General features: G+C 37.7%; 2 protein-coding genes across 3 annotated transcripts in view; both read right to left on the reverse strand.

Moving 5' to 3' along the window:
* Nucleotides 1-216: 216 nt before the first annotated feature.
* On the reverse strand, nt 217-65559 carry LOC146005201 (uncharacterized). Its single transcript, XM_083144254.1, has 7 exons — nt 65341-65559; nt 58776-59423; nt 54200-54288; nt 46653-46809; nt 6276-6340; nt 2746-2815; nt 217-685 (listed from the first exon to the last, which is right to left on the reverse strand). The coding sequence occupies exons 1-7, from the start codon at nt 65476-65478 to the stop codon at nt 494-496; spliced, it is 1359 nt and encodes a 452-aa protein (XP_083000380.1). The 5' UTR covers nt 65479-65559; the 3' UTR covers nt 217-493.
* A 16423-nt stretch (nt 65560-81982) lies between these two features.
* Nucleotides 81983-105482, reverse strand: part of LOC146005349 (rab-like protein 6) — a 39375-nt gene continuing 15875 nt past the window's right edge. For both annotated transcript variants that reach the window (XM_083144542.1, XM_083144543.1), the window contains 6 exons: nt 101057-101266; nt 98252-98664; nt 92644-92800; nt 91079-91598; nt 88010-88233; nt 81983-82494 (listed from right to left, as the gene is read on the reverse strand). In XM_083144542.1, the coding sequence (XP_083000668.1) occupies nt 88051-88233; nt 91079-91598; nt 92644-92800; nt 98252-98664; nt 101057-101266 (1483 nt within the window). In that variant the 3' untranslated portion in view covers nt 81983-82494; nt 88010-88050. The remainder of the gene's footprint in view (nt 82495-88009; nt 88234-91078; nt 91599-92643; nt 92801-98251; nt 98665-101056; nt 101267-105482) is intronic.

Genomic DNA, 105482 nt, shown 5'->3' on the forward strand with positions numbered 1-105482 from the left:
ATCGGTATCGGTAAATTTTAGTACTTTATTGGTATCGGCAAAAAATTCATATTGGCCCATCTCTAGTTTCTAGTATTGAAATTTTAACAAGAAATTAGCTGTGTGTTGAACACTGAGAATTTTTATTTTTAAAAAAATGTTGTGTGTTCAAGAAAGTATCGGTTTCTCTTTTAAACAGCTATGAGAAAAATGCAGGGTATGTAAACACGCCAAAAATAATTATCGAGCAAAACACCAGATATTCATCATTGTGCTTTATGCAACCAATTTCAACATTTAGAATCTTAACAAGTATCATATACATAACAATGCAGAATTTACAACAAAAAACATTACCATCTGCACTGTTGCAGCAAGCACATGATGGAGACGGGAGTAAGTTCTTCACAGCTAAAGCAGCACACTCGTCTAAGTAGACTATGATCCTCATCTACCTGTCCTTTCTAGCACTCTCGCTGGCGACAAATTCTTCATGGCTCTGTCCACAGCCAGGTCACTCTATTTTCTCCAGAGGCAACATTGTATTACTCAGGCATTCAGAACCTTTCTCCATTCTATTAAAGCTTAGCATTAAACTCTGCAGGTCTCCCATGCCAGGCCGAGGAACTATTCCTAGGATTAAAGCCAATTTGACAGCTAGGTTGCTCTTCTTCTTCTCAACGACTTGATCGTTGTCAGGCATCATCTGGGGAAAAGAAAAGCATGATGCAGAAATATATTAGTTACTTCATTCTGCATGTGTACATTTCACAAAACTACAAATCACATTTTTCACAGCACCACATGGTTAGCGCTCCAGCCTTTGGTGCGAGTGGTCCTGGGTTGGTTTCCCAGTGGCAGCCCCCAAAACTTCATGTGCATTTTCATTCCCATATGGCCACTGGAAGTAGGTTACTGAACGTCCCTTGTATGCTTTTGAGGGATTAACATATTGATGCGTTGTGTTTAATCTCAGATATTTTGTGTGCCAGAAGAAGCAGCTTACAGAACACTTGCATACATTAAGCATAGTCTTCCTTAAATCTGAACAAAAGCTACTACAATCGTGGCAAACCCGAGCAAGCAATACAAGGGGTCCCAGGTTCGATACCCGGTGGAGGCACATAGTGCTTTGGATTCCACTTTAAACTGTAGGTCCAGTCCCGATTAGAGTTACTGTGCATAAAGTGGACTTAAAACACTAAGTCAACCAAAACGAGCAAGCAATAACAACAGAACATCGAACTATTTTGCATTATATTTCAGAAAAAGGGTGGGGTCAGAAAACAACCTGCAAATGTAGCAGTCAATGTTCTTTTGAGGACACAGCTCCATAAAAAACACAGAGTTCTGCTGGTTGGACTCTAAATGTAGATCTTACTGACACACACTTGGTCAGAACTTTGGGAGGGAAGGGGGGGGGGGGGGACATCCACAGTGCAACTGCCCTCTGAGGGCTAGCATCTGTAAGGTGGTTTTTCATTGGATCAAGCATGCTGTTGTCTGGCTTTTGAGACCAGAGTTCTTTACTTCCTTATTTCACGTAGCTCCCCAATTGCCCTCAAGATTGTAGGTCAACACCAAAATTTTGGAGCTTCTATCAAAGGTGAGAGTGCTAACCATTTGAGCATGTGGAAGTCCTACCCAATAAAATTCAAGTAAAATTCCAGTTTTCAAGGCGAACATTTCAAAAATTCAAGGGTACAAGCAGATGTTTTCTCTATTTCAGCCTTATGTATTACTGCCTCTCACCATCCACACAAATATATCAACAATGTAAAGAGTATGTGTGATTCCAACCTATCCAAAAATTCTAATGCAATTCAATTAAACATTGAATAAATGCAATACAAATAAAATTTAATCTATATTTAAATAAAATATAATAAAAGTAAAGTTCTCCCCTGTGCTTAGCACCACGCCATGAAGGCGTATAGGGGGTGTGGGGGTAACGCCCCACACTTTCTTGATCCGGTCGTGAGTGGGGGTGATGTGATCAGCATCACGCCCCTGACCGCCTTTACCCCCCAGGTACCCATGTTATTCGACGCTGGGTGGGCGCCGGAGCTGCTTCCAATGTTAGAAAAGTTCCCGGATTTGAACCGGCCGGGGATCGAACCCGGGACCTTGAGCATGGTAGTCAGACGCGTTACCGACTGATATATATATATATATATTTAAAATATTTAATTTAAGGTGCAGAGTTTAGATCTGCCATTTCATATACTCAGGCTCAAATCTCCAAAAAAAAGTCACAAATGTTACGGGATATATTAATCTACGAAAAATTGTTAAATGTATAAGAATTTCAATCTGAAATTTACCTAATCAACTTCAAGATATCTTATCTTGCAATAATATCTGTCTGTGAAATAGATTGTTCTGCAAAGGACACTAACAAAGCAAACAGATTGAGAGAATTCTGTGCTATTTTCCACGCAGCTTTCTTTTCCTTCCTCGATAAATATAAAAGCTAAACTGTGAACAACTTGCCTCACGGTATTTATAAATATGTATAAATTCAATGGGATTTGGATTAATAAATTTGAAATTTTTCACGTGTACAGAGAAAAATTCACAAAATGACATATGCTTGAGTATTTCACCAATTGACTGCAGCCTTCTGTGGCCTGTTATGCCATTATGATGTGAAATCTTATATCTGTTAAAAAAAACACCAACAAAATCTGCAACATACAAACAGAAGGTAAAAGTACCAAAAATAATTATCTTAATCTAAAGAGTAATAAATATCACTGAACATACCTTGTCAGCAATATGTTTATGGACGAGGCCATCACCATACACATGGAACACAGAAAACCCATCATACCACCTGCAAAAAGGAAAGGAGAATAATTTGCAATGTGTGCAGCACAAAAGTAAGGGTCATATGCTAAATAATAGAAAGGGGGAAAATCTAAATAAGCCTTAGATGGGTATAGAGCTCACAATCAGGTGTAAAAACCATTTATTATGCATAGGTTTAAAGCCAGTTATGCTCGCACAATGCCTTGATAATGGTGAATGGGATGAGACGTACTTGCATAACTATAATTTGCATACTGAAAAAACTAGTGTTAAAATTGAATGAATGATAACACTGTTAAGCCTTGTTCCCATGTTTGATAAAAGATTCACATGCTGACCAAGGCATAGGTACTCACCACCTAGTTGCCCATGTTGAATGCCTTGAAGCAAGGATCTATACATAAATAAACCTTGCACTCCTCACATTGTATAAAAGAGGTCTTGACCTTTTTGTTCCTGTAGCACACCTTGCACCTTGTGCGTGTACTACTACTTTTAGGCCAATGCCTGTTTGCTGAAGCTTGCAATCTCGCCACTTGGGGAGGTGCGAGATCAGCACCAGGCAAAGTCCTTGAAGGACCACCCTGCTCCTTGATCAAACTTATCCGGAAATCACGATGTGAGAGACAGAGAGACACAGAACACAGCACACTTGTCTACTTGCAGCTCGGTTCGTATCTGTTGTGACCTGCCTGGGATGCAAAAAGAGGAAATGTGTGGGAGGTGGGGGGAAGGGAGAGTTGGTTGCTGCACAAATTTCACCGACAAAGACTTCAGGGACTCGAATTTTCGAGAAAAATTCCTCGCTTCGCCTTCTGGCATCGAGTGTCCTATTTCCCTTCCTTTGTTGAAGTCTGGCATCATACGTGCTAATGGCTTGGCTAGGTCTATTCTTAGACCCTCGTGGTGCCAGATATCCAAAACAGACGTCCTATGCCTTTGCCACTAATGACTGACCAAATCATAACTTTTATCGGACGTTTCACAGTCTGCACAACACAATCAGGATTGTATTTTTCACCTGGACGTCTTCTCACAAACTGAGATTTATTCCCCAAGATTTCAAACGTGCACTCGTCACTAAAGCAAACAGATCTCCAAAAGTTCAAATCTTTTTCTTTGTGAGCTTTTGCCCAACGAAAACGTTTACGAATCATAGCAAGGGTTAATTTTGGCTTCTTAGCAGGTCTGAGTGCCTTCAGGTTCATATCAGAGAGCCTACGCCTCACTGTTCTTTCAGATGCACGAACACCACTCTTTTCAAGTTTATCTTTAAGTTCCTTTGTACTCGCAAATCTATTCGTGAGGCAAATGTTCTTCAAACAACGTAAGGATCTTGGAGTAAAAATTGTTTTACGTCCACATCTGTCCTTCCTTTGTGCCTCACACTGTCCACCATATTCAATTTTCGCCTCACTGATGCTTCAGACACATCAGATCGTCGAGAAATCTCACGATTAGAGAATATTTTTGTCTTTATTAGTGCCTTAATTTCAGCCATCTTTCTCGGTGTCAAGTCACTTTTTTTAACCATGACTCCCTAATGTTAATAATTAAATTTAAAAAACATACTGACAGTGTACAAAAACAATATCACTGCAAAATTTAGCACAAATACGATTCACTATTCGCAAGACGTCCTCCTCTCAACTCAGCTTGAATTGAACTGCAGCATGTTCATTCAACAACAAAGACATTTGGTGTTGACGGTATTGTTTGTAACAACAATACCTCCTCTTTTCATATTGTTCATTACAATAATGAAAGTTCAGCCACAAAGAACCCTATTGCAACATTTTAAATGTGAATAGTAAGCGAACTGTTAAAATTGTCCACTGTGTCGAAATACATTACTATGTATTACTATTACTATTACAATTATTGTTATCAATGTTGTGCAAGAAAGTGCATTTGTACGTATTACTCGTATTTGCCAGGGTTCAAATAACACACAGGAAATTTTTCAGATAACTAATGGTGAATTTTGTATAATTTTCCCCTTCAAAACTATTATTTTTTAAAAAAAATTGAGGTGCGTCTAATAATATGGCCAGAGGCTGTATGGTGAATTATACTATATATATTTTCCAGCCAACAAGTTAGGTAGTTTCTAGTGTCATAATTTATTTTGTTCAATCCTTCACACACTGAAATGCATTGCCTGCAGTAAAATATTTACTCTGGTCCAAGTTTCCAACTATACTTGAAAATTCTCTTCTAATGCAGGAATGGTGTAGTCACTGTAGTACAGTGAGCTATTAGTTTTGTACTTACACATCACCACATATAATAAGGATTTTTACACATAATATTGGCACAGGCATGCATATTTTGTTTCTGATGGAAACATGAAAATGTGAAATAACACACTGTAATGTTCATTTTCCATGTTTTTGAAAGATGTGAGGTGCATTTCCTGAGAAATTCAAAATAAACTCAATCACGAAATCTAGAATTTATTTAACAACGTGACACTTTCTGAGGTCTGAATTATCCTGAGAGTTATGCAAATCATGGAAAATTGATTAATTCTGCTGTAAATATTTAAATAGCAAAAATGATACAGCAATAAACTCAATACTCTGACAACTACATAACATGTGCTATTAGAACGGAAAAGTATATTTTGAGTAATTAGTATAGTTCTTAAACCAAATTTGGGATTATTTTTACCATTTTATATACCACTTTTGATCCTGAAATGTGCCCATTTCTTTTGTACTAAAATCTTGATCTTTCATTCCCTTAAAATTAGGACTGAGCCGATACCGATGTATCGGTATCAGAAAGTATTGGTTGGAATTCATCTACCGATACTTTCCTGGTCTATTGGTCTTTCACGGTGTCGGCAAATGTGTCGCACTACTCTTTAGCGGAGTCTAACTATCCTGGAAATTATGCAAAATCCAAACTATCTTTTTATTTTACACACATTTTGCACAAAAAACTGTATTTGTGATTAGATAATGTCTATTTTAATATTCTGATGTAATTCTTGAATATTTTACAACAAAAGTCTTGGTAAATTGATGCATGTAATTGGAGAATATTTTCACACAAATATTGAGCAATATTTTGCACAAATTTTGATTATTGTAATTTTCAAGTATTGATATCGGTGGGAATCGGTAAGAGTATCAGCATCGGTATCTGTCCTAAGTGGTATCGGCTCAGCCCTACTTTAAATACGTGGCTCTACATATTAAACAATTATTAGTTGAAAAAACAATGACAATATTTTCGTTCTAGGCTAGGGAATTTTAACCATAATGTACCACATTTCATTGAATTGAATTGTTGTTTTAAGTCCACTTTATGCACAGAAAGGCTAATCAGAACTGGAACTACACTTTAATGTGAGATCCAAACCTCTATGTGCGTATGTGCCTCCACTGGGTATTGAATCAAGGCTGTACCACATTTAAGTATTTCCTTACATCTAGAGTATTTGTTATTATGTGTCATGTAATTTTTCATTCACTTACGATTCTTCTTTATCCACTGCTTCCTTTATTTTCCACAACTTGTATTTCCAAAATGCAGCTAGCACCTGCAAAGAAAGAAAACATAATTTGATCAGTATATAAGCACATAAAAGATGTTCGCTTGTGACAGTCGGATGTCTTACTGATGTAACCATTAATAGAGACCAGTGGTTCTGAAACTGCGGTACGCATACCCCCAGGGTTACATGAACTACTTGAAGGAGGGTATGCAATCAGCTTGGAGAGTAATTTTTAATCCATGGTGTACCTACAAAACAAGTGCCAAAATAGATCAATCTGGAGGTGAATCTTTGCTTGAAAGTTTCAAGTGCTCAACCAGACATCAAGAAACTCAGATTTTGCAGGCACATCCTTCTTACTAGAAACTCCGAGGATTTACAATAAAAGCTCCAAAATTGTACTTAACAGTTTGTTTACAAACTCATTTTTGTTCTTTACTTTTTTTCAATAACTCTGGAAAAATACAATGCTGTTTGTGAAAATTGCAACACCAAGAAGGATACATGTGATTGAAATGATCTTTATACCACAGATTAGGTACATGCCAATACACAAATGATTACGATTACAGAACTGTACATGATCTCTGACCTTGATAATTCAGTATGGTGTGAAGCCCCTACGTGCTGCAAACAGAGCCTCTACACGTCGTGGTATGGAATCAAAGAGGGCCTGGATATGTTCCTGGCGAATCTCGCTCCATGCGGCTTGTATGCGAGTCCACAAAGCATCAACAGTGGTTGCTGGCGGACCGTGACGAACAATTTGCCATATCCGCAACTATATCCCAGACATGTTTGATGGGCAAATATCAGACGAATGTGATGGCTTGCACATTCCTCGACACATTGTGGCCGGGCATTGTCCTGCTGAAATATGGTATGTGGAGTTGCCTGAAGGAGGGGCAGTACCTCGGGCTCCAAAACCTCTCTGATGTAGCGGCTGCTGTTCAGATTGCCTTCAATACGTAGGAGACAAGATCACACGTCATATCTAATGGCACCCCAAACCATCACACTTGACGTTTGTCCTCTGTGCTGCTCAACAATGCAGGCTGCCAGATTGCGTTCACCACGGTAGCGTCTAACACGTATGCAGCCATCACTGTAGGACAAGTGGAAGCAGGACTCCTCTGAAAACACTACATTTTGCCACTCAGCACGATAGCGACGGCGTTCCCATGCCCATTGCAGTCCAAGGCATTTGTGGTTCCTGGACAATGGAAACCGAGGATGCAATGGCATGCGTGCCATCAGTCCAGCCCGCAGACGGCATCGAACCATCGACGCAGACAGGCCACAGCAGTTGCAGTGCTCCAGTGTCAAACCAACACTGTGGATGAAGCTGTACGATCCATTACAGCCATGTGGACAAGATGATGGCGGTCATCCCATGCTGTGGTCACATTTCGTGGTCTAGTACCTGCCCGTCGCTGCGTACAAGCCTCTTCTATCCACTGGTTCCACACACACATCACTGTCGTAGCAGCATGCCCTGTATGAGCCCCGTTCGAACTCACCCTTTGACGTCGACGAGGCATATCAGCACTTGCTTTCAAGTTTCCACTTCGTTTGATGGCTCATCACTGACTGAGCTTGGCGTAACACTGACCTTTCTGGTCACACAAGAGAGGGCACTGCTGAGCCTACGTGTATGCCATATTTTCTGCAATCCTAATCACTTAATGCTGTTACACTGTTCTACACATCCTCAGAGTTTGGATTCATTCGGAACATTCTTTCTGCGTGTTGCAATTTTCACAAACATCAGTGTATGTAAAAATTATTTTATGTACTTCTTAGCATATACGTGTTTCACATTTTTATTTTTGTAACTAATCAGTTAATCACAAAGACTGTAAATGCAGAAACACCCAATAATAATAAACGTAGGATTCTAATGTTTATTTGTTTGCCATCACTTCACATAAAGCCTGAATGCCATTTTGCTCTGTTGAAGATAGATGCCTCCAACATATCAAAAAAGCCCCAGTAATTGGGCAGCCAAAAAAATTCCCCAAAACCTAATATTCAGAGAAAGCCTATGAAGGGGGTACATTAGACGTTTGGTTACGACTAAAGGGAACAATGAGAAACAAGTTTGAGAACTGCTGATATGAACCATCAGTATAGGAAAAAAATGTAGTATCTGTACAACTCTAACACACGAGGAAAGTGAACCAGAAAGACTGAAACGGCACTCACCAGACCCACAAAATGAGAAGTAGTTGATTTTTGCATCACCAGATTAGACCCTAAGATAGAGATTGACAAACTGTCAATCGCGCAGTATTAGTAGCTCCTGGGGATATTTTGAGCAGCTACACATTATAGGTTATGGTAGCCATCTTGAGACTGAATTGGCAATGTAGAATCTTGATGCCGCACCATACTGGTGATGGAACCAGGCAGGCTGTAGTCCAGGCAAAATTTTGAGAAGTAACCATCACAATGTTCCACCTATACTAGAATCATTATCGGTCTCGCATGCAATTAAACCTTCATGTTGATCTTAACTTGCATGCCAACAGTAACCAGCCAAGTTGAAACAAATGATTGTTATAAGATGATCACGTCTGTCCATCCATGTCAACTATTGGTAACTCGTAATTAACAGCTACGAAGATAAATTTTGGTTAAATAATTTACCTAACATTTTGGAATCCAGATTTTATATTCACCGGTTCTACATTTTTCCACAATATACGAGGGGCATACTGAAAGTAATGAGTAACAATTTAAAAAAATCAGAATCCATCAAATATATGCAAACGAAGAAAATCATAGCAAAATACAGATTTTACTGATCGCATTGAGGTAGTGTGATGCCATTACCATCGATCGTGTGAGTGCAGGCTGTTGTTTTAAAATGGCTGACAGTGATATTTCTTTTTGACAACGTGCTGTGATTGAATTCCTTGTTAAATAGGGAATCCCTGCTGCTGAAATTCAGAATAAACATCATCGTGCATATGGAGATGTATGCATGGGTGCCAGCAGTGTTAGAAGATGGGTAAAACATTTTTAAGATGTAAGCACGAGCATCAAAGATCAGCCTCGGAGCGGTTGCCCACAAACTGTCTCCACGGAATGCAACATGGGAAGAGTTGCCAACTTCATTAAAGAAGACAGATGGGTCACTGTGGATACAATTGCAGCAATACTTAAGATAGGACACAGTTCAGTGCAGGAAATGATTGCAAGGTTACTCTATCAAAAAAATTGTTGCCGCTGGGTTCCACGTTTATTGATTATTAATGGCACACCAGAAACTGCAGCAAAAAATCTCAAGAGCTTCTTCAGAGATATCGCAATGAAGGCGGTGATTTTTTATAGAGTTTTATGACTGGTGATGAAAGATGGTTCTATAATTATGAACTGGAAACAAAGCGGCAGAGCATGGAATGGCACCATTCCATGTTGCCAGCAAAAAAGAAAGCAGGAAGTGCTATCTGCTGGCAAAGGTATGAGCACGGTCTTCAGTGATGCAGAGGGGCACATTCTGGTTGAACCCGGGGTAACCACAAATGCTCACCGTTATATCCAAACACTTTACAAGCTCAGACTTGCATTGCAGGGTAGTGTCCTGGAAAGAAAATCATCCTTCAACATGCTAATTCACGCCTGCACTCTGTTCAGTTCACCAGGGAGGAAAATTTGAAAAATTGGGACGGAACGTCTGACTCAGTCCCCCTACAGTCCCGCCATTACACCCTCAGACTATCATCTGTTCGCTTTTGTGAAAGAACAGTTACGAGGCCAACGCTACCAGATGAGGGATGGCAAACAGAAAGCAGTGCGTCAATGTATGCAAGCAGCTGGAACGGAGTTCTACCATAAGGGCATTTTCAAGCTTCCAGAAATGAATGCAAAGAAAGAGAGACTTTGTTGAAAAGCAAAGAAAAGTCTGTAGGTTATGATGTAGTATGTTCTCTTTAATAAAACACAAAATTTGGTCCATGAAAAATTGTTGCTAATTACCTTTAGTATGGCCCTCGTACATTCAATATTCACAGACCCAACTGAGGAAAATGCTATAATATTTTCTCGCATTTTAAGTTCTTTCACCTTGGCCCTCTGAAAAACATAAAATTGGGATTGCACTATACTTGCTCAAGGCAACATAAATTAACTCAACCAGCCTGGTTGGGTGAGAGACAGCAAAGACTCTAAATTAATTTGTCAATATTCCAACCAAATAAATGTCAAGATGCAGATTTTTATATAATTAAAATCTTGCAAATCAAAGTTTAACCTTGAGATGATGGCAGACTCTCCTGCACGTTAGCCTCTTGGGACCGGAACTTTTCAGGTGTGTTCTACTCAAACTTATCACGATGTACACTTCTCATAAAGTTACTTGAACGCCCTGAAAGTTTTCTAAGTCCAGAAATCGTTAATTTGGCAACACAGCTCTTGAGAACGAGCAGAGAGTAGCCAACTTTACTGCAGGTTCCTCTACTAGGCGAGAAATCCTATGGTGTAAGATTTACATTCTTCTTAATAATATGAAGTCAGAAACTATAATTGCTCAACATATTACGAGAGAACAATATGGAAAGCTCAAGTATGAGGAATAATTTAAGAGAATACTTGCGATTCGGCATGTTAAAATAGGAATCAAGAGAAACTGTTGTGAGGTTGGAAACACTGCACTCGCTCCTGATACACCTGCAGGAAATCGCTGTCAAGTTTGAACACAAAAGGACATAATTACGAATAGCTTATGCAAATTAAATGCCATATGCCACATGACTACATGCCACAATGCGCAAAGATAATACAAAATATAACTGATTTCAGCTTCATTCATAAATATGTATTTACATATAAATCTGTTTCCTGGTTATTGTTAATTTCTTTTCTATTTTGTAATTCACTAAAAATAAATACAATATTATCTTTTCATTTGCCAACGACGCGAGACTTAAAATGGCTTACGATAATGTAACAGTACAAGAATGCTCACATGATAATCGTTTCCATAGAGCATATCTTTCAAAAATGGATATACAAAAAAAAATAGAAAATACTGTCCCTGAAAAGCCGATTTAGAATTAATTGGCCATTTACAATTTTCCAAAGCCTAAATTTGGACAACAAGAACGTAAGTGTTGTTTATGAATGTAATAATTAGGTAATATGTGTACTATGCACTCATTGAAACTTTGACAATTCACAATTGTACTCTTCACAACATCTTATTTCACCGCCCCGAAAAAATTCTAAGTCCCGAATTCATAAACTTAGCAACATTGCACTCCAGCTGAGAGTAGCCAACTTTGGTCCTTCCACTACACGAAAATTGCTGCGGTGAGAGGTTTTCAATTTCACACTTTTTATGAACTTAGAAACTATAAACCGCTATAATATTACACCTTCAAACAGAAATAATAAATTGGAAAAAGAACCTTGAGGAATTTTTGCGATTCTGTTTGCTCGACTTGAAATCAGAGGGGTTTGAAACACTGAATAGAGTTCTTCTCCACCAGAAGGAAATCACCATCAAGTTTGTGCAGAAAGAAGCAAATTTGTGAGGAGTTTATGAGACATTTTATTTACAATACCTTGCATAATATCAAACAGTTTTAAAAAAAAATAATACTTTTCACTACTTGTCCAGAAAATGTGCTTGGAACACAGAAAAGTGGATGTTTTCATAAATGTCAACCTGTTTTTAAGGACATGTTGTCAGTAAGTTTGAGTAGAGCAGTTAATTAGATGCAAGGATCCTTATTTTTCATCATGTATGAAATGTGGCGGGTTCAAATCCCACGTTCTCCACTTTTTTGGGGGGTTTGCTGAACAGAGACAGTTTATATTAGAATATATAAAAAAGGAATCCGATGCACACTTGAGGCACGTGTTGCAGATTTCCAGGATTTAAGGTTAAAACTTTTTTTTGACTGTTGTCAATCCCCTCACTACCATCTTACAGTGCGTCTAAAACTAATAGTAAATCACCAATAAGTATTTATATAGTGAATTACAAACAAAAAATTCAAAACCTCAGAATGATCGTTAATTCGTCACTGCTTTGTATCTAAAATGTTTGTCTTATTTGAACAGAAAGTACGAGTATCAGATCTAACAAACTTTCCCCACTAACTTTTGCAATACTCGAAATCACCACCACAGACTTAGCTCTACATAACTTGATTCTGCGCATTCCACATGGCACGTGACTTCCTCCTATTATCGAAAAAACTTCCTATTTCTATTTCCTTTAACCTCGTGAAATACAAAGACCAATGTTAACTTCTTAACATGGTGGATAAACTTTACACACAACAAAACACTCCTGACAAAAAATCCTGCCTAGGTGGAGAATCGAACATACGACCTCTGTCATGAGAATCAAGCATGCTACCTCTTCTCCAGGTAGGTGATGTTAAAATTTGCTACTGGTTTGAAGAAGCCAATTCACACATAATGTCATGTCTATAATTTCCTCATGATAATTTTTATGAGGAAATGAAATCAGCAAAAATCGAGAAATGCTGAAAGGGAAGAATGATGAACATTTCTATTGGTGTTTCGTCATATTTTGTAAATTGTGTGTAAATTTCGTGTCTTGGCCAATGAATCGTTTAGTTACGAAGTATTTTGTTGTTTGTTTAATGCAGGAACGGGATAGTGAAAAGGAGTCAGTTGAACCAGACCAAGGTTGCCAAAAAACTTCAGCCTTTTTTCAAAGGCTGCAGGAAGAGAGAGAGGACAGGGATATTCAATGTATAAAATATAAAATATGTGTGAAATTAAAAGAATGGAAAACTTTGCCATGGCATCCTAACGAACTTCAAACTATGCAAAACATATTTTCATGGTGGAAAACTGCAAGTCATTTTCGAAATATGAACCTGATTTTTTCTATATTATAAAGTGGAGATATGGGACGATATGATCCCTCAGCAAGAAAAATTTAAGTAAGCCACCTCCTTCCCTCCAAATTTTTCAATGGTCATAATTAGTAATTAGGGTCCGGAAGTTCATGAAAGATCAATTTCTTTTCTGACCCTTACAAAGAATGCTAAACCTGATATCATGTCAGTTTCCCTTCAGTTAGAACCAGAAAACACTTTCTATTTTGAATTTTGTTCTTGCATTTCTCGGCCTTTTTTGGCTTCTAGGTTATTTGTCAGTATTTTTAACAGTTTTCGTTACATTTTAATTTATTTTTGAGGTTTATTTTTTTCCTCCCCTGTTGTTTCGTGAATTTTAAATGTATTTACTTAAACTTACATATTTAAATTTCATGACATGGTCCTTTTAGCAAATTCAAGATGAATCGAAAATATGGTCAATGGAAAAGCACAATATTATTCTTAACTGAAATGTTTGGCAATGGATTAAAATACTTTGTGTGAAGCCTACTTTGAGGTTCTATTGCTGGACACTATTATCGCTTTAATCTGTGGTTTTAAAGTAAAATTAGTCACAATATTAGATTAAATCATACTCTGGTGTACGCGAAGCAGAACTGTATTTTCAGATGCTGGCCGACTACAGTATCGTAGAAAGCCCACTCTGAAAGGAGATGAATGATTTATAAAGAAAAACTTTGAAGTATATTTTATGTAACCTTGAAGTAAACAAAGAAATCTACATTATCACTTAGTTGCTCTTTTCCCCTTTGCTTCAGTAGTTTCAACCACCAAACAATGGGCTTCATCGACTTATTAGACTACTTACTCACTGGTGTACACAAGGGGGGGTTACCGGGTTTAACGCCACCCCCTCTTGAGCCTTTAAAATATTATGGAAAATGCTTTAGAAAAAATAAAAATGGCTAATTTATCACAGTCAAAGATCTGTGACAGTAATAATAATAATTTATATTATTATTCCCATGCAGCATAGAGAAAGCACAACATTCCAAACACAATCTAAGCGGCCGCAAAGTTCAATTTTGCAATTTTTTTTTGCAAAAAGTTGCACAGTGACTTGCGAGAATTGTGAAAATTACTTGCTTCGTTGCAGTGTGCATTATTGCAAACGTTCTTCCCGGTACTGATTTCGTATCCCCTTGTGAACTCTGAAGTGATGCTGTGTCTTCATCCACACCATTACATAATGTTGCAGAAGTGCTTTTATAACACCATTAAGCCTTGTTTCCATTATTATGAAAAAATATAAATATGCTGACCAAGGCAGTAATTTATTTTATTAAAAACATAAACTAAACGTAACGTTTCAACCTTCTAGCAAGGTCTTCATCAGACTCTGTATCAAATACAAAAGTAACAAGATACCAAAAACAGGGCATTATATACACAAAACATTACTCCCTCCAGACTAATAGAAAGTTGTTTTGGAACTTTCTCGCAGGTGGCTTTCACTATACTTTCACCTAAAAGGCGAAAAATATATACTTTCATATAGAATGTGGATTGGGCTTTATATATCACGCTCTTTTTCCTTCATTTTCTTCCTTCTCCTCTCCTCTTTCTCTCTTGTCCTTTCCACTCTTTCTAACACTTTCTTCCATTCTTTGTTTAACTTCAGTCCCCCATTCCAGTTCATTGTGTCTTCTTCACCTTGCTTCTCTATTTCCTTGGCTTCCTTCCATTTTCTCACTAGCATTCTCTTCTCCCTTCCTATCTGCTTAGCCTCATCCCACTCTATGTCATGTCCTGTTTCTCTCGTGTGTTTAAATATCGCATTTCTCTCTCTCTTAAGTCGTACATCATCCCTATGTTGTTTCAACCTATCTTTCAGTCTTTTTCGTTTCTCCTATGTACACACTCTGACATTCTTTACATTTTACTTCGTAGATAATCCCTTCCTCTTCCTCTTCTCTGTTTTCCTTTTTCTTGTTTGCATTCTTCGCTATTCCTAAGATGCTTCTCCCTCCCTTCCTGTAAGTTTTAATGCCCGCTTTCCTAAGCACTTTGCATATCTTTTCTGTGGTCTCCCCCATACTCCTTATTCCAAACCACCTCTCTTTTTCTTTCTCTTCATCTCTTTCTTTCTCTTCCAGTTCTCCCCTTCCTCTTTTCTTCCTTCTTCTGTTTATGTCCAGTCTATCCTGCTTCTCATAGCCATTCTTTTCCAGCTGTTTCCATAGGCTATTTATTTTGCCTTCTTTTTCACATTCCTTCGTGCATATTTTCGTTATTCTGTCCTCCATATTCTTTATGAAATTTCTTTTTGTCACCTCACTTACATCACTTCTTTTGTGGCAGAATACCCCTGCTGCACACTTCTTCTGATGCCAAGCGGTTTCAATTTCTTCTCCTCTCTTCCTTTTCATCAATATATCAAGGTAGCTTAACTTGCCTTCTTCTTCTATTTCAAGTTCCAATAAAATCCCTCTTTCTTCATCTTGTATTTCTTTGGCAAAAATGTCAAGCTGCCTCTTTGTTCCCTTCCATATGCCAAAACAATCGTCCACATATCTGCAAAACAAAATTATTTTGTCACCTCCTTTTTCTATCACTTTCTTTTCCCATTCATTCATAACCAATTCAGCCAATGCTGGGCTTAGGCTAGAACCTATATTCAGTCCTTCACTCATTAACATTATTTTATCTCCCATTATACTGTAACCGTTATTCCAAATGGTTTCCAGCGCCTTCACTACCCTTTCACTATCCCTTTCTCCTATAATTTCCTTTCCCATTCTCTTTTTAATAATGTCCAAAACGTGTTCCCTCTTGATGCTTGGGAACATACTTTTTACATCTAAGCTAAACATTGTCGTCTTCATCTCATTTAACTTAAGTTCTTTTATGAGGTCTACTACTTGCTCACTGTTCTTAACTGCTCTGCTTTCTTGCTGTGTTACTAACACTTCAATAACTTTCTTTAATTTCTTTTCCAAGGGTTCCAAAATATTGTTTCTGCAATTCATTACTGGTCTTAACTTTATCTCCTCTTTGTGTATCTTTGGAAAGCCCTTCAAACTTGGTAGTCTTCCTGTCTCCTTTATGCATTTCTTGAATCCACTCCTCTTACAGTCTTGTATGACCCTTTCTTTTATAGTTTGTTCTTCTTCTGTTCCACAAATCTCCTCATATCCATTTTCTTTTAGGTCTTCAAACTTCCTCTCGTACCATTCTCTTTCCATCACCACAATTGCTCCTCCTTTATCTGCCTGCTCTATCACCACATCATTTCTTTTATTGATTTTCTTTATCCCTTCCCTTTCTTTCTGACTCAAATTATCTACTTTTCTTTGTTTTCCCATTTCTTTCTTCAGTATGGCTGCTGTTCTTCTTCTAATCTTGTCTCTAGCTGGTTCTTCTTTTATATGGAGTACTGCTTCTTCAATGTCATATATAACTTCCTCATAATCTACATTTCTTTCTTTAACTTTGAAACCTCTTCCTAGTTTTAAAAAAGCTTCCTCTTCTTTTGATAGGTCAACGTTCCCTATTACCACAACTCTTCTTCTGGTATCCTCTTCTTCTTTCTCTTCTCCCCTTTCTTCTTTCCATCCTAGTCCCTCTCCCTTCTTTTTCAACTTTATTTGTATTTTCTCTCTAAATTTCTCCTGCCAGCTTTTCATTTCGTAAAATGTATATTCTCTCGTAAAAATGGTGAGACCATCTTCAATAGCTTTTTCAATTCTTTTAAGGTTCTCCTTTATTATTTTTATTTCCTTTCTTCTTGCCCTTATTTCATTCCATATCAGTTCTTTTTCCATTTTCTGAACCAATATCTTCCATCTCCTGGTATGACCTAAAAGAAAATGGATATGAGGAGATTTGTGGAACAGAAGAAGAACAAACTATAAAAGAAAGGGTCATACAAGACTGTAAGAGGAGTGGATTCAAGAAATGCATAAAGGAGACAGGAAGACTACCAAGTTTGAAGGGCTTTCCAAAGATACACAAAGAGGAGATAAAGTTAAGACCAGTAATGAATTGCAGAAACAATATTTTGGAACCCTTGGAAAAGAAATTAAAGAAAGTTATTGAAGTGTTAGTAACACAGCAAGAAAGCAGAGCAGTTAAGAACAGTGAGCAAGTAGTAGACCTCATAAAAGAACTTAAGTTAAATGAGATGAAGACGACAATGTTTAGCTTAGATGTAAAAAGTATGTTCCCAAGCATCAAGAGGGAACACGTTTTGGACATTATTAAAAAGAGAATGGGAAAGGAAATTATAGGAGAATGGGATAGTGAAAGGGTAGTGAAGGCGCTGGAAACCATTTGGAATAACGGTTACAGTATAATGGGAGATAAAATAATGTTAATGAGTGAAGGACTGAATATAGGTTCTAGCCTAAGCCCAGCATTGGCTGAATTGGTTATGAATGAATGGGAAAAGAAAGTGATAGAAAAAGGAGGTGACAAAATAATTTTGTTTTGCAGATATGTGGACGATTGTTTTGGCATATGGAAGGGAACAAAGAGGCAGCTTGACATTTTTGCCAAAGAAATACAAGATGAAGAAAGAGGGATTTTATTGGAACTTGAAATAGAAGAAGAAGGCAAGTTAAGCTACCTTGATATATTGATGAAAAGGAAGAGAGGAGAAGAAATTGAAACCGCTTGGCATCAGAAGAAGTGTGCAGCAGGGGTATTCTGCCACAAAAGAAGTGATGTAAGTGAGGTGACAAAAAGAAATTTCATAAAGAATATGGAGGACAGAATAACGAAAATATGCACGAAGGAATGTGAAAAAGAAGGCAAAATAAATAGCCTATGGAAACAGCTGGAAAAGAATGGCTATGAGAAGCAGGATAGACTGGACATAAACAGAAGAAGGAAGAAAAGAGGAAGGGGAGAACTGGAAGAGAAAGAAAGAGATGAAGAGAAAGAAAAAGAGAGGTGGTTTGGAATAAGGAGTATGGGGGAGACCACAGAAAAGATATGCAAAGTGCTTAGGAAAGCGGGCATTAAAACTTACAGGAAGGGAGGGAGAAGCATCTTAGGAATAGCGAAGAATGCAAACAAGAAAAAGGAAAACAGAGAAGAGGAAGAGGAAGGGATTATCTACGAAGTAAAATGTAAAGAATGTCGGAGTGTGTACATAGGAGAAACAAAAAAGAGACTGAAAGATAGGTTGAAACAACATAGGGATGATGTACGACTTAAGAGAGAGAGAAATGCGATATTTAAACACACGAGAGAAACAGGACATGACATAGAGTGGGATGAGGCTAAGCAGATAGGAAGGGAGAAGAGAATGCTAGTGAGAAAATGGAAGGAAGCCAAGGAAATAGAGAAGCAAGGTGAAGAAGACACAATGAACTGGAATGGGGGACTGAAGTTAAACAAAGAATGGAAGAAAGTGTTAGAAAGAGTGGAAAGGACAAGAGAGAAAGAGGAGAGGAGAAGGAAGAAAATGAAGGAAAAAGAGCGTGATATATAAAGCCCAATCCACATTCTATATGAAAGTATATATTTTTCGCCTTTTAGGTGAAAGTATAGTGAAAGCCACCTGCGAGAAAGTTCCAAAACAACTTTCTATTAGTCTGGAGGGAGTAATGTTTTGTGTATATAATGCCCTGTTTTTGGTATCTTGTTACTTTTGTATTTGATACAGAGTCTGATGAAGACCTTGCTAGAAGGTTGAAACGTTACGTTTAGTTTATGTTTTTAATAAAATAAATTACTGCCTTGGTCAGCATATTTATATTTTTTCAGAAGTGCTTTGTGAATCACCTAGAAGTGATAAATGTGTTGGAATGTCTATAAACTTAGTTTTCAACGAAAACATAGACTCAGCGGAATTTAGCAACATGTATTCTCGTGCCTCATCATCATCCTGGGTGAGTTCCATAGGTAAAGGTAATGTAAATTTCTCCGTGCATATAGCACCGTGCCATGAAGCCACACGAATTCGTGTGGTGGGGCCCCACACATTCTCGATCTCGGCAATTTTCCGGCAATGATCAGCACCATACTCTGGCGGCCTTTATCCCCCAGGGTTGCTCTCAGGTACCCATTGATATGAGACTGAGTGCGGAGACAAGGCTGGAAAAATTCCAACCAATTCTGGTAATCGAACCCAGATCTCCTGCGAGGTTGTCAGAATAGACCATCGTGGCTCCTTGGATGAGTTTCATATTTTGATTATTTCAATAAATTTAATATATTTTCTTGTTTTTATGCATTTTCTTCACACTTAAAATGTCTCACCTATCATATACAAATAACCGTTGACTAGACAATTATTTCATAACAAAGAAACAAAAAATGCTTCTCGAATTTGTTAACAATCGAATGTCTAGAAAGTAATTTTGTTCTATTGCTTTCATAAATATATTTATGCAGATCTCTACTACTTAATAATAGTAGTGATATTAGTAGTAACAGCAGCTGCACTGGTAGTATTATTAGTAGTAATTAAACTAATTAATTAATTATAAGTATTATTAATTAATTAATTATTAATTAATTAATTAAAGTATAATAAAATAATGAAAATGTGAATTTGTAGGAAGTTTTAGAAATAACACCCCCCTTGATAAAATCCTGCGTACGCTACTTAGACTACTCTCTTGTAATTTATAAAAAAATAAAGCTTTCATTTTTACAGCGAAAATTATTTTACAATTTTTTACCATTTTTAGGTCATTCTATACGTCATCTTTTGAATTTTCTTTAGGTCATCAACTTCCGAGCCTTAGTCATGATGTTTAATCCTACAAGCATTCCTCAGCTATCCTAGAGACTAGAGCAAACCCCTAAAACTTTCCACTTCACTCTTCATCCCTCGAACCGAGTGCATAAAATAACGTGAACCGTGTGGTGTAGGAGGATCGTTTTTGCTTGCGGAATGAAAGGTCGTGGGTTCAAACCTACTTCTTTGCAAAATCTTTTTCGGAAAGTAAACTGCTCTTGACGAGAATGCTCATCTACGTTTCTTGGATATTTCCGTTGATATTTATGCGATTTATGTCCAGCATTTCTGGATGCAGAAACATGCGATGTAAAGTCTGAGGTAGGTAGTTTTAAACGTTGACTATAACATAAAATTTGTGGTTGTAACATTTGAAAATCCGACGTATATTTTAGGTCAGCAGTGAAGAGCACAAACAAAGAATATCATATTTGTGTGTTGCTGTTGTTTTAAGTCTACTTTATACACAGATAGGCTAATTGGGACTGGACCTACAGTTTAAACAGGAATCCGAACCACTGTGCAATGAGCCTCCACCTGATATCAAACCCGGGACACACTGATTACACCATCCTCTTTAAGAACATATATTTATGACATACAAATATTTAATGTGTGTTAACATAACTTTTGACAGATGAATGAATAGAAAGATCTTGCCAAAAATACTGCCAATCACTGAAAAATCAAGAAGTTCAGCAGAAACATTCCCGAGGTATGCATCACAAATATTTACAGTGATTTAATGTAATCTTATTCTTATATTACATTATTACAACACTTCGTACTCGGTAAAATAACAATAAAAGAAAGAATAAGGAGAGGGTGGGATTTGAACCTACGATGTTTCGTTCTTGATGAAAAAGTATAACAAGACGACCGTCTAACCAACTGTTCCAGGAGATTACTAAGTGAAACTCCGTAAAACACGTTGATCTCAGTTGAAAGAACATTGTGCCGGAGTTCCGAACCATTTGTCGCCACAGATTCTTTGCAGAATCGTTCGATATTGTGCAAGGTATCTTTACTGTAATTTTGATTAAAATCGAGAAAAATTTGCTTCATTTCATTCAAATGTGATGTCAATTCTCTTCAGGTGGTTTAGTGTTTCAAACGGCACATACATTCCCCTATTTTATATTTCAGAACGCAGAATCGTAAAAAAATACCAACATTCGTATTTCCAATTTACGATTTTTTTTAATTGCGTATTATATTACTGGTTTAGGGTTTCTAACTTCATGGATTGTGAAAGAATGAAAGAAATTCACAAGAGCATTCTCGTTTAGGAAAAAAAAAAACTGTTGCTAAGTTGGATACTATTTGTGGACTCTGAAGTGCTATTTTGCCAAATTTACGAATCCAGGACTTTGAATTTTTTCAGGGCAGACAAATAAAGTGTTGCGAAGAGTACAAGTTTTCTTGTAATAAAACATTAAAATGCTGACCAAGGCAAAATTTATAGAATATATATTTTTTTAATATTTATAAAATAAAGACACTTTTTTTTAAATCTGAATATTCGTCTGAAGAAGACCCTGTTAAAGGGTGGAAACATTACGTTTTTATGTGTATTTTTTATTCTAAAAATTTTGTCTTTGTCAGCATTTTAATGTTTTATTAACATGGAAACTAGGCTTAACAGTTTCCTTGTAGATATCTACTTTTGCGACTTGCATTTTTATGCATTTAAACTTGCACTTTTCGTTTACACATCTACATAAGGCATTGCTCAGTCTTAAATTACATAACAATGGATTGTTACTAATTAATAATAATCTCGTGCTCGTGTGAACTTAAAACTTTAAACAAGCGCAACTCAGTGTTCGCATCACGCAAATTTAATTTTTGAGCCATATTCTGGATTTCTATTGTGCATGAACTACACCGCACAACAGCAGACAACTTTTCTTACGTCTAACTTATATTCTCTTTCTTCTTCTAGCATAATCTCACATAACGTGGTTATGTTCTCAACGTCTGGGCGTATAAATACACCATCCGTAGTCAAATATAGTCAAAGGAAATGCCTCCCTGATGGAGCAGTGGTAACGTAGTTGCCTTGTAATCAAGGGTTCCTGGTTTCCATTCCTGATGGAAGGAAATAGTGGTTCCGATCCCACTTGAAACTGCAGGTTCAGTCCTTATTAGCCTTATTGTGCATAAAGTGGACTTAACGCCAACTTAATCAATCAAAGGAAACACAAGCGTATAAAAACGCGATCCACACTTAAGGGTTTACAAATCGCAATTGTATAAACCTCTGTTATGTAAAACATAGGGACTTAACTTTATTTCTTAAATTATCAAACTCTTCTCCTTAATATAGTACACTGTGTTGCAATGTTTTTCCTGTCTACACTTTCTATAAATTCGCCAAAGAATTCGCAATTATTTTCTGGACCATTCTTGAGCAACTTAAATGCAAAAATAGCTTTAGCCATTGGCGCAACCACAGGGGGACAGAGGGGGCATTGCCCCCCCCCCCAACCATCAACGGAAATTAAATCTATGCAGGCAAAGGGGGAAACACTGATGGCTAAGGGTGCCTACGGGGGGGGGGGTCACAAGAGAATTCCCCCTTTGAATTCAAATTTTATGCAAATAAATGTTCATTTCGTCAAATTTCCTTGCTTGCAAGGCCTGCTTTTCTCAGTTTCGTCAAGTTCAGAGCAGTAGCTAGGTGGTGGCTCGAGTCACCCATGGGTGCCGAATGATCTAAATGAAAAAGCATTATGAAAGAGAGAATGCCTTGGCACCCCGTGACATTATTTGTGCCCTATTAGGGACAAATAGGGGAGGAAAGGGTCATACAAATATTGACGGCCAAGGGCACCTTAAAGGGGGGGGGGGTGCAGATGAGAAATTGATCCCTTCGATTTCAAATTTTATGCAAATTAAAAAATAGTTCATAAAATTTTCTTCCTCGCTTCGCTCGCAAGGCCTACTATCTCTTGGTTTCGTCAAGTTCAGAGCCTTAACTAGAGGGCAGCAGGAGTCCCCCATGGATGCCGAGCGATCTAAATGAAAAAAGTTGTACAAGAGAGAATGCCATGGCTGTAAAGTGAAATTATTTGTGCCCCATTAAATCAATATTGTTTCAAATTGCAAAAATTGGGTCTAAAAATTTTCTTGCTCGCTTCGCTGGCAGCATAATTGTTTCCTGTAATGTAATGTATTTAAATAATATGTGTTATATATACGTATTGAATAAACTTTCAATACGTACACGATTAATGTTAGAATGTTGCATAGCTATTTTCTTATTTTATGTCGCTCCATGTTGCATATGTGTCAGACATAAAAGTTAGACATGTTTGATGTACAAAATTATTATATACAGAATGCATTTCATTTTCTGCCATTCAAAAATACAATTTGTGTGCTTGTTTTCCATTATTAGCTAATGTGAAATTGAGGGTCTTGAAAAAATATTTCAAATTCTTTGTTCCAAACAAATGCTTTAGCACTGACTTCTACCCACTCTTTGCGTAATTTATGAGGATAATAACGTTTTTGATACTAATACTACCACTAGTAGTAGTAGTAATAATAATAATAATAATAATATTGCTGTTATTGTTGTTGGTACGTTTATCATGGTACTTGCCCTACCCCCCCCCCCCCAGACAAAATTCGTGGTTGCGCCTCTCGCTTTAGCGGAAAAAGATGACTAAGCCCCGCGAGAGGTTAAGTTTGCAGCAACTTTTTGCATATAATAGACCCAAACGTGCACACAGAATGTAGTCCTGCTCCAATACTGCCGATTTTCTCACTGTCTGTGATATGAACAGCTCGGCAGTTGAGACAAGACTTGCATGGGAGATGCTGAGTGCCATTCTCGCGTGATTTAATACATAAAATCTGATGCAAATTTAACCTGTCGCGGGGCTTGGTCAAGAAGCTGTCCGTAATATGACAGGCAATGAAGAGAAAGCATGTGCTTCAGAGATTTCAATAATAATAACAATAGTTTATTTTAAGTGTTGAGCACAGTATGAAACCTTATACAGCACTAAGTCAAATACAAAAGTACAAAGTTACACGAATAGAATACGTAAGCTGTAGAATAACATAACGTAACAAGTTAGCATATTTATACTTCAAGTTACAGTTTTCAACGAGATCTATTATATCTCTGATACTAATAATTGTTTATTGTTATATAATATTGTGCAATTAACTGTGTATTGTTCTAATAATAATAATAATAATAATAATAATAATATTTATTTAAGTGATGATAAAGATTAAACAACCAGGTATGTCACTGTCAAAATTGGTTTTTCAAAATTAAAAAAAATTAATACATAATTTTAAAATAAAACAGTGGATCCTACAATCTTATACATCAACATAAATTCAAATTGTAGGTTTCAACAAGATTAGCTACTAAACCTCTGGCCTTGTTTAGGCATGTGAGAATTGAGATATACCTATGGGAATTTTATAAGCTGTATTATTCAAAAAGTATTCACTGTCAACTTGGAAAGTTAATATCTTCTCTACAAAATTTATCCTTTTCATTTTTCTTCTTTCTTCTAAGGAAAACATATTCAACTGTGTTAACCATTCAGAGTAATGTTGGTCATAGTAATTTCTTTTTAAACTTTGTGCATAATAACCTGATAAGTTTTTGAACTGATTCAACTTTTTGAAGGTGACTGGTTGCAGTCAGAAACCATAATTCATTTGCATATTCAAGAATAGGACGAACTATCGTTTTGTACAGGAATATTAAGGTATCTTGTTTTTTAAAAAACAACCAAGCATTCTCTTTGCTCTTTTGCAAATTTCTGAAATGTGCTCATCAAATATGAAAGAGGAGTCTATTACTATTCCTAAGTCTTTATGACTGTCGCACACTTGGATTTTATTTTCATAAATAAAATAGTTGGAGACTATATAATGTACTTTCTTAGTACATCTTAAAACTTTACACTTTTTCAAGTTAATTTCCATTTCATTAATCTTGCACCAATATGTCATTCTATCGAGATCTGCCTGAAGTTGAGCGACATCATTATTTGTTAAAATACTCTTAAAATTTTTTATATCATCTGCATATAGTAAACATGTGCTAGATTTAAAACATAATGTAACATCATTGATAAAAGCAGTGAACAGAATTGGGCCAAGTGGCGACCCTTGAGGTACTCCACAAAGTATTTCTTTTTTAGAAGAAGTTGTTTCACCAATCTTAACAGAGAAACTTCTATTTACTAAAAAGTTGGAAAACCATTTCAGAAATCGTGGTGATAATCCCATTTGGTCGAGTTTGTAAATTAATAGCTGATGGCTGACACTATCAAAGGCTTTAGCCAAGTCAATAAATAAAATATCGGTCTGGAATTGCTTCCTAATGTTAGATTTAAGTGTGTCTATTAAAACCAATAAATTTGTGATAGTAGACCTTTTTCTAAAAAAAAACATGCTGGTTTCCATCAATATATCGTTTCGAAGAAAAAGACAAATAGTCAGCAATTATGTGTTCAAAAACCTTTGCCATGGAATTTAATATAGTAATTGGTCTATAATTATTAAGATCATTGGCTTTTCCATCTTTGTTTTTAGTTACAGGTACAATAAACACATTTTTCCAGATATCTGGAAATATTCCAGAAGTAAGTAACATGTAAATTTTAGTTAACAATGGTACAAAAACATCTTTGATTACTTTCAAAATAAAATTAGGTATGCCATCAGGACCTACTGAAGACCTGAATAATAATAATAATAATAATAATAATAATAATGGGCAAATTATTGAGTGGACTCGAGCTCCACGTGCTCATGTTAAATTCACTCCAACAGCGAATTTAACACATATGCAGTCTGTAGAGATTATTCTAGCATGAATTGTCTAATCCCTGATTTTAAACAATTTAGCAATATGCATTGTTGGAAGTCCAACAATTCTTGCATGCTAACCGTTACCATGGAGCATTTCTTCCAAAGAAATTAAAATAGGATAGCCCTTGACTCACAATAACAGAATGGCATTTGAAACTGCAACTTAAATGAAAGTAAGTAAGCTTCACGTGTGTCACACTCGCAAAACCTTTTCCTGTTTTAATTCTTTGCATCTAAATAAAGCCAAGATGTTCGGTTGTTAAAGCCAAGGCTGGAAATGTCAATTCCTAGCTCAGGGGACCTGTAGGCAATCTATCTTAGCTGCGAGATGCTTTACACAAATTTTCCTATCTGGAAAGCGGGTGGGGGGAGGGGGGCTGGTTTCCCCAACGTTGAAAGCTGGCTAAGGCTTTATTCTTTAAAAACAATGCATTTATTAAATTTCCAGAAATTTTGTTAGTGATCAGGTTGAAAGTACTTTCGTATTGAAGCCTAATGCAGATAAAATGGCTTTTACGCATTCCTAACAATCTTATGGATTCTCAAATCTATTTTTAAATTTCTCAATGCAAAGGACACTGTGTGATATACTCCCATGTTTCTTCAATCCACACTTGTTATTACCTGTGTAAAAATCTTAAAAAATAGACATGAAATTCACACCCCCTTACATAAACAATGCACAATATGGCTCTCTCCCAAATTAATCATGTCTTACCAATTTTCCTACAATGAAATCCTAAGCTATAGTAAGATATAATTCAATTCTAGCACCAACTTACAAAAAAATGTAATGATATTCTGAAACGGGGCTCTGTTTAATCTTGGTACTGTTATATATATATTTTTTATACTAGTCTACTATTATTTCTTCCCTGTTTCAAATGAATTCTACTGTACTGGAAATGCCATAAATAAATACTTTCAAAACTCAATGCAAAATTAGTTTGAGTGCCAAATGGAAAAATGAGGAAACTTTGCACTGGAATAAGTTTTCAGTTCTATGAATGATTTTCTAAATTTAGACCATGCAGATTTCAGATCTGCTTTAGCATTTTGAGATCTCATATATGTCAAAATGATTGACAGTCTACATGGGGTAATTTTGTCTTATGTTTTTGGGCTCATGGAATTCTAAAGGATGGTAAATTAATACGAAGAAATGATATTTATCCTTCTGTCAATTATGTAGTTTAAAATATTAACTTTTCGTTTAATTTAATGTTAACATTTTGAGGTTCATGCACATTAGTCGATCATATGCATCAACATGTGTACATTTTAATACTTCTAAGGTGAAATTCAAATTCTCGTTGATTGAAGCAGCTTGAACAACCAACATTTATATTCACTAAACTTTTAGAGTGTGATGTTATTGAGGGAATTAAATGCATTGATTTACTTTGTAGGGTGAATAACATGAGTTATTTAGCACAAAAAGAAGATCGGAACTGATATTTTGACTTTTTAAATACACCTAGTGCAAATTAGTGAAAATTAACGAATTTTAAAGGCCTCCCCAAGGACGTAGCAGTAAGGGCATTGCCTAGTAATCAAGGGGTTAGATACCTGGTGGAGGCACATAGAGGTTCGGATTCCACTTTAAACTTTAGGTCCAGTCCCGATTAGCCTTACTGTGTATAAAGTGAACTTAAAACACAAAAAAGACATTTTTATTATTTATATAAGCTAAGAGTCCTAAATCTGAAAACGTATTCCAGTGTATTTCCTTGCAAACAGACTAAATAATGGAAAGGCAGATCAGATTATTATGAGATCCGTTAATGTGGATCTACATTCCAATTCTGAAATCCTGTTCAGGAAGTGTTCAGAGCTGTTTCTGTTGTAAGTCTAGATAGCTCTGTAAATTAATTTTTAACTTTTTAAACATTTACATATGTCCTGTAGATGCAGCAAAATAGTACAATATACATTCTTTTCACAGGAAAAGTTGATGCATGTCATGAATTATCCAAGCAAATTCATTTTTCTTCTGGAAAGAAGTCTCAGAACTCTTCGAGGCTTCGACAAGGCTGTCTGAGGAAACAGTAAGAAGATCCACTACAATATTGGACTTCACAGCATCTCCTAAGAAGCCAATGAAACGGAAGAAGTGTGGTGTACAAGGTCCTGATTCACATCATACAGAAGGAACTGCAGGCTACAGCACCTGGCAAGAGGTGTACTGTACAAGCAGTAGGTGAGATTTCCTTTTTATATTTTACTTGTTTAGTGGGCATTCAAACAGGGTATACTTCTGAGTTCATAAGAGCTTCAGGAGACCTGGACAACCTTTTTTAAATGTTTCCCATGTTACTTTCAGACTCCAGAAGGCACCAAGATGATAAATGGGCTACATGGAGGCAAGACAGGCATTTGAATCTGTAGCTTAAAATAGGGACTTGACCACTGAAATGTTTCCCTAGCGAGAACCAAACCCATTCTATGGAAAGAGAACTCTGGGAGATAGGAAAGCATGTGCCTAGGATTGCATCAAAGCAATTCCTTTGAAGTGAGCTCTGAGACATGCTTTGTCATCGTTAAGAGTTGTTGCAATCAAAAAATGTATCATGATTAGGGTGTGGGAATGGGAAAGGTGACAGGAGTGTATATTTAAAAATCTGTCTTTTGGCTTATTTAAACTTTTGCAGAGGCCTTGTATTCCAAATTTGGTTTCCTGAGCAATTCCAAAATAGGTGCCTCTGCCCACAAGGGTAGTGGAGTTACTCACTGGGACTATGACTACAGAAGCCACTTGGTCATTTTGTATTCCTTAATTCCGTCGCTTTATTCATGAAAACAAAATTTTAGATGTGATTCTTACACTTGGCTGTTGCTAAAAATCAGTGAAATCTCTAGTTTATTTTAAGCTATTGTTCTCAGTACACCACTCTCGATATAGTACATCGATTGCCACCTCTTAACAGCTTTCACGTTTTGAAAACTTTGCCTGCCTACATTTTTGGAGGTTAGAAATCAAAACCCTCAGGTCATCTATGAGTTTAGAGAAATGAAGGATTTTCCACGTGTTGGATTTTTCCAAATTCCGTAAATTGAAGGTATCAGTCTGAAGGTTTGACAGTTTAGAGTAATAATTGGGATTTGTATTTGGAGAAATTGATTGAAGTGTTTCAAGTTGATAGCCTTCAAACATACAGTAAGAAAACTTCGGTACACTTTGGCGGTTGTTTTGTTTAACCATTATCACAAAGTTTCCTGAAGTATTCTGCATTCTTAAAAGTCTGGGCAATAAGTGGAGCTTTCTCGTGAAACTTCAGTTACATTTAACTTTAGTTGTCAATAAACAACATTACAGCATGGATTATTTGTGTCTTAACTTGTACCTTTCAGAGGCAATGCAGTGATCCAGGGACAGACTCAAAAAGATGCACTTCCGAGAAGAAACAGTCGTAGACGATTGGTGAGTACCATTTCTTAAATTTCTCTATAATTGCTGAAACTTCAGGCCATAGTTCCCACTCAAAATGAAGCATACCCTTAATGAATTTGGATATCAATTTTCTGCTAGCTAATCCTAAAATCTCATCTTGCTGTTTTTGCAGTAAATCTTACAGGGACTAAACTTAATTCCCCCCTATCTGTTCGTGGCTTACCAGATTTTTCAGGTCTGAAACACTTCCGGTTGCATCAAATAACTTGTTGATTCTTGAGACTTTAAAGTTCTACTGGTCCACATTCCTACAGCATTCATCGGTGAACTTCAACTACACATTACTGGTAATGGAAAATACATTTTACGTGCTGCTAATTAGCGACCTGCTGCCATTCTAAACAACAGTCTATGTCAGTTATATTTTACATACGTTTAAAGAAAGATAAGAAAAATACTAGTTCAATTAATACAAATTAGTGACAAAATGTGTCCCGTAATTCATGGTCACCCTGTATAAGCAATAGAAAAGCTTACGTCACTATTTTATATACTTGTTTCATATCACTGAACACACGCTTGATGTCACAATGTTACATTTCATGATTCTCTTCATTAGTGGCATATACAGTGGCGTGCACAGGACCCTTGGTGGGTTTTTTATAGCCTTTTTTTGTATTTACGTTTCACAAACCGATGTAAGATACGTGATAGTAAAATATTCCCGTGTCTATTAACAAAAAAGGTACATTATGTCTCCAAAATTTCTCGGACATTTACTGAATGTCTCTGTTTAATGTACGAGATGAAATGTACAGATATGTTATGTATAATTACACAAATACACATTACATGTAAGTGGCAGTGATTACGAGGGCATGAGGGCCAGTTGCCTTCCACTTTTTGCCAGCTTTTGCTCTCCTACTATGGCCTCGTAATGCTAAGCCTTGTCTACAAGAGAAAATAAAGTGTCTTTGCACCCGTAAGTTTTGGCACCGTGTAAGATGTAAGGGATATGTTATGAACGGGAATTGGCTCCAATGCAGCATATGTAACAATGAAAATACAAATCTCTTAGTTGAAGGTGTGGGGGCTTCCAGGCACACCACTTCTTGTTTTTGTTTTTATTATTCAACTATGAACATATTTATAAGAATTGAAAATAAATTACATTCTTAGGGTGTTCCCAATATTTCAGTATTACTTTTGTTACGGCTAATTGCGAAGATGAGGATGATGAATTGAGGGACATTCAGAAACAGATATGATCTGCTCACAACACAAGTTCTATAGAGGATTATGCTGGCCATGTGAACAGACGCCACAGCCCTGTTAGTTTGCAAAGTGCAGTCAAGGGTAACTACGTGGAAGTGAGGTTCTAAGAAAGAAACCCCTGTTTCGACATGACACCCATGCCTGTCATGATAGTAATTTTTGTAAATTTATTATAATTAGTACATATTACTGCAAGTAAATGAACAATAAAGCAATGATGCAAGAAATATATGTTTTATTTTAGGTTTAGTGAATGAAAATATGTGTGTAATACTCATTCTACAATTGGTTCTTACTATTTTTTTTATTAATGATGATAATGTTTGTAACTATTATGTAACTGCACCTATGTAAGCAACAAAGAAAGCAGTGATACATAAACAAATTTGTTTCCTGAAATTTAGAGATAAAATCATGAGTAGCAACCACCCTTCCCCTCATCTGAGGTAAGTTAGCTTCTTGTACAGCACGAGTAGACCATCTCCAACAACATATTTAAGGCGATGTTTTTTCTTTCAGATTCCGGATTGAAAAAAGAAACATATTTTGGCAAAAAAAAAAAAAAAAAAAAAAAAAAAAAAAAAAAAAAAAAAAAAAAAAAACCAGATCGCTGCTCTTTGATCAAACAATTCAACACTCGATTTAGAGCCTGTTTTAGGCCAGGACAAAAACTGGGGTCCATTCTCTAAGGGTTGCTTCAACTGTAGGGGAAAGGGGCTGGGCAGGGGGTTACAGAGGGGGGAGAAACAGCATTGCGGAGGGGTGAATGGTCCTTTGGGGACGTAACCCAGGCCGAGAGGGACGTAGGCACCAGCGAGTTGCTGAAAAAGCAGTCGTTGGTGAAAACTCCATACTTCCACCCTTTGATGAGCCAGGTGGCAATGGCTCCCACGGAGCTCCTGGGTGTCATTGAGGTGGTAAACAGTTCTCCTCTGTCGGCGTTCGTGAGAGGCGGGGGAGGCTGCCCCCTCTCCCTTCTTAGTTGCCTTAGGAATTAAGCTGTAAGAAAAGGGTTGCAGGGGTGTAGCGGTTGCATGGAAACTCGCACGACTCTCTCCTCTACACTTTACGCTGCTTGGTCCTCTGTCGCCTGGAAGCAGTTCGATCTCCTTTTCCCTTTCTCCAGCGGTTCCAGCGATTCCTCCAGTGACTCGTGGTCCACAATCAGAACAGCCAGTTCAAAATAGGAAACACTCTATTTTGGATAGGCTATTTTACGTCTCTATTCTACCTGTCTGCGTTACAACAAGCACGAATGAGAAAGCGAACCCTGAGGCAAGGCATTCAAGGCCCTTCCTCCAGTCTGGAACCTAAATCACCTGACGTTAAGTTAACCATTGCAGTCACGGGCACAAAGAATATTCAAAGGATTAATTTATTCAACATAGGCTGAGAGGATGCTTTCGGGTTAAGATTGACACTTGTTTTTATGTGTGTGGGATATGGAAATGTTGGGAGTGGTCCCAGGTTCGATTCGCGGCGTTGACCAAACATCGTGAGGACAATTGGGGAGCTACTGGAAAAGAAGAAGTAGCGGGCTCAGATCTCGAAATCCATAAAAACAGCGACGATGGGACTGGATGCGAAAACCCAGCTGGAAAATCTTGACTCTAAACGTACAGTTCCGACAAGGAGTTCAGTTGTGGTTGCTTGAATCACTGACACAACAAGCCTGTTTATACTTTGGTACAACACTCCACATATGAACACATAAAACTACATTTATATATTTCTTGCCTCCAAAACTTACGTTAGTAATCAATGCCTTTTATATACCACACATAGGCTCAAAGTCTATTAATATTTCCTCTATATGAACAATATTCCTCCTAGACCCAAAACTCTTCCGACAGTCGAGCTATGGACATTGTATTCCCATCCGTTAGTCTTACATAACGAAGATATTATACCCTAATAATTATTACCAAACAACAGAAAGTCTTCACTGAAACTATTTCTATGTACATCACCCCCCCCCCCCCAGGACAATTCTTCTGAAGTATTTTTTCCATTTACTCATTGTAATGACTTCTCAAGTAAGGCGCAATTTACATTCTAAATGTTTCTTTGCACAATTTTTCTTTCCGTTACGAATAGATTTCAAGCTGCTACGAATAACAATATTATCACTAATTTTCAATAACACAGACACAAATGTTTAGGGTCAATTTGCGCTAAAGGTATATTATCATTTACAGTTATACCTAGAGATAGTTTGACATTCTGTTCTAGGAGTACTTGCGATAGAGAAATGGAAAATTTGTTTAGTTTCTTCATCTCTCTATGTTAATTGCGATAATGAGGATGGACGATAAATTATTTGAAATTGACGAGTTTTCCTTAAATTTCTAAGTTCACTTTATGCACTGATAGGCTAATCGGGACTGGGCCTATAGTTTAAAGTGGAATCCTAATCACTAACCAAGGGTCGTTGATTGCAAGGAGGCAACGGATAATTAAATTAAATGGACGAAGAGACACAAACGCATTTCTAAAGCACCAAGTCCTTACCACAATGTTGATGGCCAGATCGTTAGTACCCCATTCGAAATGTTCGGGTACTCTCCACTCAAAACAGATATATTTAACTTTTTACAATACAGGGCAATGGTGCTTAAGTATTACGGAGGTGCTTGGCCGCATTTAACATATTTATATAAATTTTTACGACTTCAATTCTCCGATTTGTTGTTTCGTAGGAGGACTGTAGAGAAAATGCTCTGATTCGTCCTCCACAACAATAGAATTCAAGAAATGTTTATTCCTACAAGCAGTTTTCAAAACATGGCGGCATAATTCGCAGCATGCCCATCGCAAGTTCATGAAATGTTTGCCAGGTTGGGGTTTATAAATCACACTACATCATTAACGCGTTACTCTACAGATAGAATGCATGCGTGGGACAATATAAAATCAGTCTCATTACTTAATTGTCGGACTGTGTATATCTCTACACATTTTGAACTTTCAAAGTGAAATGCATTAGGAGATACCCTGGCACCCCCCAGTGCGCTCCCCCATGCCTCACATCTCCACGTTAATCACTACAATGAGGATGAGCAGTAAATTTATGAAACTGATTAGGAACAAGTTCACTGTTCATGCCTTACGTAGGATTCGAACCCAGGACGTAGATATCCGAAAGCAACTGGCTACTGAATGTGACACACCACGGGCCACTGGACCACATCTTTTCTTCTTTACATCTCTTTCCTGTTTTGTCCATTGCTTGACTATTTCATTTAATACAGTTCCTCTCTTTTGTGCGTGTGTTTGTTAGCCCGTTTCAGACGAAGCATTTTCTGCAACTGAAGAAATCTTGTAGCATATAGTAGAACCAAGGGCCAAAGAGCCTGCGCGGACTCACTATTTCTGCGCATCGTACTCTCTCTAGAGGGGAGGGTCAGAGTGGAGCATACCTCCTTACGACGGGATGAACCGATGGAGGGGAAGTTGCGCGGAAACTTTTGGCCGAAGGATCTTTTCCTTGTGGTCGCTCTATACCATAGCATATTTCAGAGATAGAATCGGACCTCAGTTTCTTATCATTTCCAATTGCAAAATGAATTAGAAGCGAGTTTTACGTCACAAGCATGGCGGCTTACTGCAACATAGACGATGTACATCATCACATTCTTTAAAGACAATAACTATAACACCGAGAGGAAAATTCATTTCCTACCATAAGCTTTTTGATGCACATCTATAGCGTTGCTTAAATGCATACGTTATAGTGCAAAAATACACATTTGAAAGAGTACACTGTTTGTTTCAATTGCAAACAATGGGCACTAGCTCATGAACGGAAATATCACAATAGGTAAAGTTCGTGGTTACTTAATATTGCAAGAGACACGTGTGGAGCTTCAGTTTTTTTACACGATATCTCAGAAACAAAATAAACATTTCCTCTCTCAAATTGCATCTCTTCCTCTTTAAATTTATTACTTGTTAAATGAAAAGTGACTAACTCGGTATACCTTTCGTGTGGTATATATTGTCTTATGTTTTGTGCACTCTTCGCATTGCAATCACAATACTAACAGCAATTTTATGCTAAATGCTTCCGTGATAAAAATGAAATGAGGTTTTTGGAAGTATTTATGCTATCAATAAATGTTAAAGGAAATGCTTCCGTCTAAAGGAGCCTTATTGTCATTCTAATGCTTTCATTTCAATTCTTGATATTTAACTTTTCGTTGCTGTCGTACTTCCTTATGCTAACCGCGATGATAAAATGGGAGTGAGGAACTTAACATTAATAGGATATACAGTACTTATAATGACATCTATGCTTATCCAAAATTCGATACTAGAAGAACCTCTTTCTTCTTGAGATGGATGCTAACCGCTTCGTCGAACACACCTATCGTAAACAGATTTAGAGATGAAGATTTTCTTGTGTGTCCCTCGATGTCACTTAGACATTTTTTTTTTTGTTAATTTGTCCCTCGGAAGTCACCTTCATTTCTCAGAATTGGACATTTCTTACATCCGCTGTCTTTTACTCATGATGTTACTCTCATTTCTCGCTGTTGCTATCCTCTCTCTCTCTTTCACCATAGTTTCTTCATGTCACTTCCCTCTTCCCTGACTGCTGCATTTCCTTCTTGAGCTGGAATCTCGTTACTTTACGTCTCTTTTCTACCTCGTTACATTAATCGTGACAATGAGGATGAATCGTGCATATCCTAAACAGGATGTGAACCTGCGACCTGTCTATCACCTTTCTGTGGTTATATTCTGTTCTACATCTCTAGATTCATCGTGACGAAGAGGATGGGTGATCAGTTCAATGAAATATCCATGCCCTACCCAGATTTCGAACGTAGCACAACCACTGTGCCACAACGGGTGGCATTCCCTTCTATTAACAAACCCTTGGAAAAGGAGATTGGGCTGCCTCTGTGTTCCTTCTTTGCCTCTCGTTGCCATGCTTTCAGTCTTCCACTAGATTACTCTCTTTGTGAACTGTCCATGTTCCGGAAGCCATACTTCTTGAGTTGATAACGAAAGTATTCTTCATTATGGCGTCACTCAATTTCCATTATTATTAAACTCTGTTATACGATTATTTTCCTGTAGTTTACGGTTATTACAAGCATAAGAAAAACAGTTTTTTCCTTTGTGACGTTTCAGGAGAACACACGCTCCTTTCATCAGACATTTATTTTCATTTTGACTAAAGATACAGTTATAACAATGGTTAGTAATTTTTTAAACAAAAAGAATCTGTTATATAATGGATGTTGTCAATGTTACATTGTTGTAATATAGCAACTTAACTGTGAAAAAAACAGTCTATTTTATTTTTATTTTAGATTTTTTAAAATTATGAATCCCAAATATCATCAGGTAATTCAAATTCATCATTGTTTTCACAAAGTCTCTTGATGTTTTCTGTTACATTAAATTTTAAAGATGGTGGCTTACTCCATTTGTGAAAAAGAAAACTCCACACTGGATCTACGTTACCATTTTCATTATTTAATTTATTCCAGTGTTCTTCTGCAATGAACGAGGCTTCCCAGACATTCAACTCTGTGTTTCCCGTTAATCTTTTTAAAACCCTTCTCTTTTTAATCAAATGCTTCTCTTCGATGATATGAGTTGACAAACCTGTTCTTGGGTTTAGATTTATAATGTCCAAATCGTGTTCGTGCCATCTTATTGCCATTTTCCTTGCTGTTTGTCCCACATAATCTTTTGAACATGAACAACTTATATTATATATTCCTGTGGTTTCCATGTCTGATGAAAGGAGCGTGTGTTCTCCTGAAACGTCACAAAGGAAAAAACTGTTTTTCTTATGCTTGTAATAACCGTAAACTACAGGAAAATAATTTTATCATGCAAGCAATGCGTACATACAAGAAAAACTATCTGTTATACGATTATTGATTAGTTGTACCTCAATCCAAATGGCTCTACGTGACAGTCAAACCATATTAGTAGTTAACTAAGGATTACTATGTAATAGGATATACGTGGAAGCAAGTTGTTAGCTGGACGAAAACTGGCATAGATAGAATGGCAAGGTATAGACAGGTTAGTAAATAACTAAAATTATGAATAAGATATCTGGTTATAGGTATGCAAAGAAAGAGATAGACATACTTACTTATTGTTAGACATGAAACTTAGGGACAATAGGGTGTGCTAGTCGCAATCTAAAAATTGTAGTTTTTCAATATATAGAGTTAAGTTAATAGGATAAAAAAATTGGAAAGAAAGGAGATACATTAGTCTCAGTTAGGTTTAGGAATTGAAAGTTAGGGACAAAAGGGTGTGGTGCTAGCACTCTAAAAATTGCAGTTGTGCAATATATAGAGTTAAGTTAATAGGATAAAAAAATTGGAAACAAAGGAGAGACATTAGTCTCAGTTAGGTTTAGGAATTGAAAGTTAGGGACAAAAGGGTGTGGTGCTAGCACTCTAAAAAGTGCAGTTGTGCAATATATAGAGTTAAGTTAATAGGATTAAAAATTGGAAAGAAAGGAGAGACATTAGTCTCAGTTAGGGACAAAAGGGTGTGGTGCTAGCACTCTAAAAAGTGCAGTTGTGCAATATATAGCATTAAGTTAATAGGATAAAAAAAATTGGAAAGAAAGGAGAGACATTAGTCTCAGTTAGGTTTAGGAATTGAAAGTTAGGGACAAAAGGGTGTGGTGCTAGCACTCTAAAAAGTGCAGTTGTGTAATATATAGAGTTAAGTTAATAGGATAAAAAAATTGGAAACAAAGGAGAGACATTAGTCTGTTAGGTTTAGGAATTGAAAGTTAGGGACAAAAGGGTGTGGTGCTAGCACTCTAAAAAGTGCAGTTGTGCAATATATACAGTTAAGTTAATAGGATAAAAAAATTGGAAACGAAGGAGAGACATTAGTCTCAGTTAGGTTTAGGAATTGAAAGTTAGGGACAAAAGGGTGTGGTGCTAGCACTCTAAAAAGTGCAGTTGTGCAATATATAGTGTTAAGTTAATAGGATTGAAAATTGGAAAGAAAGGCGAGACATTAGTCTCAGTTAGGGACAAAAGGGTGTGGTGCTAGCACTCTAAAAAGTGCAGTTGTGCAATATATAGAGTTAAGTTAATAGGATAAAAAAATTGGAAACAAAGGAGAGACATTAGTCTCAGTTAGGTTTAGGAACTGAAAGTTAGGGACAAAAGGGTGTGGTGCTAGCATTCTAAAAAGTGCAGTTGTGCAATATATAGAGTTAAGTTAATAGGATAAAAAAATTGGAAACAAAGGAGAGACATTAGTCTCAGTTAGGTTTAGGAATTGAAAGTTAGGGACAAAAGGGTGTGGTGCTAGCACTCTAAAAAGTGCAGTTGTGCAATATATACAGTTAAGTTAATAGGATAAAAATATTGGAAACGAAGGAGAGACATTAGTCTCAGTTAGGTTTAGGAATTGTAAGTTAGGGACAAAAGGGTGTGGTGCTAGCACTCTAAAAAGTGCAGTTGTGCAATATATAGAGTTAAGTTAATAGGATTAAAAATTGGAAAGAAACGAGAGACATTAGTCTCAGTTAGGGACAAAAGGGTGTGGTGCTAGCACTCTAAAAAGTGCAGTTGTGCAATATATAGAGTTAAGTTAATAGGATTGAAAATTGGAAAGAAAGGAGAGACATTAGTCTTAGTTAGGGACAAAAGGGTGTGGTGCTAGCACTCTAAAAAGTGCAGTTGTGTAATATATAGAGTTAAGTTAATAGGATAAAAAAATTGGAAACAAAGGAGAGACATTAGTCTCAGTTAGGTTTAGGAATTGTAAGTTAGGGACAAAAGGGTGTGGTGCTAGCACTCTAAAAAGTGCAGTTGTGCAATATATAGAGTTAAGTTAATTTTGGATACATGAGTTATTTTGGATACATGATTACTTAATGAAAGCGAAATACGTAAGTTACTGGTGTGTTGAGATTTATTTGTAAAAGCTTCAGAAGATAATATAAATACCGTCACTGGATAGTTAGGTTAGCTTTAGATAAGTTGAAGGTTAGGTTATGTGTAAGTCTCATAGAGAACAAATTAATTTGCCATATGGTTAAGCAACTGTCCCTATGACATCCAATCTGTAGCCATCGTACTCGCTAACCATCATCATTGCAAGATTTCCAATTTCGATTTCTTGCATTTTGCATTGTACCTTGTCATCGTGAGGCTCAGGCATGGGTGTCTGCAGGGCCAGCAACCCTTTGGTTACATGTGACAAGTAAAACGAATGGAAGGATAGTGCAGGATGACAAAGACAATAAATAGGTGAAAACATATTCATAACTGTAACTGAATTTTGAATTTGAATTTAGTATTGTTTATTTTACTTCGCTTTTATGCCACTTTTTTGTCTAATCGTGAAGATGATGATTGATTAGACTGATGAAGCGACACTCATAAGGAACATCCATGGGCAGGTCAGGACTCCAATGTGGAACTTCTGACCGACTATGATAACCACTCCGCTACGGAGGTCGGCGTTGGGCTAAAATTACAAGATTAGGGCACTGAGCATTAGCTTATACTTGATAATACGGGTATGGTGTAGTTCTAGTGTCAATTATCTCAGTTCGAAGGTCATGAAATGCATGAAGACTAATCAGGATTTGGTTTAACAAAGTGTGTGCGACATTGACCATGAAATCTCTGCATTTCACTGGAAATAAAATCGGAAGCATAATCTGACAGGTTGATTGATTAATTTGTTTTATTTTTACATCATTTTCTGAAAGTCTTGACTAATCGTGAAGATGAGGATGAGTGATGATGTGATGAAATTGACGAATAAATACTCACGAAGAACACCCATGCTCAGGCCACGATTCGAGCCAAGGACCCCTGTAGTCTCAACATTCTGTGATAAGCACAGACTTGACTATCCTAGATGGTTTGCAATTTATTTTACAACCCTAATGTGAACGCAGATGATATTAATGGACGGATGATTCCAAAATTAAGTTAATGTCCATACCATTCATCTGTTTCAAAACCAGGACTTTCCACTTTCGAGATAATGATATCAGCACAAAGTCTATTTAGGTATTCCCCTCCTGCAGGCATCCATGGCCTCCAGCCTTGATAGTCTCCAGCATCTCTTCTTGGTTAGGAATAGCATTGGCATCGAGAGGCAAGTGGGAACGGCGAGGAGGCTGGGTCTAAACATGCTGTTACACTAAAATTATCTCCACACACCAGAGAGTTTCTGTGCTACCGCTATTTCTGAGATAAGAGTATGGGTTTCTATGCTTACTTTAGTGAGTAAGGGGTCTCCGGCTACTTAGAGGTGGCTGGAGACCCCATAGCTACTAAGGGTGGTCCCCGGCTGCTGTATGGCAGCTAGAGCCACCACATAGAGTATAAGGGGGTCTCCGGCTGCTTAGAGGTGGCTGGAGACCCCATAGCTACTAAGGGTGGTCTCCGGCTGCTGTATGGCAGCTAGAGCCACCACATAGAGTATAAGGGGGTCTCCAGCTGCTTAGAGGTGGCTGGAGACCCCATAGCTACTAAGGGTGGTCTCCGGCTGCTGTATGGCAGCTAGAGCCACCACATAAAGTATAAGTGGGGGTCTCCGGCTGCCTAGAGGCGGCTGGAGACCACGTATAGATTAATAGTTGTTCTCGGCTGCTGTTTGGTGGCCGAGCCCATAGTAGTTCACCCTCCAAGTCCCCTCTTAGTTCCTGGTAGATCGTAGTTCATATTTTCTTTTTAGGTGTGTGTGTGTGAGAGAGAGTGTGTATGCATACATGCGTGTGTGTATGTATGTATGTGTGTGTGCATGGGCCTCTCTTGTCCCTTTCGGCGCTCACTACGGATTGTTGGGTACCGGGCACGCCTCTCTTGCACGTCACCCGGGAACTCGGGGGGACTCATTCCCACGTGGAGGGGGGTTTAGGAGGGAAGGAGGGTGGAAGGCATGGAGGTACCCCACATCCCCCTCCGACCTGGGCTCCCCCATTGGCCAGGATCTCCTCTGCGTGCTTGTTTTCCCCCTAGGGGACATTGGGGGCTCAGAGGGGTCTCAAGGGGCCCTCAAAGGGGCCTAGGGGAACCCACAAAGGGCCCAGGGGGACTAAAGGGCCAAGTTGGATCTTAAAGGACCCAGGAGGCACTTAGTTCTTAGGGAGGGAGACTCAAGGAGCCAGGGAAGGAACATCTTGAGAATAGAACTCCAGTTCCGCGGGAGCATGTAAAAAAATATTATTATAATAATAAAAAATAAAAAAAAGGTCAGGGCAGCGATCTGCACCAAATTATGCAGCTATCCAGGAACAAGGAGTGCAGCATACACAGGTAGGTCTTGTAGTACTTTGTGTAGAACAATGTAATGTAATGTAACACATGTAAAATATGTATCGCTTGAGAAGTTAAACAATTTGCACGTATGATGTTGATTATGCATTCAAAAACACGTTACAGTTATATTTTAGAGTAACATTATTTCTTATTTTACAAATATATTTTGTACTTGCATGAATTGAATCATCGAAATTAAATTCCATTTTGCAGTATTTGTCACCAAATTTTAGGGTTTGAAAATTCGTAACCATCACGTAGTATACCATTATATGTAAATAGCACTGAGCGTGATGTAATTTGGTAAAGTTTTTCTTCCAGAGTCAAGAGAGAAAAATCCTGCAGGAACGAAACCACTGAAAACTAAGATGCCTCGTTCAATCCCAGGTGCTACTGTACACGTCAAGGGAAAAATATATGCTTAACATTTGTAAACAATGTATGTTTTATGTTCAATATTTATTGCTAGAGTATTTTTCTAAGGTAAGAAGAAAACATGCAAGTGGATTCAAGAAGGATTGTCAGCACCATTGGCATACGTAGGATTTCTTTTTTGGGAGGGGATGGAATTGTTAACGTGGACAGTACAAAGCTGCTTTCTAGGGAGGGGACGGAACACACAATTAATATACTTCGTATGTTTAGAACTTTCCACTCTCAAAATGGCAATCGGGAGTCACTTTAAGGATTTTTTCATTTATCACTCTGTTCCCCCCCCCCCCTAGTTCATCACTGCTTTTACTTGAAAATGTTGATTTTCTCAAACTTTCGGTGCCCCTTTAGGCTCTCTGCGTACACCAGTGTACAGCACTACAGTTCCAAAAGCTTTTCATTAACCTCGAATTTTTCATTTTTTCTTCTGTATTAAACCAACAGAACCAAGTTGTGAAAGGGGACCTTGAACCATCCACTAAGAAGACACTTTATGAGGAGCAGAAATATTCCCTAAAGTACGGGGCACCAGAGATAAGACGTCAGTTTTGTGAACAGCATGATTGATTGCTTTAGTTTATTTTTCTTCACATTACTGTCACTTTTGGCTAATTGACAAGATAATGATGAGTGATGACATAATAAAATTGGTGAAGTGAAACTCACAAAGACCAACCATGCCAAGGCCGGAATCGTGAACAGCACGATTAAGTGTTTAGGTGGAGGCATTTTTGTTATGCCAACGTTGTGGAAAATTAAAGATTTGAGATTTGTGTATATATTAAAAGTGGCATATGCTCCATTCGAAACCTCGCATAAAAGCTGCTCTGGGGTTCACCTAGCATCTAATAACTACATACCTGGAGGTAAAAGTGGGTGGACGGTGATAATGATCACATCACCTCCATGAAATGGAAGATATCATAAATGTGCGTGTCCACACCCCCTGTACGTGCTTTCAAAATGGTGCAATGAGAACTATATTATACCTTTACTTTATGCCAATCTTAATCCCCCTCCCCCCATATGTATTTGATCTTTAATGCATACCACTATACTACACAGTTTCGCAACTACCACTAGTGTATTAAAGGAAAGAATTATAATAAATTGGCTCACCAACACATGACTATGTGAAAAGTTACCAAAACGAGTTTCTTCTACATAATATCCCTAAATTCAATTTGAACCACTTTAGACTAAATCATTTTTCTTAACATTTGAGCTTGATAGAAATTCTACCGTGCAAAGTGTAGAAATCATGTAGCATTTTGATGCCAAAGCATACTCCATGACAAGTTTGACAGATAGAACAGATCCTCCTCTTTTTTTAAAAAAAAAGTCAATAACTATTCAAACGAGAGGAAAATAAGTTTCCGAGAAACGGTTTCAGACACAAATCAAATGGCAGATACACAATTCGTAGTGTATACAGTACACGTATCGAAGAATACATTAGTTGTTTGAATTAGATAGAAAGGTCTCATTACATACAGTGTGTTCCAAAATAGTGTTTACACTTTTTGAACATTAATAACAGGAACCCTAATAACAACAAATATGAACATTTGTTGCTGCATATCTTAAAAGTTATAGATTTCAAAATGACCGCCATTGGAAGCATACTTTAGCCCCGTCTATTTGGCTGCACTTTTTGACATTCTGTGCAGTGCAGGTGTATCCAGTGTCAGGGTGGTGCAAGGAAATGACTTTCAACCAACTAGACGGAAAGCGGTGTTCAAGTTCAGAATATTCAACAAATGCCTGTCTGCTGCTTTAAACTGTCATTTGATTAGTTAGCATGCACCACGTGACCATACACCAAACATACACCGGTCCGGAAGGTAGTGCAGACACCAAATACACTACTTGACTCCAAATCAACGAACTAGACGACTCAGTGTTGCTCCGAGCAACCAACTAGATGGGGCTATTCCGATGCCTGCAACGCTGATCTAGAAACAGGTTTCAAGGGGAACGGAAGCACAGATAGCCTCAGTCGCATGTCCAATGTCATCCAGTGTCCGTGGCTTTGTGACATACTATACATCGTTCTTCACAGTTCCCCACAGGTAGAAACCTAATGGTGTTAAATCAGGAAAACAGGGAAGTAGTACTACAGATATAGCTTAACAGTTGGAATGAGGAAATCAGAAATTCAGTGCAGAAAAGAATGAGCTGCTAAACAACAAAAAACAGAGCCAGAAATAAACCAAAAATAAAGATGGACATGGAAGAGTTGAGGGAGAGTGGAGAGGTTAAAATATTAAAAAGCATAATTGAGAGAAGTGGAAATAGAGGTAAATAGAAGAGGACAAATGGGTGGTCGACTCTTGATCAAAACGTTCGAAGATTAATATGGAACAGGGATGTATGTACCTATGAAATGCAAGAAGGTAATTATATCAATATCATCATGATATTGATATGAAAGCCGTTTGGCATGAAAAATTTAGCTCTCTTATTACTTGTATAAAAGGAAATTACATTCATTTTTCTTTATGACAATTAGAAATTAAACTTTGTTATCTTCCTACATGTGGTTTATCTTCTTAATTTCAAATAAAATTCTAAATTCTGTAAAAAAGATCAAGATATTAACTCATTTCCACCACAGTAAAACATTCAGAAACAATAAAGAAAAATGTTAGAAAATACTCATAAGTCCAGAGCCATCTATTGTTCACCATTGCAATCCATATCCCAACATAGTAGCAATTTTTTTTTAAAACCTATTTTATTTCAAATTATTCAATAATAAGTTATCATCAGACAATATTGTAAAAATAACTATTCAAATTTGTTAATATAAAACTTTGTAGAAATTATGTCAATTTGTATTCAATTCTGGAAAGAAAAAATATCAATAAAGAATGAGGTAAAAAAATGATCAAGGGCACTACTGAAAGAAAGATGGTTGAAGCTGAAATCAAAAAATTGTAAGTATCTTATTTCTTTATCCCTGGTTGTGTTTTACCGAAGCAAAGTGACGTGTATTATTTGTGTATTACGCCTAGAGTGCTTAAAAAACGTCATATAATATATAACACATACTATGTGCCAATAATTACACATGGAACAGAGACTTGGACAATGACAGAGAGAGACAAAAGGAAGATACAGGCAGTGGAGATGAAATTTTTAAGGAGTTTATTGGGAAGACTAGAAGGCATAGAATAAGGAATGAGGAGATTCGACAGACAGTGGGGGTGGTGAAGCTTCAGGACAGAATAGATCAGGCACAGATGAGATGGTTCAGACACATGAAGAGGATGGATGCAGAAAGACTACCAGTAAGAGCTTACAAGGAGTGGGAATAAGCCCAAAGAGCAGACAGTGGAGAATGTTAGGAGAAGAGAACAAGATTAGAACATCGTGGAAAGAGAGGAGTTGTGGAAGACCAGAAGAAAATGGAGAAGAATAATGATGACGACGACGTCTCATGTTAGACAGCCAAATTGTCGCACATTGTGAAAGAGGTTTATTTTTGTTCATTATTACATGTAAAATTTAAATGTACCTATACGGCGCACGCTTTTAGAAGGAACATGAGTTCGGCCAATACCCAGCCACTGCTACTGCGCTGTTGCCAAACTAACTGCTAGCGCAAGGGAAGGACAGAAAATCCGCGATGTGTCCATTATTTTGATAATGCATGCACAGTATATATGAGTACAGTGAAATAATATAGTGAATATTTCTACACAGGATTATAATATCATATCACTGTAGCATATATGAGAAACCCATACCTGAAAGAAGCTTGAAGGTATTTATTCATCACCGCTCTCGTCGTCTTCCTCGGTCTCCGTGTCACTCATTTCCGAGTCACTCTCCTGGAGGTTAATGATTAGATTTTGCACCCTTGGAGCCTGTACTACTGGTGCTAGGTTTTGAGAGTGACATTATTTAAAATAAAAAGAACACACGGAACACAACTATTGCTGTATTTAATCTTTTCACAAACTGTTCTTTGTGGCGCACGAGTGAACGATAAGTGAATAATGTTACACCGGCCTTGCTACGAAAAAACGCTGAACTCAAAGTGACACAGACTTTCAATGTTCGAGAACGCCCAGAACAATGAAGGGTCATTGTTTATATCGAGGCGAATTTAACACCCACAGTTTTCCCTAGACACAACAACTCAGCTGCGTCAACATGGTGGCAACGAAAAAAGCAGGCGGAAGGATATGATAGGTGACGTTTCTATTGTTTCTTCAAGGAAAGATAACTCCGGTTGTAGCCGACGGAAATTCATGGGACTTGGACAGTCAGGTTCAAAATGTATTTCCCCATCTTATGATAAACCTTAACGTGGTGAATTTTATGAAAATTTCTTGCGCGCAAGAAAAATACAGAACACGGCTTTTAACTTCTGTGCCGCAGTCTCCTAACTGTACAACGTTGTGCTCCTGCCATTGGCTGATCGCCACGCACACCCTCTGTGTGGCCCTGCCCGATATCGCTTCTAAAAGCGTGTGTCCTATAAAATAGGTGGTTGAAGGTTAATATCCCATTCACATGTTACATCATATAATTCTTGGGAAGGAAGGGATACACATGTTCAAAATGCATTTGTTAAAAACAGTGACCACAAATAATTTGTCTTGTTATTCCAGAATGTCAGACCGTCATATGTATATAAATTTAAAAAAAAAGACAGAACTGATTTATGATGTGTAGTTTTCAAGAGGTGGCATGTTAATTGGTGCCAGGTGGTGGTGGTTAAGTCTGGGCAATATGTTGGCATGCAATACTGATGCTCTCTCCTAGCCCACTGCCACTACTCTAGGACCATGTCAAAATTCAAGTATAATTCCCGGCATTCAAGGCCAACTTTCCCAAAATTCAAGGGATGTTTTCTCTATTTCAACCTTTTGTATCACCGCCTCTTATTCCCCCCCCCCCCACACACACACACATAAATATATATTAACAATATAAAGGGTCTGTCCAACATATCCAAAAATTCTAATTCAATTAAACGGTACATATATTTAAAATATTCAATTTCAGGTGAGGAGTTTACATTTTCCATTTCACATACTCAGGCTAGAAATACATCTACAAACACAAGTTACAAATGTTATGGAATATACTAATATACAAAAAAATGTTAATTGTATAAAAATTCCAAACTCAAATTTAACTAACCAACTATAAGATATCTTATTTTGCTAAAATTTTCAGTCAGATAGATTGTTTTGCAAAGGATACTAGAAAAGTAAAAAAGAATTGAGATAATTCTGTTTTATTTTCCTTGATAAAAATAAAAACCAAACTGAACAATAAATATAAATATGTATAAATTCATTGGGATTTGTATTAATAAAAGTTGCAATTTTTCACGTCTATGGAGAAAAATTCACGGAGCCAATAATTAAAGCAGAGTAGCAACCCTGTATAAGCTTGTTCTACCATGGTAGCCTGCATTATCATCACAAGGTTAGTTATATTATGTGAAGAAAAGAAAAACAACACTTCCACTACACAAGGAACACCCGTTTTTCACATTTGCAAGCAAAAATACAAATATTCACTTTACCTTCAAGCCAGATATGCCTCTGATTCGCCAGCGAACCCTGACTGTTCCATCTTCTGGATGCATTGTTATCTTTAAAACTTCCAATTTTACATAAGCAAACTTTAAGTGTCCAACTGTCCTTAGCACTGCAATCTGCTTTACATAATTATATAATCCTCTGCAATTGAAAAAAAATATTAATGGTCCTAATTTCAGTAATTAGTAAGAATGGTGTTGAACGAATAAAAAGACTTAATAATTTAAATGATGATATGTCATGAACTGGATGTGGTGGTGTATCTGGCCAATGATGTGCTAGGCATTTTTTATTTAAGTCTCGGCTGAACATTTGGCCGAAGCCAGGGCAGTTGCTTTAAATTTTTCTCTCGTTTCAAAAAACCAATATGATGTTCCAAAGTCTGCTCAGAATTTCTTCCAGAGCATTCACATGAATCTTTATGTGGTATGCTTTCTCTGTTGCCAAGATACTGTCAATAGTTCTGTGGCTACGTAAGTCTACTTAACTAGTACCCCATCTAGTTCACTGACTTTTTGACTCTCTTTGCACTAAAGCGTCTAGTTGGTTACATGGTGCAACACCGAGTCATCTAGTTCGTTGATTTGGAGTCAAGTAGTGTATTTGGTGTCTGCACCGTTTGCACTACGTTCTGGGTCAGTGTATTTGTGGTGTATGGTCATATGGTGAGTGCTAACTAATCAAATGACCGTTTAAAGCAGCAGGCAGGCATTTGTTGAAATCTTCTGAACTTGAACACTGCTTTCAGTCTACTTAGTTGAACGTAATTTCCTTGCACCAAGGAACTAGACGGCGCTATTGAAAATATCTAGAGAACTGTGAAAGAAAGTCACACGAAAATTTATGTGCTCTACAGAAATGGTTCCCAAACTTTTTTTTTTGTTTCACGGCACCCTTAGTGTTTCAAGATTTTTCCACAGGACCCAAGTCAGAATATCCCAACACTTGCAACACCCAGTTAGTGTGGTTAGTTTGCTTGCCTTAAGTTAAAAGATTTTAAATTCAGAAACATTTTACATAAAAAAAGTACTAAATACGCACATAAATAAAACTGAAAATATTGGAACATTTCACAGCACCCAAGTAAGCAAGCCATGGTGCACCAGGGTGCCATGGTGCACACTTTGGGAACCACTCCTCCAGAAGGAATTCTAAGCAAATATAACTTTTCAGATGGAGAGGAACATTCAAGAACAGCTACCCTCGCTTCGGCCAAAAGTCTAGCAGAGCCTTAATTTATTAGATGCATAGTATAACTTGAAAAGGAATGTCACTCTTAATATATTATTCTACATATCACATATTTTATCCCTGAACTTTTGTAATTTTTTACTTGACTCAGTGCTGTATTACATTGTATACTGTGCCCAGCACTTAAACTATTATTATTACTATACAGAAGCAGAAGGGGAATGTAGACAATTCAAGGAGTAACAGTTTTAACAAGTGGCCGCGGTGGCTCAGTCGGTAACGCGTCTGACTACCATGCTAAAGGTCCTGGGTTCGATCCTCGGCCGGTTCAAATCCGGGAACTTTTCTAACGATGGAAGCGGCCCCGGCGCCCACCCAGCGTCGAATAACATGGGTACCTGGGGGAAACCCTGGGGGGTAAAGGTGGTCAGGGGCGTGATGCTGATCACATCACCCCACTCACGACTGGATCAAGAAAGTATGAGGCGTTACCCCCACACCCCCTATACCCCTTCATGGCGTGGTGCTATGCACAGGGGAACACATTACACTTTACAGTTTTAACAAAAAAATAATAATAATGGTCACAATTCTTGTTCTCATTTACAAATTGAAACTTCTGTACACAGTGAAGGAAATTATATCTAAGCTATCAGCAATCTGTGAATGGTCAGTCAGTTGTATTTCAAAATTTCAAATGAACTAGTAATTTGTTCTTACTTAAAAGTTGAAAATATTTACATGCAAAAATTATGGCCTGAAAACACACAATATGTAGTTCTATCAGCTTGGCACAAAACAGTTATTATTATTTTTTTAAATTACACAGTGCGGCAATTTGAAATCGAGACTGATTCTCGGTAGGTGGCACCACTGTGCAAGTGTTCTGTGGTGCGAACAAGTAATGGGTATCTCACGAACAATTAACACAGAGCTCGTTGACCTTGAGCGACATTGTTGAATGTGGGCACATGTCGTGAAGTGCGTCGTGATTTCAACACTGAACAAAGAGCAAACATCAAGTTTTGTGCGCTCTTGGGTAATACTGCTGCGGAAACGTTTCACATGTTGTAGCAAGTCTATAGGGACAATTGTTTATCCTGTACGCGTGTATTTGAATGGCTCAGGCGTTTCAGTGAAAGACGGGAGTCAATTGAACATGACGAGCATTCAGGTGTAGAAGGATGGTGAGAACACCAAAATTGGTTGGTCTTGAGGTACTGAAACGTTTCATGCAAGGAATAACACGGGTGACGCCCGAGTATTGGGATGATGGCAGCTGGCATCTGTTTATGACAGTGTCCCAAGTCACAAGACTGTGATTGCGAAGAACTTTTTGGCCCTAAATTGACTCTGTGTTGTCACACCCTGGCTACTCACCGGATCTGGCTCCGTGTGATTATTTTTTATTTCCTAAACCAAAATCTGCACTGAAAAGTTCCTACTTTTGTGATGTACCAACAATCAAGAAGGCTAAGACATGTTCTCATACACCTGCAGGCTTGCAAGGCACAACAGTCAGGAGGCAAGGTAACATTTACTGGACACTGGAAAAGCTTACATTTTCTGGTGTCTGGTGAGAGTTTCATATTTCTTCTAATTTTTACATAAGGCTTTCTGGCCCTCCCTCCTTTCATTCAGTGAACGCACACCAGACACAGAGAAGCCTTGTAAGCTGGACTTACATATTAAGAGTTCCAGTAAAATGCAATTACAGTTAAACGTGAGTTATACATACGTCAAGGTTGGTATTTATGGGTCGGAGCCAGTGAGCCATATTATTTACTCAAGGTGAAGAGTAAATAATATGTATAACTGAGAATTACTTACAAATCAGATTTAGATACTATGTCATATTATTAAAATACTGTAATTGTATTTATTTTGAGGAAAAAGATATAATACAGGTTATTTCTATCATAAAGTGGTAAATTAACGAATCTAAAAGTTTGATTCTTAAGTGCTTTTTTTTCCAAATCTGCATATCATCATCCTTGTTTATAGCTGTGTTTTGTTGATTCACTACTACTACTACTACTAATGATTGTGCAAGGTGTGGTGTAAGAGATACCTAAATGTGCTGCTATCTTAGTTTTATGTGGATTAGCATCCACTTCCTGGTCAAGTGTGTAAACTTCTCCTCTTTCTGTACTCCATGGCCAACCAGCAGCAACTGAAAACATTCACTGAAGGAACTGCTGTTGTTATTATTATGAAATATGGCAAACAATAGCTATCGGCATCTTTTTAACGTGTGTACTTAAGTATCGCAATTACATACAAAAGAAAATGTGTTTTATGTTCTGAACAACTGCAGCAAATCTTTCTCCTTTGATTTCATGCTGCCTCTCCTTGCCTTCTCTGTGACACCTCCGAGACACACTTGTCTTTCTCCCAACTCGAAACCAACCGCTGCCATGCCTGCCTATCCGGTTTCATATTTGAAACTCGCCTCGTGTTTCTGTAACCACAAGAAATGTATATTTCTGCGACATTGTTGTAGGTTGGTTACGTACAAATCAACAGCTTTTTATGGAAACTAGTACATATGCAGTAACACCGAATTATGTACAAATGCATTACGTACAAGTAAGGTATAATTAACACGTTTCTAAATTATATTTTGCTGGGACATACAGTAATTTATGAATAAAACATAATTATGCAGAACTGAGTTATGTATAAAGCAGTCTCAACAGTACGTGACTTCTTAAAAATTCTGTGGATTCAACTAAGGTCGATGAGGGTTCAAGTTCCTGTTCATTAGATTGCAACACTTCAGCAACCGACAACTGGGGACAGTACCTGCCTGTGTAAGACACTCAAGAGATTTTCGCTTGAAGAAGTGAATACTGTGCACAGGGAGTGCCTAGTGGCCCCCAGCCTGAAGGAAAACTTTCTGTGGGAAGCGGGCAGCCAAACAATGTCAGTTTAAACCTATGGTCTGAGGCTTACACCCAGTGTTTGCATATCAGGTACCATTTCATGCAGTTCAAAAAAACACATGAAGCAAAAAAAGGAAATTTAGGCAGGAAATAATGGAAGTTACATTTTACACCAAAGTAATCACACATTGTTAGTATTGTATCAATGAGAGAGAGAGAGTGAGAGTGAGAGAGAGAGACAAACACACACTTTAAAAACAGGAAAGAAAGAAGTTAGAAAGGTACAAGATATTAACATTGAAGGAAATACGAGACATTCACCACACAAAATAAAAATATTATTTCATGATCATGCCACATTACTTTTCAACTCAGACAATGATAACTTTAAGAAGTTACTTTTTCAGTACTTGCGTCAGTAATGCATAACTGAAATATTATGAGAAATTATATTTGTGTGGACTTTTGTCATTTAGCATCACTTTTGGCTAGACAAGAGGATGAGTTATGATTAGCGCTGAGCCGATACCACCATTTGCTGATACCGATACAGGTAGAAATGACATATTGGATACCAATACCATGACCGATCCTGATACTTGTATAAATCCAGTATAAAATAATAAAGGCTAGTCACAGAGTCATACTAACTCGTCACATCACTAGGCACATATCTACAAATATAATTTTGGGAGCCAGTCCGAGCCAAGTGTCTCAGAAATATAATAAAAAAAGTGTTTCTATTTATTATAGGGTTTAATTCGTAATATGTAAATTAATTAATTAGTACTTGATTTTTCCGATACGTATGGAGTATTGTTGTATGTAACCACAGACTAAGAAACTGAGGAAAGACAATGTTAATACCTATTTTGTTCTATGTTTCTTGACTAAAAATACTGTTAATACATAAATAGTAAAAAGATGCTATAAAATCAGAGATAAAACAGCAAATACTCATCATCTAGCTTACATGTAGTTAAGGGCCGGTTTTTCAATGTCCTGTTAATCTTTCTGTTAACTAACTGCCAGTTGGATATAACAGCCAGTCTTAACCAGCACCGGGTTTTTCAATGTAAAAGTAACTGCCAATAAACTAAACCATAGTTCGTTCTCCAAAACAGTGTGTTGGCAACTCTGAAGGATGGAAATTACAAGAAATAGGTCTGCGTGCAATCTGTTATAGTATAGTTTCAAACTGCATTGACTGGCGCACAGCCTGACATTTAAATATAGCACTACAAGCACGCCATGCTCGAAAGCATGTTATTGCATTGGAAACGATTGGAACAATGGCTGCAAATCCATTCTGTATGCTTATGAAATAAATTAACGAAAGCCAGCACTGCAGATTTGGCTTTCTAATAAAGGGCAATACCACATGGGGGAAATGCTGTTATGAGGCGCAAGCGCAAATATTGTAGAAGAAGCGTGAAGAAGAACTCTTAAAGTCGAACATTGATAATACCTGTCTGTTGATATAAACACATGTAAATATTGTACATTTTACTGCATGCTTTGTAGGCCTACTTCTCTATGCATGTTTGTTGAGTGAAAAAACAGCATGCCAATAGTAAGCATGCTTTGTAGGTCAAGTTCTAAAAATATGAAGGTTCGAGTAAAAATAATTTTAAAATTTACTGTAATATTTTTCCTACAATAAAGCACAATTGAAGGCAACACACGTAATAAATAATTGACAAGAAAAAAAAAATCCGCGACCAGGACTCGAACTCGTATTACAAAACACAACATGCTCCCAAAGGTGGTGCCGCTAACCACTGCACCAAATTACTGTACAGATATTGTCCCGTCTGGTAGACCGGATATCCTGGTCACAAATTCTCCAACACAAACTTGCCAAGCGAATTCTAGCAACTACGTTGCTTAATTTCCATATTTGCATGGACATTGGTAAACTCTGCCAAACAAAACAAGTTTTCTTCTGCACCAATTTAACATTTTTATGAATAATATCTTGTATAAGTTGACAGTGAAGTTGAGAGTGTGGAACTTCGATAGCTGCATGAGGCAGGCATTTTGCTTCGTAACTTCCAGTTAGGCTGGTAACTGCAAGAAGGAGTAGCAGTAAAGATAATCACTACCAGAGTTCCATTTACGAGCTAACTGTACATTGAAAAACCGAAATTTTCATAAACTTCCAGTTACGTGCTAACATGGACCTTAACTGTACATTAAAAAACTGGCCCTAAGACTGCTAAAATTGTGTAAAAACAACTGTCATGGCAAGGAAATTAATGTCAATGAAGTAAAAAATTGAATATTTATTGAATAACAAAAAGAATGATGGTACGTCCGTCCATTTGATGAAAAGAAAGGTTCCTGATAAATATTTTATGTACATTATTGTACATAAATCTTTAGAGGGGTCTCCCCGATGGTGTAGTGGAGTGGAAGCACATAGTGGTTTGGATTTCACTTTAAATTGTAGGTCCAGTCCCGATTACCCTATCTGTGCACATAGTGGACTTTAAACAAAAACTCAAACTCAATCCGTATGGTCCCAATCTAATCTCGGCAGAAATAAATAACCCTCATTGGCCGATACCGGCAGTCCACAAAAGACTGACACAGAAGGAAAGAGGACAAGAAGAAATTGATGAATACCCTTCCCACTTGAATGTAGACAAAACAAAGCTAATTTCACAGCGATCTTCATCCATCTTTCCCAAGAACTCCGCAACTACCCAAACAGGCATTAGCATGGTAGGTGGTTTAAAAACATCCACCTATCTTACCACCACGAGCTTTAAACTAGAATTGGCAATGAATGGTTTATTTCCCACAGCGTTAACTAAGCAGTTACATGCCTTCATGGTCACATTTGGGTTCAGCTTTCATTTACCCATGACTTTGATCTTGCCATCTGCTTCCCAGGAGGGTGGGGGCATATCCAGTGTTTCTAGGAAAATCTATGGAACTTCTTGTGCTAGTCTCCCAATCTGTCACAAGGAAGGGTGAACAAACATTTAAAAGGGACAAATGTTGAGACGAGCTGTTGCCTTTGCCTGCTTTTCTAGCCACTGAAAATCTTTGGTATCGGTAAAATAAATTCAACTGATACTCACTAATGCCGATACCGGTATCGGGTCAGCCCTACTTATGATTGGATAAAATTGATGCCCAGGCTGGGTTTTGAACCCCGAGAATTAAAATTCAAGTTTGAAATATGAACAAAACAAACAGAACAAATGAAGTATCAAGAATGTTCTGGAGAAATGACAAGAACAGTTATGTAGAAGAGTATGAGGCTTAGAGGCACTGGTCCCAAATGAAACAAGCTGGCATTTACAGGTTAAGGTCCTTCTGTTCAATTGAAACAATTCTGCTAATTATACAGCTAGCACTCAAATTCATTGCTACTCATCATGCAATACATAACCAAAAATTTATTCTATACACTACAAAGATAAGGAACAATAGTGAATACTCACACTGTTCTAGTTCCACGTATGTTGTTTTCAAACACTATGTCCTGCGAGTAAATCTTATAGTTGAGAGGTTGTGTGAAGAGTTGTGGTAACTGAAAGAACAATTCCACATCAGGATACCAATTAACAGTAGAAATATCACATAATAAACTGTAAATTAAATCATAAATATCAAATTTATTGTAGTCAGCTACTTCTCTACATAGTCACCAGCATTGTTAAGGAATTTATTAAATATTTGAAGACCTTTATCAAAGACATATTGTCATCTATCACATAGTTTGTATAGGAAAAAGGGCATCATCTACACACACTTCTAAACATGCCCCTCAGAGCTCCAACTTGGCACTAAGTAACTTCTCACCTTCTTCTATAACTTAAGTGCTTCTTTGTAGGTCAGATGATGATCTAGAAAATATATTATGGCATATAATTCAAATGTGGAATTGTTGCAAAGCTCAGATAATCCTGACCGGCAACAGATATTTTTCTCATTACTTAGATCTGTATGAAAATACCTAAATTCTAGGTAAGTTCTATCTCGTAACTTGGTGGGTGCCAACTTTATTTAACACTTCCACAGAACTTATACACAACCTAGTATTCTATTCCATATACCCTGATATTAAGAAAACAAAAAGTTTCTTTCATTTCTTTTCTGCGAACTTGGAACTACTCTAAAAGCATAGGTCGGGGTAATTTGGGGCAGTGGGGGTAATATGGGGCATTTTTAGAAAAGTTTGAATTATACAAAACCTACTTTGCAGAATGTAATGAAATTTTTACAGTTCGTTGGTTCTAATATTTTGAAGACCCTCACTTGTAAACTATTTTCTAGGCTAACCCATCGAACCTAAAAAAAATATTTTTCAGGTAAAATTGGACAGTGCAGTTTCGAGGGTCAGTGTTTAACTGTGCTCACAACCATACAGACAACACCCAGAACAGTTTAACTTACACACTTTTTACATTTGAGGGTTAACCTTCAAGATAGTGTTTGTTTTCGTGTGTTAGGACCATTACATTTTGTGTAGTGAAGAAAAGTTAAAAACTGGGGTAATTTGGGGCAGTTAAAAGTGGAAACCGATGGGAGAAAACATGAACTCTTGTGCTTAATTTGGTTTTCTAAAGTTAGAAGTGTAAATTTGATTGTCTTTTTGTACTTAAATTTGAAGTTTAGTTAACAAAATAGAGCTGTAAAATGTGCCACATTCCTTTTTCATATAGGGTACCTGGGTTCGATACCCAGTGGAGGAACATAATGGTTCGGATCCCACTTTAAACTGTAGGTCCAGTCCCGATTAGCCTTACTGTGCATAAAGTGGACTTAAAACACAAAATCAATCAATTAAATCCTTTTTCATATAGGCTTAGTACCTATACGTTTATCAGTTCATGAATTGCTAGTAGGCCTAACGTCCTTTTCTAGCATTTCAGAATATGTTTGATGTCTAGTTTGTAAGCTGTTTACACCACAATGTTATTAAAAGTCTGAAATTATTATTTCATAGGTTAGGTTATTAGACACTTCTTAATAATTTCCTTTGTTTGTCATAAAAAACTCATCCTTGTTATGTAAATATTTTTTATTCTCTCACTGTAAGCATATAAATGATATTGAATAATATTAATTGATGTCTTTTACTGTCTTTTTGTCCACAATACCCTCAAGATGGAGTAATTTTGTGCAGGGACTGAACTACAGAGGTGAAAAGTACAAAAAATGAGAAGTGGCTCACATTCTCCCAACCCTGGGGTAATTTGGGGCAGGGTATAAAACAGTGTAAAGAACATTTACTATGGGACCTTTAAAAAAAAAACGGTCGGAATGTACTCTCCCACATTCCAATGTATAAATAGAACTGAGAAATATTACTATTAGCTATCGGTCTCAAAGGTTTTCAGTTTTTTTTAAAAAAAGTGGTGAAAATTGCCCCAAATTACCCCGACCCACCCTATGCATTCATTATGAACCCTTTCAGTACTGAAACATTAATAATACATTCTGTGAAATGTGTTTGCTATGTTAAGCCCATAAATTTTCTGATTCTGGATAGAGTATAATCAGTTGGTAATCTTATTGAAAATATTCACTTTAAGTGTGTCCAACCTGTTTCCTCCCCTGTTCGGGAATTCCTCGAGTTCAAGGAATTTCGAAAGTCGCCCAGCGATTTTTTTTTGAGGCCGCAAGAAGAACGCATTCCTGAAGGCTTTGGAGCCCACCAGCCTCCTTTGGGCTTCAGCGGTGTATGTCACGTAGCAGCACCGAAAACCCTATTCCAAGTGACATCCCAGGATCAGAAGAGCGTCAGAAACCATAAGAAGAAATGTCATCTTACAGAGCAAACCCCCCCCCCCCACGACTCTAACCCCCTTAAGAAGAAACATGAACATCTTTCATGTATATCGTCCCCTTTTGCTCTGTAAGGCCAGGCAGTGTCCTTCACCACATATTCGAACTTTCCGGGTACAGTCAACGACCCAAATGTGTTGAGACCCAGCCCTGTGGATCAGCAACCTGCCAGGCCACCTGTGACGTTTCATCCTACCAGTGGCCATAATTACTGTATGCAATGGCGTCTGCTGTGAACTTTCGGGGGCCTATCCTAACATCCCCCCCAGTGTTCGCCATTGGACAAGGCATATTTTTGGGGCTTGGAACCGCTACTTGGAGTGGCTTCCCATGGACTACCCTGTGTTCGCCCGCCCCACGGCCCACGTCTTTTCATCTGACCTTTGCTGACCAGTATTCCGGAACTTTCCACACCGGGATTCGAATCCGGTCCCCCAGTGAAAATGATCGGTCAAGGACCGTGTATGTCACAGAACAGTGCTTCGTACCCCAGGACTCCGGGGTTGGAATGTATTTGGATTGCCCTGCCGTCTCATTTCTCAGGTCATAGTGTGCACACATAGTGTGCTAAGAACGTCAGTGGCAAGTGCAAACATAACCTTCATCTATTTTTTTCATCTTTGTGTGGTTGTGCGCAGTCCAGTGGAGTTTGGTGTTTACCACGGTCTTTTGCTCTCGCCTCGAACTGTCATCCTGATGAGGCGGAAGATTGCGAGCATGCGGATTTAAAGTTTCTCACGGATTACGTTCTGTGCTTATTTAGCATTTGTTCAGAAGCAAGCCGCATGTATCGCGTTACGATGCAGTGTGTTGAACTTTCCGCTGACTCCACGGACCTGCGAACAACATTTTATATCGCATGTTGACCAACCGTCAGCATTGTTGATTACGAAAGACTCTTCCAGCGTGTGGCTAATGAAAACAAAAGACTTTCTTTCAGCTTTCAAGCTTGAGCTTAATTCTGTTCCATTTAATTTTCGGTGAAGGGTCTCCGACATTTTTTTTTATTATTTTATTTTATGTAACCTTTTTTTTTTTCATGTAATAAACAACAACCTTTTAAATTTTGGTGAATGGCAGAAGGTTCAATTTAAACTTTTCATGACTACAATTTCAATTTTAGAAATTGTCTTGCAAGAGGGGGTGTCGTACCATACCCCGTTCGGTTAAGAAATATTGACCCTGGCAGGCCTTGTCAGCTCCTGCTCAGAATGTGTAGAATAAGCTTTCTACAGGAAATGGTAAGAACACTGGCCTCTGGCAAGAGGTGACGAGAGGCCAAGCGAGTGTTTAAATACGTGCGCATGAGAGCGACACGAGGTCTTTTTAATCTGGAATCAACGGAGAAGCAGGAGCTACTGGTTTTATTTCTAAACCGAACAGGGTAAGCTAGTCTACACCCATTCTGCCATTTGCATTGCTCACTTCAGTCTAGAAACGAATCATGAGTCTATTTCAATGAATAGTTAGATATTTGTACCTGCCCGTTCAGGGCTGTCTCTACCATCAACTAGTACTAATAGTACATCCCTATTTAAGATCCCCGCGTCCAGAGGAACGCTACGACTGAACTGAATGGAATTTTACGCTTGTTCCAATATTTGAGTGGCATCTAACCAAAATATCTGAGGTGATGCACGTTATCACTGCTATTGCACCTTCCTAACCATGTGACAAAGGTATGTCAAAAATTACATCTACCAGAAGGTTCAGTTATCCACACTATATTTTGGAAGCAGAAATCAATTACGTGGTCCATGAGAAACTGATGAAATTACAGGCTGGCCTGCATAAAAAAAAAGTTTGGACATCCCTGCTAAACAGAATATCTCCCATCTAGAAGCTGGTTCAAGATTTATTGAGTTGGTGTTTTAAGTCTACTTTATGAATAATAACGCTAATTGGGACTGGACTTACAGTTTAACGTGGGATCTGAACAACTATGTACCTCCCCCGGGTATCAAACCTAGGACCCCTTCATTACAAGGCAACGATGCTACAGATAGGCATAGCTGGTTCAAGAGAAAGTAAACGTTAACTTTTCATTCTCAAATCCTGGCAAATACAAAAACGCATTCACAATTTTACAGATTTGCAAGTTTTCTGGCCCTGTCGGCAAAATACCCACATTCTTGCAAGTTTGCCATGAACACAATCAGAAGACAGATCCTTACTGTTATTGAATAAAACAGTACATAGTCTAGAGTAACGGATTGAAATACTTACTGTTTCACTAAGGACATTAAAAACGTTTGTTAACTGTTCCTTAGATGGCTTCCCATCCACATTTGGTTGCGGCTCCACTTTCTTCTCACCGTTTCCCTCAGCCAGGAAAATCATCTGCTTCTCAAAATCTGACAGCAACAGCTGCTGATGCTCTCCAATGTTGACGCTCGACATGCAATCTAAAAACAAAGTCTGGCAACCATCCTGGTCATTCCTCACACTACAACTGTGAAACTCCTCACTGTCGGAACACTGAAACTCTTCACTTTTATCACAGACATCAACATCCCTACTCTTCCAGATCACTATATCGTCAGCAGTGATTGGTAGAGGCTTAGCATACTTTAATAAAGGGCTGAAACCGTGAAGGGCCGAGTCACTAAGGGGTGATCTAGCTGTTAGCAAACTGCACAACAGTGATGGGTCAAATGGTCCTAGCATGACAGTTTTTGTTTTTCTACCTTCGGCATCCACCTCCTTGCCTTCTAGCATACAATTCACATCATGCAACTTGAGTAAATCTCGATGCCAGTCTACTATTCCGATTGTGAACCATCTATTTTGAGGGCAAGACTCTGCATTAAAGTCTACTAACGAGTGCTTGCTTGTGTTTACAGGAACACTTGTCATGTGCCGAGTTGATAAAAACTGTAAAGAGAGAAAAAAAAAGAGCTGCAAATATACATAATTCATACAGAGTGCTTTTAAATATTGGAGAAGGGACAGATTAATCAATAAGCTATTGCTATCAGCCACTAAAGTCATATTGTGCATCTTTGTTTATAAAACTGCTGATAGTTTTGAATATTTATAGACAACCCATCACTTAATGCAAAGTCCTGTTATTTTGTTAGTAAATTCCATATAAAAGTTTCCCTATGCTGTAAAATATTTACTTTGTAATATACACATGAAAACTAAGTGAAATTTTTACTTCATAGTATACACACGGGAACTAAGTATGTTTGAATAGGTGCAGTCTTCACTACCTTTCCACATAATTTCCACCAATGCTGAGGCATTCGTCTCAATACTGCAACAATTTATTGAACACCTCTGGACAATGGCAGTGATTATGGGGACAGCTGCCCCCCTCCCCACACTTTTTGTCCTTATACTATGGCCTCTTAATGCCAATCTTTGCCTACCACCACAATGTAAACTGTTTCTAACATGACCTTGCCAAGCAAATTCTGTCAACCACGTTGCTCAATATTCCTGTTATGAACATTGGGGGCCGTTTACCCACTGTATCCCCTCGAGAATTATGTTGATTTTTTTAAAAATCTACAGATTTCGATGCTTTATGTAATATAAAATTGGTTTCAGCGTGCAGAAAACACAAATAATGGGAAATATTTGATATCAAAGTATGACCCAAATAAGTAAAAACCTGCTGGTAAAATTTTAGTATGCCCGAAACGTATTTCTTCAATTTTACAGGAGAGAGTACTTACCGAACCGACTTTCCATACACTTTTGAAGGTCGTGGAAGTGTTTTTTCCCCATCGCATAATTTATTTCGCCGGTAAATCATGTATTTTTTTAAGAATAATGACTCTCCAATACACGAAAGCTGTTGCCTCTTATGTCCTTCCACTACGTGAATCGTATGTTGCGTGCGTTTGATAATGTAACCCCCCCCCCTCAGTGTTTCCAACCACACTGTTGTTTTCGAAGAACATGAAAATTTTAACTATGTTTGCCTAACCTAACCACACCTAACCTTGCTGTACATGGTTCGTGGGGCTATCCGGGCATGGTTTGTGGGGCTACGTGCATGGTTCGTGGGGTTTTCGAACCTGGAAAAAAAATACAAAATCAGTAAAACGAAAGTAGGGATTTTTCGATGAAGAAGGTTGCAACACTGCATAACCACTGATGATGGACAACACTAGTCAAGATTTCTCCGCCATATTGCATGTAACGCAAGCAAAAACGAACAAACAAGAATTACTCAATATGTCGAAAATTGAGATTATTTGCGTTAAAAAAAACGAAATGGCACCTTGAAGAATCCTTTGGAATGCAGAATACGTAAGTAAAAATGTGAGAAAGTAGAAAATAAAGGAATTTCAGACATTTCGGGGATACTAAACTTTTGGTAAAAGTTCAGTATATCGGAGACACATTTCTTCATTTTTACACAAGAAACTACTTACGGAAATGAGATTCTGCAAGCTTTCCAACATTTGTCGAGGTATTTTCTTTCATCGTGGAATATATTTGACCGGGAAATCATGTATTTTTCAAGAGAAATAACTCACCGACGCACAATTGCCATTGCTTTCGCTACGTGAACTGCATGCTGCATACGTTTGACGACGTAAGTGTTTCAAACCACTTTTTTTTTTTTTTTTTTCATTATGCTTGCCTAACAGAACCAAACATAACCTAACCTGATCGGAAATGGTTCATGGGGCTATCCATCAGCTACCTGTGCATAATGTACAATTTGCACACGTGACAAACACGATAGTAGGTATTTTTCGGTGAAGAAGGTTGGAAACACTGCATACCCACAATGTGAGTCAAAATGTGCCTGCCATAACGTGTGTTACGGAAGCAAAGAAAGGAATAAAAAAATCACTCTGTATGTGAACAATTGTCTTGTTTTCAAGTAAAAAGCATAATGGCACCTCGAACTATGTTCCGCAATACACAATTGGTAAGCACGAACCATGCGGAACACAAAATATCAGATTTTAATGTGTCTCCGATATACCGAACTTTTAATAACCTGCCTTCTCAAGAGTACTTTCGCCACTTTTTATTACTAAAAACTGTCTATGCACACTACAATAATGGGGGTACAGAGGGTCAAGCTTTGCAAAACAAATCTGCTTTTATAACAATGCAAATTTTTAGACAATCTCCTCTTGTTTAATCTGACCATGAAGTTGTCAAGTGTGGAATGTCAATAGCTCAATGAGGCAGCCCCATTGCTTCCCAACTTCCAGTTCAGCTACTAACTGCAAGAGGGGTTTACGGGTATAAGGTAACTGCCACTTCAGTTACAGAGGTAACTGTACATTGAAAAACCATGCTAACATGAACATTAATCGTACAATGAAAAAGTAGCCCTTAGTTAAAAAAAATGATTTAATTAAAAAAATCAATGCCAAGCCTACTACAATATTGGCATGTCCACTGTTACTTCTGTGAACATGCCTGTCTGCTCTTTCAATGTTCATTTCATTAGTTAACACATACCAGGAAACTTTACACCACATCATGCACTGCTCCAGAATGTCATGCAAACGGTGCAAACACCAAATACACTATATGCTACAAAATCAACTAAAAGATTCTGGACACACGTGTGCAAATAGTCAAAAAGTGCTACAACAGGTAACACCCTATCACTTCATATGTTGTTAGTAGAGCCCGGAAGTTCAGGCATTTATTTTCATTAAAATAGGCAGGCAAAAAGGCATTTATAATGTGGAAAATAGGCACTAAAAATGAAAAAAAGGCAAAATAAACCGAAAAAAAGGCACATTTGGAAGTCGCTTACTTTTATCTATAATTTCTAGCAACATGCTAAAATCTACATTGGGAAGAACATTTCAATTTTCTCCGTCTTGATTGCACATAACTACAAGGTGTTTTTTTAAGTTCTCAACATTCATTGATAGTCGTCTGTCAGAGAGAATATTTCTCATAATAGAAAATGATCTTCCTACTTCGACAGAAGTTATTGGAGCATACATAAAACAAGCTAATGTAGCTGGACTCATTTTGGTAACAGCGTTTTCACCTTTTAGAATATCACAAATTGTTTTCAATTGTTTCAAGTCCTCATTTGCACTCACTACCCGTTTGCACTTTTCCGCAACAGCTGACCCCTTTTCTCCTGGCACTTCCATCATCTGCTGCATAGATTCCTCGAAGATTTTGATGGATGCTACAAGAGTCTCACCTCTTTTTTCTAGCTTTGTAATTGTCTCTGGCAATGCACCATAATGTGCAAAAATAAACGACATTTCATTCTTCAGTTCTGAATAGCACAGGAGTTGTTTTTTTCACTTCACGAATTGAAGCCGCTTCATTTTCTGGAAGAGCATTGATCACCTCACTGATTTTATCAAGGTTGTTAGCATAATATATAGCTGCTGATATCCAGGTTCCCCATCTTGTCAAGACTGGTTGCGGAGGTAAACTAAGCTCAGGCGTAACTTCCTGAAATTTTCGGGTTCGAGAGGGAGATTTCAGAAATATCTTCTTTGTGTTCGAAATCAACCTCTCCACTTCAGCAGTCAATCATGCACAAGGAAATGTTAACCGAAAGGCAATATCCGAACTCCTCATGAAATACTTTTTTCTCACATTTTTCTCCTTCAGCAATGTTGAAACATGCGTGAGTTCAATATTACTTAAATAAGGCGAAGAGAAATAAATGCCACCATATTTTTTTAAAAAATGGTCAAATTTCATTGAAAAAGGCAAAAAAGGCATTATAATTAAAAATAGGCAGTGGGGTCCCAAATAGGCAAAATGAAAAGGCTTCTAAAACATTCGAAACAACATAAAAAACGTATATCCGGAAAAAAATTATCAATATATGCAGTAGATAAAAAGAGGCATTTTGCCAAACTTCCAGGCTCTAGTTGTTAGGTTAGAGTGCTTACTTTGGCGGTGTTATCATTCGCAAGTGTTTTTTTCCTCGCTATTTGAGTGTGCATACAACCGATTTATAAGAGTAAAAAATCTGTGAAAGTATTCTGAGATGGGTTTATTACGTACGCCGGCCACACTTTGAAATTAAATATGTGTTACTTGTTGTTTCCATGCGCTGAAACAAACTTTGGTAAATATGTGATATCGCCCAAATGGATTTCTTCAAATTTGCAGGATTCTGCAGCATTGTTGGAGTTCCTCAAGGTATTGGTAAATTTCTCGTATCGGACAAACGGCTGAAATTTGCTACTTGATTTAATTTGAATATTCGTACTTACATATTCTGCATTGAGAAACATTGCTGAAGGTGGCATTTCGCTTATTTCACGGAAATAAGCTCTATTTGCGACATATCGAGTAAGTTTTCTTTGTTTCTTTTTGCCTTCGGTAACACGCAAAATGGCGGTCACAGTTTCACTACTGTACTCGGCATGCAGTGTTTCCACCCCACTGCACCCAAAAATACCTACGTAGCCCCACAAATCATTGACGCATAGCCCCACGAACCATTCATACATAGCCCCATGAACCATTTCCGGTTAGGTTAGGTAGGGTCACGTATAGGTTACAATAGTTAAAAATTGGTTTCGAAAAAAATGTGCATAGCCCCACACACCATTCTTGCATAGCCCCACGAACCATTTGCGGAAACGTACCTTCTTCAGTTAAAAAAACACGTGTTTTGGAAACACTGACCAGGATTACATCATCACACACAGGCTACATCCACCTGGAAGTAAATGGATGCAATAGCTTTCATGCATCGGTCACACATTTATATCGAAAAATAGATGATTTAACTGGAAAATTCAATGAACGATGCGAGAAAACACTTCCCCGAACTTCCACAAGTATAAAGAAACTGTAGTCGGTAAGTAATTTCTCCTGTAAATTTGAAGAAATCCGTTTGTCCGATACGAGAAATTTACTGAGGTATTTTCTTTCGCGGAAACTGAAAACTTCAGCATAGAATGCTGCAGAAGAAATAATCACTTTTTATGTAAGGAACTTGCATTTTCTGTAAAGCGACAACATTATGCCGTTGTTTCCATTATGTACCTGCAGATGGTACGAGCGTGGAAAGTCACGCAGTCTCGCCAGTGTTTCCAACCGTGCCTTTTTTTAAGAGTTTTTTTTTTAACTATGCTTACCTAACCTAACCTTGCCGGAAATGGTCCGTGGGGCTATCGTGAATGGTTTTTGAGGCTATCTGTCAATGGTTTTTGGGGCTATCCGTCAATGGTTTGTGGGGCTATCGTGAATGGTTATTTGGGGATATCAGTCAATGGTTTGTGATGACATATTGAACACGAAAGTAGGTATTTTTCGGTTAAGAAGGTTGAAACACTGCATACCCACTCCAAATCGACAAAACACAAGCACGACACGCGATGATCCCTGACGAGTGCACGCCATTGTCTGTTACCAAAGTGGAACAAAGAAGACTCGTAATATGAAAAGTTGCCACTATTTTATGGAAAAAGGCACCTTAAAGAATCTTCCGCAATGCAGAATAGGTAAGTATCAATGCTAAAATTAACGAAATAATCGAGTGAGAGGTGTTCGGGCGATATCGCATAATTACCCAAACTTTATCACATAAAACAGGGCGATATGGTATAATTACCCAAACTTTATCACATAAAACAGACATTTATTGATTTTAAAAAAAAATCGACATAATTCTCGAAGGGAATCAAGGGGGCCCCATAAGCCGGTTGCATTTTGTGTGCATGAATTTCCAATGGACACACATGCAGCTCTAGCATTACAGTAACAACAATTAGTTATTAAATAAAAATCACAGGAATGTAATGTTAGATAAAGTGCTTGTATTAATTCCAGATTCACTATTGAAAGCAAATTTCACAAGTGAGAATCTTACTTCTTCCAGAAATTGCGACTTGGCAATATTCAGCTGTAATAGTATTCTCCATTCGTGTTGTGTTATATGAAGTCGTGACGGTAGAAAGGGATTTCTTGAGCCTATCTTATTGGAGAAAGTTCTGAGACAACTCGCCATCCCACTACTCTTCTACTTCACCAATTCGCACATTCGCATTAATAACTGAATACCATCGCCATATTCCTTCTGAATCTACAGTCGAACGTAATCGAAAAACATATCGACAGGTCTTCCTCTCCGCACAACAGTCTTGCTACCTTGTGTTCTGACGTCAGATGACCAAATCCTACGAGGTTAGGTTAGGCCTGTTAGGTTAGGTTCCATTAGCATAAATACAATAAAAAATTATTATTTAGGCTAAAAGAACTAAACCTAGCTAGCCTAACCTGACAACGTAGGCATCTAGACTAAAATTAAAAAGTTTTCTCCCGTGACATCAGAACAAAAGGTTACTCAATTGTTGTGCAATAAGTGAGACCCCCCATATCGACAGGTCGAAGCTACACGATGATCGACAAGATTTCAGCACTGCCAACCATAGCAAAAAAATAGTGTAAATTGTCTATCAGCATGCTCATTCAGGACAATCTTATTCTCAGCTGCAGCATAAGTACAATTAAATTTCTTAAAAAGTAAAAACACGTAGAACGAAGAATAAAATATAACGAAAAAATTGAAAATCAAAATAGCAATCATTTGCGAGGGCACCAGTTCCATTTTTTACGATCAATAATTTTATCTTACGTAGTCAGCAACGCTGATGCCAGTATTTTCAAAAATCGTCTGCTAGTCACCTGACTCGAATCTTGTGTGCTGTTTTCGAAGTCTCGTACATTCATTCTATTATTGTATAAATTAGTATGAAATTAAGTGACTCTGTACTACTTGTAAATCGAAGGATGGTTTGAAAATGCTCCGTGTGTTACGGGTTCCGTATGCTTGCTGTATAAAATCAGCTGGGATAACTCAGAGTTTTGTGTGTGCACAGAGGAAGGAACTCTCTCCAGGCTTGAAAGCTGTAGTTAGAAAAGTGATTACGGAAAACGATGTGAAATTATTTTCCCAACTCACAGGTGACAATAATCCTATTCATTTTGAAGGAAGTTCTTCGATGAAGGAAAACTCCAGAAAAGGAATTGTACACGGTGCCCTACTCAATGGTCTTGTGTCTGGAATATTAGGCTCAATTCTGCCTGGTCCAGGAACAATAGTAGTTTCACAAGATATAAAATATCCCAAGCCCTGCTTTGTTGGCGAAGAAGTTGTTACAACAGTGAACATAACGTCTGTAAGAAAAATTATTACTTGTAGTTATGAATGTTGTGTTGAGTCTGATAATAGAACTGTTCTTGAAGGATCAGCAAGACTTATGCTTCGTTCTTGAAGATGATTGTTGAATTGTAAAGAATTTTAAATGATTATTTCTAAAGTAATTTAATAATCCGTGAAACTTTTTTTTTTGGTATACTTGTATCTAAATTTTGTGTATGTATGTGAGGAATATGCTAACAGTTTCGTATATCGGAGACACATTTCTTCATTTTTACAGAAGAAACTACTTAGGAAATTAGTTTCTCTAAGTTTTCCAACGTTCGTCGAGGTATTTTCTTTCATCGTGGAATCTATTTGACCAGGAAATCATGTATTTTTCAAGAGAAATATCTCACCTACGCACAATTGTCATTGCTTTCCCTACGTGAACCTGATGCTGCATACGTTTGATGACATAACCCCCTTTTTTTAACTATGCTTGCCTAACCTAACCTTATCGAATGGTTCGTGGGGCTATCCGTCAGCTACCCGTGCGTAATGTACAATTTTCACAGATGACGAACACGATACTAGGTATTTTTCGGTGAAGAAGGTTGGAAACACTGCATTCCAACTACGGTAGTCAAGTTTTGCCCGCCATATTGTGTGTTAAGGAAGCAAAGATAGGAATAACAAAAATTACTCTCTATGTTGAAAATCGTATTTGTTTTCATGTAAAAAGCATAATGGCACCTTGAACTATGTTCTGCAATACACAATTGCTAAGTACGAACCATGCGAAACAGAAAATAACCGATCTATGAAACTGGTACCGAATATATTGAACAAAGTTATATGTTATAGATATATAAATGAAGAATTTAAAAAAATTGTAAACACATACTAGTCTACTATATAGTTATATTAATGCATCATTCAGCAAAACTTCAGGAGCGATTTTACAATACCGGGAATTTCTCCATTTTGTTTGAAATGCGGCATACTCACTAAATTAGGGCTCCTAATCACGAATCTGAAGTTAAAATTTGGCGCTCACGTGTCAAACTTGCAAAATAAGAGGGTCAGTCATCGCAACCGACAATGCACAATTGCTCATTATTTATCGCAAGATTTTCGGTTTCGAATACTTAAAGAACGAAATATATATATTCCTGATATTACTACGACCCTAAAATTTAACTATGTTTCCTAGCCTAACCTAACCACGCGCCAATGGTTCGTGGGGCTAGCGCCAATGGTCCGTGGGGCTAGCCATTATTCAGGAATTTGTATACGTGAGCGCCAAATTCGTGATTAGGAGACCCAAATTAGTAAGTATCCGAAATTTCAAACAAATTGGAGAAATTCCCTGTATTGTTAAATTATACCACAAATTTTCAGTGCCACAAAATGGGTGAAAATACAGTGCTGTAGAAATTAATGCAGACAAAGAGAGAAAAATCATTTTTTTTAGTTTTTTAGTCTTGTGAGATAATCAAATAAATACGTAACATACACTTATACTAGTAGTATCAGCTAACTTTTTCATGCGTACTTGATAATAATTACAACAATTGCAAGGTTTGAAGCATTTTTGGTAAAATTTCAGTAACCGCCAAACGTCTGAAATTCGTTTATTTTCTTCTGTTTCACATTGGTACTTACGTATTCTGCATTCCTAAGGATTGTTCAAGGTGCCATTTCATTTTTTTCACGCAAATAATCTCAACTTTAGACATATCGAGTAATTCTTGTTTGTTCGTATTTGCTTCACGCAATATGGCGGAGAAATCTTGACTAGCGTTGGCCATGATCAGTGGTTATGCAGTGTTGCAACCTTCTTCATCGAAAAATCCCTACTTTCATGTTACTGATTTTGTATTTTTTTCCAGGTTCGAAAACCCCACGAACCATGCACAGATAGCCCCACAAGCCATTCACGGATAGCCCCACGAACCATTCATAAATAGCCCCACGAACCATGGACGGCAAGATTAGGTTAGGCAAACATAGTTAAAATTGTCATGTCCTTGGAAAACAACAGTGTTGTTGGAAACACTGACCGGGGGTTACATCATCGAACGCACGCAACATTTGTTTAACGTAGTGGAAGGACATAAAGGCAACAGGTTTCGTGCATTGGATAGACATTAATGTTGAAAAATACATGATTTGCCGGCAAAATATATTAAGCGAGGGGAAAAAACACTTCCGAAACCTTCGTAAAGTATACAGAAACTCATTTCGGTAAATACTTTCTCCTGTAAAATTGAAGAAATAAGTTTTGCGGATACAAAAATTTTACTGCATTTTTGTTGTTTCATTATTGTTGTTGTGGTGCAATGCCAATGTTAACCAACAGACTTCTGTGAGTGCTTGGCTGTAGTATACGTGCTTTTGTTGTGCTCAGTGTTCCTACGTGTTTTCAGTATGGATGTAACACCCAGAAAACGTTCTACAATTATTACATTGAGTGAGAACACATCCATGACTGTGCGGCAAATCGCTGAAGTGGCTGGTGTTGGGAAATCAGCGGTGTCAAAAATTATTAGAAACTACAGGGCAACTGATAGTTCTTCTCCAAAACGAAAAGGAAAGTTTGGTAGAAAATGTAAAACAACACCTAGAACTGACACGTTACTGCTAAGAATCAGTAAAATTCACCCATACAAAACAAATGTGGACCTGCAACGTGATTTGCTTTCTACCGAGATCAGTATTGATGCATCAACTGTTCGACGTCGCTTGCTTGAAGTTGGAAGAAAATCCAGGAAACCGGTTAAAAAGCAATTGTTGACCGCTAAAATGAAGACAAATTGCCTAAAATGGGCTAAGATATACCAGAAATGGGCAGTAGCTGATTGGAGGAAGGTAATATTCTCAGATGAGTCTCACTTTGAAGTGCATGGCTACAAAGCATCTGTTGTGCGACCTGAACATTGCATTCAGACAGTGAACCCCCCCCCCCCCAAGCAAATGTTTTGGGGATTCTTTACTTGCAGTGGACCTGGAGGCCTTGTACCAGTGAATGGAATGATGAATTCCTCAAAATATGTTGAGGCTCAGAATTGTCCCACGGGCAAGAAATTTTTCAGCATGACCTTGCTCCTTACCACACATCAAAGTCGGTACGTAAATTTGCTTCTGACAACAATTTAAGGATTCTAGATTGGCCAGGGAATTCACTAGATATTAACCTCATTGAAAACTTATGGGGTATTGTGAAGAAACGTGTTGTAAAAATGGACTGTTCAACGAAACAAAAGGTCATTACTAGAGCCCGGATTTATAAGCACAATCAAACAGTAAAATAAGCAAGTTAATAAGCATAAACAAATATAGGAAAATTTGAAAGATATTTGTTTATTAATCTTTTAACTAATTCAAAGCTGTTAAAGTATGTAAGGAAGGTCATCCTGAGATTTTCTTGTGTGTAGTTCCGGCGTCTGTCAGTGAAGAAAGATTTGTACATTGAAAATGTTCTTTCCACGTAGCATGACATCACAGGCGAAAAACACCACCGTTCTTCGTTCAATTCCTCTTCAATGTCCGTTTCTTCACCAGAAATCTTTTTATAAATTTGGCACAGTGTTTTGGGATTTTTCAGTAATTTGACTGAGCTTTTCGGGACACAATTTTACCAACACTGTGAGTTTCTGAAGACAACGTTACTGAAATTACATCAAAAAGAGAAAGTGAATGTTGTAATGTATTATTTCGAGCTTTCAACCATGTTATAATATCAGGTAATTTGGAAAAATGATTATGGATGCACTGTATCTTTTCTAGGATGCCGTTTCTCTCGTGCTGCTATGTAGAAGCATTGGTCTCGTCATCCTGACGCCGTAGTGTGATTGAAATATGACAGATTTGAGTAAAATATGCTATTTTAAACAAAAATCATAAAATAAGCAAGCATAACAGTTTCCTGCAGAAATAAGCATTTATAAGCACTTTCAACTTTAGTTAAATAGCTCATCAAGGTATGTAATACAAAGTATAACCTTTCTTCTTACCATTAGAAGTCGCTTATAAATCCAGGCTCTAGTCATTACGAATGTGATTCACGTGTGGTTTCATGACAGTGATATCGGTTGTGTGTTCAAATTTGGTTGAATCAATGCCAAACCGCATCAAGCAGCTAATAGTAGCCAAAGGAGGACATATTTCATACTAGTGTAAGTGTATGTTACGTACATCTCCAATCAAGAGTAAAAAACTGTAAAAAAAATGATTTTTCTCTCTTTGTCCGGATTAATTTGCACAGGTAAAAAGGTAAAGGTAAAGTGCTCCCCTGTGTTTAGCACCACGCCATGAAGGCATATAGGGGGTGTGGAGGTAAAGCCCCACACTTTCTTGATCCGGTCGTGAGTGGGATCACGCCCCTGACTGCCTTTACCCCCCAGGGTTTCCCCCAGGTACCCATGTCATTCGACACTGGGTGAGCACCGGGGCCGCTTCCAACGTTAGAAAACTTCCCGGATTTGAACCGGCCGGGAATCGAACCCGGGACCTTGAGCATGGTAGTCAGATGCGTTACCGACTGAGCCACCGTGGCCATTTAATTTGCACAGGACTGTAGTTAACACAATTGAGTCTGTTATTAATCATTGTCTGAATATTAATAAAGATTCCTACTGAACATTTGGTATTTCATAGTCTAGATGTGAAATTATCAGTTTGGTGTCTTTTATCCATCTTAACAAAAAAAAAATCATATGATCAAGGTGAAATAAATGACAGTATAGCTGGCAACAAAGGAAAATTTTCTTCATAACCAGGCATAATTTTGTCTTTCCTATAAAAATATAGTAACATTTTTACACAAATATTTATAGCAATGTTTTTAAAGTAACCTTTTTTCATGAAATGAGTGAAACTGAATATATGAGTTTATTACCAGAAACATTTATTATTTTAAAGTTTTCTTCTAGGTGCTAAAAGAGGCAGTCAAATGAAAAGGGTCAGCCATCAAAAACGTTTCATTGAAAATGTATTACCTCAAGTGTAATCTTCATAACTGTTATTACATTTATTCTACTGGGAGGCAAGACTTGTCAATTTTATTCTTGTAGAAGCTTGTTGGCTGCTGACGAATCCACAATCTTACAGAGTCACATACATCCATGTCTGAGACGAAACTGATGACCACGAATCTCTCTCTTCAGTTGGCCACATGAGGAAAGATCTGGAATGTAGGGAGGATGCTGAAGTGTTTACCAGCCAAATCCTTGGAAGTACATTCCTCATCAGATTGAGATTGTGAGAGCAGGTGTTATCATGGAGAAGGATGATGTTACTCAGGATATTTCAGCTTAACGATGCTTCTCAGATTGTGCAAAGTGTTTTGACAGAAACAGAGATTCCTTGAAGTCTATGAAGAACATCATAATAACTTTCCCAGAACTTGTGTGTACAGCTTTGGACTTCTTCAGCAGGGGAGAATCCAGGTATTTCCACTGTTGGATTTTGCTGTTTGCTCTCAGGTTCAAAATGGTAGCACCATGTTTCATCCCCGATGACGATATGGGACAGAAAATCATACTCTTCCTCATAATACTGCTAGGCCACCTTTTTGTCCATCACTCTGGTTGCTCATCCTTTGAAAATTTGGACATCAGCTTAAAAACTTAAGTCCCTTTGTTAATTTGCCAAGTATGGGTATAAATAAGATAGTTCAGATAGCTTTGAAGAATGAAACTAATACATTTTTGAAGCTCTTTATTGATTTGCATTAGCTTATCAGGCTATGCTAATATATTAAAAATGAAGATTTGACAACAATAAAAGGCCCTTATAAAATATTTAAGTACATATTAAAACATGAATTTGTTATAATTAACAAAAATTTAAGAGTACAGGAATACAATTCATGTATGCATTGTAGTTAATTAATACATTTCAGTGTACAAGTAATGACATTCATGGAATATACAAATAAATAAACAGATCTGTGGTATAATAATATGTAAGTTTTACAGTAGCACTCAAGACAAGACATTTCCAAATTGGGTAATATCCTTTTTTTTAATGCTTGGCATACTGTAACCCATTCTTGAGCACACCTCTAAAGCCATTCCATGTTGTAAAATATTTTGTTTGTCAGTTCTTCGGCATGGATTTTTTCCACATTGAGGGGAGGGGGGCAAATTATGCATACCCCCCAATTTTCATGTTGCCCCATCAAAAAATCTCTGTTTGAAGTTCTTTTGTTTCTGCAATGCCCTTCTAATAATTAACACACATTACTGTGAATGAAATGGAATTATACATGGGAAATATATAATTTTAAGTTGACATTCATTTTCCAGCCATTCATGTACATGTCCAAATATTCTGTGACTGTAGTTGGAGGCTTTAAAATTTAACTTAACAATGCTCACATTGAGCATTTATATGTCAGTCAAGATTGCGATTATAAACATGCTATGTTAAATTGAAAATATGTTTTTAGTGAGAATACATGGGAAGAATATTGTGACAAGAACCAGTTTCATTACAATAGGCTGTCTGCCTCTAAAATTTAATTCTATATATGTTGTGCTAAGGTTGCGATGGTTGGCAATTTTAACCCTCTGTGACAAAAGAGTGGGATTGTCCACACACAACAGATGGTATTTTCACTTTATTTTTTTGGCCTAACCCTGCATTAGGCATGTAATTTTCTGTAACATGAATAGGCACGTGGGGCACACCAAGCCTTTAACTATTTTTAAGGTATGCAATACACCATGAATTATACTGTGCATGCATGCTGAACATTCTTTATTTGTGTTCTAAGATCAGCAGCAATTTTCTGCTGCACTTTCTAAGTGATGTGATATTATAGAGTTAACATCAGTTGGTACCCCATGTGCCTAAATACATAACAACGAACCACTGCCATATTCACTTTCGTCACTAGCACATACCTGTGTGTCCTCACTTCCGTACATCGTCTGAATCTGCTGTGTGTTCTGTCTTTGTACGCTTCGATATTTTTCTTGTTACATACTTAAGCACATGGGGTACAACCGTTCCCAAACACACGACTGATCTTAACTTTATATATTACGTGGCTTTGAAGTGCAAGAGAACAACACAGCTTAGATTAGAACAAATACAGTGTTCAGTCGCACAAAAGCATTCATTTTAGTTCACAGTGTTGCAATCTCACAATCAATATTGAAGGAGGACACTGGTACCCCACATGCCTAACGGAGGGTTAAGGTTTATGTACGCAATGAGAGAGTGAAAAATTTATGGGGTATAATGGTCAAACTTCATAATTACAGTGAAATACGCCATTGAGAAATGTGATCGAAAAATTTATCACGAGATTGCTACATATCCTTGAAAGAGATACAACTCCTCATAGTGTTTGAAAATACAATTCTACCTTTTGAGGTAATAATTACGCTACGCATAAGCAACTAAATTGCATAGCATTATGTGTAGATTCTCTACATACATGATGAGTATAATACACACAGATATGCTGTTGTAAATCATGGCATTCTGTAAAAAAAAAAAACAGCATCACTAGCAGTTCTATTTAAATCACTTTCATATTAAAGAAATCATTTATAGATTCATGTGGAAAAATGATTTGTAGATCTCAGAATGACTTTTGGTGAACTTATACTGTAACATTCTCAAAGGTAAAGAACAGGAACAATAAATATGTACTGAAAGATGAAGTTCGTTCTACATAAAAATTTAACATGCAAACTAAATGTACACTAGATTTCTGTTGCTTCACTTATGTTTTCAGGGACAAAATCAGCAAAGATTTTGTGTAGGAATATATATGAAATACTGATTATGTCCGGGGAAGAAGGAGATTCCAAATGATTGACACCATCAAAATAATTGGGTCATACGCTGCTATAAAGGAAAGGGTTGAAGATTGAACAGCATGGGGGTTGCAAGGAAAGACCTGCCCCTGGGCAGAAAACAACTAATGAATGATTATGTTACTGTAAATAGTGTCATTATTATTAAGAGCTCTAACTAAACATGGTGGATGATAAAATTTAGTAACTATTATTTTTTTAAAATCATTCAGCAACAAATGTGTTATCGTTATAAGTAGAGAACGGATTTTTATGAAATTTCATATTCTCTAATTTTTACCTGACAGCAAAAAAAACTTGAGATCTATGCATTCCGATAGGCATAGACTCCATTGCGCATGAAAAAATAATATTTTTCATAATATTTTGACAAAAGCTTCATATTTTACCAAATTCTTCATATTTTGTTTATATTTTAATGTTTTGTGCCGAAGTTGTCTTAATTATATAAAAATCTTCGTGGAAACGCGAACAATATGTTTACAGTATATTAGTTCTTTTTTCTGTTCTTTGGGTTTTTCCAAGCATTTCTGGAGCAAAATGCTGTGATAGCATGTTGCCTTAGGCCATAAATCTGTTTATCTTTAGCGATTGCTGAGGAAACTAGTTCTCAAACCCTTGGAGGGCATTTGGCAGGGAGGTGCTAGTGAAAGTCCGTCACCTGCTGTGCATCATTGTTTGTCGTGACTCGTGGCTGTTGTGAGCAGGATGTGGAGAATTGTATGCTAGAAATAAGTGATAGGAAGATGCCGAAAGCTGGTATTCGAGATTGGTCCTCTGAATTTAAATGTTACCGTACAGATGGGAAAACAGTTTTGTGCACCTACTGTACGAAAGAGGTATGTATATTTTTACCATTTTTAATATAAAAATTATTCTGCTATTCTAGTAAATTACTTGGGCAATAATTTTAGTACTTTTGTGAACATTCTATAAAGTGCTGAATGTCTTCTTTGGAATATTTTTTTTTGTGCATATCTGAATATCACATTAAGATCTATGTTTTACATTGCGGTAATTGACAGCTTTGACCCAGATTCTGCCAACTGTGTCTTGCAGGCACAAAAACGTTTTGCAGAGGAAAATATTAAGAGCAAGTTTGCTTACGTCCATGCTAATTTTAAAAAAAGTTCCACAAACTCTGGAGAAACGAAGGAGATTGCAGTATGTGGAAGAATTGAAACATCACCTCGATACAGTTCCTGGAAATGTGGGAAGAAGGGCTTTTGCTAAAATGGAAAAGGTTCTTCAAAACAACACATCATATTCGATCTTACTCCAAGTAAGGGATGTACTAGAAGGTAAGCGCACACCTATTCCAGCAGATATTAATGTAGAGAATGTAGCACGATACAAGTATGCTCCTATGGACTTCATGTGATGTGGAGTGAAGCTTCTCATCATGCAAAACTATCTTGACAGACAGATTTAAACTGCTTCCGGACAACATGGAGAAACCTGTCGTTACTTACTGCAATAAATAGGAGTTCTGCGTATGATGTGCAGTATGTACTGAGGAAGTAATTTTGTGACCAAAGTAATTTATTCCATTTATATTTGAAACACATAGAAATACTTCGAAATAAATTTTCATATTTTGGCATTTTCAATTTCATATTTTCCTAAAATTTTCTTCATAAAAATCCGTTCTCTAGTTATAAGACTAATTACTTTTTTGACAGAAAATAGTTACGGAGGCAATTTGCTGTCACAAGCAGGTCATAAAATAGTGAAAAAGGGGAATCTATTGTATTAGTTTCATGAGAAGCAAGACAACACAATAAATTCTGTTCTCGAAATTAAGCCCAAACATATTAGTAAATAAAAATACATTTTCACTTTGTTTTGATGAGAAAATTTTACATGAAAAGTTCTTCTCAAATTAGTAAGGCATTTTTTCCTTTATCATCATGTTTTACGTTGTAGGAGTAGTTATATTTTAGTGGGAATTGTGCTTTGTGTTCAATCGAAAAATGATTACATGAGAATACACAGCTCCACTACATTGGCCAAATAATGTTTGTGTAGAATTGTACAAGAACACTCGTGTACATATGCAGATGACATTTAGCTATTTATAAATTCAGTCATAAAAATGCACAGAATGATGAGGGATTGCTACGATCATCATTCTGTTTCCACATGTAACAAGAGTAAAATTAAGGATGTGCCAGCACTTAATATCAATACGAGAGTTCCTATTATATTTAACTGATAGCATATATTTACTTACTTCATCAAGCAAAAGCAAACCAAAAATGAGTAATATTATTAGGAAATGCATATTTACAAATTAAAAATTGTTTTAACATTCACCTCTTGTGGCAATAGACCAAAACTATACCAAGACAACTTCAATTGTGTTTGTGACAAATTGATATTACATGACACATCAGGATAGTGATATTAAATACTATGAAATTTACACAAAATCCAGGTTTTTATTACTTTTCTAAAATAGGAAGCAAAGATGAGACACATTATATTTTTTTTCCTTTTGTACATGATTTATATGTCATACATAATAATAATAATAATAATAAAGACAAAATTGTATATCTTTTTGTTGAGATTGTTTCAGTTAGAAGTGGGCTGATCTACATTATCTCTTACTATTTAAGTCTACTTCATGCATACGTAGAGTGGTTCGAATTTGACCTACAGTTCAAAATGTTCTTCCATCAGAAATTAAACTAGTGCCTTTTGGATTAGAATGGGACAAGCTATGATATTTTCCATTTGAAAACTCCAGATTACTAATTCATTCCAACTGTAGCAAAAACTGCACCGAGGCGAATTGGCTGTTTGTAGAGATAAGTGGAATTTGAGCCACTGGAATTGTGCTCCATAAAGGAATTTAAAAATTCTGATTTCTTACTTGCACAATAGCTTGAACAACATTATAAAGACCCCAATAAATACAGCATTAGCTTTCAAAATATAAATACTACATGTGCTCAGAATTCACATAAAAGGAAGCTATCAGGTAGCCAAAAATGTTTGTGCATTTTTTTTTCTAGTCAAATTGAAACTAACAGAAAGTCACAATTTTTTAATATAATCACATTCACGTTCTACAATTCTTCCTCAATGTGACACAAGTTTAAAAATTCATCTTTTACACAATTGTTTTTCTTGCGGAAAACTGAGCTCGACTTGCAAATTGTTGTTACAACACAACACAATTCAGTGTCTTCCTGATGGTGCAGTTGTAATGCCATTGCCTTGTAATCAAGGACCCGTGGTTTAATTCCTGGTGAAGGCGCAAAGTGGTTTGAAACCGACTTTGAATTGTAGGTCTTGTCCGAAATTAGCCTACCTGAGCATAACAACACAATTCATTTTGTGCTCACTACTGAAAACCACGGGAACTGTTTTTGGTTACCTGATAATTTATGTAGAATATCAGTAAAGAGGGTTCCAAAAAGAGTCTCATGGCTGAGCTTTCACCTTTGGTGTGTGCGGTCATGGATTTGATCCAGATGCATTTAACATTTCAGTGTTGACCTAGTATTGTGAGGACAATGGCGAGAGAGCAGTGAATTTCAGAGAAAGAAATACAAGCAGTGATGGAACATTGAGTCTGTGCCGCCCAATGAAAATTCACATTGTGTCGCACTCAACAGTTAGTAGGCACTAGTACACATTACCAAGAACCAAATACGAAAAAGGTTTTCTCATAAATATCATACATGGAACAGCAGATATTCTTATTTTTTATTTAAAGGACTAGCTTCCTTTAACAAACACTACTTACCACCAATATGTGTAATGTTTTAAAAATATTTAAACACGAAGCTAATGATAGATTCTATATTTTAACCTTTAGCAGATGGGATCTGTTTCTGCCTGTAAATCTCCCACAATAGAAGGTTTTCAATGGTACACTTTTCGAACGTGCGGTACAGCACAAAAAAATCACAAAAGGAAAACTGTTTAGCATCAATGGTTCATTGAAAAAATGAATTATATTCTTGTGGGAAAGAAATTTTGTTTTCAGAAGGAGATAAAATTTAAATTTTACACATAAATACGAGGGTAGTTTGAAAAGTACGGTAAACGAAGCAGAAATGGCAGCACCATAATTTAAATCGATGCACGGTCGATAAGTTTGATCCTTCAAATGAGCCCTTGCAGATTTTAAGCCCACTGCGTTATGAGGTTATTGTTTATAAAATAATTTCTCCTGGTCTGCAAAATAGCTGTTGGCAGCATGAATTACTTCATCTTTATCGGAAAATCGTCCTCCAAGCCATCTTTGAGTTTAGGGAACAAGTGAAAGTCAGAGGGAGCTAGGTCAGTTTAATAGGGTGGATGATCCAACAATTCAAATGGAATTTAGCCATAGAAACCATTGACGTGTGAGCAGGTGCATTGTCATGGTGGTTTTGTCCATCATTTTGAAAACACTTGCACGTTCACCTACTTCGCGTGATCAAGCAATATACTCACAATGGACTGCGCTGAAACTCTGCAAGAGCTCGTTTGAAGGATCATACTTATCAACCGTACATCGATTTTTATTATGGTGCTGCCATCTCTGCTTAGTTTACCTTATTTTTCAAACTACCCTCGTACCAATCTGGAGGGCCCCTGGGGTTCCTGCAATAAACTGAAGTAAAAACTATGAAAATATCTAAAATGTAGTACTGTTAGTCCTAGTATTTGTGCATATTTGTGTTAATGAATCATTCAACACTTCACCACTAAAAAATTAATTATACAAGGGACAGTCAAAAAGTTCCTGGAATTGTGTTACAGCACTGTAATAGTGCAACATGTAACACACAACTAATCACTTTCAAAGTACGACCCTTGCACACGCACTACCTCCATCGGTCCTGCAATTGTTGGAACCACCAGCGGAATATATAAATATTCCACAGTTCTGCCATTGCACTCAATCTGAGGTCTTCCATAGTTGCGAAACACATTCCCTTAAGCAGGAAAGAGTCAGAGTATGGCAGGTGCCCAGAAACCACTTTCCTAAAAACCGCATCGTGCAACCTCTGCAAAACTAACTAACGCTGTAGCCTTCTTAAACCCTAAAGTTTATGGCTGCAACAATACAGGCCTTCCATCTGTCCCTATCCTGAGTAAGATCTATCCAATCTTTTCCATCCCTACCCATTTCTTTTAGGTTCAACTCAACGTTATTTCTCCATCTTCGTCCTGGCCTTCCTACTGGTCTCTTACCATCAGGTTTCCGAACAAGAATCCTGTAAACTCTTCTTTCCTCTCCCATTCGTGCCACATGGCCTGCCCAACTAAGTCTTCTTGATTTAATTATTCTAATAAAATCTGGAGGAATAACTTGCACATAGAAATGACCATTAACAGGTGCCCAGGCAGTATGAATTCATTGGTCACGAAGACAATGCTGTGTGCCAATCTGATGACTGCAGATTCGTGAAAAGAGTCATAGGTGAACACAAGATTTGAAATGGAACAGAATGATATTCCAGTTTGTGAATATCCTGAACCTTCCCATTCTGTCTATCAGAAATAGCAACAGACCATTCTGGTTCATTTACGTTTTTTACATATTTCACTACATTTACCTTTTCAGTGTACACTAAATTCTACTGTAATAGTACATATTATACAGGGTGATTCATATAAAAATGATACATTTCGTTATTAATATATGTGAAGTAGAATACCTTAAACCTGGAACACTAGTCGGAAACTGCAGATTTCCTTGGTTCAGTATCACCATAAACTTTTCCCAATTTGCAAATGAACTTTATGTATGCATGCTATTTCAATTGTAGCATGCACCAAAAGACGAACAATCAGGTCTAACTAAAACAGAACTGTAACAACAATGCTTGCTGAAACCTGTCCAGACCTATTTCAACTGACAGCAGACATGCTAAGCTTCCCACTACAACAATGTGTGAACTATCATATCTCTCATTCACCATCTAGAGGAGAATTTCAGGAACATTTTGACAGCCCATTGTATATGTAATATTAACATTGTTTTATTGTATGTGTTTCTTTTGCCATGTGCTAAGTCGGGGACCAAACAGCAGTGGATAAAAGTTCAAAAAATTACATTTGGGTGGAGGATTTTAGTTTTTTGAAAAACAAATCCCGAAAAGTTATACATATATTTCTCGAACAATATTCTCAAAATATTCAGTACGTACATTCAAGTAACAAGATTACATAGCCTGTTGCTAGTAGCATCCTATTTAGGATGCTACTTTTTTGCAATTGCATAATACATTTTAAATTTTTTCATGATAAACTATGGACAATTTTTAACTATGCTAGGCATGATTGCATTGCAGTACTACATATTGGATTTTCCTATTCACTTGGGGCTGCAGGGGATCCCTGAAAATAATTCTTGAGTAAATTACCCCTTTTCTTCTAATTGTGCCTGTATCAAGACTGAATTTCAACATTGTTCTTCCTGTGAAAGCCCTAACCAAGAGCAGCGATTGGGTGCCAAGACTGACAGGGCAAGGACAGTTTACTTTATCTTAGTTGACAAGGTTTAGCATTAAGAGGCCATAGTGTGGAGCAAAAGTTGCAAAAAGAGGGGAGGGGGAAATGCTCCTGCGCCTCTCCTAATTGCCGCCACTGATCCTGACCACTCCATTCGAAATACAAAAAACAAACTTCAACTCTCCACGATGAGTAGTTCTCATTCTACTTTTTTTTAAAAAAATACTTCCATGGGCTTGTAAATCCCATACTTTAAAATTCATATTTAAAAATTAACCCAGCTCTTGACAAACATCCAATTCTTGCATTGTGCTGTACAGCTTGACCATGATGTTGTCCTTGAAGTAAGCTTGGGCGATGCAACCAGGTAAGGGAAAACTGTACCCAGCGAAAGCAGATGCGTAATATTTAAGGGTGTTGAATGACGTATTCATTGCATCATGTGGCAATAATATATATATATATATATACAGGGTGCTCGGAAATTCCCCTTACAAACTTCTAGGGCAAGTAGAGGGGACTGAGTAGACAATATTTGGAATAGGAACCCATGTCCGGAAACGTACAGTTTCCGTGCTACAACCATGGCAATGTGTCGGATGTGCCTGTGTTGGTATGCAACCGGGTAGGCAGTACATGACGTCACAAGATCACCTGATGACCTAAAGTGTAATCATTTATTACAACCATGTCAAATGAGTTGTTACATAAGGTACAGAAGTGAATGACTTGTGACTCAGTCCATAATACAAACAAATTTATTTGGTAACAATGCCAAGGGAACAAAAAAGAAACGTACTACTGTATTCAATGATCAACACCTGTGTCAACAGTGGAACGCAACAATTTGTAGACGTCACGTGCCATCAGCTGATTTTCTGACGTCATGTACTGCCTACCCGGTTGCATACCAACACAGGCACATCCGATACATTGTCATGGTTGTAGAACGGAAACTGTACGTTTCCGGACATGGGTTCCTATTCCAAATATTGTCTACTCAGTCCCCTCTACTTGCCCTAGAAGTTTGTAAGGGGAATTTCCGAGCACCCTGTATATAGGAAACACTCACCAGACACAAGAAAACTTCAAATTTTCAAGGCGGCTGGCTAGCTGCATACACACACACACACGCCCGAAAATTTAAAGTTTTCCTGTGTCTGGCGAGTGTTTCCTCTCCTATTTCACTATATATATATATGGACCAGCCATCTGCTAAAGGTTAATGTAAAGAGTTACATGTGTCCCTATGTACATATGACACTTACTATCCTTCAAAGGTAAAACTGGGAAACAAGAATATGTATCACATACGTTATTTGTAACGGAAGCATTGTATCAGTCAATAACAATTCCCTTCTGATTAAAAAATAAATTTTAACAAATGCATTATAAAACAGTTGAATATGAACACAAGTTCTTGCTATATCAATAAATCATATACATGCATGTAAGCTAGCTGCTGTACACAATCTCTCAGTCTCGTGCAAATATCCACAGGAAACTTGTTTCAATTATCTTGGAATGGGCACCATTATTTGTGCTCTTGCAAAACCTATTCAATTTTCCACGCTGGGAAATATCTTACCTGAAAAGAGAGAAAAATTTTAGATCCATCCATTCATCCATATATATACGTGGGTTGGAAATTAAATAGTGGCAACTATTTATTCTCAAATGATACAAAGTGATACCTTTGTGGAACTTTTACAGCCCTTTGATGTAGTCACCAGCATTGTGCACAACCGTTGCCAGCGATGTGGAAGTTGTAATATTTCTGTAGTAGTGCATGTTCTGTTGATGGAGCAGTCTATTGCCTGAAGAATCTGTGGAACAGTTCAGAAGCTTCATCTTAGGGATGAAATCAAAGACACAGGGGCTGGTAGAGCTAACAAATCAGCCAAAGTTTGCGCTACATACACCCGAGGATTGTCCTGCAAAATGATGGGAGGATTCAGCAGAAAGTGTCCCCATTTCTTTCGCAATGCAGGTTATGTTCCTAAAATGAACAGTAATACTGCGCATTGACGGGCTGTCCTGGAGGTATGTCGAGAATCACCAGAACTTTCACATTAGTGGGGTTCTGACTACATGACTTTAGATCGCCAACTTCAACGATACTCTATTCCTGTCGTCACTGTGCATACGCCTAGTGTTGGAAGGAAGAGTCCATTTAGTGGAAGGTAGCTTAGGTATCAAACTAACATGTGGTATCAGTGAGAAGCACCGGTTTCGTTTCATGGCATATATATAGCAGTGTTGCCACTATTAAATTTCCAACCCACGGATATTGAAGTTATGGCATCACAGTAGTTTGCTACAAATTTAACTTATTCTAGGGTCATTCCATGCCATTTCAATGAGGTCATGACACCCACCAACTCCAATTTCAATGAAATTTGGTATGCACCCTTCCTTTATGGTTGAAAGAAACTCCCTAATTTTTTTTCACTCTATCTCAAACGGTTTTCATTTTACAGCACTTTGAAATGTCATCAAATCAGTGTTGTCTGTCACTCTTGAAACCCTCGACACAAGATACCCTTGCTTACATTTTATTTATTTTCTCCTTAACCAATCATCAGATCTCTTTGAAATTTTACACAAAGTTCAATGAAATAATGAGAATTTCAGAAAAAAATACATCAGCACTCAAAAAAGTTTACAAATGCCTATAAAAAAATATATAATAATGGATTTGTAGCCTAATTTTTGTGGTGGGAAAACTACGTTACGAAAATCTGAATTTTCATCATGTGGGTATGATGGAACCAAAAACTTTTGATGTTGAAAATCATTGTAAAGACATGCTCTTTCTCTACAAAAAGTGAAATTTTTGTTTTTTTGATTCCTTCTAACGAAAATTTTACGTTTTTTTGGAAATTGCCTAAAATTTCAGGGTCAATCCGTACCGAATAGTCCAGCACTGGTCCCTCGATCATTTTTAAAAATTTTCATTTGTTTGTCGTTGTAACCCCTGTACAAGAGTAGTTCATAACAGGCATTATTTTTCTAAAACTAGACTTTGTTTGAAAATGACAGCCATTTTTGTTTCATGACTTGCAACATTTTTGGCCTATGCAGACAGTTGGGATAATTATGATAACTCAGCTAAGAAAAAATATAGAAAGCTGGGTAAAAAAACATTGTTATCAGTACATTTCAGGCTACATGTTATGTTCCGTATCTTTTTTCACCACATCTAATGCAAATGGCTGCAATTTAGGGTCAAAACTGACTGATATTAAATTTTGAAGGGTAATCAATGTATAGGATATATTTTTTTAGTATGAAAGCAATGAAATATCAGAGCTATATATTTTTTTTTAGAGAAAATATCCAAAGTTTGAGCAGAAAATATTTTTGCTCTGTTACTGGTTTCCGCATTGAGTTAAAGCTCTTTGAAAATGCTCATTTTTCTCAAAATTTGGGCCCCAAATATATGTCTTCCCGATGGCATAGTGGTTACGTCGACGTTTTGTAATCAAGGGGTCCCGGGTTCGATACCTAGTGGAGGCACATATTGGTTCGGATCCCACTTTAATAAACTGTAGGTCCAGTCTCGATTAGCCTTCTGTGCATAAAGTTGACTTAAAACTGAAATCAAACCAATATCTGGTTGGGAACCTAATAAAATTTGATATTTACTGCATAAAGAGGTACCTGTAAGAAATTTCGAGATTGATATTACATGATAACGAAATTACAACAGGGGGAAGTTTGGCAAAAACAGACAAATTTATGTTATTAGTTACAATTATAATTATTTACTTTTAATGAACTATTGTATGTATTAACTAATTGCAATATACGACTGGCATAGCAAGCCCGTTAGTAGCTATTATCAAAGAAAAGGTGTGTCCGGCTGTGTGTCAAATATTTTCTGCTGAAACTTTGGATGTACATGTTTCCTCTAAAAACATTATACCTCTGATAATTTCATTGCTTTCCTACTAAAAAAAAAAATATATATCCTATACATTGATTTCGCTTCAAAATTGAATATCAGTCAGTTTTGACCCTAAATTTCAGCCATTTGCATTAGATGTGGTGAAAAAAGATACGAAACATAAAATGTAGCCTGATATGTACTGAAAACAATGTTTTTTACCCCAGATTTCTATAATTTTTCTTAGCTGAGTTATCATAATTATCCCAACTGTCTGCATAGGCCAAAAATGTTGCAAGTCATGAAACAAAAATGGCCACCATTTTCAAACAAAGTCTAGTTTTAGAAAAATAATGTCTGTTTTGAACTACCCTTGTACAGGGGTTACGACAAACAAATGAAAATTTTTAAAAATGGTCTTAGCGATCAGTGCTGGACCATTTGGTACGGATTGACTGAAATTTTAGGCAATTTCCAAAAAACGTAAAATTTTCGTTAGAAGGAATAAAAAAACAAAAGAAAATCACTTTTGTAGAGAAAGAGCATGTCTTTGCAATGATTTTCAACATCAAACATTTTTAGGTTCCATCATACCCACATGATGAAAATTCAGATTTTCGTAACCTGGTTTTCCCACCACAAAAATTAGGCAACAAATCCATTATTAGTCTTTTTATAGGCATTTGTAAACTTTTTTGAGTGCTGATGCATTTTTTTCTGAAATTCTCATTATTTCATTGAACTTTGTGTAAAATTTCAAAGAGATCTGATGATTTGTTAAGGAGAAAAGAAATAAAATGTAAGCAAGGGTAACTTATGTCGAGGGTCTCAATAGTGACAGACAACACTGATTTAATGACATTTCAAAGTGCTGTAAAATGAAAACCGTTTGAGATAGTGAAAAAAAAATTAGGGAGTTTCTTTCAACCATAAAGGAAGGGTGTATACCAAATGTTATCGAAATCGGAGTTGGTGGGTGTCAAAATCTTAGTGTTTTGCTTTGATTTGATGTGGAATGACCCTCTATCTAATGTTTAGTGTTGAAATTGTATCAGTTTTCTTAATAAACACATACAGTGGAACCATAAATTATACACTGGATAAATGTCATCCACAAAACAATTCCATCAAGTGCATTGGAGATCATTACTATCATCAACAACATTTCACAAATTTTCTTAGGTGTAGTTGGCAACACTCTGCATCATCACATATTTCTACAAAACAGAAAACTGATGAGTGCAAGAAAAGGCAATGTGGATGTTGGTTATGGGAAAACAAAATCAACTATAACTATAAGAAAGAATAAAGAAGGAGAAGCTGCCTACGGAAAAAACACAAGCATTGGTTAAACCAGGGAACTGGTAGCATGTTACACCAAAAGGAAGCAGTTAAACCACGTGTTTCAGATGTAACAGTGGAAAGAATACAGGATTTGTTTTGATGGAATCCTACAAAATCTATCCAGCATGGACCTGGCAATACCAAACTCACTAGTGCACAGTTGCAGTGAAGAAAATGGTTGAAATTGTAGACATGGACAGTATTCAAATAACACAAGAAATTAAAAAGAACATTAAAATCAAAGCCTGTAAAATTGATACAAACATCCCTGCCTGGATTCCTCAAGATCAACATTTTGCTAAAAATCTTTTATGGATACCCTGTACATTCTTAACAGTATACAAACATATTTTCTTTACTTTACCTGAGTGTCTGTATTTTAACACTGTAAAAAATATAATTCAATTTGTTTTCCAGGTGAAATTGCAAAAATCAGAAATCAAATGGTGTACTAACCATTTCCCTTGATAGGTGTAATCTACAACCAATTCAAAGAATTTAATTTCAATCCAAAGTTACCATATGTGAAACATTCATGCTAGAATCATAACCAAATTTCACAGATAAATTCAACTGTTATTGATGAATATAACATGGAGGATAACAACGAGTATATGAAGGTGTGATTGGATATTTGTGTTGAGTAGTGAAATACAATAATGTGTATGCATGTTGAATAAAGTTTCATTCCATTTTCTTTTTATATTTTAAAAGGGTTACTACTTTTGGGACAATACTAGAACAATTAACATGTCAAAAATTTTCATTTTTAATAACAATGTCTTCTATCAGTTTAAGAAATTTTACAACTTTAGTGTGGGTGTGTGTGAGTCAGAGGCGCAACCATGAATTTTTGTCTGTGGGGGGGGGGGCAAGTACCAGGAGGATAAACGTGCCAATAATAATAATTTATTTATTTATTATTGTTGTTATTTTTTCAACACGTTCAATTTCACATTAGCTAATAATGGAAAACATGCACACAAACTGTATTTTTGAAAGACGAAATGACAAATAATAATTCCTTTTGTACATATGGTATGTGTAACGTTCATGTAGAACATGTTTTACACATATGCAACATAGAGTGACGTAAAATAAGAAAATACACATGCAACATGTTAACACAAAATTGTGCACGTATTCAATGTTTCTTTAATACACGTAAGTATATTAGTTAATTATATTACATAATTAATTCATCCACCACATAACAAACCAACAGCGAAAATGATATAAATTGTCTCTCACATGCGTGTGTGCTCCTTTTCCCCAAAACGATTGTTCATACATTTAAAACAAAACTGTTTAATAGCAACAATATGAAGTACACATTTGGTCTTACTTCTCTCTCTAGTAACTTACAATGCATTACAGAAAAGAATCACATTCTTAGATCCAATTTTTGCAAACTTAAAACAATACTGATTTAATAGGGCGCAAATAATTTCACGGGGCACCATGAAATTCTCTCCTTTACAACTTTTTAATTTAGATTGTTCATTACCCAGGCCAGATTCCTGGCACACCCTAGTTAAGGCTCTGAACTTGATGAGACTAAGAAAAGCAGAGAATGCAAGCGAAGCGAGCAAGAAAATTTTACGAAATGTATTTTTTTCTTTGCTAAAAATTTGAAATCGAAGGGGGCAATATTCCCTCTGTGTCCCCTTGAAGGTGCCCTTGGCCGTCAATGTTCCCCCCCCCAGAATTGATTTCCTTCCAAGGTTAGGAGATGGTGGAGGGAAGGGATGCATGTCTTCCACCCGCAACATGCAAAAACAGACATGTGCGCATGCATGCACACCCACACAATCTCTTTCTCTCTCTCTCTCTCTCTCTCTCTCTGAATAAATACATAAATAAAACTCACTGTTACATTCGGGACAAACTCCAAATGACTAGATGCTGATGCTATATGGCCTCGTAGGCGGTGTCAACGGGAACAGTTGCAGGGCCGTTTAAGAACTCTTCCAGCTCATCTCTCTCCCTGTGATCAGATTTCCCTCTCTTCTTTTTCTTCTTCTTCTCAGAACTCGATGCCTTTTCCTTTTCCTTACTTTTCTTCTTATGCTTTTTTAATGATTTTTCTTCAGCCTTAAATAGAAAAAATCTATTCAGTATATTTTTCAAAACCTCCCTCTATTAACTTACCAATGTGTACTAACCCTAGCTTACCCATGTCATAGGAGAAACGTACCCAAAAAGGGGAGGGGGGGGCTCAGAGGCCCATAATTTTTGATATCATTAAAATTCAAGAAACCATTTTCTTATTGAATCACTGCTTCCTTTGTTGATTATATATGTGCAGTATTATAATAATTATAAAAATTATCATCATTAATAAGAAATAATAACCAATTATTGCACAAGTGCCACACACATAGTTTGCCATTCACTAAAACTCACAAAAACCATAATAATTTTTCCTTAATGCCTTTTTTGTTTACAGGTGTAGTTATTCATTAATTAATAATTACAAAAATTACCACCACCACCAACCTATTGTACACTCTCACTTACATGAGTGTCTTGAATAACACACATTCAAAGATGGTGCCGGATAGATCCACCCAGTGCATTCTGCCTCCTATTTACATTTGTGTTTTTATGAACAAAAGTAATACAGAAATATTGGGAACATGCTAGGGAACAATGTAATTTATTTTCAATTTCTTATGAAAATTTTCACTTGAAAAATTGAAAAAATACTCGTGGTGAGCCTGCAGTATTCAAGCGTTTATCCTTATCAAGGTTTCGCAGTTCTTGAACAGCACGAACACGATATGGTGTTAGAGTTGTTTTCTTCACATCCCTATGAGCACTGGAAAGTGACAAGTCCGCTTGGGATGCAAGTTTTCCTCAAGCTTTTGGTTGGAGATTGTTCCAGACATGTATGCACACCCCCCACTGCGGCAGGGGTTAAAACCGATGGGCGACCACTTCGTGTTTTGTCATATACACTTCCGGTTTCTTCGAAATCGACGCACTAGTCGTAAAACAGTTGCTTTGTGAGGTACAGTAGAAGCAGGGTATTTATATTGAAAACCTCTTGCACACGAGTTTAAGAATGAGTAGTAAAATACTCTTGAACAATGAACACGTGCTGCTCCAATGAAAACGCCATGCTCAATCAACCAGGTACAGCAGTGGCGAAGTGTCAGCAAAGAAAATTCAGGGTAGCCAAGAGTCTAATTTTGGTACAAAATCATGATTTTTAAGATTTTTCACGTAAATGTATGGACAATACTTAGGCACATGTTGCGTGCACCTGGTGACAAAATTTCGACCTGCTAGTGTTGCCAGTTACGGAGATATGTGCCAAAAATGGCACTTTTTCACTCAACCCATAAAATCGCCAGTCATAAATCCATCAAATGCTGTACATGATAATTTTTTGTTGCAAATGACAAGATTGGCATGGCACCACTCATTAGACATCTAATTATCACTCTCCGATAATTTCTTACATAGTTTTCTCACTCAAAAGTGCATTTCTGGAAAAATGTTAACGCTGACTTTAGACAGTTATTAATTTATTTAATTTTCTGTATGGAATAAATTGATAATGTTGATAATGTTAAGCATTGAAAAATATCTCAATGGATGAGGCTTTATAATGCCAAAACCCTGGCGTAAATATCTCCTACGGTTTTCATGATATAAATTTTTAAAGTTTGGGTGGTGCGACTTTTCAAACACACTGTACTTGGCCACTAGGGAGGTATAGTGAAAAGGAAAATTCAATTTCTATTTTCAGTAAAATTTCACTGTGTTTGCCTATGGGTTTGGCTTCCTTGGTGGCCTGTGCATTGAGTTTTGGCTCACAATATTGCCTCTATAGGCTTTGGGTTCAAGTCCTGGGTCAAAGGAGAGCATGGGTGAAGGGCTTACAAGCTATCTCAGAAAAAAAAAATACAGAACTTTTTTTTTCAAAAACTCACAATGTTATAAAATGTGACCAATGTTTACTATGAAATCATTCAAGGACCATAGTTTGGTTTCTCATAATTTTTAATTCTTAATATTGAATTATTTTATTTATAGTGTTCCATGTAGGAAGAAATGAGCTCTATTCTACATTTCCACGTCGTCTACAACTTCATAAAAACAAAATTTCATGATTTCATACGTGAAGTTTGTTGGCATTTCTGCGTTGCAAATTTGGATATTTTCCAATTAATTTCGAAGGCTGGATGGTAATGATGCAGTGGTCTGATGGTGAGAGACCGTTAGGAAGGCCAAGATGAAGATGGAGGATTAACATTGAGACGGACCTGAGGGAAATCGTTAAGGATGGAAAAAATTGGATTGATCTTGCCCAGGTTAGGGACAGATGGAAGGCTTGTGTTGCTGCAGCCATAAACCTTTCGGTTTAAAAATGCTAGAGTGAGTGAGTGAATGATGGTAGTGGATAAGGAGAAAAAGGGAGCAAGACATATGTAGTGGGAAGGCATCATTGACTACATCAGCTATCCTCGGAGCAGTTAGGAAACAAGGTAACCTGGGGTACATGAGGATAATATGGTAAATATGAGCACAAATTCTAAACTAGATAGATTATCTGCGAAGCCTGAAGCCTAGAGACTAAAATACAGGAGAAAAATGAATGAGAAATTGTGAATAACATAGTAATTTCAGTAAGAAGATGGTGGAGTTAGCAACTTGATTTCTTAGCAGTTTGCAACCTTGTTGCTGTTGGCATGGAAACATAGCTTTGTTGAAGATGCTGCAAAAGAGCAAAAATGGGTGTTTGTAACCACTTATATACAGCGTTAATGGAGGTATAGTCTTCTCCTTCCTCCACAGCTTAGAATCACGTGCCAGATCTTGTAATCAGCATATGCTTACTGATAGTAAACAAGGTTAACCTGGATACATCAGGAAAGGGTAATATGGTATGGGTTAGACTAATATGATTAGGATAAAGTAAAACTCATACCTTATCTTTATGTTTCTCTTTCTTCTTGTCCTTGCTGGAAAAGACAGGACTCTCGCTTCCCGAACTCAGGCTATTAATGCCATACTTCGGCTCGGGCAAATCTAACTTCGCTTTCGATGGAACCGAGACGTAATCATCATTTTTTGTTCTCGTCTCTTCCTCTGACGTTGCATCTGCTCCGGCCTCTTCACCGTCTGGACTATTCCGCCACCTGCTCGAATTAAGCCACGAGTCCAAAGCATCTGGACCACCTAAAAAGTCAACGCTAACACTGCTTTTATTTTCTGGCGGAACTATACAAAAACTACCATCACTAACACCAGTACTTAGAGACTTGTCAACACTCTGGACACTTGTAGTTCGTGGCTCTTCTTCGTCACTGTCACTTTGTATGGAAAATTCCAGTTTGTTGCTTGCCATTACGTCACTAGTTATGTCATCAGCTGTCGCAGGGACAAGGTCATCAGGGTCGAGATCATCCTGGAAACTTGCTACTAATGGATTACCAGCATCTTCTTCACTGTGGACAAGACACAAAACTAATATTAGTATATTACACCTACGCCCATGCACAAAAAGTGGTGCAAATCCCTTCTCTCCCAAAAAAATAAATGTAAATGCAGTAATCATGAGGAACATTTCAAAAAAAGTTATTACCCAACATACGCAGTGTGTCAACAGATTCTAGACAAAGTTAAAGTTGGAGTTGCCGCTAAACTACTTCAGCAGTAGTTGTTGTTGACACATCAAGAGGAAAGATGTGTGTGTAAGACGTGCGGAACGTCAAAATGGCTGAGTTAGTGAGGTTGAGTATGATCTACAATTACAGCATGGCGATTATTGAAGGTCTTCACAATGGAAAGCAGACTATGCAAATCTTAAATCGGTGAGAAATATTAATTCGAAGGAGAAGATGGCAAGGAGCCTGACAGTTGTCCAAACAGCCAAAAGAGTTCATTTTGGAAGACCCAAGGACATCACTTAGGAAATTGGTGACCTTCTTGGGTGAAAGTAAGGCCATTGTGGGTCAGATTGCTGAAGAGGACACGAGATACACGTCCTATGTGATCAAGGTACAACAGATGCTGTCTTTAGGCTGCCAAGACCAAGAGAGTTGCCCTCAGGTATAAGGAATTTTGGCCTCCAATAGTCCAGATTTGTCTAAATTGGGCATTACCCAACCTTCGCATGGACACACTTCATCCTTCATTCAACTGCCACTACTCGCTTTCTTAAAAGACTCTCCCTGGCGCCCTCTCGTCACCCAAGAGCTGGCTGGCATTTCCAATGATATAGCATCTTATTTCCAGCTCGTGACATTTGCAACAGAAAATTTATAAATATTCCGATCTACTTTGAATCGTTACAAGTATTGGTATCAATGGAACTTGATAAGAGGATCAGTAGTATTATTGGTTCAAGGTACAATTGGCTCAGCCATAATTAACAATCAAGAATGCTGGACTTCAACTTTGATTGCCTTTCCTTAATACTCTCAAATGAATGAAGCATGAACATACTACATTCTTATCTTCCTTAATCTAGGTACTTGTAAAAATATTCACCTTTCACTGTCATCATCCATCCTTGATGAAGTATCTTGTAGACTTGTATCTTCAAGGAATGATCTGTCAAGCTGACCTCCATCTGGAATGAATTCCTCAACACTTGTAATAGTGTCTGCTGCACTATTCTTCTGCGCTGGAAGTATTTTGTGGATATCTGAATGAAAATATCAACAAAATTAGGCACACACAGGAGATGTACTATGTAGAAATATTTCAGCGAAAAATACAGGCTCGACCAGGGCTCGAACCTGGGTCTATGGCATACTGTGCCATTGCTACCAAGTTAGAGACCCTGACTGGCCTCGCCTGATTTTCCGCTGTCGCTGCTTTACCTGTGTGGAATCTTCTCTGCTAGTGCTACTGCAATGGGATCTGTTGCCTTTGAAACGCTGTAGACTTGCATTTTTTTTTTGCTGAAAAATTTCTACATAGTACATCTCCTTTGTGTGCCTAATCTTCATGAATTAACATCTCTACACTGAGAGGAACCAGGCAATGCCAACATCTACAGTGTTTCAAAGGCAACAGATTCGGTTGTGGTAGCACTAGCAGACGATTGCACACAGGTAGAACAGCGACAGAGAAAAATCATGAGGCCAGACAGGATCGGTAGCTCAGTGGTAGAGCCATATCACGGTATGCCAGAGATCCAGGTTCGAGTCCTGGTCGAGACTGAATTTTTTGCTAAAAAATTTCTACGTAAAATTAGTTACATTCTTGATTTTAATATATCTCAACTTAAAACACAGTAATTAAAAATCCTTAAGAATGCATTTCAGTGTAAGAACATGAAGGAAATGCAGATTTAAGGTACATCGGCAAATAAAGTGTGATCAAAAAGTTGTTCACCTTGATCATCAACAGGTGGCAGCACTGGTGGGCTGTGAGTCACTATACATTATGTGTTCAACAAGTGCAGCCTGCGCGACTGTAGTAGGTGTTGGTTAGTGCAATGACCAATGATGTTCCCCCTCCCCCCTGCCATATGGTGTAACCCCAGCAAAAACTAGACAAGTATGTACTGTTTAACACAAAATGCATTTTTCTTGTTTAGTATTTAGCAGTATTTTACATGTGACTGTCCTCCTGAAAGTATCTCCCACCCCCATCTGCTTCTCCACTTACTTTTTTCTGGTGCCATCCCTGTTGGAAGCACTATATAATTTTTCATGATCCAGAGTGCATCCCTTCAACAATCCTCACACAGTCGATTAATGTAAAACTTAAATTGCTACAGTAATTCAGACTGTGCCAGTTCATGTTCAGCAGAAAGTGGTCACTGTGATGTAACATTATGACGTTATGCGTTACAAGTATGCGATTTCTTCACCATTACGTTCTACTGTACATTTGTAATCACCCTGTATATGTTGGAAGTATAAAGTAGAAGTAATATATATTGAAATATACAGCGGTTAGAAGTAGCGAGCTACTTGTAGCGTCGCTACAAAATTTGTAGCTGTAGCTGTAGCGATGCTACATTTTGAAAATTGTAGTTGTAGCGGTAGCAAAGCTACAAAATTCCTGTAGTTGTAGCAAAAATTTCGCTACAGCTACATTTTTCTCAGCATTTCGAGGTGAATTTTGAATGTGGAAACAGCGTCAGAAAAATCGACAATGACCCTTAATTTTGCAGGAGGCTCATAAAGACAGTCTATTAGATGGAGATACACATTATTTAGATTGTAGATTATAGATATCTGCGTAATTGATTTAATTAGTATCTGAATAATTCAGATATCCAAATAACTAACTGACATATATGAATATATTCCTGCTAACAGCTACGTTTTTTTCTAGCTGCATCGCTATTTTGGGGAGAAACATGCCTCATTTGCTGCACCACTGGAAAAAAGTGCCTGGTTTGCGTTACCCCCCCCCCCCCTCCCCGAACAAATCCTGTGGGTATTCATGGTGTAAGAGACACCAAAATGTCATTAATTGCTGTGCAAGACACAACTTGCAGTGCAAAAACGAGCGATGGATTTTCCACTGCACTGACAAGGGAATAGTGCCAGCAATAAATGGCTTAGCACGTTAACAGCATTGATCATCGTCAGTGTATAGGATCTCACCAGCAAGAAATTATTGTTACAAGAATGATAGAGTTTCTGGAATTACAATTATTTTCGCGATAGTATTTGTTCACAAATTTTAAAATTACAATATGTTTAAAACACTCAGGTTGACACGACAGTTTCCTCAATAATTTTATCAAATTGGAAAAATTATGTTTCCTGCAGAAACGACAATTTTCTTTAGTTAATATACATAGTTTTCAAATTTATGTATTTCTCCTACTTTTGCGTCACTTTTCTGTAACTTTTGCTAATCATGACATCATCATCATCCTTCGCTGTTTCCTGCCTCTGGCTGGGTCGTCATAGAAGTCAAGCCTGTCCATTTTTTCCTGGTCTTTCACCACTCCTCTCTTTTGAAGGTGTTCCAATCTTGTCCTCTTCTCCTAACACTCTCCACTATCTGCTCTTTCCGCCGACATCTTGGTCTCCCCCTTGGCCTTATTCCCACTCCTTGTGCATTGTAAGCTCTTACTGGTAGTCTTTCTGCATTCATCTTCTTCATGTGTCCGAACCATCTCACCTATGCCTGATCTATTCTGTCCTGAAGCTTCACTACACCCACTGTCTGTCGGATCTCCTCATTTCTTATTCTATCCCTTCTAGTCTTCCTCAAAAATTTAATCTCCATTGCCTTCATCTTTCTTTTGTCTCTCTATGTCATTGTCCAAGTCTCTGCACCATATGTAATTATTGGCACATAGTATGCGTTATTTAGTACCTTCTTGCATTTCATACAGGGAGGTTAGTTATTTCAGTCGTTTACCGTCAGACCGTCGGCCGCCGAGCGGCCCCTTCATGCAAAAGGTCCTGGCAAATTGACAATGAGGATGAATGGTTTATTTAAATATTATCTTATCTATAGTCGTTTTCTGCCACTTTTGGGTAATTGTGAGAACGAGGAAGAATGATGAATGATGAGCAGTGTGGGGAATGGAGCAGGAGGTGGATCTCACCCTCCCAACTTGGCGTCTTTCCTAGTTTTTTGTTTTGAGTTCATTTTATGCATAAATAAGCTGATCGAGACTGGATCCTAACCACTATGTGCCTCCGTTGGGTATCGAACCTGTCAAAGGGCTCCAGGTACTTTTCATTCAAAATACTGACTTCATATCAGTCTATAAAAAATGAAATATTTATTCTCAAGAAAAATATGTAGATGTGAACATAAATACGTAATCCTAGCAAATGTTATTTGTGTATAGTTGTAGGAATAATTAATTTGGGTAACACCCTAATTGCAATATTCATAAATCAAATTTGAATTGATATGCCACTTGCATAGATATGGTATTCTCAAAAATTATAGTAAAAATAAGTAACTGAAGTAACACTGCTATCAAAATTATCGAATCACTGGAATCATGATAAAAAATAACAATCTATTTACCAGTAGTAGGGGATTTTTTTAATACCCGTATGGTTGTTTTCATTTTTTTATGCAGAAGTAGCGCAAAAAAGTAGCGAAGTAGCGAGTGCGCACATGAGTAGCGTAGCAAGCTACTTTTTGGTCAATGTAGCTGTAGCTGTAGCTGTAGTGAAACTACATTTTGGAAGAGTAGCTGTAGCGAAACTACTTTTAAAATGTAGCGTTCTGATCACTGGAAATATATTAATATTAATATTTATGCATAGTTAGTGTAAGTTTTATCCAGTATCATTCTGATCTTTCAATACAAATGCAATAAACTTAAGTCTAATGGGAACATAAATGTTCCTTGGAAGTTTATTGCGATGCTTTCACAATGTTTACCACATCACAACTTGTGGTGTGAGAGCTCTTGCAGGCCACAGCCTACCTACCAACTGCCAGCCTTACCCCCACATGCCTCAGCAGAGGTGGGCGATCATCCAATCTGTAACAGGGTGACGTGTGCTCAGCATGATGCACCCCCAGTTGTTGTAGGTTTCCATGACTGGGTTACATACTCATTCGTAGCTCCCCAATTTCCTCACGGTGGTGGGTGGCCACCAGCCCCATACACTGGCCAAAATCTCAGGAGAAAAGTTGTTACGCTTCCCCTCAGGTAGGCCATAATATTTTGACCCAAAAATGGGACATCCCAAGGAAGTCAGTTTACCTCCCTCCTGAAAAATTGGTTAGGTCTAATTATAAAATTGTTATTATTAACATATTTTAATATTTATTATTATTTGTTAAAGTATGGGTCACATAAATGATACATCATAAACAATAAATAAAATATGATTTCCAACTGTCCAGAGGTGTTAATTATTACAATCTCGGTATCACTTACATAGTGTTTATGTTCCCTTCTTATCAACCTTTGATGTTAATCCTACGCTGAAGTTGGGGAGTACCACAAGCATTTATCAGAAGAACCAATCTTCTTGAGAACAACTTTATTCTTCACCAAATATTCAGAAAACTCCCCACATATCTTACACAAAATGCAACATATGTCTTATGAGTTATGTCAAGATGCAGGAATTTCAATTCTATTGACATTACATATACACTTCTTGGCTATGCCTATTTGCTCTACAAATAAAGGAAAGCAATACAATTTGGGACGTGAGCTAACTCAAACAGTAAGCTACTATCTTGGAACATTTTGATTCTGTTCACAGTCCAGGTGTTTTGTCACGGTATTGGTATTGTCATTGGTATTAAAAATCAACATTCTTTTTAACATGAAATGTCTTCATATTATGGGCAAGAGACACGCGGTAATAGATAATTCAGGTACTCACGTTTTCCGTGAAACTGTTTTAAGTAATTTTCTATTAATTTCGGTAGCCATTGCCACCATCCTCCTTGGAATTCGTTGTATCGTTGCTTGGCACGTTTCTGCTGTTTCTTCCTAATTTGCCACTTTGTGCTGTTGCCTGTATGTCTGCGTACGTGTTCTCTGCTGTTTACAGGTGTTAATTGCTGCAGTAAGGGGAAGCCAAGCACAGTGTGCCTGACCACTATCTATGTTGATTTCATGGTTGTAGTGCATGATGGCATTTGTTTCTTTGATTTTTGTGTCTATGAGAAAGTGTGCTTTGTATTTGACATGTACTTTTTCAATTTTATGGTTGTGGAATTTGATATGTTTTGCAAGTCCGGTGTTGGGTTGGGCCGTTCTTGCATTTGATAGGTGCTGCTGAATTCTCTCACTGATAGGCCTGATGGATCTGCCGATGTAATGAGCCTTGCACTCTCATTCCGCATCATAAACACCTGGGTTGTTGAGGGGGGAGAGGTTGTATTATGTTTTAGATGTCTCTCAAATTTAGATTTGGTTTACAAGCTAATAAATGGGACAAATAGTGTTACTTTAATAATTTTGATGGAACGACGGGGACATGACTCTGGAATGGGACTGTCCCAGTCAAAATGGGACACATGGTCACCCTACTCAGGAAACTCAAACCAGTAGCCTGAGCCCAAAACCCAACGGCTTAGATGCACGGCCACAGTGTGGGACACCAGAGCACAAAACAAATGAACTTTGAGTTTTGATTAAGCACAGACATGCACTTCCCAGCAAAAAACATGCCTCACCCACAAACCTTACCTTTCTTTAATGTGTCAGGATCATCCTTAGGTTTCCCAAAAATCTTGGACATGAAACCAGTTTTCTGTTCTTTTACTTCTGTTTTCACACTTGCTGCTTCCAAACTTGCTGACTGTCTTGCTATGGTCTCGTTAGCGGCAGGAGGTTGCTGTTGCTGTTGCTTCAGATCATCTTGGCCATCCTTCAGTGCAGGCTTTGCCTCGCTCTTGGGAGGGGGATTGGTGCCTGGGATTGGATTCCCTCCTCCGATTGGACCAGGCACAGACACACTCTTTTTCATGGTGGGTTCCCGTTGTTGCGAAGACAGCTGATGGGTACTCTGGGAAGTAGGTGGGCCTGAAGGGGCTGGGGACTGTGCTGCCCCCTTTAGTTCTGCAACCTGACGTCTCTGATTTACCAAGTTTTCAAGAAACCTTTAAAAAAGAATGAAAAAAATATGATAATCAACATGCTTTATGTGTAGTTGTTGCCATGAATAAAATATATGTAGGTAACAGAGAACACAATAAAAATGAATGAAAACACAAAATTATGCTTCTCCCCTACACACACTAACTATGCTTTAATTTCACTTATATACTCACTCTTTGTTTTATTAGGAATGGACTTAAATTATTTTTTATCAATAACAAATGAAATACCAAAATAAAAGTGCAAATATTCCAGCAAGCACCAAAATGGATAATTCATGTCAAAATTAATGTAGGCTTAAAAGTGTTAAAGAAAATGAATATTTTTTAAGCTGTGATCGGTCATGGGTGAGTGCTGTGCTCACTTTCAATGTCAATTAAGTATCACTTTAACAGTATTTAAAACATTGACCTGTAGTATTCTCTAGCTGACTTTTAGAGTATCATGAGTGACATGATAACATTCTAATGACATTACGTAAATAGCAGTATGAGAGAGACCATAGTTGTGGAAGAAGTTTTGTCAGAGTGAGTACACATGTACATTACAAAGAAATGCTAAATTTACATGCATGATAAATTTTGCTTGTTAATCTTACAAGAAATAAAATATTTTAAAATTAAAGTGTTTAGCTATTTCATATAGGTGTGGATTTACTTAATAAAATGTTTAAAAAGATATATTATTGCTCAAATCGGAATTGTATAGGATCCATTTTTTTAAATGAAAAACGAAGTCATGAACAGGTGAAACAGTACTGAGGTGGAAAAAGCCTAAATTTCACAACACATAATGTCCTCAAGTGTACAACCCCTGGCTTTGTAGCATGTTAGTTCAGGTTGTTTACAATTTTGAAATTCCCTTCCCTTTCCAGGTTTTCTAAATGAAGACCTAACTTTTCCAGACTAAAACCATTAGGACAAATCATACATTTATACATGTGTGGAAGAAGGCTAGTCACTATTATTTAGCTAACACCAGACTTAGAATCCCACTTAATCAAGTTCTTAGAATATTCACTTCACATGTAAAAGTAATAATGGTGAAGAAGTAATAACGAGAAGGGAAACTACAGTCCGGCCAAGGAAGACGAAACTACCTCGAAAGGACAATTCCAAACGCGACAGGGGATACTGTCTTGATATGTTCTGTGTGCTGATATAGTAGTATATGGATGGCTTAAATTTCGTTCTGAACCCCCTTACATAATTCATAAACACCTCTCTATGTATTTTGGCCGGCGATATTACTGCACTGAAACTTCATTGTTGTTTCCACAGCAGAAGATTTTCAAGGAACCCGCTTCCTGCCCAAAGTGCCGTCACCCCTATTTAGCCACTGAACACGTCCAGTTGGCGCTTGCACACTTCCGTCCATGGTCTCGGCTAAGGCAGCCAGACAGTACACAGAAATTGACCATTGGATCAGGAGAGCTTTTACATAATACTTTGCACAAATTTGCTTATGCTTGAAAAGAACTTTTTATAAAAATTAATAACAATTATAGCATAAATAATACTCCCTCTGTCCCATAATTATTGTCCGGTATGCCAAAATGGTAACTTTTTATTTAGGTTATTTTGGATACTTGATCGGCCAATTTGTACTGATCCTTGAGTAATAACGCTGTATGACACATTCCCGTGTTTTATTTACTTCTTCTGTATACACCAATGTCACAGTTTGAATAATGTACAATTATTATGGGACAACAAACAAAAGTGTACCAGACAATAATTATGGGACAGAGGGAATATGTAATTATAATAACATCTAGTAATAGTATATGTATTAAACCCAATATCTACACAAATACAACTCAAAAATTTCTAAAGAAAGTGACAAATTCCAATGGCTACTTACAGTAGTAGATTTCTACATGAAAATAGTTCAAAACATGAATTTCTCCTAGGATATTAAAACTACAATTTCTACTGTAACTACAGGCCTCCCCGGAGGTGCAGTGGTAGCGTCGTCGTCTTGTAAACAAGTGGTCCTGGGTTCGATTCCCAGTGGATGCACATAGTGGTTCGGATCCCACTTTAAACTGTAGGTCCAGTTCCGATTAGCCTTACTGTGCATAAAGTGGACTTAAAATACCAACTAAATCAATCAATCAATCAATCTAATGGAACTACAGGTAATACTCAGTATATCAAATTGAAGAATAGTTTGTCCACAACAAATTTTAGATTTTGTGCTTGTCCTTTTTTTCTGTTCAAAAAACCTAATTTAAGTACACTAATAAAAAAAAATATTTATTTTTCCAGAAACAGAAAATTTCCCTGACGTTTCCAGGTTTTCCAGACTGGTAGATAGACACACCCTGTACTTTAGGTTTTCTGCCACAAAGGCTTTTCTTTTTCCTCTGAACTACAAAAAACTTGAACTTACTTGGCATAATTTGCATCGTCGCTCTCCTGGTACAGATCTAGCTCCTGCAGGGTGAGTTGTATCTCGTGCTCATTGGTTTCCAGTTGGCCAAGAAGAGTCTCCCTCTGCAGCTGAAGAAACGGCAGGTTGAAGAACTTGTGGAGGAACTTTAGACCAAATCCATTCCGCATCGATGACTCAGCGTACCGAATCTCTGCCGATCCTGGAGGCCTGAACAGATTTTATAACTCGAAACGTATCTGCACAAATGATTTCTTTATATTAAAAATACTAAATGGATACTTTTAAGTACCTATCTACAAATATCTGAGAAAGCATGATTTAGAAAAATTATGAACTTTCTGGTGCTTCACATAGAGTAAGGAGAAATTTGCCATTGTTAAGGGCTCATTGGAAAGCATGGTGAAATTTCTACAACTTGCATTCTATCCTGAAAAATAATCCTTGTATCATACACTGCCTCAGGGTTTTACCATTAGGTAGCTTGTCTGCCAAAAGGGAATTTAAATTGTAGGAATTTTGAGGTGGTTTTAATGATAAGAGGTAAAGGTAAAGTTCCCCGTGCATATAGCACCATGCCATGAAGGCACATTTAGGGGATGGAGGAGTAGGGCACCACACATTATCGATCTCCGACATTTTGGAGGTGATGTGATCAGCACCATACTCATTGATTTGAGGTTGGGTGAGCCCCAGAGCAGCTTTGTGTGGGGACAAGGCTAACCTTAAACCACCCATCCTGGGATTCGAACCTGGGTCTCACACTGATTCTGTAACAACCACAATTTCCCTCTTGACAGTACTCTAAAAAAGCCACTTATTTTCAGTTGAACATGCTCATTATGAACTGCAGGGCATCTGGTTGCCATAGGTTTGATTCCCAGGATGATCAATTTTAATGATTGAATTAATTGGTGTTTTAAGTCCACTTCATGCACAGTAAGGCTAATTGGGACTGGACCTTCAGCTTAAAGTGGGATCTGAATCACTATGTACCTCCACTGGGGACCCCTTCATTACAAGCCGACGGCGCTATCACTGCGCCATCGGGGAGGCCCTTGTGATCAATTTAAGATCAGAATTTTTCCAACCTTGTCCCTGTATAAAGGAGCTCTGGCTTTCACCCAGTCTCTAATAAATGGGTACCTTGAGGGTAACACTGGTGGTAAAAGTGGCTGAAGCATGGTGCTCATCACATCACCTCCAAAAAAAAAAAAAAAGAGCCAAGATCATGAATGTGTGAGACCCTACCTTTAATTCTCCTCATGTGCTTTCATGGTACAAGCAAGGGGAACTGTCTTTTTTCTATATACACTACCGACAAAAAGTTTAAGACCACCAGGAAAAATGGCCAAACATCAGTATGGAGTGTTGTATGGAACCAACAGTTCCTGTCCAAGAAAGACGTGACGATGATACACATGGAAAATGCAATGTAGTCTAGTTTGAACCCCGTAAGACGCGAAACCAATTTTTTTCCGAATGTGTAGCATGTGGTTGGAAAAATGGAAAGTGGCAAAAATGTTGCTGAAGCTGGCAACATTGCAGATGTGTGCGTGAAACCGGTCAGTACGGTAGCCAGACTCATGCACATCCTTATCAGTGGCTCAGGGTCAGTTGCTGTTCATGCAGGCGACGTTGCGAGCCCATTATTGTGTGTGAGGTGTGCAAGGTAAGTGGAGCTGTGTGAAATGGCCCATCATCGTGGGGAACAGGCGATTTCGGTTGAAAAGCATGCTGTGATATGTGCACTGAAAGATGAAGGTTATTCGGAATGCGAGATAGCAAGAAAACAGAATATTTCTAAGACTGTTGTTCATTGTGCATTGGACAGATACCGTAAAACCAACAGTCATGCTGACCGTGCACGTAGTGGAAGAGCTCGTGTAACGTCTGCAGCTGACGATAGATATATTACAGTAACTAGCAAATGGAACAGGCGCCTACCAGCACCAGTCATCGCTGCTTCCCTGAATAACAGCCGAGTGACGCCTGTGGCTGTGTCAACGGTGAAGAATAGGTTGCGTGAAGAAGGGCTGCATGGCAGAGTAGCTGCTAGAAAGCCATTGTTACGACGTGTGAACAAGACGAAACGATTGGCCTGGGCTAAAATGCACCAAGGTTGGACTGTGGATAACTGGAAACGGGTACTTTGGACTGACGAATCCAAATATGAATTATTTGGCAGCAATAGGCGAACCTTTGTGCGTCGAAAGGTCGGCGAGAGAATGAAAGAAGAGTGTCTTGTTCCCACAGTGAAACATGGGGGTGGAAGTGTAATGGTGTGGGGATGTTTTGCCGGAAACCCGATGGGCGACCTTCATAAAATTCAGGGAACATTGGTAAAAGAAGGGTATCATCATATATTGGTGCACTATGCCATCCCCTCTGGTCGTCATCTTGTTGGTAATGGGTTTATTTTTCAGCAAGATAATGATCCCAAACATACATCCAAATTGTGCATGCGGTATTTGGAACGCAAGGCAACAGCAGGGGCATTAGTTCTCATTACGTGGTCACCACAGTCTGCTGATATTTCACCAATTGAACTGCTATGGGACCAAATCGATAGGGACATCAGGAAGAAGTAACCCAGCAACACTCAACAGCTATGAGAATTCATCAACGATGCCTGGCGTAACATTCAACCATTCTATCTGGAAAAACTATTGGAGCGCATGCCACGTGTTTGCGCTGCTGTCATTAAGGCCCATGGCGGGCATATTGATGAAAGCAAAATTTGAGGTGACATTAGTATGTATAGTGGCTGTACATATGTTTGTACATTGCCAAGCAGATTCTTACATCTGTTTCTTGTACATTAATTACGAAATACATTCATTTCTACTGATTTTTGGCACTTTTTCCTGGTGGTCTTAATCTTATTGTCGGTAGTGTGTGTATATATATACATATATATATATATATATACTTAGCCCTTTTGGAGGGCCAAAAGGGCTAAGTAAAAATCAAATAAGGTAAAAGGAAACACTCACCGGACAGTAGGAAAATTCAAAATTTTCGCTAATTTATAGCATCATCGGTGTGAGAAGAAACAGAAGACGGAACCGGAAGTTGGGGTCCTGCAGAGTTGCCAGGTCCCCATTGAAGAAGAAGCGGTGCGTAGAACGAAAAAAACACTGTTTCGTCACCAGGCTCGTCGTAAACTGTGAGTGGGGAGGATGAGTTGGGAGGGAGGGCGGGAGGGTGGTGGGTGAGGGTTGGGCATTACTGGGTGGCCTTGTTCAGGCCAGGTGGAGTGGTTGCACTCATGGCCGATATATAGGCCCTTTCCCATCTTTTGCGAACAGAGGTGTTGGCTGGTTGGGGTAGGAGGTGGATGATCGCTACCCGGAAGCAGTCGTTGAAACTGATGTTGTGGTGGTTGGTGTGGACGGCGACAGTGAAGTCCAGGTTGTGGGTGGAGGAGCGGTGGTTATTGATGCGGAGGTTGAGGGCCGTTGATGTTTCCCCCAGGTAAAAATCACCACAGATGTTGCAGGTGAGGATGTAGATAAGGTTTGAGGCATGGCAGGTCCCTTTGGGATGGAGGGTAAATTTGCCAGTGGCCGTGTGCACCTGGAGGGTGTGAGAAGTGATGAGGATGGGACAGGTCTTGCACCTGGGTCGGTTGCATTTATGGGCAGGGGGGTGTTGGATGTGTGGTGAAGGAGTGTTGTGGACCAGGATGTTTTGGAGGTTAGGGGGGCGTTTGAAAACCACCCTGGGTTTGTCGGGAAATATGTTTTTGGTTTCGGGATCACTGTGGAGGATTGGGAGAAGAGAGTGCAGTGTGTGCCTGATTTTGTTGAGGTGGGGATGATATTGGGTGATGAGTGCAGGTGGGTTGGTGGCAGCAGGTTTCTTGGTGGTAGTGGTATGGGAGGCAGCTCGTGATATTTGCTTGGTGACCAGGATGGAGGGATATCCACGGTTAACCAGGGCCTGGTGTAGGCGGAGGTTATAATTCTGGCGGGAGGTGGGTGAAGTGTTAAGGCGCTGTCCCCTGAGGGCCAGAGAGAATGGAATTGCTTTTTTGGTGTGGAACGGGTGGGAGCTGGAGAAGTGTAGGTATTGCATGTGGTTGGTGGGTTTTATGTGGATGGAGGTAGTCAGGTGTCCTCCCTCGATGTGCACGTCCACATCCAGGAAGGTGATCTGGTTGGGGGAGTGTGTCCAGGTGAATTTTAGGGAACGGAAGTGGTTGAGTTGGTCCAGGAAGGCTGACAAGGATGGTTCTCCATGTGTCCAGAGCATGAAGATGTCGTCGATGAAGCGGAGCCAGAGGAGGGGTTGGAGGGGTTGGGTAGCCAAAAACTCTTGCTCAAGTTGGCCCATGAAGAGGTTTGCATAGGATGGGGCCATTCTGGTACCCATGGCTGTACCTCGGATCTGTAGGAAATTTTGGTTTTCAAAGGTGAAGTTG

The sequence above is a fragment of the Lepisma saccharinum genome, chromosome 23 (genome assembly GCF_977018435.1).
Source record: "Lepisma saccharinum chromosome 23, izLepSacc3.1, whole genome shotgun sequence".
NCBI classification, from domain to species: domain Eukaryota; kingdom Metazoa; phylum Arthropoda; class Insecta; order Zygentoma; family Lepismatidae; genus Lepisma; species Lepisma saccharinum.

Excerpts from the sequence above, each read along its gene's own strand:
- LOC146005201 (XM_083144254.1), bottom strand. The coding sequence starts at position 65,478 with ATGGCGAGTTGTCTCAGAACTTTCTCCAATAAGATAGGCTCAAGAAAT. Across the intron at positions 54,289-58,775 it reads TTAATGTCCTTAGTGAAACA|TTACCACAACTCTTCACACA; the intron begins GTAAGTATTTCA and ends TTGTTCTTTCAG. Across the intron at positions 2,816-6,275 it reads GCAGTGGATAAAGAAGAATC|GTGGTATGATGGGTTTTCTG; the intron begins GTAAGTGAATGA and ends TCCTTTTTGCAG.